Raw genomic sequence first — 144,179 nt, forward strand, 5'->3', positions numbered from 1 at the left:
TTTTTTAACTAATAAAACAGGATTGTAAATTCAAACATTCCTAGCTGGCAACAAACCACAACCTTCTACATCAAAATGAGATAGTTCTCCTGCTGATTTAAACAGAAAACTTTCCTAATCATGGGAAATGCCTTTGTAATCTACTTGTGTCCACAGCAGTTTAAAGAGTTCATAGTCCATGGAATATCACAGATAGAAATGGAAAATAGGTATTTTCAAATGTAATTTGCCATATATTTAGGAAAAATAATAGGTTTTTGAAGGAAATACTACCAATCCCATTGCATCTCTGAGGCAACTCTATGCAGATCTGTAAGCACCCCCCAGAACATGTGGAAATATTTCCAGAAGCTGAAATGGATATAAGAAGAGAAACACTTTTAAGTGTTACAAATCCTTTGTGTTTAAGAGGGAACAAATTTTTTCTGCCCGGAGATTTCATTTTCAGAAAAATCTATTAAAGATGGAATCGAGAGGTAATCTCTTTCCACTGAAATCCCAAAGGCAGAATCCCAGGCTGGTGAGGTTGGAAGGGTGGCCCAAGCCCAACCTCCCTTCTCAACCAGAGGCTGTCCATGCCCAGCTGGGTTTGGAATCCCACGAACCTGATGATGCCTGTGAATGGAAAAACATTTCAGTACATTTAAAACCTGCTTACTTCTCCTGGGCTGGCTGCTCTGCCTCGTAAGCAGCCACCTTAGCTCCTGTCCCTGCTGGTTTTGCTGTTCTTTGCCTTCTTTTTCTCCTCGGAGCTGGGTCCATGACGTCTGGGCTGCCCAGGAGCGAGGAATCCCTTCGTTCTGGAGCTGCCAAGAGGAAAACCACCCAAGGTCAAAAGAAATCCACCATGAAGTGTTTCAAGACAACCCCTAAAATATTCCCTTTTTGTTTCATTCTTATGAAAATCTCTGCACTGCCAAGATGGCCTCAGAACTGGGAGAAGTTTGTGACATAAAGGCAAGTTCAAAATTTAAACCAGAAAGATAATCTTGCCTTGATACGTCTTTGTAGCCAGCGGAGAGAAAGACCAGCAACCCCAAACTGGACAATCTGTCTGGATTTTCACTGCCTCCTTTGCTGAAGCTGAGTGAAGCAGGCTCTGTCCAGGTTCACCTACCTATTTAAATTACCATGTGAATTCATACAATATGCTTTATGTACACTTAAGCAACAAACCCCTCTCCGCTTTGACAATCACCTACTCAAAACTCAAATGTCAAGACAAACAGATCCTTCCTTAAGCTAAAACCCTCCATAAAAAAAAACCTATAAATGCATTCAGAAGTTATGCAGACATTTTTATTCCAGCTATCAACATCCTGCAGCATATTTTCACTTGGTATTCCTGCTTTCAAAATGAAATCTTTAATTACCTATAATTTTCAAGACAACGATATCCAGAACAGCACAAACTTCAGCTGAAATATATTAAATAATAATGTGGTGACTGAAGCTGATGCTATTAGGGTAACTTCCTTGTTTATTACGTTTCTGTGCATTTTAGGGAGGTTTAATCCTCATGTGGATGACAGACGCCATAATTAGAGATTCAATACAAAAGGTTTTCACGAGTCCTGTTTCTCCATTCCTTTCACACTGGTTATCCACGTGTGCTGAAAATGAAGCAGGGAGGTAACACACAGCCCACAAGTGGCATTTTCACTGTTTCTCAAAGAAACATGTGTTTCTGGCCAAGAACACTGATAAATTAATCAGAAGCTCCCTGGAGCCAGTGCAGCACAGTGAAGCACATGCTTAACATTCAGTAATATTAAATATTCACCAGCACGCACTACACTGCATCATAGACTTGCAGAAATTTGCAGGGTGACAACAGGTATTAGCTGACGTATTTCCAAGGCACGAGCTAATTAACAAGTTCCAAAGTCCAGCACAGACAAGATACATTCCTACAGTAAATGCTGAGAAGGTTTAAACGACAGCCGAAGTCTCCACACTAAACTTTAACTACATATGCGTACTTTTCCAGTGTTCAGTGCTGAATATATGTTCATGATAGTAACTCTTTACCTGTCTGGGGCAGTGTGTCCAACACTTGCACAAACACTGTTTTATAGATCTCAACATCACTGTCCAAAGTTGGCCTCTTCATAATGAATACACACAGAACAGTTTACTGTCAAGAACCCAACAGATTTGAACAATTTTGCTGTCATAACTCCTGTCCTTCCTTTTTGCTGTTCTCCTACCACACCCTCTTCTTTGGCCAAAAAGTAGATCCAGAGGTGAATCTCATACACAAAAACCTACTTTTTCCTAACATAGTAAAAAAATGTCCCTGTGTTTTCACCTGTGCAATTTGGTGATCACAGCCCTCATGCTCAGCATTTTTTTTGCTGTTTAGACACAGAACTCTTCCGTGTCTAAAAAGAATTTTTAAAAGATTTTTCCCTTCTTTAGTTTCAAAAAAAAAAAAAATTCTTTTAATAATACCAAAAGAAATGCTTCTCATTCGGGTGGCCCAGAATTCAATCTCACAAATAGCAGCAGAGTGGCTCATGGGTGAGGGTTGATCACCACAAGCTTGGGGCCTTTTGTTGTGTTTGCTTCTTTCTTTCAAGCCAAAACTCTCAGAACTGCTGAAGAAAAGATGGAATACACTTGATTCTCACAGCACCGTGCATCACCACTGGACTTTAAACACACACACACTACTGCTGCCCAAAAATAACTCCCATTACTGAATTCATTTATAGCACTTGACTAAAAGCCAAAGAAAGCTTCAGCAAAATATTATCCATTGCTCAACGTAGAAACCTTTTGGAAAAATGAGAGACAGTCTTAGGCACAAGCCTAGCTTTGCATTCTGGAAATATTTTCTGTCTAAATTTAAGCAACGTTTTAAGGAAGCAAAGTTTCTTGACTCCTTGTGAAATTAAATTTCTTACTTCTATATTACGTAATTCAGTATGAATGATTGTTGTACCTTTGAGAGGAATATTGCAATTTAAACATAGACAGGACTAGTGCTGGATGAAAAACAGTAATTAAACCTCCTACACCAAACATTGATTTAGAAAAGAAAACATTCCCAATAGATAACACACTCTGCAGGTGAGTAACTGCAAGAAATAAGATTGATAGGACAGCAAGAAGGGGATCATAGTTCAAATACTAAAAGAATATTTGTGGCAAGAAGATTAAAGACTTTAAATAAAAATTTCTGCTTGTTGGAGGGTTTCTTGTTGTTTTGGGGGTTCTTTTTTGTAATTTTGAGAAGTGGTATTATTTGGTGGTCGAGGGAGTTTTCCAATAGGATATTCTAGAAAATAACTGAAAACTAAAAATAGCTGTGGTTGGTTTGGAAGAGCCAGGATGAAATCAAGTCAGTGCAGCCCCACAATGTTGGGGACCTGGAAATAGAAGATGCCTTTAATACAGAAAAATGCCAGGACTCATCCTCAAGACATTTGGAAATAAAGCATCGGGATCTCTGAAAGAACAGAAATTAATTTCTGTAGCCTAGTTATAGAGAGGCAGTCCAGATAGATTCTACAACACACCTCTGCATTACTTTATTTTGATATACGGAAGTCAATGGTTTAAAAAGAAATACCTTCCAACCTGTCACATCCACTTTCAGTTTGAAAAAACCCAACTCTGCACCTTCAGTCTCTGTATCATCACCTCTAATGAACATTCTACAGCTGAGACTTGTCTAATTATTCATGGCAGCGTCAATGAGAAAACAGGATCCAGATCCTCTCAGTACAGCAATAAAGGGCTAAAATCAGCACCAAAAGCTTAGTTTTGCCATAAAAAAATATAAACAGGAACAAAGGCAAGCAAAAAATGAGCAGCAGTTTTCCAAATTTGAGGAATTTGTTTGCCTGCAATGACCTAACTTCACACTGACAGAATACACAGCCTTGATGTCCAAATTATGAATGGTGGACCAGAGGCAGGGGAAAAAGCTGCAATTAATGAGGTTTTACCTATAGGAAACACAGTCACAGACACCACTTCTCTTCACCTTGCTGTTACATATTTAAGATATAACAAATGAACAAATGGATTCAAGGAACATTCACATTTTCAGCCTGTACCACTAAATGAAATGTATTTCGTTTCATCACAGTAAAGAACTTGCACTGATTAAGAAAAAAAAAAAGCTTTTCCAGACTGGTATAGAAGAGGAAATATTTTTAAAGGACATAAGCATTTATCCTGAAGAAAGGCCTTTATTTAAAATTATCTCCTATCCTGGAGATTTCATCAACAGCACCACAGAATTCTGACAATTTCAATTTCTCTTCTGAATGAAAAGTTCTCTTTTTCATCCAAGTAGGAAAGACTTAGGAAAATCTGTTCAGATTTTCAGACGCTAACACTATTGCAGCTCCCCTAAATTCCTCCCAGAGCCCTCCTGTCAGCAGAGCAGAACTCCCTGGTTGAATTCTGCCTTAACTCCAGGCAGCATGCTTTGCTCCATGGAATTACTCAACTGAACTTGGATGATGACTTAACTTAAAATCAGCACCAATATTACACAAAAAATGGGCTGAGAGGGGACCAAGTGGTCACCAAACTATCACCTGAAGAGCACCAGGACTGCCTGTGAGAGCTGTCCCCCAAGCTGCCAGAGGAAGGACAGAACAGAGAGGGAGCAGAACGCATCACTTTAATCCCTGCCTGTAGTATAACTCCAGCAATTTCATGGTTTCTCAATCCCAGCAAAATTCCCCAGGGATCACCACGGCTGATAATAATTAGCATCTCTTTGACAGCCTCGGCAGAGCCTTCTAAATGAATGGGTATGGAAATTAACACATCCCGAGGATGCAGGCAGTATCTGCAAAGCACAATTAAGTCATTCCTGACAGGCAACTGAGGTAACACCATTCCTACCTACGCTGAGGTTACCCCGTGTACAGAGGCTGGCATTTTTCATGAGAAATAGATCTGTTTAGATCACTCAGAGATCCAAAATTAAACACTGGTATTTACGGTCCGTGCATCTGCTTGGCTGAAAGCAACAGGAATATGTCACTATATTAATTTTCGGAAAACAACGAGAGCCATTCCCCATTCCCTTTGTTCTGCCCTACTGTATATTTCATTCTTTGTATAAATTTGGGTTTACTGTACCATAATCCCCTGGGGCCGAGAGGCAGTTGAGACCAAGGTTCTATAAATTCTCTGTCAGCTGGTTATTAACATTTATTTTTACAAAGAATATCTCCATGGGAAGTGTTTATGAAGACACATTTTAAAACAACTCCGGCAAAAAGTTGAGATCCAGCTACACAAAATTTATAAATTGTATTCAGCTCAGTAAGGAAGTTTACATTTCACCCTTCTAGGCTGTATTACCACTGAGTTTTCTATTTGCAAAGTATTCTTTTCCTGATGTCACCCTTTTCTAAAAGTTTTTTAAATACAATACATTAATTGAAAAAAAAAAAAAACCCAACCAAACCAAACCAAGAACACCACACAAAACAAAAAAAACCCCAACAAAAAAACAAACAAAAGCCCCCCCAAAAAAGCCAAAAAACACAAAATAAAAACCCTAAAAAAAACAAAACCAAAACACCCAACCAAACAAGAAAAACAAACAAACAAAAAAACCCAAAACAAAAAAGAAAAAAGCCCACCCTAAACATCAAACAACAAAAAAAACCAAACAGAAAACCAAACAAACAAAAACAAACAAACAAAAAAAAAAAACCCAAAACTACCCCACAAAACACCCTTATTTCAAACCTGCAGGGAAATGAATCAAGTTATGGCAAAATCTGTTTGCCATAAGGTTTCATTCTCAACACTTATTTGTTGGAGATAACTCAGGTGCTCATCTGTTGCCATCTCACATTGTCTGGAAACCACATGGCAAAAAAAATTAGGGTAAATTTGACACACAAATAATAAGTTTGGTCAGGAAGCACAAAAAAGTCTCTTTTCATCTATCAAAATACAAGAGGGTAAAAAAGGAACGCATTTTGCACATATCCAAGAGTCTCTGGGGGAGCTCATTAATTTTAATCATCAAAACCATGATCTGTAATAGAAATCTTTCTTTTAAAAAATACCTTGAGAAGGGAAATTTCAATGAACCACATAATCAGATGAGAGATACTAAGTTTCAATAACCCACATTAATGTGCTTTGCTGAAAATACTTCAGTGGTATTATAATTCTTAAAAAGTCCCTGTTTACGAGCACTGCTAAAGGTTATGATTTCGCTTGAAAATACTACAAATTTATAGTGTCCCTAGCCCCTAGAAGTTAGTACCTCTGTCACAGCACAAAGAGAAAGCTTTGGGATGTGCTCAGATCCTTCCTGATGTGGGTCAGGCAGGTGCTCTGTTGAGGCAACATTTTGCAATTTCTATCTGGACATCTAAAAACCTCCTAACAACTGAAGCCATTTTCCCTGCTTTATTTTCCGTGGGTGCTTGTCAGGAGCAGCACCAAGGCTGGTGACTCGGATGCTGTGGTGGTTTTAGGCTGCTCAGCAACAGCTTTTCAACAACCCACTGCAATTCCTGATTTACTGTGAGAATCTCTTCTCCCTCTCTGGCCCTCACATCTTTTCAGAGCTCTGTATGAAGGCTAATTTTCTGTGCACCATGGCTGGATGCGCTGTCATCCAGCACACAAGCACTTCCAAATTCAGGCATCAGCACTAAAAAGGTCGTGGTCTGAAGAGGTTTGGATGAGCTCAGTGTCCCGGGTGTGACTGTTTGCTGGAGTCATCCTCTGGGCTCCCGGGATGTCCCATTTGGATCATCTGTACCACCCAGGGTGGAGGTAGGAGGCTTCTGGACACAACTCCCAGGAGACATGAAGCACCATGCAGGTCGAGCAAACACAACAACAAAGCAGACAGACAGAAGAGCTGAAATCATGGGGCTACAGAAAGCTTTGGAAAGGATTTCTGGGCTGCGATGTCCCAATTCAATGTGAGGTAGTGGAGCCCAGAGTAATTCCTCACCAGGCTCGTAAAGCATAAACCTCATGCCTGCAACTCCATCACTGTTGCTCAACTTGGATTTTCTGGTGTCTGAGCTGATGTGGCTCAGGCCCTGGCACCAGCAGTGGTGGGGCTTCCAAGGATCACCTCTTAAGGTTACCCCATGTCAGAAATCTTTATTATCCCTAACCCCTGGCTGTGCAGATGTGGAGCCTGAGGTCAGAAAGTCAGTCCTAAAGAAGAATGTGAACAATCAACATTATTCACTGATTTCAAACCAGTAAGTGATTATTTTGTTAACCTTTATGTAGTCATAAAACCACAGAACCACAGGCTGGTTTGGGTGGGAGGGGATCTTCCAGCTCATCCAGTGCCACCCCTGCCATGGGCAGGGGACACCTTCCACTGTCCCAGGAGGCTCCAAACCCCATCCAGCCTGGCCTTGGACACTGCCAGGGATGATGGGGACTCCACAATCTCTGCAGGTAAGAATCACCTGTGCTGCTACTTGGAATGGGAAGGTAAGTAACAGATCGGCTCACGAGCACTTTGCAACTGGGCCTCTGAATGAATACCAACAGCGAGTCTCAAACCCTCACAGTGAGAGCTGCTGCTACTCCTGTGATAGATTCTTCACTCATTATCTCTTGGATGGAGAAATACACAACAGTGAGTGAAAGATCTGCGGACAATAAAGCCTTTTGACTTTATTTGGCTGTATTTTGACTTTCTCAGCCAGCAGTGTGCCCAGAAGGCCAGTGGCACCTGACCTGTATCAGGAATAGTGTGGCAGCAGGACCAGGCAGTGACCATCCCTGTGCTGGGCACTGCTCAGGCCCCACCTGAAATCCTGGGGTCAGTTCTGGGCCGCTCACAACAAGAAGGACATTGAGGGGCTGGAGCGTGTCCAGGGAAGGGAACGGAGCTGGGGAGGGGCTGGAGCCCCAGGAGCGGCTGAGGGAGCTGGGAAAGGGGCTCAGGCTGGAGCAAAGGAGGCTCAGGGGGGACCTTGTGGCTCTGCACAAGTCCCTGACAGAAGGGGGCAGCCGGGGGGTCGGGCTCTGCTCGCAGGGAACAGGGACAGGAGGAGAGGGAACGGCCTCAGGCTGGGCCAGGGCAGGCTCAGGGTGGACAGCAGCAGGAATTTCCCCATGGAAAGGGTGCTCAGGCCTTGGCAGAGGCTGCCCAGGGAGGTTTGGAGTGCCCATCCCTGGAGGTGTCCGAGGAAGGGCTGGAGGTGGCACTCGGTGTCCTGAGCTGGGGACAAGGTGGGCATCGGGCACAGCTGGGACTGGATGGCCTTGGGGGTCTTTTCCAACAAAGACAAATGATTCTGTGATTCCATCACTTGTTAAATTTATTTTCTTATTTCTTTGTATAAAGCACGGGGTTGCCCTGGTGCCTGAACAGTCCTTGCACTGCCTGGTCTGTCCTGGACATGCACATGAAAGCTGGTTTAGAGGATCACCATCCTGACACACAGTTCATTCCCAAAGAACCCCACGGGAGTCATGAGGCCAGAGGGAATTGTGTACTGAAGACAGCCTTAAATTTCAAGTGTGAGCTGCACTCAGGACACCCCCCCCCAGGAGCTCAGACTCCTCTGCCACAAGAATGATTTCTTTCCCCATTAAACAACCTTTGAGAAAATCAATACAACTCAAGGGAGGCCATAACTCTGGAAAATGTATGTTTTCATAATTATGGTATTTTATGGTGGATAAATCAGTAACCTCTACTAATAACTTCATCATGTTGTACTTATAAGCCTAAGATTTTTTTCAATTGTATTGCACATTCCACTTTTTTGTACTATAGATATTTCTACTTTAGCCTGAGAAGACATTCCAGGTGGAAAAATCCAAGATAAAACCCTATTTAAACAGGAACTTTGCTTGTCTGTATTTCACTATATATTTGTAAGGAAGCACAAAAACATTTAAACAAATACTACACTCAGAAGGTATTTTGCTACTTATTTATACAGCACCATAAATATGTGATGCTATTTCAGAGATAAAATAAGAACATAAACATGTGGCACTGTGTCTTTTCGAGAAAAAGACAGATTTAAAGCTTTAAAATAACCAACTCTAAAATTAGTCAGTGACACAGGGCCTATACCCCTTCAAAATGACACACAGCTTTAACCCTGGAAACAAACCAGCCACTTTAAAACTGTCCTTACACGTGAACACACAGAACTGACGATGGCATGGAGCCTAATCACCCAAAATTTCGTCATCAAAAGACAAAAGTCAAGATGAGTAAAAGGGAAGGGGTGATTCCTGGGGTGGGCAGGCACGAGAAGAGGGCTGGTGTTGTTGAGCAAGGCTCAGCCACAAGAAAAGCTGGGATCTACTGGCCCACGAGCCACTCAGATGGCCAATATGATTCTTCAGCTTGTGAAAGATTATAACGTGTGTCCATAATCCTTCAGTCAATGCTGATGGAGAACAGCTGAGAGTGAAAAGCTTAATTAATGCCCCAAACACTGCTACTGACAGGACCAAAGGTGACGTCGACATTATGAACTAATTAAGGAAACAAATCTAGACATTAAATGTGTTTTGGCCTTTTTGAAATGTTTATTTGAAGTATTTTAAAGATTAAACCACTGCCCAAAGTATTCAATGTCTTGAAAAATGAAGTGGAAAAATGGGAAGTTAGACATGACAACATCAGGAAAGCCAAGCTTTGCTCCAGCATCCTCCAAGCTTCAGTTGATGATCATCAAAACTTTGGGGTGAAGCATGTGAGATTTTGTACTGCCTTCTTTTATATCCATTCTCCTTTCCTCTCCCTGCCTTAAGCAAACTTTGAGACAAACTGAGGAGACTGTGGTGACTGGTGAAAGCAGATCTTTGCCCATAAAGTGACCACACAAGGTCCTTGACAGAATTATTTCAAACCCCTTCTTTCTCAAAGAGTTTTCCATGAGAAGCTCGTGCCCTTTCAAATGACCTTTCCTGCAGAAGGGATTGTTGGAATATTTATATTGTGCTTTTTGCATGTATAGACCTTGTTTTTTCCCCTAATTTAACAAGCTTTAGATCTTTTATTTTTACTGTATATTTTTTAATTTTGTATAACCAGCTGATACAGTTCCAAACGCTGTCATCCATTTTCCTGTATTTGCTGTGAAATGAACAAGCTGAACTGAAGTCTCACATGTCATACACTAGGAACAAAGTTCTATTCACACTATTAGCTTTCTGGACCCATTTACTTCTCCTGAAATCAATAAAAAACCTCCACTAAATAAAAGACATACCATGAGTAGTATTATCTACAAATTGCTGTCAGCTATCTCCTTTTTTTTTTTTTTTTCTTTTTCACCTAAATACAGTATTCCTAAAAGGCTTTTCATGCTGTGAATTTAAAGACAGTATTTAAGATGTCATTATGGCATGTCTTTATATACAGCTGCCATTAAGGTCTCTGTAATGGATTCAGAAATGATGAACATGGAAGGTGCCTCAGTCAGACATGACATTAATGTTTTTATGGCAGATGCACTGGCACAATCTCAATCAACATCACGGGATAATTCTGCTCTGGAAAATGCTACAGGTAATTCTGGTTGCCCTAAGAGGCTCTGAGGGTGTATTTAAAGAATTTTAAAGATCTCAGTAAGTACTCTGAGAGCAGCAACACATTAATATTTATTACAACACTTACTGAACAATGAACGTGAAACCTGGTCATGTGCAAGACGTTGATATACGATGAACAAAAAATTATCAATCAGCAGGTCTCAATCAGAATCAAGAAGTTGGTTTAATCTGTAACAACTTCTACTTGGATGTTCCTAAACACTCACATGGACACATACACAGCACGATTTTTAGTCACCATTTATTATTCATTGTGAATGGATTGTAAAAATTGTGGCAGGACCCCAGACCAGTGTTTACACTCTCACATGGGCTGTTTTTCTTCTCCAGGTCCTTGGGCATCTGAAGGGCTCTCCAGGTCTGGCTGGGCTGTGAACATGAGCCAAGTCCAGCACTGACAGGGCACAGTCAGCAAGGAGCTCAGCTTCAAGAGATGTAACCCACACCACGAAAACACCCCTGGTGCACATGGATACGGACAAGCTGGGACACACTCAGGGATTGTTTTAGAGGGCAGTGGTGGAGAAGAATGGCAGGAGCCCACGGCAAACAGCCAGGCCCCGAGTCGATCAGACAGCAGGGATGCAGAGCCAGGAGGCTGGGTGAGGCAACTGCATGGTGTGACACCGAGAGCCACAGCCAGACTCCTTACACAGGACTGGCCCTGCTCCCCTGGGATCCACTAACTCTGGGATAGTCTTTCCATATGGCAAAGCTGCAGCCCTCAGTGAGAAAAAACAGGATCCCGCCCTGAGCTGTGCTCATGTTCCCCGGATCCTCCCCCAGCCAACGTCCCTGTGAGCCACCAGGGCCAGCAGGCACCGGGAAAAACCTTCATTAAAATGGCAGTGATGGGGGTTTGATCATTCAAACCCCTAAAGCCACCTGGAAACACAAACCCTGGAAAACATGGTATTTTCTTCTGGTAAAGAGTCTGACAACTGAGTTTTGCTGATATTCAGAGTATCAGCTGCCTGAGGGATTACTGAAGGGTGAAACACAGCCTGGGACTGGCAAAGCTTGATGCAATTCCTCTACCCCTCCATCAGTGTGCAGTGATTCTAAAAATAAAAAAGGATATCTATATATAGGGATAATTTATGGTTGCTTAATATTTCGTGCAAGCTCAAAATATCTATATGCAAGAAGAAAATGCTTTTCTATATTTAATGTATTTTTGTAATTTCATTACACTGGGCAATTCTCATGCCCCTTCACCATTAAAAATTCATTTAAATTATTAAGGCCCTGTGGAAATTTTAAACACTTCCTGACATTTCTCCAAAACAACAGTCACTGTAATGGTAAGGTTTGATTACAAAAAGTAATACAATCTCCCTTTAACTAAATAAAGCTTAGAGAAAATGGGATTTAAATATAAAGGGTGTGTAAACACACACTCCTTTTCCCACCACAACACAACTGACTGGTTTAGACTGAAAGGACTTTTTCCTCTAGCACCTTGCTTCAGGAAAAATACCAAGGGATGATCACTGTGATATAAACCACAGACTAAGCTCCAGTGATGAAATACTATAAAAGCATGATGTCGTCAAAGAAAGAATGTCAGTGGGTTATTTCCAGAGAAATTTGGTAAAGATGTTGGAAAGTATGAATGATTTTATGACTTTTTCTAGAGAACCAAGAGAAAAAAAGGTGTTTCAGGCTACAAAGACTTGAAGAATTAAGCTCACTCGCTGTAAAAGCAGAATAAAGTCACTAGGTTAAGCAGGTGATGTGTGGGATGACAGAAAGCCATAACAAGGTTCTATAAGCAGAAAATATTGTATCATATGGGGTTTTTTTGACTCTTTCCAGGAAAAAAAAATAAATGTAAACCAGAGAATCTTGGTATGACATTTTCTCAAATTAAAGGTTCCATCTTAGAAGTACTCCAGCTACCCTAAGTAGTGCTGTATTTGACAGCTTGATCCTTAGAAAAAAACAGTGCTGATATTATTTAAAGCTACACTTTTTGCCTTTAACTACTATTGTTTCTAACCATCATCATTCTTGTCTAAGAAGACGTTTGAGAACCTGCAATTTTCCTTTATTGGAATGGATTAATCATTATTATATTGGCATACCTAACTTAAAAAATAATTAAAAAAAAAAAAAAAGAAGAAATCACACAGAGTTCCGAATCTGACATTTAAAAAAATATTTTCCTTCCTTGTGTGCTCCAGTGGGAGCTGGGAAGGCTCCACAGTGCTGCCCTTAGCCCCATGGTTGCTGGTACTGGGTGTTATTTTGGCACCCTGCCTCCCAGGAAGGCCAGTCTGGTCTGACTCCTCGTGGAGGACAACACTGTGCAGAAGAGTGAAAAACGTCAGAACAGAGTTCAAAAGCAGAGAAAGATACATCTAATCTTTGCCCATGCACACAAAACCCTCTTTGTTGACCAACAAAACCCACATTAAACCCTCCAGGACTGGGCACAAAGTGCTGATGTGAATAGCGGCTGCTCAGATGAGTAACACTTTTATTACATATTCAGAACTGAACACTTTGGCCAGGGACGGGGCCAGAATAAACCAGAGCAGCCTCTCTGGAAGTTAATGGAACCATAATGAATTACACCAATTGAGAATTCAGAGTATTATTCTGGGATAGAGCTTGCTGGTGAAATGCACAAAACAAAGCAAAAGGCTAATTGCATGCCGGGCATGAACGCAGTCACTTCAAATTGTATTTCCTGAAAAGGCAGCTGAGTAATATCATTACCTGAGAAACACCTAGAATCCTTCTTGACCATTCCCTCTCTTGCAAAACCTGCACATAGCAGCTTTGTTCTTTTTGGTTAAATTACATAAAAGAGATTAAAGTCCATTGCTGTTTTCTTTCCCCTGAACTACCAGGAAAAAAAGCATCACCACGACTAAAACATCCATTTTTAAACTGCTAACACACCAAACCTATCCTGGGATACGAAATTCTGTTTGATACAATAAATCTTCCCCAGCCTTGGAAAAGCTGAAGGGTGCTGCATGGTCAGGGCTGTTTTGGGGGGACGTTCCCAGGTGCTGTGATGGGCTCCCAGTCCACGCAGCTTGCTGGCCCCTGGACTGCTGCTAGCCTGCACGGTCACACATCAGAGCCTCTTGTTTTGGTGGTTTTAGAAAAGGAAAATGCTCTGTGCCTTCAGCATTACCCTCAGGAACCCTCACCACAAAATTACCTGTCACTTCCTCTAGCATTGTTTTCACTCATAACAACTATTGCAGCTGATAACAAGAACTGTGTTGACCTAGTTATCCAAGGATATCTAAGGAAAATAAAGCCACCTCCTGTCTGCCAGACGGGGATTTTAAAGTTCCTCGGGCCCATGAGCAACAAGGGGATGATTTGTTCTGAGAAGCAGCCGCGAATTGAAAATGTCAGTGTTGTCCTGAATGGGGACAGCAGCAGCCTGGGCCACTGGAGAAGCTCAGCTCTGAGACAACAGGTTGCTGGCAGGAAGGGTTTGGGGGCTGTTTTCCCTTGTAGTTTCCTACCCCAGACAAAGGACACACAGCACAGAGCAGGGTGAATTTGCTGCTGCCGGGATAAGAGTCACAACTGACTGAGCCACTGGCTGCTGTTAATAAATGTAATGTCAGCTCTCTCCCGCAGTAATTTTATCAAGCCACAGTGAGGAGAATGAAGTGGGAAATAGCTTAATCTCACCAAAATGCAGTGCCACTTCTTCCTGAAGTCCCATTTTGGAAAAAAAAAAAACCTAAACGAAAATGCAATTTGTTCTGTCCTTTACTTGTACTTCTCACTGCTGCAGAAGCATGGAGCAGCAGAGAGTGAAACACACACGGTTCCCACCTTAGAGCTGCAAAATCCCTAACCTGTACCTCAAATTTAATACCTTGTCTCCCACCAGAAGACAGGAACTGTGGATTATCCCACTGCCCCACTAGGGCTCATCTCCTGCGCCCATTCCTTTCCCTCCAGCTAACAGACACTCTCCTGCCCAAGGGGAATTCACCAGTGACTTATTTTACATTGTTCATCCAGTGAAAATACTCCTCAGTAGGCTACAGACACATCATTACTGGGGATGGGGCTTTAGGAAAGCATTTAATGTCTTTCAGCCATAAAATATAAACATCTCCTGAAAGTGCTGGCTTACCTGGATGCTCAGTGCAGCTCTCCAGTGTCAATGACACCTCAGTGGCACAGCTGGCCTTTCCCTGCACATAAAACACCTCCAGTGCACGTAAAAGTGCCTACAATGGGGTAGCTGTATGTCTTCCATCCTCAGTTATCCTAAATAAACAATCACCCCTCCTTGGCTCACCAACACTCAGTGACTGTGTCCCCAAAGTCCCAGCATGGGGGCTGATCTGCCACCTCACAAGAGACAGGACAAGAGGAAATGGCCTCACGTTGCACCAGGGGAGGATTAGTTTGGGTACTAGGAATAATTTCTTCACAAAAAGGGTTGTCAAGTACTGGAACGGGCTTCCCAGGGCAGTGGTGGAATCACTGTCCTTGAAAGTGTTCAATGAAAGTGTGGATGTGGTGTTCAGGGACGTGGCAGTGCTGGGTTAGCCCTCTGACTCAATGATCTTTGAGGTCTTTTCTAATCTTAGTGGTTCTATGAATCTGTAATTCCATGTTTCTGTGAGGTGGACAAGACCCTCCTTCTCTCAGGAGCAGTGGGACTGATGCCTGTTTCCAGCATAATGTGATTTTCAGTATATTATTTTCTCAGATTATCAAAATTTAACAACACTACAAAGCTAGCCAGCAGGTTCTCAGACATTGACACAGCTTTCTGATGCTCATAGTAGATTTTTTCATTTGGCAGCTCCTGAGCCAAGTGTTGCAGCCGAGTAAAGAATAAAGCATCAGGAAGCAGCTCAACAGCCTAGAAAGTGACATACTTCACTCACACAGGCACACAAACCAAAGGCCAGTCAGTTTTGACCTTGCTGATGCTTTGTGAAAATGACTGGCATCAATCTCATGATTCAAATATCTTAAGGATAGCTTGAAAGCACTCACAGCCCTCCAAAATCCTCTGCTGGGAATCTTCTAATCCTTGCCCCGCTTCACAGGGGAGGCTCCCGAGACGTTAGGACTCATGGCAGAGATCTGATTTTACCCCTGGTGTGATGTGGTGAATGTCATCAGCCTGCAGTAATTGAGGTCAGCTGCTCAGTGTGATGGCTGGCTGTGCAACACCTTTCATTTCTCTCTCTCTCTCTCAAGAAAAAATCAGATTAGGCAGAGGGAAGTGGGAAATCGAAGATCACATTTCCATCATTCACAGCCTGCCTCCATTTCTGATCACAGGGAAAAGACAAATGCATTCATGTCACAAGTGCCAAAATCTTTATCAAGTCCTTGATGGGCAGAAGCACTTTTTACATTTCCCTACAAGCTGTAAGACTCAATCATTTCCGGGAAGTTTAACCTAGAAGTTCCAGAAAGAAAATAGTTGTCTATTCTCTACTTTGATGAGAAGTTAAGCTAAGTGCACAACAGGAGCTTATCCCTCCTGGGCACGCAGAGAGGAGGTGTATTTAAATTTCTTCTGTATCTTGATGGCATTTTGTGCTTGGTTAGTGATTTGTGAATGTCCTCAGGAATTACAGAAACTTGGCAGATCATGTTCCTAAATTTCACTGGTTAATGAAATAGTTTTAAACATGTAAGAGACAGAAAAAACAGCAAGGTGAAATAAAAATAGGGCACATCATATGAAAAATGGATGACAGTATAGTGGAATGATTGAAAATTGATTTAATCTAAAAGTCCATCTGCATTTCACATCAATCCAGAAATTTTTGTTTCCTTTAAGAATCAAGGCAGGTGATGATATTGGAATGGACCTTTTTGCTCAACAGAACTGAAATCAAATCAGGCGCAATTTACAAGCAGCTTCCACTGGAGCATCAACATGTTTTGAATCTGCTGCATAAAGGCTCGTTTTGCAGGCAGCAGCCACACAAACGGTGTTCTGTGGGGAGGTTTACTCAGCACACCTTGCGACGTGGTTTGAAACACAGCGCTGGGAACTGTGACTCAGATCTCTTGGTGTCAAGTGAGGGAGTCGGGGAACTCTGCCTTCAGGCAGGCTGCAAACAGTCCTGGGTAAAGCCAGGGCTGAGCAAGGCACAGTCATTGTGAAGGACAGGGAATGAACCCAGTGCTCTTAGTGCTAACTGAACTGAACTGAACTGACAGCAGTGCTGGGATGATGTGTGGGTGAGGATTCACCTCTGGACACGGATGGAAGCTGATGGCAAGCAGTCAGGGTCAGTGGTGTCTCTCAGCAAATGCAGAGGAGTCGATTCTGGTCAAAGGAAAGCCCTTGTTTATCAGCTCTGTTAAGCACGAGGACTAAACGAAAAATGAACTGCTTGCTGTGTCCTGTGACGCAATTACACACCAAGAAAAGCAGCCAGGTGAAATCCATGGGCACTGGCAGGGTGGGCAGGCCCTGGCACAGGGTGCCCAGAGCAGCTGGGGCTGCCCCTGGATCCCTGGCAGTGTCCAAGGCCGGGTTGGACAGGGTTTGAAACCACCTGGGACAGTGGGAGGTGTCCCTGCCCAAGGCAGGGGTGGCACTGGGTGATCCTCAAGGTCCCTTCCAACCCAAACCAGGCTGCTGTGTGATCTACACACAACCCTGTCTCACGGATTTTGTGGGACTTTTACAGACTGGCCAAGAATATTAGTTACTACCAAATATCCTTGCCATATTGCACATCCTGTATTTTTTTCCCGCCCCACACCAAGGGGGGTGCTCCTGCAAATCCCAACAAAAAACACTATGAGTCTTCCACGTATGGAAAACAGGAGTCACTGGCCACCAAGGACAAAGTGACTTAGCTAACAATGGAAATTCAGGGGTTCACAACATGCAATTGCTTTGGAAAATCAGCATTTCCAGGAGATTTCCCCAAGGTTGGCCGTGCTGCTCTTCCTGCACCCCACATAGGTGTGAGGGGCTCTGTCAGGTAAGGCTGTTTCCAACACAAAGAATCACATTTTGGTACCTGCTTCATTCTCATCCCCCTCCCTGACAAACTGATCAATGATGCAAGAAGCCAGTGCCTCACTTCCCAGAGATGTGTCCCAAATCTTATCACATATTCCTTCCCTGTTCCCTGGGCCACAGGGCAGCTCCATGGAAGTGACTGTTCTTTGCTTTCTTCTCTTCACCTCTTGAACAAAACAAAACCCAAAACCCAACAAAACCCACAAAAAAGAACATTTCACCTTCATCAAAATTCTCCAAGTCTTGCTAGAATTCAAAGATTGCAGCCAAAATGTTTTGATGCTGCCAGCAGGAGCAACGAGCTACCAGTGAGCCATTTAGTTAATGATACTGTTCCTAAAGCACAGCAAATTTCATGCCTAACTAGAGAAGTTAATATTTGTTGAGGTGTAGTGAAGTAAACAATCAAGCAGGGAGTACACAACAGCTTTATTTTTATATTTAAAACTTCCCAGATTTTTTTTAAATGACTTTGAAGCCTTCAGCAGATGAGGTGCATTCACACCACGTGGAGATGGTGGGACAAAATTCAAATAACGCACTGTAGAGTGCCAGAACGCCAACACCACCCCCTGAAAGAACCCCTGGGGGATGACAGACAGGTTAACCAGGAAAGGTCTTAAAGGAAATTGCTGGCAATCAGATACTCCTGACCTGACCCTCCTCTCCCAGGAACCCAGGTAATGAGTATCCCTGTGAGAATCCAACACCTGGCTATAGATTAAAGAGCTGTTTTCTTCCTCAGTGAGACAACAGCTCCCAGTATGGCTAATCCCAAATAAACCCTGCTTTTCCTGTAGGGAATTGGAGACAGTTGCAGGATCAGCAGAGGGAAGTCTGGGAGCTGTATAACCAGGAACAATATTGCAGCCAGGTGAGCACACCTGGAAGATTCACTGTCGGCTGACACAAAGCCCTGCTCCAAGGGGTTCTCTCACAAGTTGAGTTTATTTCTCCAAATGAAACAAACAGGTTCATTACAGAGACAAAAATTAAGACTTTTGGTCTTGCCTGAACCGGCTACATCACTTTCTTTCCAAGCTACTGTTGGATTAACCCATTAAATCATTGGTCACTCTTGAAAGCTGAGATTTTTTGCTATCACCACAGTTACCAAAGAGCTGCCTATTCACTTCTGTGCTGAGGAAGTTTAATATTTTTATTCGAACAAACAAACAAACAAACTCTCCTCTCAAACTGAACAAAGGAATTCCCTGGAGGTGAAGTGGGAGTCATTTGAAATAGGCATAGTAAACTGGTTTTCTGCCATGGACATCAATGCTGAAGACTAATTTATTTTGATTGTGGCTTTCAAGGGATTGAGGCAGTTACTTGCTAAGAAAAACTATAATGGAATAAATGAAAAATTTTAATTTTTATTATATTCTTAATATATTCAGAAATATTGGTACATAGAAATGAACACTAATATATCTTTTTAAAAGTTTAATTATGCTGAAATTGGACACAACTGATATCTACACAACAAGGTCTGTATTTTACCCCACATTCTATAAAAAAAAAGACAATTAAAGATGGTCACTAATTTTAACTTATATTTAGATATCCAAATTTCTAGAACAATATGTTCTGAGCTGCTCACAGAGCATCCAAATTTCTGTTTGCATGAAGAGTGATATTGTGCCTTTGTATACACTGAGAGAATGGGTAATGAGCTACAAAGGAGTTATTACTGACATTTTTATAAGCTACAAGGGAAGAAAAGGTTTGCAGCTTGACTACAGGGATACCTTCTCAGGAAAAGTGAATTACAGAGTTTAAATTTGGGAAGAGTGTTAAAGAGGGCCCAATGATTTCAGTGTGATTGGTCCCAGGTGATCACAATCACACCTATTAACTCACAGGAACAGGAGCAAAGCTGTCACTAGGTAAAGGCTTGTGAAATGCAGATGAAAACTGCAGGAAGATTAATCCATCTGTGAGTATATCTTTATTTAAATCTGCCTTTTTAAAACAAAAGTTAGATCTTTAGTTTCTAAGAGAGGAGGGTCCTACTCAGGATGCCCAGAGTGGGTTTTGCACCGGTTTTCCTAAATATAAATGTAAAGCTCTGACCTTCGTGAATTTTATTCTCTCTGCAGGGTTAGCAGGTGTCATGTTTTGTGTGTCCTAACAGAGTAAAATTAATCAGATATGAAAAAAATGTAAATAAATGAGGTATTTGTATGTATGAGGAAATACACACTCTCTGCTTCATGTATGTTGGGTTCTCTCTCCACCCAATTAAAAAAGCAAAACTCAACAGTTTTCAATACTTTCGCTTTGGCATTACATCCTTTATTACTTTTAATTTATACAGTAAGGAAAAAAAAAACCAAAATTAATAAGATGCTGCTGACAGCTCCAGTTTTGAAAACATACCCTCTCTATCAGATCACATATGGGAAAGCTGTCCTTTAGAGTGTGTAACTTTGTGTTTGACCTCCCTGAACAGAAGGTGTGTAACTGAGAGCTCCTGTATGAGGTCACCTGGCCTGCTGTCCATAAACCAACCAGGTTAACCTTCAAAACCAATCAGAAAACAGCAAAATGCACAACGAAATCTGGAGTAATAACTACAGATGTCATTTGCCAAATTTCTTTGGATTATTTTAAAGCCATTTTTCCCCTTCCAGGTTTCACAGATTTCTAACATTCTGCATGAAACTCGTTTAAGTGACGTGTGCAGCATTATGGATGTTGAGGAAAAGGGTCCTTGAGAAGAGCCTTTCATCCTGAAGGTGAAAAGGAACTTCTCAGTTTTCCAATGTAATGACTGACAAAAAAACCTGCTTTCCAGGAAGTCTGGCAATATCCCAAATGATTTATGTGGAATTTTTGTATCAGTTTAGTGCTATCATTTAGGGTTTCCATTGAGTAAAGCAAATTGTTCTAGTACAATTTTATCACCTCACCCTCAGTGTCTTTTAGATTGATCTGCATGCCACTTTAAGAATAAAAGCTAAAGGACACATAGGAAGGTGACTTCAGGACAGTACCTTTTACCTGAGATGGGCATAAATACAAAAACATCCAGTAAAATAAGCAGGACAGTAGAGAAGCAGAGGAGGGAATAAGTAAAAAAAAAAAGTTTGTGGGAGTATTACATTCATGACTTTTAGATGGAGTAAAGAGATTTCCTTCTTAAGCAAAGGTGCTTCAAAGGATTAAAATAAAACAGGAATAGAAAAACTGTTTTAGACAGTGTGACGATTTTGACATTTCCTTAGGTGTAAAATCTGCTTTCCATCATGTTTTCACTGGGCTTATAAAAAAGGGCTACAGGAAGCAAAGCCAAACAGGGAAACCAACTCTCAAATCCAGCAAAGACTCACCAGACTCACGGGGTGCAGCCTGGCTGAGAAAACTCCCAGTTAAAAGCGAGGATGCGTGCTTTAACCTGGAGAAGTAATAAAGCAAGGGAGCAACCACAGGGCGCAGTGCAATCCTGAGAGACCCAGCTTTTAATCAAGATAGGCTGCTTGCTGGGATGAGACACCGCGATGCAGCTGGGAAGTCATTCAGGTAATTACGGCAGCGAGTGTCGCACAGGTGGCCGGAGCAAATGCCCTTCCCAGGGAGAGCCAAACCCCAAATCAAAGATAAACTGGTGTGTGGGAACTGCCCCCTGCCTGACTGCCCACCAGACTGCACAAAACACACGGGTGACAGGGAGTTGGGGAGAGCAGCCTACAAAATATTCAACTCGGCATCCGGAGAGCTGTTACAGAACGTGGAGCAGCCTCAGGTTTCAGCAAACTCTGCTCGAATGTGCTGCTCCTTGGTCTGCCAGCACCTGCAGGATCCAGGGTTTGTTGGCTGGCACTGATAGGCAGCCCACTCCCTAGCTGACAAAAAGGGCTTTTATCCCAATGTTCAGGATCGCCACTCTTCTAGGAACCTTTTATCCTCAAGAACCAACACTTCTCCTTCTTGAAAGGATCCTTCTCCAAAATCCAACAGTGCTAAACCAAGTGTCACATAGTCTAAAGTACAGATACAATTTTCCAGAGGGAAAGGAACGCAAAAGCACTGTGTTATTTGCATGTGAATTATCTTGTTTTCAGTATATCATGAAATATACGTAAATATTTTTTATGCTCGCGCTTCCTCTCTGAATTAAACCTGGCAGAAGGCAGGGTTAGATGGGATTTTGGGAAGGAATTGTTCCCTGTGAGGGTGGGGAGGCCCTGGCACTGATGCCTTGAGAGGCCACCTAGAAACAGAGACTGGACAGGAGTAAGGGAATAAGGCAGGGATTTGTTTGAAAGGCCTTCAAAGGTACCCCTGGGGAGCCAGAGGCCACTGCCCAGATGGACCCCAAGGTGGACCCCAGGCCACAAGTTCTTCACACTTTTATAGGTTTGGTTCATTTGCATAGCAGGGTGAATTCTCCAATTAAAGCTTCAGTTAATGATGGAGTTCCCCCAAGCTCACCTCCCTCTTAAGATGTTGGTTTACACACTTTGGGCCCAGGAGGGTCTGGGTGTCCCTGGAGAGCAGGCCCAGAGAGGCTTTGTTGTGTCTGCCTGGCACAGAGAGCAGAAGTGAACAGGCCACAAGGAACTGCAGAGTCACACACTGGGAAGCACAGGATTGGAAAAACATAAAAGTTAAAACCTAAGGCATCAGCACAGGGTGTCCAGAGCAGCTGTGGCTGCCCCTGGATCCCTGGGAGTGTCCGAGGCCAGGCTGGACAGGGCTTGGAGCAGCCTGAGAAGGTGGGAGGATAAAGCTCAAAATGAAACTGTGTGACAGAGGTTTCCTTGGCAAGGCCTGCATTTCAGTGTGCACTGAACTCAGTGATTCCTATGGTCCGTAATACAAGTACTGAAGAATGTTTTGGTGTAAGAAAAATAACCCCTGCCAGGTCCTTTAATTGCACCAGATCCCAAAAGGATCATTACCCTGAGTGCTAAACAAATGCAGGGACTGCAGATTAAAGGAGAAACAAAAGCTGGGACGGGGATCGCCCCTGGCAGGTAGCTGATGGCTGGCAGGAGTTTCCTGCTCACCTGGTAAGATGTGTATTGAGGAGGATGAGGCAGAGCAGGGCTCTGGTGGCACAGCTCCAGCACCACTGATTTGCAGTTTCACAACTGGGGAGTAAAATTCTCTACAAACAGGTGTCAAAATAGGGCTGGGAAACCTGTTTATTCATGGAAGGAGATAATGTTTATGAAGGTGCTGCTTCATTAATGGACTTTGATTTACTTAAGAACTGGAAATTTATGTTATTTATTCTCCTTTTCATAAATATATTAACACCCCTCCACCCCCCAAAAATGAAATAATTCCTCCTCTGTTCAAAGTGCACATTTCTGAACTGGTTTTTCAGTTGAGGAGAAAAAAACCCACACAGTATTCATGGGCGTGCATCAAGCTTGGAATCACCAGCTTGGCCTGAAAATGATTCTAAAATAAGGGTCTTACAATTTAATATAATAAATATAATAAAGACAGTTAATTTGATGATTTATGCAGGAATTAAATTGCACTGGAGAAGATTTTACAACTCACCAAGGAAACAAAGTTCTTTCATGTGTAACACTTAGCAGTATGTGGATAATACAATGACAAACATTTTTAAATTTTATATTAATCAATGTTGTGGCACCTAACCTGCAGTGTGATCATCAGCTGCTCTAATTTTTTGATCAATCACCAAAGTTTCTACAATCTTAGCAAAGCATAAATCTGTCACTTATATAATTTCACTGAATAATGACTCATTTAGGGGAAACCACATTCAGCTGCATCACTTTAGATGCTGAAGCAGGAACAGTAAGAAGGTGTATGCAGAGATACAAGCAATTTTGATAATTTTCATGGAAAAATGTCTAAGTAATACACTGCAAATCCCTCTGAGTGCAACACTGACAACAGGTTTTTGAAGGGGCATGGAACATCTTGACACTTGATACTGTAAATGTATTTTGACCATGGCACCTGGTATAACACAGAGGGAAACCAGTTTGGCAACCACAAGTACTTCAGAGGCATAAAGCCATCAGGTTTGTGGGGGGAAAAAAAAAATCAGTATCAAGTTTCAGGGCGGAAGAAAAAAAAAAGGTATCTACAGCTTTAAGGGAAAGGAAAATGGGATTATTCCTTGGGATAAAGCATTTTCAATTACAGCTTGACAAAAAGAGAAATAATTTAAGCCTGAGGTAAATTAAAATGGCTAAGTACTAAAACTCCTTAAAAACAGACTTTTAAAGAGAAGCCTTCACAGATGGAACTTTAACTGCGCAGCACAGCCGGGTGCTGTTACAACAGGCTTTTTTTATTATTATTAACTTTGATCAAAGCTTATTAACCAGCAGCACCAAGCCATCAGTGGATTGGACTACACAGGAGAGCTAATTAAATTTAAAGGGCCAGGGAGTCCTGAGGGCACAACAAGAAATCCCCAAGGCAGGAGCTTGAATGGAGGGGGTGAGAACACTTGCATCGTGAGGCAGTGGGAGATGGCAAGGTGCTTGCTCTTACCGTGGGCTCTGCAGAGAGTTTATTACAACCAATTCTGAACCTGTCCCTGTCATCAAACATGCAGAGAAGCGTGGGCTCTGAATGTCTGGGGAAATACGGAATATTTCCACACACTCAGCAAGAAACGCAGATAATAAAATTTTATGTGATCCAACAGGGCAGATCATGAGGTCCCTCCTTACCCTAAGGAGAGGTAATTTCTACCAATTATGATGTGAAATACAACTAAAGAATTTAGGGACAAGAGAAAATAAAATAGAGAGGATGCAAGCTGACTGTAAATCGGTGCACAGCAGCCTTGTTTTGTCCAGAGGCAGACACATATAATAGCATTTGTAACTGAAAATAACAATAATAAATCTCATAATAATTTCTTCCATTGCTTACATCCCACCTGCTGTGTTATCCTTCATATCTACAACAGATTGCAATAATTAAATATTTCCCTGCAGTTTTGTCATATACCTGGGAGGAGGAATAATATTCTCTTTCCAAGCACTGCGAACAGTAAACTATTACCTTCTATCTACCTTTCAGGCTCCTGGGAAGGCAGCAGAGAGGGGGAACATTTATCCCATCCTTACTCGTGTTTTAAAAGCCTCCTGACACGTGGACCACTGAAGCATTTCTCAGTGAATAAAAGGGTCTGATTTGCAGGACAAAGCCATGACTGCCAACCCTGATACCAAGTGATGTTTTATCAGTCTGATTTTGTCATTTCAGGATCCCTAGGAGGAAGGGCTGAGCAGCTGGAGTAAACAAAACCAGTAAAATTCAGCACAGAGGGGAAGAAAGAGGAATCAGTAACAGCTGGGCTGTCCTTAAGCAGAGTAAGTGCTTCTGCATCCTAAAATGACAGAAAACATCTTGCATCAGTGTGGTGGCATCATGCTGAGTCATCCAGTCCAAGAGAAACACACACTGGCAATTTCTGGGGTTTGTAGGGGGTTTTTTTTCCCCTTAAAGAACAATCATGTCCAGTTGGCACCAGCATATGAAGAGAACCACAGCCTTATCCCACTCCACACCTTCAGTGATATTTCGAAGTCTGCTCCAGGTGGGGGAACTTTGTTGAAGCACCAGAGAAAACAACAACTACACCTGGGTTTGGGGACGCACAGAATCTCCCCAACCCTGGAGCAAAACCTCAACAAGACAAACCAAAAACGACCCTGCTCTCAAGATACATTTCCTGACACACCATCTGTGAAGAATAGGAGGAGCATTTCCTTCACCTCTTCCTTCCTCTCTCAAGCAGGAGCTCACAGGCATTTCAAGGACCTGACAGGTCATCTGTAGCTGCTGCTTCAGAACTTACCAAACTCCAGTGAGAGCTGCAGTTCTGTGCCTTTCTCAGCCTCACATTCACACCCCTAAACAATACTTCAAATAAATTCCCTCTGTGTTCATGGCATGATGGGCAAAGCTCTTGTATACAATCACATACAGTATTATTTATAATTTTATTATTATTTATAGATGTTGCACTATTTCTAAGGGGCATAAGTCTCATCAGCTGTTTTTATGAGCACTTTAAAATACTTACTAATTAAATTTTAATTTGTTCCTTTACAAAATAAAGCATTAACTACATCAGTGGGTAGGCAAGACAAAAACTACCATGTTTCAGTTGATCCTTGCTTTGAGCTATGAAGCAGAAACTGCAGTCAAAAAGCAAACCATAAATCATACCCACAAATAGTACTGGAAACGCCAAAAAAAGAAGACATTTTAGGTAAATTTTTAGGCTACAGATTCTGCCCCTTTACAAAGATTGAAATTAATCATTCTGATTCATTTTCTCAGTATTTTTTTCTTCGTTGGGTCTTGTTACAATATTTGCATCAGATCAACAACACCGGACTGGTAACTGAATGTGTCATTCAATTTTCTTGTAATAAACATCAGCAGGTTTTTCTTCTGAATCCACAGCAATACCCTGAAGCACCCCAAAAATTCAGGGAGAAGAAATTTGAGAAGAATTATGGGTGGCTAAGAAAAACCTTCGGACAGAGTTTCAACCTCTGCAGCTCAGCAAGTCCTGATTTTTTGCTAACTTTGCACTGTCTGCATTTCACAGCTTCTGTGTCACACCCCCATGAGCTGCTAGAACAGAATTATGTTGTGATGGAACCACCCCTGGTTTTCCCCTCCCAACACAAACCAAATCACCTGCTGAGCACGGCTGCTTTTTCAATTAATGGCAAGTTATTTGGACATCCACATACACAAACGCATTTTGTGGGCATACACACACCTGCCTTCACTTTCCTTCAAGGAAGTTTTTTAATTACCATCTTCTCTCTTGATTGTGGGTTTCACCAATATCTACTAAAATGACCTCAATGGTCTTCTAATTCTCATTGACTCCTGCAATGACCAAGTCCAAAAGGAAAAGAAGTACAATGATGGACAAAGAGATAGGAAAACTAAGATAAACAGGAAAAAACCCCCCAAACATTATCTGTATTATCCTTTATGTCTTACAGTCCCTGATGCTTCCATGAGCTTCATTATCCCCTCATTCCACTCATCCCTGAATCCTTATTTTTTCCATGAATATGTGGTCTGCCTCTTTTTGAATGTGGAACTTCTAGGCCAGACTGCAGATACTCAGCACCCAGCTGTGCTTTCTTATTTTCCACGGAAAGAGAAAGCTGTGCACATAGGAAGAGCACGAACTGGCCTAAGGGATACTCATTGTGAGGGCCTTGAAAAGCTCAGGTGTGTTACCCAAAGCATTTATAGTCTTATGTCTTTATAGTTTATAGTCTTCATGCTATCTGCAAATTTTGCAGCTGAACTCTCCAGTCAGGACCAAAACCCTGAGGACTACATCCCTCAAAGGCAAAACAAAGCACATTTTGTGCTTACACCTTTTGGTGTATTTTCCTGCAACACTGATCAGTCCAGTCCCACATGATTGCCTGAGCAGGGCAGTGGTGGAGTTCTCATTTTTAAATACGTATCTCAGTCTCAAAACTCTCACTGAGCTACTTAGAAGAAGATTCCACACCTTCCACTTTTCCTTGCCATTTCACAAAATAAAGTATTTCTCATCATGTTATCTGAACTGACCAATTACCACCTGAAAGCAAAGATTTCTGGAGAGCACAGTGCAGCATTAAATGATTTCTTTCTGTGATCACAATTTCCTCCTTGTCTGGAGCTCTGCCCACTTCATAGAAAGCCAGAAATTCCTCAGCAAACAGCCCCACATGAGTGACAAAGCTGCTTGCCACTGGCAACAGGGTCTTGAACACTTCTGGTTCCCAATGTGCACAGAGAATTGCTGTTCTACAGGAACACAGTGGTGTCTGGATTACCTTTCCCTGCAGTGGAAATAAAAAGCTCCAGTGAGAGAACCCATAGCAAACTTTGCAGACCTGAAGGGAGGTTTATGTGTATGTTTTTATACACACATGTGTATATATCTATACATATATATATAACCATATTACAGCTATCAATGCAGTTTTGAAACTTTGATAGCATTTGCCCTGTGTATTCCCGCTAGTTTACCACAAACATGCCAAAATTCTGATTCAAAGTTAAATATCTTGTACTTTATAATGGGCCATCACTGCATCCCACACACTTTACAAGGCTCTAGTCCTGGAAACGTGTCAGATTAAGTTTCATGAGCATCTTCACAAGGCCAAAAATTCTCTGACAAATTAAAGTGGATTCTGCTATAAATACATTTTCATTCCGTTTATGCACACAACTCTTTTTATAGCCGTTAAACCTCCTCTCTTTCCCCTTTTTAAATACTATTGAAACTGTCAGGAGCTACCTTTTACACTTTATCAATCATGGCACACACATCATGATTCCTAGAATTTAAAGTGGAATTGTTGATGGTTCAGATACTGTTAGACTGTCATTAGTTCTGCAAAGTGTGTAATTTGTCACTTTGCAAGAAATGACAGTGCCTTCACTCGTGCAACTTGCTTTTAAACCTCCTCTCTCTAATTTGAAAATGCCAGTATTGTACTCTGCTTCAGGAGAGGTATTTTTAAGGCTTGCTGGCTGGCCTGTCACAGAGCAATCTGTCAGGTAGTATTTTGCCTTCCTTAAGGTTTATTCACATGAAGCCTGCCTGTGATATCACACAAAGACAATGCCTTCTGTCTTACCTGATGGCAACGAGGCCCGTGCTGGATTTTCACTTTCCTCATCAGTGCTGGCATCATAGTTGTTTTCTCTCTTTATTACCATCTGAGTAGTAGCAATACTATCCCTAAAAACATTAAAATAATGGGAAAAATATTAGATTTTTTTTTTCCCCAAAGGAATTAAATAATTCAGGGAGAATGGGTACAAAATTACCACCTATGGAAACAGCAGGGACATATTCTGATTGGGAAATCAGCTGCAGCCCAGGAGAAAACAGGACAGACCCATCAGACACTCACTTCTTGACTACAGCACCCACAGCAATATGCTGCTGCTCGCAGGGATGCCAGAAAGAATCCTCCCCTTCCATGACTTTCAGGATTGGTTTGGATAACCCAGCCCTCAGCCAGGAAGAACTGTCACTCACCATCAGGGCCAAGGAAATGGAAACTGAACTCAAACATGCAGCAGGTACCACACCAGGAAACCTAGAGACATTGAATACCTTGCACACTTGGCATCCACTGCAGACTCTTTAGCTTCACTCAGCAACTTCTGCAAGTTTCTTATCTTTGCCTTCTTTTCATTCAGCACCAAAATAAACCTGCTGTAAAGGTCTGCCTCCAGCTCCTCTTTAGCTTCCACGCATTTTTCCAGCCTGCAGTACAAAATTAACTGTTACACCAATTCTGCTGTTTCCTGGAAGCAAATTCTGTCATGAGGCCAGCCAGGAATCCGCACTCCAAACCACGCACCACCAGTCCAGCACCTCCCGTCTGAAACAGGCCAGAAGCAGCTTTTTTGTTGTTGTTTTTCCACAGAAAAGTGCAATGAACTCTGCTCCCAAAACGGAAAAGTTCCCAAATGGGAAACTTTCTCTTCACGCTTTTTTTGGGGGGTTTTGGGGTTTTTTTTGGGTACATCTCCATCTGAGACAACTAAAATTTAAATAGGCAAGTGTTCCTTATTTTCAATGCTGAATCCCCACAGTGGCCATACCTTAGCAGGATGCACATAATGAGATTATAAATAGATATGATTCAGCTTGACAGGTCTCAAATCTGGACCACACACTGGTGTGAAATATATTTGAAGAGAAAAAAAAAAATGAAAGCATTTAGAAGTTCCTAATATCTTCAGATAAAATATTCTTCAGGCTTTTTAAAAGTTTTACTAGGCACCTGTGGGTATCAGCATATTGGGAATGTCAATAAAAGGAAGCACAATGGAAGTGTTAAATCAAGAATATGGGTGTATAAAGCCTCATAAGCAAACCTGGAATACAAGCAAGCATGAGCACAAAAAATCAAGTGATTCGTGGCAAATGTAATTCTGTATTTCCTTCTTATATTTCATAACCTTTCCGTCCTTGGGTTGAACCACAAACATTTTATTAGCTGTGTACACAAGAAGCAAATAAACAACTTGATAATTCTACTGATCCTGCTAAATATAGGAAATAGTCATGACTTATAAACATTTTTTTCACCAACCTGTGCAAGGCTGTAAAAAAGTTTAGAAGGCTTATTTTGCTATTAAGCCCAGACATGTAACAGACTTTAAAAATATTAATTTATAAGGTAAGAGATGTCAACAGACTTCCTACAGAAATACAAATTATTTTGTTCATAGATCAAAACCATCTATGATGTAAGAAGCAAGACAATAGCAAAAAAAAAAATCTCATGAAGTATTAAGTCTACTGTGCAATGCTTTAGGGATCTGCTTGATAGTTGATAAATAATTCATCTAATTTAAATGCAAATAGCAGAACATCATTACCATATAGATCAGTTCAATAATTCCTAAATGAAAGATCATAGGTACTAATCAACTACCAGGAGACTTTCCACCTACAAGAGGGAAGTTAACTGTTTAGTGGGGAACAAATAGACAATTCACAAAGAATCATAAACCCTCATGCAGGGCCCAGAAGAGCCTGGACATGCTTGATACTAATTATGTCTGTATACATAAAAATGGGGGGGAAAAAAGGATTTTGTCTAAAATATGCTAATCTTGTGTGTATCAAATCCTGTAGAATAATCCTCTCTCTCACACAGAAACCAGGGAAAGTGGTTGCTCTGTGCCTTTACTTTGCCAAGGCACTGGTTTGTGTTGGAGCAGTTGAGGCTGGTTCAAATATTGAGGAATGTGGCTGACTTGGCCAAAAAAGTGCCATTTAAGATAACTCCACTGAGGCCCTAGAGTGCTGCAAAGACATCCCCTGATGAAAACCCATGTAAATGGAAACTTCCAGTGAAGTAAAGCTGATGCTGCCTGGACTGTGAGTAGTACAGTGGAGAAACCTACTGCAAGACTAGCCAATTTCTTCAGTCTCTACGGCAAAAAATTAGCATCTTGAATATTAGAATTAGAATATTAACTCTTCCCTCTGGGCAAAACCAATTAGTAGTATGCCCATCAGTTAATCTTATATGATTGTTTTCATTTACATTAACACCTTTTTTTGACTTTATTCAAAAATTATCCACATCCAAATACATTCTCCAGACATAGAAATGACATTAATTTGGCAAAACACTCCATCTAAAAGCACTGAATATCACAAAAGTATCACATTAATGCTGTATTTGCAAGTTGTGAGCCTTCAAAATCCTGCACAGCCCACTGAAAGTAGCCACTCTTAGGGACTATGACAAACAATAAACTGAGGAATTAATAATAAACACCAAGATTTCAAGTGCTGCCTCAACACAGAGCAATCACACACGCTCCACAGAGGTGAACGTGAGCTATGCAACTTAATGGCATTTATTTAATTGTTAGAGGCATCCTTCACACTCCAGCACTATGAAGGAAAGAATTCAGCATCTCTGGTATTCATTCCTGTTCCCAGTGCTCAAAAATAATTCCTGGATCTCACAACACTGCTCCCTTGCATTTCAGATTCACCCTTCCCCCAGCACCGGCAGTGGGATGGAATGTTGATGAGCTAATGCTGAAGACTCAGTTTCAAGCCCAAAGTACCTAGCTTGCATTTTTATAATCTGCTTGTGGTTTAAATACACTGCCACTGCAGTTGACCACCACATCAATTAGCAGCTATTTTGAATTTGGCTTGTCTACACAAATTCTAGATGGCCGATAACAAAATACGTACCTCACGCCCAAACCAGAAATTTGATTTCTTTTGTTCAGGCAATTATTTTGCTACAGGTTATTATTACTTAAAATGTACCACCTCCATTATTACAGAACCACAGATTGGTTTGGGTTGGAGGGACCTTAAAGCCCATCCATTTCCACACCCTGCCATGGGCAGGGACACACACCTTCCACTATCCCAGGATGCTCCAAACCCCGTCCAGCCTGCCCAGAACTAATTGGCCTTGAATTTTCTATACAAAATAAAGAGAACAGCTTTTCTGTTCTGATATTTTAACTCATCCATCCCTGAGGTGTACACACACACTCACTCACTCATCCCCAGGCTGCCACTTGCTCACCAAAACCTCCATGATGGTGAAGAAAATTCGAACCCAGAGATGGAAATGAGATGATTGAATTATTCCACCCCATGACCAACAGGCACAAAAGCACCTCTCAGAGGTCTGTTTTAATTCTAAAGAAGTCCTGAGGAGAGAGGCTGTGAGCAGAGGGACCTGCAGGGGCTGTGGAGCTGACGGGCCCTGGCTGCAGGCGAGACGGGAGCGCAAATCTCCACACCACGTGCTCATATTTGATGTTTCACCACTCAGCACCGTGAGTGATGCAGGATGTAAATCCTGAAATCCTGCCTCCTGAACAAAGACAGGCACAGCGTTGTTCAGCTCGGGGCAACTCACAGCGTTCGGAGCCAAAGCAGCAAAGGAAGGCAGCAGGGTAGAACTGGGCTGTGGCAAAAAGTATTTAAAAAAACACCAAGCCAAACCAAATTGGAAAAAAAAAAAAAAACAACAAACAAAAAACCTCACCAAAACACCAAACCAAAAAGCCCAATACTTCTTGAATGAAAATGATTTTTAAATTTAACATTTAACAGACATGGCCAAAGACTGGTGACCATAAAACCTTCAGTGCTTATTCTGAAAAAGCCACATTTAATCTACTCCAGCTATAAACACGCTACAGAAACCCACCAGCCTGCACTGAGAGCAAAGGCTGTCACGCAACTCTGATTTTTATTTTTTTGTTTGTTTGGTCTGGTTTTTGTTTTTCCTCCTTTTCTTTGGGGTAACTCTGTAAAAGTGCCACCCCACCATGGAAATTGATACAAGCACTAATGCCTCTTACACATCAGCATGTAATGCAGTACAGAACACGGGTTATACAATACACTATTGTTCAACTACACTGTTAAGCAGTAAAACACTTCTTAGGGAGGCCCTTTGCTTGTCAGGGAGACTGTCAGGAGAAACTGTTACTCATTTTAATGAGAGGGAAACAAAACTAACTCCTCCCAAAAGCTGGCTCTCTTTTTCAAGGTAAATTAACGCAAATTAGCTGCATTCTTTCATCAGTCTTCCTAGATTGTGTGGTTTTTTTCAGGTGAAGCTACAGAAAAGCAAGATACATCTCTGACTGCTCTGTGCTAAGAGTTTTATGCTCACTGAAACAAGCACAGATTATTTCACTACAATTCAGATCACAACTGCAATAGCAGTTAGAAAAATCTCTTGCAAAATAATACTTCTTCCTATAATGCTGCACTCAATTTTCAATTCTGGCTGCTTCAACAAGGGAAACAGATGCAAGAAACAGCAACTTATTCCCCACTCGAAAATGTAAATAATTTACACTGCTAGTCTCAAGAATTATAGGAAATAATGTTAAGGAAAAGACTTCCTAAAGAAAGTCAAGCGAATTCCACAGATAAGAAAAGTGTTTAGGTTTTTTTTTTTTCTAGTTCAGAAGCTAAAGCCAGCTTTAATTGCAAGTTTTTAGTATCAGTTGCATCTTTGCCAAAGGGAGGAGATCCACAGCTACATGGGCTGTGAGTAACTGAGCTCAAAGCACCTCTCAAGTGCATAAAAATTTCTGTCCACTGCTGCTGAGCTTCTCAGGTGTCACCTGTGAATCCACCTGGGAACTCACCTCCTCTCCACATCACTCCAGTTGCTGAAGAGCCTTTCATTTTCTCTCTGCAGATGCTCAGTTTTGGCCCGCAGCTTTCCCAGGCTGTCCAGGCAGTAACCAATGAGTTCCTTGACCACCTCTGCTGGGCTTGGGACTTCCTGCAGCTTCAGAGATCCAAGTCTGAACTGGGACACAAGGAAATAATGAGTTATTTCAACTGTACAAGAAACTTCACTGAAGCTTTCCTCCAGTAAACTTGAATACATATTCAATAAGCGTAAGAAATACCTTACAGTCCTCCAGTTCAAAGGGAGGCAACAAATTTGTCACACAGAGAATGGAGGAATATGTGGAATAATCTACATGCTAATTATTTCCAGAGGGCCACAATGTTGAGGAGGAGTCTGGAGCAGCTCTGTGATGAGCAGAGACTGCGGGAGCTGGGCCTGGCCAGGCCGGAGAAGGGAAGGCTGAGAGGGGATCCCATCAATCCATACAAACACCTCCGAGGGTGCCAGAGGATGGTGCCAGGCTCTGTTCCGTGCTGCCAGGGACAGGATGGGAGCAGTGGCCATAAAATAAACCACACCGAGTTCCAGCCCAGCAGGAGGAAGAGCTTCTGTCCATGGAGGGGCAGAGGCCTGGAACAGCTGCCCAGGGAGGGCCTGGAGTGTCCCTCTCTGGAGACATCCCAAGGCCAGCTGGACACGTTCCTGTGCCACTGCTCCAGGGGACCCTGCCTGGGGCTGGGCACTGGGCTGGGTGAGCTCCAGAGGTGCCTTCCAACCCCAGATACCCTGGGATTCTGGGATTTATGCAGCTAATATGTAAAATCTAGCCAGCAAGTTGTCACCTCCAGGGTTCAGACAGCAAGCTCTTACTCATAAAAGGAGTCCTTCGATTAAACAGGCAGCCTCACCAGCAGAAGCAGATCTTTCAGGAAAAAGTCGCTGAAAGTGCTTGGATTTGGTTAGCTCAGTGAGATTAAAGGATCTGTAATGACCCACTGTGTTTCTTCAGCAGTGGGGATGTTGTACAGGATATACAAGAGATCTGAACAGATTTGTTTTGCCTGGTCTGGGAGAAACAACAGAAAACTGTTGTTTTTGTCGTGTTAAAGGAAGAATAGCTCAGCCATACATACAAACCTGTGCCAGCTGAGCTATAACCACGCAGAGCTGGGTGAGGACACATTAACATCCAACACGACAGTTTGAGGCAGTGGAAGAAGGATTTTGAGGCTGTTTGAAGAGGGTCACATGTGTTACCTTAAAAAAGGCAAATCAGGAATTAAGGGCCTGTTCTTTGGTGATCTGGAGTGGCCAGAGGATGGAGAATCTGAGCCCCCTCAAGGTACACACTCCTGCAGCTGTGAGAACCTACAGAAGCCCCAGAGCGTTTTTTGAGCCCCTACACATCCAGAGACAACAGCACTCGCCTGACTTGACAGGAAAATACTTGAGAGAAGAGGTTTTGAGAAAGCAGAGTGGGGTGGAAGAGACAATTGTGACTTTGACCAGCTGAAGCTGCAGCAGAAGCAGATCTTTCAGGAAAAAGGCATTGAAAGTACTTGGATTTGGTTAGAAATTGCTGCAGAAACACCGAGCTGGTGAGGGTTACACAGAAGGAGAAGGCATCTTCTCTCGCATCCTGTGATTATCAAAAAGACTGACATAAATTTTGCAGCATTTCCCTATGAATAGAAGTATTACCCATCTTTTCAACTTGAATGCACAGCTGTAACATCTTAAAAAATACATCAATGTAAGTGGTACATGCCAGGGAAGGGTTCACTCTGTGTTGTGGCACCTCATCTATTAAAATCAGAAACGCAGTTTGATTTATTTTTTTCCCCATTTTACTTGGGAGGGCATGGAAAATTACATAAAATACATTGATTAAAAAAATACCTGTTGTTTGTTAACTCTTTTTTTAAATGCAAGTTTCACTAATACCATGCATAAATTTGGACTGAAAAAGGCCTGGTAGAAACTGCTCACAAACCTTCCAAAGGCAATGTTTGAAACAAGTAACAGGCCCTCCACTCAGACCTTTTATCTGTGGAAGTCTCTGCCGCAACACATGATACCATCCTGACCTCCTTCAGCAAGGTCAGTCTATCAGAAAATGTGGGAAACCCAAAGGTTTAATTTCCAATTAGCCACCAAATTCGCATATGCTGTCTCTAAAGCGTTGTTGTCTTTAGCTGACGTACATCTGATGGCTACAGATGAAAAGATGCTTTTAATTTATTTTTGGAAATTAGATTACACTATCAGTAGCCCACAGATTGGAGTGCATCCCCTGAATATCACGCTTGCTGTCTGACAGCAGTAACAAAGATGGACATTCGTGTAAAGGAAACTGTTTTTCATCACTTGCAAGCCACCACCACGCTATTTGGATAAAGAATTCACAGAGATAGAGAGGCACAGTAGCACAGATAAGAAGCATCACAATCTTTCACTGTGAAGGAAATAGCAAGGAGAGCACATCATTTTTGTCTTTTGCCTTAATATATTCAACTGAGATCAGGTATAGGAAAATATGTTTAATCAGGACAAACAAATTACAGTTTTCACTGCACAAAAAGAATAAAATATGCATAATCTCAAAACAGGTTAAAGTGAATAGCAATAGATTTATTCTGAAAGCCTGGTACCACTGCACAACCAAAGTCATGCCAGACACACAGTAGACACTCCAAAAGCAATTATAATTATAAAAAAAAAAAACCTCACACTGCTACAGGGACACAGAGAATGTGCCCATCCTTGCAGGTGCTGGAGTCCAACACTGACAGTTAATCTTTAGTTTAGCCTTTAATTCAGTCTTTATGCAAAGCAATTGACTATTGCCCACTTTCTCACAATAAACTTCACTGCCCTCCTTTCTGTGTCACTGAGACCTGTGGACCATCTCTAGGAGGCCCACAAAAGGTGAGCAGAGCAAGCCCATCACCAGGAGGCTTAAATTTATCACGCAGGTGCTGACAAATCCACTAAAAAAAGACAAACACAGTAAGGTTTCTGCAAAACAAGTGTTCTTCCGTATCTTCCCTCCTCCCCCAGTCGTCTCATCTTAATTTAGGATAACGTGCTGCGGGGAGCTCATTATCCAGCTGCCTCCAGGGAAACACAGAATTACTGATACAGCCCTAATTAAACCCAAACTACCATGACAGCCCCAGAAGAGTGGAAGGTGTCCCTGCCCCTGAAAAGGGAGTGGATCGAGAGGAGATCTAAGGTCCCTTCCATCCCAGAGCACCCTGTCATTCCGCAATCCTGCCTCCCTCACACAGCGTGCCACACAAAGTGCATCAAAAACCCCTTCCCCGAGGCTGCTCCTGCAGCTTGGAATTGTTTCAGGGCACCTGTTTAACACACGGAGACCTTTGTGGACCTGCTGATAAGCCAGAAAAGCAGCCAGGTCGACTGAATTCCCAAAGTAGGAGTAAAACAACCTAAAGAAAAAAAAGAAATCTCGGGGCAGTTCTGCTCTGGGGACCTGCTGGCATCCCAAACTGGAAAGTGGATTGGTAGAGGAGAAGATGACGAAACAACACAATTTTATATCCAAGGACTCTGAATTTGGGACAGACAGTGTAAACTGCAGACAGAATTCTATTAAAATTAAAGAATTGTGGGGGGAAAAAAATATATCATTAAAAAGGAGATGTTAGTTTTTCCCACACACTGCTAAGTTTTTCCTTGCAACTAAACCAAGAAACAGTCCAGTTGTTTGTCCTTCATCGCCAAAACCACAGTAGGGAAACTGCAAACAGTTCTAGGGAGATGCAGGGGAAGTGGTTAAAGATCAGGATACCATAACAAACAGTTAACTGGGTGGGATATCAAGATAAACAGCTCTTGCTTACTGCAGGAGCGAAAGAAAACATCATTAACACCTCACTCAGCTAATTTGACAAGCAACATGTCTTTGGCTTGGATCACGTTTCCAAGGTGGTTTAGTAAATTGGTATTGGTGAATTTTAAATTTTTTGTTAGCTTTGTAAATTCCTGCACGTTGCTGCTCCCTGGATGAATTTAAATTTCTCGCCATCCTTACAGCTGCTGTAGCTCTCTGGCCCTGCACCATCTGCAGGTAACTAATGTGCTTTCTACTTCCCCTTTCAGATCATTCAAGAAAACATTATGTAAAACACCGAAGCAGTAGACACTTCATTTATACAGAGAAGGAGCAGATCTGGTAGAGGTCCCAGGGGACCACAGACTGACTGTGACTGATACACTGCTGGCCTTCAGTATCTGTTTTGTTGTTTGTTGGGATTTTTTTTTTTTCAAGTTTTAATTTTTTTAAAGGCACAGGAAGATGAACACAGAACCATTTAGAAAGCTGTGTTCCCTTAATCAGAAATCAGAGTCCCTATGCATTCACCAGGCCTGTATTTTAAGCTTAAGAAATAAAAACAAGAACTAGAAGCCTGTGACAAAAATGTCATTTTCCCCTGACCTCTCACCCTGCCCACTGTTTGTCTCCTAGAGATGAAGAAAGAAGTGATGTCAACCATAAGACACAAAATATTTCAGAAATAACTGAAAAGCTTCTCAAATAATTATTCTTCTTATGCTTACACTTGATGTGTTTCACATAAGAAAACAAGTTATTAAAAAGAGACAACACATTTTTCACAGAAGCTTCCAAAACTGAAAATTACTTCCTTGTATAGAGCGAATTTTAATTTTGCATTAAATAATATATATCTGCTATATAACCTTTGCATTACTACACTCCACTAAAAATGAGAGTTATCATACCTAAGGCAATAATTATCAGAGGTTATGCACTGAAAGGAGGAGCCATTCAGACAGCAACGTCTCTTGAAGCTAAGCACTAACAGTGGGCTGATTTCCAGTAACAACAATTTTTCATTATGTCTATAAGAAAAAAAAAACCATGCTGGAAATTCTCATTACATCTGCTTTGCTGGTCATGATTTCTCTCTGTATTAGTAAGGTATTCTAACAACCCTTTCTAACAGTATTTTTTTTTCCATAATATATATACAAGGACTTCTACACTTCCACAAGGTGGAAAAAATAAATATTTAGATAGATTCTGTCCTTTGTTGTCCTGCCAGGGTATAGCAGATATACAGGTAGATAGATACAGATATATTTATGGATATATATGTTGTGTGTGTTTGTGAGTCTCTCTCTCTCCTATTAAATCTTAGCCCAGAGTATTTCACTTTTTCCTTCTCTGTTTTGAAAACTAATTAACAAATAATTTTTAGAGAGAGCACACTTGTCAGATACTTAGGTCTGATTTTGAAATTAAAATATTCCCAGCATGTGAACTGGATGATAGAGGTTTAATTGTACAAGTCAACCCTGTACAACCTGTTACAGGCTCTAATTCAGCTCACTCAGCTTCCACTCTTCCTGCCCCTGAGTGAGACACAGAGATCCCTGTGCTCTGCTCCTAAAACAGCATTTCAGACTGTTCTAGCACACTCAGGAACACCTACATCCTCGCAGACAGATGCTGCCTCCTGCAAGGTATTGCCTAAGCAACATCCTTTCACCAGGGAAATATTAAAGAAGAATTTGACGGGGAAAAAAATAAATTCCAGAGCAGGCCACCAGCACAGAGCAGCTGTGCAGTCCCTGTCTGGCTTTTCGGAGACCTGCAGTCTGTGAAAGCAGCTGTGACCCCTGTGCTGGAGCAGGAAAGCCCTGCAGATCCACACGACAACAAAACCTTTTGTCACTGCCCTGTTCCAAGCACAGAATCACAGAATCAGAGAACGTGAAGGGTTGGAAGGGACCTTAAAGCCCATCCAGTGCCACCCCAGCCATGGGCAGGGACACCTCCCACTGTCCCAGGCTGCTCCCAGCCCCAATGTCCAGCCTGGCCTTGGGCACTGCCAGGGATCCAGGGGCAGCCCCAGCTGCTCTGGGCACCCTGTGCCAGGGCCTGCCCACCCTGCCAGGGAACAATTCCTTCCCAATATCTCACCTAAATTTCCCCTCTTTTAGTTTCTACCCATTCGCCCTTGTCCTGTCACTCCAGTTCCCAATGCAGAATCCCTTCCCTGTAGCCCCTTTAGATCCTGGAAGGTGCTCTGAGGTCTCCACACAATCTGTTCCTTCCCAGGGTGAACAACCCCAATTTTCTCAGCCTCTTTTTGTAGGAGATGTGCCCCAGTACTCCTTACCAGCTCTGTGGCTACCTAGAAAACTCCTGCTAGGAGAAGGTGTTAAAAGCTGTACAGGTGAACTACCCTGAAGTCACCCACCAGTGCCCCTGTCTACTGCTGGTACTGAAAGCAAATCCCTCACTACAGAGTCAGACATTAGCCATAACATTCAGGACAGAACCACTGAATGTCTTAATTAAAACTAATTAAACTTGAATTAACTTAATTCCAGAGGAATTAGCACAAAAGGAGGTTGTGCCTTACATGTGAGATACAGCAACTTTCTTTTCTCAGTCGCGAGCTGGAGCTCTAGCAAGACAGGCTGTGATTCCCTGTTAAATGTCAGCTACCTCTCCTACTCCACAGGCACACAGACTCTGAAATAAGGTAGAATCAACACTTGGATAAAAAAAAAGCTTTCACTACGAAAATACCTAAGAATTTAAAAGAGAAAAATGTTAATGAAAATTCATGTACAGGGTTAAAGAATATGACCTACAAATGAATGATGCTGACACTTACACAAAGAAAGTATTGTTACAAGCTTCAATCTGGAAAGCATTATACCATTTTTATTTCTTAAGTCAATCAGTGAGTGGTCTTGATTTTTTAAAGCTGTGCCACTATTATCTCCAGGGAAATCATTCAGCAGTAACTATGACATCCCTGGGTGTGGTAATAAAACAAGTACACTGGACTTGCACAATACAGTGGTGACAACGTGAAAGCAGAAGTTGCTTTTCTAACAGCAAACTCTAGGAAGCTAGAAAAAATTACACAGCTCCACGGAAGCCAAGAAATCTGGCAGGTTACATCAGACACTGTAAAAATATGATCACCAACTACAAAAAACAAGTTTAACACAAAAACCCGGCCTGCAACAAACTTCCCCCCTGACGAAGGCATTACATCTATTCTAGAGCAAAACAGCTGACGTCAGTGATTGACATTTCTCTCAGGTTTTTACCACACGCTGCAGAAACCTTCCAAATTGCCATCCTATTAGCTTCATGTCCACTGGAAATTAAATTCCTTCTGGCTTCCCTTTATTTTGGCATGGCAGCAGTTCCCAAATACTTTTTGGAGAGTGCTCCACTGTTTCTCATGCCCTCAACCCCACACACTCACGGCACCGTGGGCCCCGTAAGGATTGTGGTGCAAGGAGCACGCACCTGTAGAGGAAACTACGGAGAAATTGGGAACATCACCAGGTACTAGAACACACTGATACCCGTCCCCAGAAGGACTAACAAGGCTCTGTTACTCCTTCCATCCCTCATCAACCTTTATGCTCAGCATAGGCTGAACTGGCAGCAGGCTCTGAAAGCTCTTTGTGGAGTCACTGACCGGGAAGGAGCTCTGGAGGTCTCCAGCCCAACCCCTTCCCCTTTCCTGGTCAGCCCAGGCTGCTCAGGGCTTCCTCCACTTGGGAACTGGAAAGCTCCAAGCACTGAGCCCACACAACCTCTCCAGAGCCTTCACTGGCCTCACAGTTAACCACCTTTCCACTACATCCCACTGGGAACTGTGGGATTATGGCTCCTGTCTCTCTTTCTCCGAACACGCACCACTGCCTGGCTCTGGGAAAGAGGAGGATGACCACTTCTTTGAGACTTTTGATATTTTATCAAAACCTGAACATCATTTTCCTGGGACCTGCAATTCTGTGCAATCACAAGAAATAGTGTCACATAAACCCCCTCACAGAGGAATTTAATTTTTCAAAAATTTCCCCATCTCATTAGTCTGGCTGGGTTATTTTTTTCCTGATTTGTCTCCTAAACACACACACACGCTCAATTTGTATCCATTTGTTCTCAGACATACTCTATTCCCAGTGCTCTTCTCCCTCTGTCATGTTCAGACTCCATAACTTATAGATAAATAAATTTCTCAGTATTCTTTCTGTTGGACTGAAGCTCTATGTAGCTTTGGCTATGGACATGTTATTTTCTCTATCCCTCAGATCACACAACCTTCCTCCCAATTTCAGCTTGCATTTCTTGGCTGTGAATGCCCAGGACTGCACATTTAATTTCAAATATAAACTCTGTCGAAGCAGACAGTGAAAATCCACAGAAAACAGACACAGATCTTAATACTGTCTTCGAACGTCACAAAAATCTATTTGCATGTTTCATTTCTTTCATTTAACTCTGTCACATGTATCCCGTGTAAGAATCACCAGGGCGTAGGGATTATCTACACCTTAGGATGCCTGGTTTTCAGACAGTTTTGGAATGAAAAATGGTAAATTAAAACAGTAAGAACATCAGATAATTCTTGAATATCCCCCACCCAGCAAGAAAAAAAAAAGCCATGTAAATAGGTTAGAGTACCAAAAACACCTATTAAGCAAGGAACTAATGGATTTCTTTCATGAATGGCATTTTATCTATGTGTCATTCCTTAAAGCCTTTGGAAAACTTCCTTGTTTAATCTCTACACTCCTCAGAAACACCACATTTCATGTATCTATACAATCAGCTACTTCTGTGAAGCTTAATCCCACCCAGGCTGAAAGGGTCTTTAGCTACTGAATTTTGACAGCTGTGGCATGGTCTGGTCAGGATCTACCCAGGCTGTGGTTCCACTGCCTCAAAGTCCTCTGTAACAATTTTTTCAAACTTACTATAAAAAATTCTGCTCATGAGAGCACTTCCTCCTCTAACCTTAAACCTACACATACATATATATTTATATATACATATATATATATATATATTAAAAAATACATATATGCAAGACCCAAATCTATCTTTGTAAAAAGTGAGATATATTCCCAAAAAAGGCATGAAGTGAGTGAAGATGCAAAGCATTTGCACTACAGAAATGCTCATCTCTCAAGGTGCTAAGCCACAGAAAGCTGCCACTAATTTCTCCCCCACACCAATGTTTCTTTACCACTGTGCAACTGAATCCCTTAAAATAAGAAATACACTGGATACTAAAATGAACTGCAGGGATAATACTCAGCAACCATAACATCAGGTATTTCTTCCACTTTTTTTCCTTTTTTTTTTCCCCCCCAATGGTAATCACATAAATTGTTTCACTTCACCAATTAAAAAAAAAAAAAATCAAAGCTACTGGACTAAAAAAAGCCAAAGGCAAGAATCTATAAAATTCAGGTGCACTAGTTACTTTTTAGAACAGTAAATATGGAACAGGCAACTATACCTTATAGTTCCACAAACAGTGATAACATGATTATGTAAAGAACCAACAATTCAAGCATTTTGTTGGATTTTTTTTGAAACTTCTATTTCACCACACAAAAACTGGCAGGTTTGCATTTTATGCATGCACCCCAAATGCTTTATTCTCTTCTGTGCTTCTCCTCTTTTATCATTCCCTTCTGTACTCCAGGCAATACCGTCCATTCAACTCCCTGCTACCCCTCTGCCTCTGAAGTGAGCTTACAAAGAGGACTGAAGCAGGACACCCTTAAAGGGCCTGTATTTTTTTCATCTTTTCCCTCATTAATTCCGCGGCTCCAGGCAGGATCAGATGCGTTCCCACCTCGCTGAGCAGGCAGCAGGTCTGTGAGCAATGGAACTACTGAAGGCTGGTTTCCTATGGCTGTGACTCTTTTGCTGGATCCCCTCATGTCTAAAAAGGTGAGAAATCCAGTCAAAGCTTTTCCCTTATTTAATGCATTCATAACTTCTCTCTCCCGTGAGGATTTGCTAGTGTCTAATAATACAGTTGATCTCATTCCACAGCTTTTTCCAAAGCAGGCACATGAATAGGGTCTCTTTTTCTCCATCCCGGCACCTATTTCCATGAAACTAGTAGGAACCTGATATCTTTGAGACCTTTACTCCTGTCAAATCTGTTTGAAATTGTCCAGGAGTTTCAGAAGTTATTGGGGGGAAAGGGGAGGAGGTAAGAGGCTGGCAGTCAGCAGAGGCACACAGCATGACCACATAAGCTTTGTTTCCTTAGGAAGCAAGGTAAAACACTTGCACTTTTTATTATTTTTAAAACCTGCCCTAAATGAATTAGGAAATGAGCTTTTCTTGGAGATCTAAACTTGTTTTCTTCCTTGTTTTTCATGTAATTTATAGTGTGGCAATAATACAATAGACTCTAGACATAACATCTGGATTTGGGTCTCAGGGCTTAAATGCATGAACAGTTCACAACTGTGTTAATTTAGATTTCAGAGGGAAAGCCTTATGAGATAGCTTAAATCAGAATTTATTTCCTAGAGGCTAAGAACAGAACATGGGCCATTACCATAAAACAGCTGGCACACAAACTTAGTACACAGCAACTTCCTTGAGTTTGAGGCTTGAGTCTCCCAAAAGTATGAAAGGATACCTGCCAAGGATTTTTAATTTAATCTATTGGCTTTTGGGTTGGTTGCTTTCTTTTTTTTTTCAAATATTCTTCATTTGTGTCCAGGTTTCCAATTCAAAAATTATTCCAGAAAAAAAACCAAAACTTATTTAAGTAAAATGTTTAAAGGACCAGAGTGAAGCTCTTTTTCTGAACAGTCACAAAGCATATGTAGCATGAACATGAAACACTGAAAAAAGCCCCATGAAACCTCCAGAGAAGTTTCTACAAACATTATGAAAGGTAGACCCATATAAATGTGCTTTCACCCAAAGATCTCCAAAATAAAAGCAAGACTTGCAGGAGTGCTGGTGATATTACTGTCAGTAAAGGTTCCAAGGTAACAAAATATAAATGATTAATACTCCCTAGATTAAAAAAAAACACCACCACATCATGAGCTGCATAATGGGAGCACTTTAATTCTACCTGTCAACTGATCCTATTCCTACATGTGAAGCCCAGACTGCAGCTTTTCTTTAAAAACTGCAGTAAAGCACAACTGAAATGTCTGGAGTAATAACCGTCAGATATGAAGACAACTTGTCTTGGGAGCTACTTCCCTTCAAACACTGACCTTTAGGCTTGGGAAGTAATGGAAACTATAAAGTGCTTGGTGAATACACCCTTGGAGCTGACGTGCCAGCATTTTGCAGTAATCTGGGTCTGATTCCCCCCGAATATGCTGGCAGTAAACAGCTCCAGGATTGCACACGACTCCTTTTTTTTGCTTTTCTTTTTGGAAAGTAAATGTATAACCACGTGAATAAGCATGAGATAATGCCTAGACCGAGGCAAAATATAAAAGTGTTCCCAGCTAAGCACTACAAACAATTTTCCAGTGTGAGTAATAACACTACACTCATTTAGAACAACCATAGACTGTTTTCAGGATGGTATTTTAACCTTTGTTTGAAAAAAAAATCCCTTCAGGATGTTGACAGCCACGTGCTAAAGCCTTCATGATCCAAACAACTAGATACTTAGTAAAAACTTCATTGAATGGAGTTACTCTATTTAAAAAAAAAAAAAAAAGCAAGAGATTGAAGATTGTGCACCTAATCTGAGCAATCTGAACATCTGTGTATGCTGTGCCCCACCCACAAACATAGAAATACTCAATGCATCACGAGATATATGTACTGAACATGACAAAACCAGCAGAGCCAAAATTCCAGGCAGTGCTGAGTTCATAGAAGGACATAAACACTTCTATAAATTATCAAGACACGAGTAGAACACTTCTTTCCATCCAAGAGCCTAAAGAAACAAAAAAAAACCAGAATCTTATTTTCACACAGAAAGAAATCAGCACAAGTTCAGGCTCAGGAAAGCAATGCAGGTGAAAAAAACTTTACTGATTTTTCTCTCCCTACAGTTACATCCCTATTCATATTGTTCACTTTCATCAGCCCTTTGGACACTCTTTATTTTAAGTTAAGCCTTAAGAAAAATAAGAATGAAAGAAGTATTTTTAAAAATCAAGGAGTACTTGCCTGAATTTCCTTGTAAAACACTGTCAGAGAGGTAGAAATTTGACAACCAACACTTGTTCTAGACCACACAACCTAGTAATAGCAGGATGTAAATTTTTACAGCTAATAGAGATTCTCACTTGGTTGGAGGTGGGTTTAAGCATGCACCTTCCCTCGTCTTTTGTCACAAGAATAACTCCCCTTCAACAACAGTGAAGTGTTTGTGACCACAGTGGTCCCAACAAGGAGCCATGAGGCAAACCCAGCTCTCATATGAAATTATGACACTAGGAGGACAGCTCAAGCTTGAACCATTTCCAGGTTCAGCAGGAGCAGCAGCACATCTTGAACCCCAAACTGATGGTCCTTGGGGCTATTTTTCCCAAAAGTGCCTGGAGGAACCATTGTGTGACTCCATTCAGAACTACATATTCTATCATGATTAAGAGTAATTCATGAGTAAGAATAATTAAATTATTTTTCATTATTCCATAGGTAAAGGCCATTTCAGAGGATTGACTGATCACAGGTCATTCCTGAGTGATCAAATATCACTTCATCCTGACTGATACAAGGTAATTATTAAGTTCTATCTCAGATCTCTTCATGGGCACTACAATTTCAATTCCAGCAAGTAATTTTCCAATATGGATTATTATCATGATAAAAGGCATCAACAGCTTTGCATTCAGGAAACCTCTATTAAGTTCCAATAATAATTCAAATAAAAACAGGTTTTCTGAAACTGCAAATCACCTGAATCTATCGAAAGACCAAAAAAAAACCCCTCATCTTAAATCCTTTACCTAATTCTTAAAATGAATGCAATTAAAATTCGTCTTTTTGCAATGGAAGTTTTTACTCAGATCAAAAACTGGAATGGATGCAATTAGGAAATATTTTTCCCTGAAATCTTATAAATTCTCATCTGCAAAAGAAATATAGTTCACAGATAAAAAAGTTACACTAAACTGGTTGCTAGCAACACAAACAAAACATTTACTTTCCTTTCCGCATGATACCGTTCTCAAAAGTTTTCATGACAAAGTATTTAGAGAATTAATGTTTTCTTTAGCCAAGCCAACCCTGGATGAAGGAAAACATTTCTTTCTCACACTTTGGATCCTATAGAGCACAACTGGAGACTTCATGGGATGATGTTTTACAACATGAGGTGCTCAGATGAGGCACCAAAAAGCCACATCAGGGCATTTTATGTGCAGAACACAATAATTTCCAGGGGATCCAGCAAAAAGAGTGAAGTCTCCTTAATTTTGCAGCCTCCCAACCCAGCGGCAGGGACAGGCTCCCTCTGGATGGCCCCAGCTGTTTGTCAGAGGCCAACAGCAGAACACTTCCCTTATCACAGAAATGGCTCAATATGGGAAAGAACCTCAGAATTTAATTTCATCTTTGCAGTAATTTCAGTGGAGGAAAAACACCACTGTTCAACTCTGTTGTATTTTATTTTCTTCAGTTTTACGTGCCAGCAAACCAGTGCAAAAGGGACAACCTATGAATTTTCTGAAATCTACAGGAGTAGAATTAAAGCTTTCTTATGAACCAGAAAATACTGAGATTTTGTGGTTTTGTTTGGCTTTGGTTTGATTTTTAGGCACCCATATTGTTTTATTAGGACACTAAGGCAACATCTTACTAGGACAATAATATAATATTAAGATAATAATACTGTTACCTTATTTACTTCAGAACAATAAAATACTAGCAGTGGGATCACGTTAAAGAACATCTGGCTGAGCTAGTGCTGTTTAACATGATCAATAAGAAAAAACCCACAAACCAACACCCCAAAAAGCAAACAAACAAAAAACCCAACAAACCACACCAAAAAACCACCAACCCGAAAACAATGCATACATTGAGGTGATAAAAAAGGCAAAACTCAATGAACACATATATTTCAGTCAGCAACAGGCTGGAAAAGAAGATACCCAGCAGCAAATGCAAGCAATAGCTAAAGATGGAGAGGTAATTTTTCCTTTAAAGCACAAAATGTCTTTTAGTATCACATGTTAACCAGCAGTTATCAGCATTAAAAAAAAGGTCACTATTCTAAAATTATGGGCCAAATAAGATCTAAAGGGATGTGTCTGTCAAGAACCACTGAGAACTCAACCGTTTCCAAGGGCAGGATCTGGCTCTGGTGACCTGGGGAAAGCCCTGGCCAGGAAGCTGTGATGGAATCCCAGACTGCAAGACCACCCTACATAGAGCTCTGCACACAGAGAGAGTGGTAAGAAGTTTAATTTTGTATTTTTTCTTAATTTACATCAATATTTCACCGTCACACGGACAGTGCTTGGTGAGACAATGGCATGTCCGGAGCTAAACAGGCCTGACGTGTTCATGTAGGTTCTTTTTTGGGATAAAACAAGTACTTACATGGTCTGAGCTCTCCTCAGGAGAGCAGTTATCTCCACTTTGCTAAATATAACTTGCTGAGGTTCTCAGCAGCCTCCTGCACTGCCTGCTCAGCCACAGACCTGCAAAAGCCTGGCCCTAAAACAACCCCTGCCTGAGGAAACAAGAGCCCGACCACCACTGTTTCTGGAACTACAAAACTGATCACTGAACTTGCTTCCCACCAGAGTTAACACCAAGGTTTTCTTAGGGACGTACAAGGAAACTGCTCGTTTGAGCACATCCCACCTTGTGCACACAAAGAGCACGGGTATCTACGAGGAGACTTTGGAGAAGAAGCCGTTCCACACTCTGGGACAGCTGGCTTAAACGCACGAGACGTGATTATTTATCCTCAGATGTAAGCTGGAGGAAGGGGTGCTTTCAAGCCCCACGCAGCTGAACTGGAATGACACTGGTAGAGTGAAACAGCCCAAGCTGGGAAGCAAAATAGTGTTAGTGACCACACCAGCCCACACAAACATGAGCCAGAGATGAACCAGAGCAGCAGCACAGCACACGGGAACAGCTCTTTGCTGCCAAAACCCCAAAGTATAAGAATTCATTAAAAGAAGAAAAAAAAAAAAAAAAAAAAAGGAGTGGAGATATCCCTTATCCTGTGCCTGACTTGCAAAATGAAAAATATTACTTCATGTTTTGCAAGACTAGCATCCTGTAGCCAGTAGCCAACACCACTCAGACCAACCTCAGAGCTCGCTGGATTTTTTTGGCTGGCTAACATTTAAACAACCGCTAAAATAACTAGAAGTTAAGTAAGGATGCTCAACGCTGCTAAATAATTTCTTTTCCCTTTCTATGAACCATTGGAAAGTGATGATGGTAATTACAGCAAATGTTGCTTGAAAAGAGTACCAAGGAACAAAAGAGAATAGGTAACTGCTATCCAAATTTCTGTTAACATTAATTATGTCAGAGCACACTGAAACTTGCAAAAGCAGCATGTTTACTGTCTCTATATTTTGCTGTTATCTACTGGAGTGTAACAATTCAAATATGCTGGAAATGAAAACAAAAATGATGCCATGCTGACTGAACGGGGAGATGAAATTTCCAAGAAGCAAAAGACATCTGATAATAATTTCATCACCTTTGTGTGTTGAAATCTACCTGAAACACAGCCTTCCCCAGAAAATGAAGGAACCTCCATTGTTAAGCCTTTAAAAATAAATTGGAAATACTTGGGTCTTCACAATCCAGAAGTGTAACTTCAAAAACAAGTGTAATTCGTGCACCATCTGCCAGCCCCAACTTCCAGCAAGTTGGGGTTCCTCGAGACAGGGAGTGGACTAACCCAAAATACCACATGCCTGCACCAAGAACTACAAATCAGCTACTTCCAAAACACACGGAACAGGGAAAGGGTGTTAAAAAGGTTATTAGAAACAGCACAAAAGTGCCTCTCCAAGTTTTCACACTCCTGTCAGAAAGGTTGTATCTCACACATCAGCATTTATATTTGGAAGACCTTAAGGGGACAAGAGAAGGAACAGCAAATGAAGTTATTTCACCTCTCTCTAAATAAATCTGAGCAGAATCTTATGAGATAAGAGGTATCCCTATGAGAAATCTCAAGAGCCAACATTCGTGTGCATAGAAGCACCTTTTGTGTACAGATCTAAGCACCTACAGCTCACAGCAATCATTATTTCCCTGTCTTAAACCTGAATTTAGAGGTAGTTACCCCAAAAGATCCCAGTCATGACCACCAGTGTCATGCCTATGTCTGAATGAGATTCACAGAGCTCCTTCCAGGGAGACACAGCACCAACTGAATAAAAAACCCTCTGTGGCTCTAGAGATCACAGAGTATAGCAAGAATCTTCAGGAAATCAGGTTCTGTTTTCATCTAAATAAAGTCTCAGGAATTAAACGATATCTTACCTTCATACACGTTTCACAGATTAATAATTTAGGGTAGCACTCCACAAAAATAATGGGACCTCACCTAAAACTGTGCAATTGCAAAACTGTTTTTAGGGACATTATTCTCTTCCCCCCACACACAGTGAGGCAGCTCTCGTCAATGGAGAACAAAACACTTTTGTCATACCCCTCCCAGGAGGAAAGATAGCTCTCTGCAGAACTGCAAGATAATTCACGTCAAAACGAGGAGGAATCCTAACTACTATGAAAACAAATACTGTATTTCAAAACCCACTGGGAGAAGCCCGTTGTGCAAGAGGTCAGGATAGTTAGTGCTCCTCTACTTCAGTTCGCTAATTGTAGCTAAGGATGGATTTATTTATAAAAACGAGATAAGTTCTCTATCATATCATGATTATTGCCTCTCTTCTCTAAAGCAGTAACATAAGTCTTATACACAAGCTGACTTTTCTTTCCACTGGTTCTCAAGTTAAAAAATAGCATCTGAAAAGCGAAATCCAAACAGGATGACTCCTCTCACATTTCTCCTTGATAAATTGGGAGCAACATTCAAATATAACATTATATTTAAATAAGCCGGAAGTAAAACAAACAATAACACAAATCAACTTTGATGGCTGACTTGTCCAGACAGCAGCCACTTTCCAGCACAGAAGTTGGGAAGTTGCAGTGTTGGAGAAGCAGATGAAACAATCCCTCCTAGCATGAGGACTTCAGCTTAGTGCGAAAGAAAACACCTCTCAGTTTAGAGAAAGCCTTTCTACCCCTGCAATTCCAAACTGGGTCCATACTATTTCAGACTGTGATTTTGCAAAGGACACTTGGACATGGTGATGCCTGGAGAGCTTCATGAAAGGTGGAATCTCACGCTGCTTTGAACAGACAGGGCTCCTTCCACGCACCGCTCGGGGTGAAATCAGATGCTGGACAGGTTATGGAGGTCTGGAGAGCTCAGCACAAGAAAAACATGGAGCTGCTGGAGCAGATCCAGAGGAGGCCACGGAGCTGCTCCAGGGCTGGAGCTCCTCTGGAGCCACCCTGGGAGAGCTGGGGGTGTTCACCTGGACAAGAGAAGGCTCCAGAAACTCAGAGCACCTTGCAGGGCCTGAAGGAGCTGCACGAAACCTGGAGAGAGACAATTGCCAAGGGCTGGAGGGACAGGACACAGGGAATGGCTTCCCAGTGCCAGGGGGCAGGGCTGGATGGGAGATTGGGAAGGAATTGTTCCCTGGCAGGGTGGGCAGGCCCTGGCACAGGGTGCCCAGAGCAGCTGGGGCTGCCCCTGGATCCCTGGAGTGTCCAAGGCCAGGCTGGACATTGGGGCTGGGAGCAGCCTGGGACAGTGGGAGGTGTCCCTGCCATGGCAGGGGTGGTACTGGATGAGCTTTAAGGTCCCTTCCAACCCAAACCATTCCACAATTCCATGACTTTAAAGTGAGTCAATCAATGATACACAAAACTCAGGGCAATTTCATCCCCTAGAGTGATGAAACATAACATATTTTGGCCCTACTCAACTTGTAAGAATGTAAAGGGGCTTACAGTTTTCTAGCATTAATATTTTCAGGCAACAATATTTTCACCATGATTTCAGAAAAGGTATCTTGTAACTTCTGTAGAATCTAAAAAACAAACAAATAATCCCCCCCAAAAAACAGAAAAGAACAAAATCCAAAACAACAAAAAACAACCAAAAAAACCCACCAAAAAACAAACAAAACCAAAACAAAAGAATGCCCCACCAAAAAAAAAAAAATCACCAAAAATCTCCCAAACAAAACCACAAATAAACCCCAAGCAAACAAACAAAAATTAACCATACAAAAAGACTAATGCAAGTTTGTTTAGCATAAACCATATCCCAGAGCGTAACGGGTTTAGAGTTCCATTTTCCACAGCATCAAACAGTTTGTAGTTTTGATAGAATCAGCCCTCTTCCAGAACAGACACATGTTTACAAAGACTTACAATAATATGCCAGCCATGGAAGAGTTTTTGATGTCAAGGACTCCATTATATGTTTGGGTGCAAGTTCAACAACAGCTGCTCCAGATTTAATGAAGGTAGTACTCAAGGGACCGACATTTCCTGGATTTATTTATGGGAGCTTACAGAAAATGTTCAATATGTACCAAAATATACATTGTTCAGAGACTTTCATGCTTGAGAGTGAAACTCTCAATGTTTGATTCATAATGGCTATTTCACAAGGGCTTACAGGAAATAAAGCTGTTTATTTTAATTGCATACAGCAAAAATGTTAGAAAAGAAAGATTTATGTTCTCTAGTGACAGTGAATGTTTTGGGCTAATTTGTCATGGTTACCATGGACAGAAAATAAAGGAATACTATTCAAGCACTACTCCAGTTCAAGAACTACTCCAATTCATAGACAACTTAAAGTATCAGCAAATACTCAGGTCCTGTGGGGTCTCTCTTTAATCATTCATGTAAGCTTACAGCACCTTTTAAATACAGCATAAACTATCCCTGCAAACTTAGCGTTTTGCCTTTGTTTTTCTTTTCCATTAAAAGGGCTATTTGTTCATATTTCCTCTTAATGGAAAATAAAAAATATACTTCTGAATTTCAGAGAATTTTAACAGCAATTACACGAGACTTAGAAGACTACATAGTAGTGATCTCTAATTGTGTCAAGGTGGTTTTCTACTCCAGCTCAGGATTTCTATTCTTGTTTGACTGTAACATGACAATTGCTTTAAAACAAACAAACAAAAAAATAAAGTGTTTTCCCTTTTCACTTGCACACAGTCCAACAAAAGAGTAAAACTGTGAAGAAACAGCTGGAAAACGGTGCATCTGCCTGTATTTATTGAAAGGTCAGGGAAATTAGTAGTATGATGCAAATTTTGAGAAAGATGAACACTTGAAATTTGATTACAGTGTGTCCTATGAAAAGAGAAATCAAAATGCTAATTTAAAAAATACCGTACATTTTATCTTTTCTTTTCTTTGCATGTCTCAACATCTGCACTGGTCAATGCTTTGAAAAGCAGAACCACTGCCTACAGGTTCACACCTAGTTTCTGGAAATTTTAGCTTTTCACTGTTTTTGTCTTTGCTTTCCTGAATTTGTGATCCCAGTGGTGTCTGGTCACACATTGCCAGTTGTTACTGTGTTTTCTTAAACTGTTTCAGCCATCAGGGTGTTAACTGGTAAGATGACTGAGCAGATATAAATGTCAGAGCATTACAAATGCATTTTGTCTGGCTGTTTAAATACTTCATTTTCAGCATCATAGCACCTATCCCAAAACCCTTTCCTCTTGTGTTCTGAACTGCCAACTTTGTCTTCAGCAAAAAGAAAACAGAAAACAGCAAAGGACAAATTTCAGCACAATTTCAATGAGTTTAATTATCTTGTAACAGAAAAAACTCTCATCTTTCAGCCATTTCTTGGGCCTCACAAAGCACTAGAAAACTCAAATATCCTTCTGCAAGTATGAGCTTCATTGTGCCTTTTTTGCTACAAATCACCATTGTGAACTATGAGACACAAAAACAAGAGGTTTGCCTTCAGTTTTTCTTTCCACTGTTCCACTGTTTTTCTCCTTTCCTTCAAAACTCTACTGCTTTTGCCACAGATTATTTCCCTCCCAGCATTTTTAACACTTGTTTATCAGTACAGATGAGTGTTTCCAAAGCTGAGAGTAGTTCTTTTAACTCAGATTACTTATTCTAAGGATTGTTCAAATTGTAGCCACTTCACTGTTTTTGAGAAAGATGAACAGAGAAATAGAATTTAAATAAAAACCAAGTATTCTCAACTTCTGTTTGTTCTTTTCTAACACTTACATTACAAAAGTGACAATACACAAGAGCAATTCCATTTCAACCTGAAGCTGAACAGTTTTTGCAGTATACAGTTGACTAACAAATCAGTTATTTATACCATTTCCTTCCCAGAGCTACAGAAATAATGATTTTTTAACTTAAAAGTTACCTGAACAAGTATCTCCTGAGAGCAGATGGCCCAGGATCCACACGCCTTCAAATCTCCCCCCAAAACCACAAAATTGGATTAGACAGTCTCAGCCCCTGCTGAAAAGGGACATTAACAAAGCACAACATCCACTTTTCCTTGCCTTTGGCAGTGCTAATGAGCACTTCTCCAACTTTTACTCACATTCTCCACAGTTTGGATTCTGAAGTCCTCGACCTCTTTTCTTAAGGATTTGTCCTTTCTCATTTAAACATTTCAAATCAGTGTCATTCAGAAAGAAATGTAAAGGAAGGGGTCAGTAATGGCACTGGAAGAACAAACACTTGTTTGCTTTTTTCACATTAAACTCCAACACTAATGACCCATCCAAAAAAAAATTGTAAGAACGATTTTTTCATTATCCCAAAATCATAATATAGGGTTAAAATTAACATTTTTTGAAAGTAAGTGTTAACTTTATTTACTCTTACCTTCTTTTCTATATTGTTTTTGGTATTTTTGAGCTTTGAAACCATGTATTTTTAAGCTTTTTCCCTAATGTTCACAATGGGGACTGCCAAAACTTGAGTGAAAAGCTGAAATTCTTACTCAGCGAGGCAACTGTGGTAGGTAGGCTTCAAATAAATAATAAAAAACACAGTAAAAATGTTATCTACTTCCCCTTCAAATCTTGTCTACTATTGTTTGGTTTGGATGTTTCCCATACCAATAGTTTTTCTTTAAGACACAACCTAAAGGGGTCTAGATGCCACAGTTATACACAGAAACTCCATGCAAAAAATGTGAAACATAATTAAAATTATACTTTGATCAACAAACACAGGAAGTAGACAATAACCTGAAGGAAGCAAAGCCCTACAATTAGTATAATTTTTTATAATTTTCTTCTTCTCTGTAGCATTTAATTCCAGAATGATTTTCCACACCAAAAAGCCTATGCTAGCCCAGCAAAGCTAATTTCATCCCCTCAGTCCTTAGGACAGCCTGAAACCTATTTTTCATGTATAATAATCCAGTTACCAACATCAGAAAGCTCATCCTAAATCCATTAATTGCCTTTCCATCACAATATGGTGGCAGCAAGCAGCTTTAATTCAATTTGTAAATAACATTGGCAAAAAAAAAAAAGAAATTAATTAATTTTCCTTAATATTAGTGCTCAGCCTGCATTATTCTCTGCATTTAGTAGGGCTGAATGAAAAGTGAGAGCTATTAACAGCTTTCTTTTTAGTAGCAATTAGCTAATTAATGGCCTTTTATGGGGCTGGCTCGTGTCACCACCGGTGACTCAGGGCACCAGGCAGCGCCAGTGAATCACTGGATTCGTGAAAGTGGAACTTTTATGATGCAGCTGAGACTTTCCCCTCAGCTTTTTCTGCCCCTCCCAATGGGTCAGCTCCTCCCTGACGAGGCAGAATCACTCTTCTCAGAAATCATCTCCTGCCCAGTAGGATTGTGGAAGAAGCCTCAGCCTGTTTAAGTGCAGACTCGTAACTATTCAGAGGGCATCTGTTATTTTTCTCTGCAGAGCTCACCTTTCCATTTGCCTACAGCTACTGACATTGTTCTCCTTGCAAGGCTGAGTTGGAAAACAACTGTTGACCTAAAATTCAAACTACCTCTAAAAAAGCCATCAACTTCTCAATCTCAACCAGCACACTTGAAGTGAGCTCGGAGGATGTGCATTTCTGTTATCATGCCACACACAACCACCGTGCTGGTGTTTCTCCTTACAAAAACGGTACTCTGTATATGGGGCTTTGGTTTTGGTTGTTGTATTAAAATGGATGTAAATACACAATACTTCCATTGTTCACTCAGAACTAGCAGTTGGTTCATGGTGGATCCCTTATTTACAGGAGTCAGGTTTCAGGAGTTACACCCCATTTCAGCCCCACTGAGGCTCAGAGCACGGTCTCTGTGGTTCTTCAGTCTAGCCAAGAAAGAAATAAAATACAAGTGTATATGAGCCTTAGTACCAGAGTCAAAAGAAACTTCTTTCAAGGGAAGAACTTTTATTCAATCACACTGCCAACCTGCATCTGAAATAGCTGGAGGGCAAGGCCTAAAGCAATTCCAATCTGGATCAGCTACGTCAAGATTTTTAATATTTAAAACAGTTGCTTCCCCACAGGTCATAAGACTGTGCACTTGTCAGAGGAGTCAGGAGAGAGAAAACAGTCGGGGCATGGAGCTGAGACTACTTTTTAATTAATTCAGTGGCCCAATACTCCTAAATTAACTGCATGCTTACGATAAGTGGCTCAAGAGGGCTACCACATCTGGCACTTTATTAGGATCATGGAATATCCTGAGTTTGATGATCCTGATGTGTCCCTTCCAAGTCCAGCTCCTGGCCCTGCACAGGACAGACCCAACAATCCTACCCTGTGCCTGGGAGTGCTGAGGAAACACCAGATCTGACACCTACAGCACAGGCCTGTCACAGGCATTGCTATGTTTTTATTGATACATAAATAAAGCTGCTGCAGATATGACCCAAGGAGCACACAAACTTTTCCTCTTCTTTACCCAGATCAGCAGGAACCATGCAGGTTAATGAAAATCACCTGGATATAGCCAATTTGTAACTAGTTTTGAAAAGTCGTATTTAACCCCTTAATCAACTTTTGGGACCGTTTTTGAAGGAACAAAAAGAGAAGTGAAGTGAATACATAATTTTTACTTCAAAAAAAAAAAGGTGCCAATAAAATTATCATTGAATGATATTGATCTAACAGTCTTGATTCCATGATAAAATTCAACAAGTTACAAACTTAAATGTGCTCATCTATGTAATATCTTCCTTAGTAACTAATGGATTGTCTTCGTGACACACAAATATTTTTACTTTACAGATTCAGAAGAGGAGATGGATCAGTCTCAGCTGCCTAAAGATTTGCTAGAAGACTTAGAAATACTGAGGAAATCATTTGAAAGATTGGCACAGAGCATTTCCAAGGCAGTCCGCATTAGACCGCTACAGTAACTGCAACCCACCAACGCGAGTTTTGAAAGACGCTTCCAAAAACAAATGAGACACAATGAAGCTGATGGCCTGCAACCAGGGCTGAACAGAAGCCCTTCATAACTCAGGAACTTGGTGAAAAGAGCAGTGCTGCAAGCTTTTCCAGCATATTGTCCAGTGGGTGAGTAACCAGCAGGAACCACCCTGTCCTGGACCAGCGCTGCCTCCCCGCCTGCCAGCTCAGGCTCCACAGCAGCTCCAAACCCCACTGATAGCTAAGGTACATAGGCAGGGACTAAAGAAGGAGCTTAACTCCTTTTGTTTGCTTGTTTGTGAACCTGGAGTGACGTCTAGAGGGAAAAAATGAACAGAAATGAAACAAGACACCATTCTCTATTCAGTTTCTAAGACCATCAGTGCCAACCTCGTGCTCTTTTTTTCTTTAATTATGCAATCATGCTAAATATTCACACAGTATTTCTTAGATTTATTGAAATATAAACTTGTAGAGATAAAAAGCAGACTGAGAAATATCATACATGTTATACAGATACTCTGTTGCTACAACGTGGTGATCACACGCTACAGAAGATAATCCTGTTAAATGAACTAACTGCTCGCACACTGAATTTAAGGGAGATTGTCCTTTCTTTCGCTTGTTTATTGTCTGGTTGCCACAGCAATACACTGCCTGTTTGTTTTGAACATGACATGCAGAACACATTTGTTCAAGGAACTGTTTTCTCAGCTTTATACTGTACGTGCACCGACGGTCTCGGGCCAAAGGAGACGCGGGACTCCGAACGCACAAAACCCGAAAGGATCCAAAATGAACTTTGGCCAATCCCAATTGTAGAGCACCAAAATGTCAAGCTACAGCTGTTCTGCCTTAATGAAGACATGTACTGCCCAGCTTAACCCAGTCCTTCTCCCCATCTCCCCTGGAGGGAGGCTGATGACCCCATCTCAGTTTATCTCACCCAGAAGTTTCCTGCTTTGCGTCCTCCTTTTCTCACTCCCATCTCAGACCTCCACACAGGCACAAACCACTTCAGAAAAAACTATGTTTCACACAATTTTATAACGCCACAACTACTCTTACTCTTCCACAGAACTGCCACCACCAAAACTTTACTTGAGAAAAACAATCATTTGCTTTTCCGAGTCTCAAAAAACATCCACTAATTTCAAGCACCAAGACATGAAACATAAACATTTCACTTCCAGTGTCCAAGTTTTGACCTTTGCTCAAATCTCTCCAATGTGAAAAACTGCTGGCAAAAGCTACAAGCCCAAGCTCCCCTCAAACCCTTTCAACACAGCTCTTCTAAAGAAGCTTTAAAATAGTTCTCCAATTTTGAACAACCCTTTCTGCTAAATTCTAAGGTCCTAAGGTAGCTCACGTGTTTTGTGGTTTGAAGAGATCACATCTTTCAACTCGTTTTTATTTTTAAAAAACCAAGAAATTGCCCAGTTTCCTCACAATAACCATATCCACCACTTGGAAAATGCACCCACAAACTTTTTTTTTGCTCTCCATCTCACAGTGGTATGATACCACATTTCTTCACCCTGCAGATGATAAGCCTAAAAACAGATATGTGAGTCAAGAGCCACACCACTGCCCGTCACTTCTGAAAATCTTTGGTTTCTGATAACAGCTTTCATTCCTGGATTTTATTGTGCCTTACCTAATCCACCAAAAAGGGGAAACGAAATGCGGAACTTGCGTGGCAGAGTCTCACTTTGAAACAATACAGGATAAAGACAAAGAGTAATACAAGATATGAAGAAGTACTGTGGGAGTTCGCTGACATTTTATTCTCTGAACAGATGAAAACAGCAGTGACACCTCAAGGACACAACCTGCAGGGATGTCCTCATATTTAATGGGCAAACGTACCTGGAGACTTTCTAACTACAGCAGACATGAAACATGTACCACATTTATTTTAGGCTTGAACAACAGTACAAATGTAAGAACCACAGCCATTGCTTATTTCACTGAGTTTCAAATCCTCAGGCATTTAATGGGAAATAATTAAATCCAGCTTTCATGTAGAATATGGAAACTTCTGAAATGCTACCTCAAAAAAATCTACTGTGATATTCTTCATCCACAGATTTCCTTAACAATCTTTTTTTTTCCCACTTTTCGGTCAGTCTAAGTGATCTTGACACTCTCCTCTTTGGACATGAGTAACTATAGGGATGTAAACCTTGATCCTCTCCTGCAGAGGGATTTTTTTGTAAAGGAAATTTACCAGCCAGAATTACATTTTCATTCTGTAATCCCTTTAGTATTTTAGCAGACTTGCCTATTACTTTAATTCCAGACTGACTACAGTACAGGCAGCTTCAGATTTCAACACCAACAAGTGGGATAGGATACCCACTGCATGCTGACAGAACAGTAGCACATTTTCAAGTCTTCCATAACTTCCCATGGATTTAGCATTAAAACCAGACTCGAGCAAGCCAGACATCAGTTCAGCCAATTCTTTTTGCTCTCTTGGAGACCATTTATTTGAGGAGAATGGTAATTTAAATGTGTTCATCTCTGTAATATCTTCCCTAGTAACTAATGGATTGTCTTTGTGACACACAAATATTTTTGCTTCTCAGATTCAGAGGAGAAATACTAATGGAACATCTTGGTCTGCTCTGAAGTGATGGCAACTTTTTTCAGCATTATTCAGAAACCCAATAAGAACAAAAATATAAGCCTAGCACAATTCACAGAATTTTTTTCCAAAAAAAGCATTTCTGCTCATAATTCTAAGTTGCAGGTTTTTTTCATTATATTAATCTTATCCTGATTATCTTTTGTAAACTCACTTTTTTCTATCCAGTCCTTTGTACTTGTACACTCCCACTTGAGTAGGAAAAATCTCATTTAAATGTGCTTTCTTAAGAAACAGCGAGACTTTTGATCCTTAAAACATTTTAAATCTTGATATAGATCTATGTACTTAATTCAACCATCTGTATGGTCTTTATTACCTTTTCTAAAGGCAAGGCAGCATAAATCCATATTAATCAAACAAGAATCAATTATCCTTTCTGTGTAAGAAATCCACCATAATCTGCACATACAGAACACGCAGCTAAAGAAAAGAAATCAAAGATATTGGCTTTGTTATTAAAAAAAAAAAAACCAAAAACAAACCCAAACCCCAGACCTACGTTCCCATTATTAACTCGCAGCAATATTAATTCAATCGCCTGTGTCTGTAATATTTTAATAGCTCACTTCAGGGCAGCCATGAAAAATTTTCGTAACTTCCAGAGTGATGGGAAGACAGACATGAGGTTAGCTCTGAACTCCAAAAACTCCCATGCAGCAGCCCAGGCTGCTGCCAGAAGACCACAGATGGATGCCATATGAGCAGCTGAGACTGTGATGCTGAAGGGGAGCCATGGAAATTCTTTGCTTGTAATGTACTCGTGCAGTTCCAAGGTGTAACATGCATCAAACTCGGTGTTTTAGCAGTTTTAAGCCTCAGCTTGATAATTTTATAGCTGTGCCCAGCAATGAGCTTCAGGGAAGGGACTCAAAAATAGCAAGATGAAAGAAAATTAAAGTGAAAACAACACAAAAGAGATGAATGCTATAAACAGACCAAGAGAAACAGAATCAGTTTTGAGATTTTTTTTTTCTGAATTTTTGTGCTAACAGAAGTTAGTGCAAAAATGTAATTATGTTTCTCTTTACAAATCCAAACACTATTCTATCACAGTGACTTTTTTTTTTTTGAAAGGAAAGGAACAGGCTTTCTGTTCTGTTCAGAATGAAGTCTCCAAGTTACAAGATATCCGTGAATTAAGTCCTTTTGTTTTTTGATAATCAAAACTATCTGCAGAGAGAGCCCAGAAACAGCTCCTCTAACACTGCTAAATTGCATATGACTAATCCAGGGGAGTGGGGTGGAAAAGGGGGATGGAAATCTGCCTGGGCTGAGTCACTGTGAAGGCACAGTAAAGAATGACTGCTGTACAAGTCCAAAGCTATTGAGACATAAATTGGCTGACCTAGTAGCCAGGTTTTAAGGCTTAGCACAAATACGAGAACTGAGCCCTCCCTTGACATCTCACACTTCCTTTCAACAAATGAAACTTCTGAGTTGCACTGAGACATAATTTTCAACTTACGAGGACGCCCCATAGCTGAAATGATCAAAATTTAGAAGCTTCAAACTGAAAAGCTGCTGCTTCAGCTGCATGTGATTGTTTGCTCCAACAGGATCCAGCTAATGGACTGAATAATAAATAGTATTTCTGAAACCCAAACTCACTTGTAATTGTGTTTGACAAATAAGTTAGAAGTTCCAGGTTCTTTTTCTTGGCTATCTCTTCTACTGCTGACTTAAATACTGCACATCACTGTCTCTCACCAGTGTGAACTTCCTCATGTAACACTTGGAACAGGTAAAACAACAAAAAAGACAGGCTGAAATTCTTCAGAGAATATGCACACAAACCCTCCCTAAGTATGAGAAGGCCAACAGGCAGAGATATCAGCTTTTGAAGTCACCACATAGAGAGGACTATGAAAAACTGACTTCAGGAAAAAACTCAGCATTCTCATAGTGTTACTCCCAGTGGAACTTCCAGCAAAATGTTATTTTATTTGGACAGAAGTGTCCAAACTGAAATACCTACAACAGCACTACTATAAAACTATCCATTGTCCATGCCATTGCCTGCAACTGCTGCCATCTCTACCAGTTACAACACTTCACAGTAAAATAAAAGACTTCTATGACCTAAAATGCTCTGAAACAATCATTTGAATGGCTTATCTACAAAATGTTCTAAAATTAGCTTCTGTGCCCATGGGAAAGACCTGATGGAAACTCAAGATCTTGCCTATCCTCCACAGGTGTCAAGTTGATAATGAATGGAAAATTTAGGACCTGTGAAACAGCTGGGAATCCACTGCAACCAAAAGATAATCCTTGAAAACAAACACTGAAGGAAACCAGATCCTATCTCTCAAACAACCCTTCTTAGCCCATGGCTATGAATACTCACTCTTCTTCACTGAGGAGAGCAGCTGGGACCTGTAACAGGATGAGCTCCCAATTTAAATGTCCAACTTCAGGGCAAACTGAGAATCCATTTAGACATCACTTGGGAAATTCTTAATTATTGCAAAAAAACCCCAGCGTGGCTCGAATATGTTTTAGCTACAACTTTAGGTTTCGTTGGCACCTTCTTTTCTAAAGTAAAAACACACATTCACTTCTCAAAAGGCATGTTCCTTCAAAACAGGCCGCGTAAGTCAATTAACAGGTTAAATGTATCTTTTCAAAACTTGTGTAAGTTTCCAGTAAAGTTTCTGTAGAAATATCAGAACATTTCAGCTAATTAAGGTCATTGCACAATCCAAGCTGTGTTAATGTCAGAGACAGGGTTAGTTCCTAAACTACCAAAAGTCTTGGTAGTTTAGGCTTGGGTGTTAGCAGCAGCCCATCTACAATATTTGTCAGCCATAAGCTGTTTTTGAGCACTACCCAAAAGCTTTAAGTACAAACACGATCTCCATCTTGTCACACAGTACTCTGAAAACAACAATTACACAACACTCGTGATGGACTAAAGCATCCATCACAGACTGACACCCCATAAATGCTACCTTTGCACTATAAATTTACTTCTCTGAATTACAGGAAGCAGGAAAAAAAACGCTTTCCCATAATTTCCCCTGCATTTCCCACAACATATCCGAATGTTCAAAGAACAATTTGAGAATATTTTTTCCCTAGCTGCTGCTTTAGCCTTAGAGCAAAGTAGAGATTTCCTTCTCAATATCAGTGCATGTTGCTACCACCCTGATCTAAGTCTACAGAGAGCTCAGTATAGCCTGGTACACCTGGTGTTTCCATCATATACTAATAAGTTGTAATATTTCATTTCTTTATTTAAAAAGAGTGCCTATGATAAAGACCACTTTCTCTTGATTGCCATTTTCTCTTCAAAGCTACTAAAAACAATAAGGCACAGAGGGTTTATGTCACCCACCAGACTACTGAAGCATTAACAGCTTTATGGAGAAAGCCACATGAATTTTTCAACAAATATGACTACATTCCTTTTACCATATGGAAATGTATTTCTTTCCAGTGTCATGGTCCAGATCAGGTTTAAAGTTGCAGCTGAAAGGAAAACACTCCTGTATCGTGGAATCAATGTTATTTTCCTAAAGCATGTGACCTGACATCTAGGGACTTTCTTTAATTTCTTTTTTAATTAAGGTAGCTGCCATTTGTTGAATGACATCATTTTCCATGCTCAAGTACATAAAATACCCAGTTTTGTAACAGTCACTGGGCACAACCTGCAGAGTCACTCACACACCCTGAAATACAACAACAGTTTCTTCAGGTGAAAGTAACAGAGAACTAAAAATTAATTGACTAAAATCTGAGACTGGCAGATAACTGATAAACATTTGACTGCACCCAGTTCTGATGAATCAAAACCAAGTATGCCACATGTGGTAAATTTAACAAAAAGCAGTTAACAGAATTTTAGTGACCTCTGAATCAGCTGCGCAATCACACAGAGAACCTCCACGACAAAAAGATGGTGTCACAAAATTTTAATTTATGAAAGACAGATAGACATGTCACTGACTCAGTTTCAAGCTTCTCTTTTTCAACAAGTAAAATCTAACACTCCTCAAGGAGCAGTATGACAAACCCTGAGTTTAGACAGCTAGATTTTATCTAAATCTAGCCTAAAGCCTTCAAATTGCAATTTAAAGAAAGCAATTGAAAGATCAAATTTAAAATATAAACATTTTTCCTAAGAAAAAAATTGGTTTGAAAAGGGAGAAAGGTCCAGGGTGGTTGTCTCACCCAGCTCTAGGGATACTGGGATTAACTAGCTCAGCTTTATCAAGCACTACAGCACTATCAGAAAAGAGATCTTTCCTCCTGCCCCACTACTGATTTCCATAGGAAAAAGAAACCACAAGCAAACCCACAACAAAACATAAAGTTTTGTGTCAATAGGACACAAGTTATTGTTGAAGCAAAACACCTTTAATAATTGCCATTAAAAATCGACAAGAAATTTACAGAAATTGTCTTTAAGGTCCCTACCAGCCCTAATTATTCTATTATTCTGCAAGAAATGGAAAAGGTAAAATTGAGTGTATATTTATGAATAAATATCCTAACACACATATGATATATATGTAAATCATTCAAATATCATTACTATCATCTATGAACACATGCATTCTCAGAACACTGCCTGGCACACTTCACTTCCCAGCTTTTACCAAGGGAATTAACACCATCTCAAACACATTTGCATTCTCTAAGAGTTCCTTTAGTACCCAGCAGAAAGAACTAGCAGAAAGTTAGGGGAGCTTTAACAGAATGAAAAAATTGTTCAGAAAAATAAGTGGAACAAAAAGCTCACGCTTTTGAAATAGGAAGAAAGGAGTACAACAGATGTGAAATGGTTTAGTGGATGTTTCTGTTTAGACAGACCTGGAAAAATGGAGTCTCCTAACAAATAAAAGATAGCAGGCAATTCCTATAGGCTTAACAATTCTCCACGACGACTCTTGATTTGTTATTATTACCACAAAGCTCTTTAAACAACTTGGACTCTGAATAATATACACACAAGTACGAGAGATTATGGATAAAGGTACTAATTCCAGAGAAGTGGCACCCTCTGGAAGCTTGCTACCCTGAGCTGACGTGGTGGGGGCTAGGGAAAAATGCACGTGTAACTCTAATTTTGGCATCCTGCTGATTATGTATACTGCTCCTGCTAGCCTCTCCACAATAGTGGTCTTGATTAAAGAGCATTGTTCAGGAAGGGGAGCACATGCATTTGCAGATGGCATAAACATGCTGCCGTGACTAAACAACATTTGATGAGCACATGCAGCCCTGGCAGAGCCCCAGGGAGGAACCTCTGCTCTCGTGTTCTCCAAGCCCTGCCTGACAAACTTGAGATAAACCACACAGCTCAGCCAGGAGGGGCAAAGGCAGCAGCTCCTGACTCCCAGGCTTAAAAACTTGGTAATAAAGGTGTGTAAACAGATGCCACACGCTCAGTTTTAGGTATCAGCCTGTCCCACAGAACCCAAAATGAGCTAAGTATGTCTTCTCTCTCGTGTTTGGGTTTTGTGTTTGAGTGCCCAATTTTACTAGACCCTGATCAAAGAAATAGTACTCTTACTCTCTCCTCATTTTATCTGCCCCGATTATTCCCCACAAATCAATATCCTTAGTGAAAGTGGATAAGCTCAGTCTTATCCCTGTGGTAAATAGTAAGTTTACATCTTGGCAATCAACAAAGAAAATAGTTGCTTGAGAAAAACTGAAGAAAAAAATTCTTGAGGACCACATTCAAAAAGGAAAAATTAAAGGACTGGTACCTGAATGTTCTTCTCCAGAGAAATAATGTCCTTTTTGCAGTCATGCTGGTTTTTTCCCCAGATTACACCACTGTTAAACTATAATTATGTCAGGTAGCTAATACAGGTAACAGCCCCCTTGCACTGGTTAGCACAGGACTTCTGTTACCACATGTCCACAGAAGGGGCCTATTAAAATATCCCTTCCACAAACATCTCTAGTAATTCACCCACAGCCTGCAAGGATTTTTGGATAAAAAAAATCTGTGTCGTTTACAGGCTTTTCAAGCTAGCACACACACATAAGAGCAGGCTGATTATTTCTCTGACCTCTTGAACAAGAGACAACTCATATTTACTTATGTACAGTCAAGCAAAACATGGTTTTTGGTCCCCCATCAGAGCTAACAAAACCTTCAGGTGGTGTCAGAAACATAACTTTTTTCTGGCATACAAATCAGTGCATATAAATCCAAACTAAATACTACGTATTTTAGTGCAATTCCTATTTGAATTCCTCAGTTTCGACCCATGTCCTAGACAATGTCTCATAAGTTCTTAATGAGATGAACTACATTTCTCAATGTATTTCAGTACATCAAGCCAGTAACACTGGCAAAACCAAAACTGTAGAGGTGATGGCTGATTTAGAAAATCACCATTTTGATTTTAAAATCAAGTTTTAACTCCTTTGTGAGCCCAGGGAAGTAAAAGATGACAGTAAGTTGTTCTGTTATCAATTATTAGGAAAAAAAAAAAAAAACCAAACAAAAAAAACCCCAACCAAAATTGAAAATAAAACAGTGCTTGTAAAGGCTGGAGAAGCTCACAATTTTTCTTTGGGCTATGCATCTTCCCCACATCACCTCAGGCTTGGACCTCTCACCCAGATCAGAAGTTCCTGATCAATAGCTCAGGTTAGTCTCTAAAAGCTACATTAGATAAACCCTTTTCTTATTTTTATTTTTCCTCAGAGTGATTCAGCTCAGAGGAGAAGAATATGGACTCAGGATAGACTGGAAGAGTCGAGTCAGGCTTATTCCAACTAAATAGCAAAATTCATCCCTATGATGTTTCTGAGATGGATGAACTATACAGAACCACAAATTCTCATCCCAGCTAAAACTGAACAGGTACAAAACACAACTGCAAGGTAACAATATGAATTAATGGGAATAAATCTCCCATTGCTTTCCAAGATGTATAGCCATCAATTAAACAAGCAAAGAAAAAAACCTGACTGTTTCCAAATTCCACCTCTTGGTAGATCTGCAGCCCCTAAGACTATTGGCAATATTCTGTTACAAATTTGTGTGAGGCTAATAACCTACAGGTATTATTCACACACTGAGAAGACAGCGTGCTTTTATGAACAGAACAAAAAACCATACCTCAAAGTGTTAAAAACCCCCAAAAGTTAAGACTTGTCAGAGAAAAACACATACAGAAAGACAAGGATTTCAGTTCCAAAAGTAAGAAAAAACCCAGTTACACTTTGTACCCAACAGAGCAACTGACATCTGATTTTAAATGAAATGTCAGGCATTATTTGCAGAGGTACCTGAGAGGAACAAGAAGAAAAGATAATGAAACAAATCATCCTCTATGGAAGAGCTTTTTCCTGGAACGATGCTACCCAGAAACCTACTCTTGAAATTGTGTGCTGTACCTGCCTTTCTGGGAAACGTATTTTTACAAGAGAACCACATTCAAGATTTGGATGAAGAAAACTACCTGCCAAAGAATTTTCCAGTGAGACTGAAACATTTCAGAACAATTCTAATCAAATATTTTACTCACCAATTCCCAATATATGGGCGTTTTGGCTTCAAATTTTAAATCCCAAATCAAAGACCCTTAGATTTTGTCCTTGTGATGAAAAACACTCATTCCACACACTGGCATGCAACAGGGAGTAATTAGCATTCTGTCAAATCCTATGGTCAGGCACAACAGTTCACAGAGTTTCTCGGGAACCAGCAAACTTATGGTAGTGCTGTTCCACCAGAAAAAGAGTTGATCTTGCTCTGCTCATTGGACACAGAAATTAGGGACTTGTCTTCACTGTTCAGAGAAAAGTTCATTTTTATATGTGGACTACTAATACAGAGGGGTGAGTTAAAACCAAAGACACGTATTTTAGATCACCACAACTTAAGGAAAGAAATCCACAGAGGCGTTAACACCTTCCTCACAGCGCATTCTGCAGCTCTCTTATTTCTGCATCACGTCACCCAGCGATATTTCCATACCTGTCACTTTTTAAAAGATACAGGACATCTTAAATTTGCCCTTTTCTTACATTTCAAGACATTTTCTGTGACTGTAGCAGAAGTAATACAGGTAGATGTTGAAGCTGCTTTGAGAGTTTAAACATATCCATTCAATACTTCATACTGGAAAAGGTCCTATTTTAGTGAACCTAAGAGTTAACAAAACATTATCTTGAGCTTGTGAGCTCTCCTGTGACTTTGCAGGTAGAAAGATGAATGCTCCCACTGGAGTTGTGAGAGAGTTTCTGAAGAGAAACCACTGGTGAGATTCTAGTTGGTTTTCAGGCTCTGGGTGCTGTTCATCCTCACAGAAAATACAGGACTGGGGTCTTGCAGTGAAGGTTTGGAGCCCACACACAGTAATCTCTTTTCCAGAGCATCTACTGTCCTCCGTAATTTGTGTTTGGGAAACTAAAGCTTATCAATATGCCATGATTTAAAGAGTTTTTCCTCCTAAAAGGAAAGCACTTGTATTCCATTCTGTAAATGAAAGCAAGCCTTGATGTCTACACAGGGATCTGAAATGCGCAGCAGGTATTCCAAAAAGGGAAAATCTGAAGGAATCGAGAGGAAAGGAGGGGAGACAACACAAAAACACCAGGAGGGAGGAAGGATAACTGACAATTCTTGCACAGATCCAAATCTGTTATTTTATGAACATGTTACATGTACTTTAAATATATTTAGACTCTCATTGTACTAGGAAATAAGGAAATGCCCTTTATACTGTAGTTTGCAGTAGGCCTTAAAGCAATTAAACTACCATTTTTGTTCAACTGGGTAAGTCCAGTGAAATACACAGATCCTAACAGGTTGAGAAAAACTGAAGAGAATTTTTTTGTCACAGTGTTTGATTCTTCTTTTTTTCAACAATACCAGCTTTAAAGGTATAAATTCCCAGTATTTTAAATTAATTTCTCCAAACTACAGCTTATCAGAAGCAGCAATCAAATATATACTCTAATAGGAGTAAGGAAAGTAGCAGAGCTTAATTACTTAATTCACCAGGACTTCTGTGAAATATTGTACACCTACTAATATGGTGAGGAATCATTCTTTAAGAAATGGCTTTTCTCACCTCAGGGCTACAGAAGTGATACACTGCATTTCCAGTGTACCTGAAAGACTTGAGGGTACACACTCGAGGTAAGATGGGAAAAATCATGTGGCAGAAGCCTGAGATTACTTACAAGATAACACTTAATGTTTTTATTACATAAGGCACATTAGAAGCCACCTATTTCCAAAATGGGCTTCCAAGAAACCCATTCAAGTGCCCGCTCTCAGGTCCTGAAGTATACAGACATTAAGTGATATAAGTGTCATTACTTTCACACTGACCTAAGGATTAATCATTTCATCTTCCTCTCTCCTCAGCTGGTGGAATTGCCTGGGAAACAACCTGAACTCCCAGTGACCTTTGCTAACCAAACAACACATCCTCAGTGGTTTGGAGCAAAGTAACTACTCAGACCTTGAACCAAGACAGTTTGGACAGCACAAAGAGCTCTACCAAATACTTTTCTCTCATTTAGTATGCTGTGAAAAGTTTTGGTTAGCTTCTCCAGCTTTTTTTCAACTTTTAGTAAACTTATAATGAACTCACTGGCCCAACCAGGGAAAAGCAGCCACAGGAAATGGGGGAGACAAACAACAGCATCTCTTCCATCATCCTAATTAGCAACAGTTCTGCATCTAAGGTGGAATTTGTTAAGCTCTTACCCTCCCTGTTTACAAACTTAAGCAAAAGGCAAGGAAAAAAAAAAAACCCAGAGCCTGTCACATTACTGTAAAAAAACAGACTGCTAGCACTCAATTGTTTATCAAAGGCTATTTAGTCTATTTAATTGCCAGCCCCAAAAAAAAAAAAAAAAAAAAAAAGAGCTTGCCGGATTTCCATTATTTATTATATGTGGAGTGACTCGCTGAAGCACTTGGAAAGATTTACTTCCCAGTGGTCACCTACTTAGATCAAGCGCTAAATCACTGCCTCTGTGGCTGGTGTTTGTTTAGGTGGCAGCAGTTGAGCTGGACCAGCCTCCCCGGCCCCTCTCGGGGTCTCCGTGTGTGTGGCCCGTCCGGGGCTGCAGCTGGATCCGCACACAATTCCCACTGTACTCCGCAGACTTTGTTATTCCAGGGTCCCTCCGAGCAGCCCCCAACACCCCAGGCACGGCTCCCAGAGGCAGAGCCACCTGTCCTGAGGGAGATAAATCACAAACACGCCAGGATTTTCACCAAACGCGTCGGAATTCTCACAAAACACATCAGGATTTTCACCGAACGCGTCACGGTTTTTAAAGGCACAACTTCTTCGGCTCAGCTGCGCATCCTGAGGCACAGCCAGAACCAGTGTTTCTAAAGCTCAGACATCATCTTATCTCTCCTGACCAACATTTCCAAAAGATATTTAAATAAGTACTAAAACCCTTATGGACATCCCTTAAGTTAGATTATTTTTCTTATTCTGATGCTTCTAAACATTACAGGCAACCAGGTCACTACAAAACAAACACGTTACACTGTGCTTCCTCTAAATCATACAGGAATTCTTTGTGACTTGGGGAAGTTTTCCATCCATTCAAAAACCAAACCATCAGCACTCATTCATTACATAAACCTTACACACACGCCATTATTACGCATTAATGATTATAAACACTTTTAAAATTATTTGGAGATTGAGGTTTGGTATCATGCCATCAAAGCAGTGCAGGAGTAGGTGTAAGCACATCAGTTCATGGAAGGAAGCTATCTGTTCATTAACTAAACAACAGGTGAATCAAGCACCTTAAGTCAGCAAATGTACTACACTGCCAATGATAATTACAGATAATTATTATGCAATTTTCATTCCAGCCCCCTTTAAAGCAAGGGGCATGCTGGGGCTGCCACCACTTCCTCCAGAAAACACCTGGGCAGTAAAACAAATTTCCATATCAGAAAATATTTCTCAATAATATTCCTATATTTTCCTTTGCTTAACATCACCTCACCACTTTTATTTGCACTCCTACGGACCACCCAACACAGTTTTGGCACATAATTAGGCTTTATGGCAGCAGAGCTTTAGCAAGATGCTGCAAAGAAGGTAAAACTTATTTCAAGTAGCACAGTTTGGTACAGCCATGGAAACAGTAAATCAGTATCTAGGTCAGAGATTTGCCAGTCACAAGTCCCACAGGGGGTGGAGAATTAAGACAGAGCTCAGCTCTGGGAATTAACTGGGCATAGGTGACTGCTGGTGATCAGCATCATGTCCTAGGCAGGTCCCATTAAAAACAATTAAAATAACCAAATTTGTGTATATAAGCATGCATATAATTCTAAAAAATAAGGCAAGGCATATTGATTTTCTAAGACTATGAAATTTACTCTCGGGGACCCATGTACCAATTTCATTAAAAGATTCTGCAGTAAAAGTTACCTACATGAATTGTAAACATTTTATAGCTCAGAGTGTAACAATGCATTGCAGAAGTTTTTGTGGTTCTTTTACTAAAAACTGTTAATTATTAAACACTGAACAGAACATTCAGTATGCAAACACAGCCAACTACATCTTCATGCATGCTGTCCTCTAATTTTTTCTTTTCTTTTATATCAAGTGACAAAAACATTAGTTTAAGAACAGTAATCTCCTATTTATTCACAGTAATTTGACAGAATTTGTTCACCCTGGCCCTGCAACACTCTTCCCAAGACTGGGAAGTGTTTAATTTCTTTATCTAAACAGTTTCTGAAATATGAAAGGAGAAAGAGAAAATATTCATAACTACTAAATAAAAGATGTAAAGGCAAACACCCAGTAAGAAAAGCAAGGGCTGATAAGAGATAAACACTGAATTGAAGTCATGTTTAAGCTGCAGAATAGTTTCTCTAGGCTTCCTCTGTGCTAAATTTACATTTAGCCCTCTGGATGTACAGAGCCCAGGAAAATTTCCTAATGTGATGCTGAAAGAGATAGATCACGAATACTTCCACAGAGAGTTCGCAAAACGTGTGGAACATATTGTATTACACACCTGAAAACCATTTCTATTATTTAATGCTACATAATTGCTTTGGCAATTTTTTTCATAGGCATTAGTTTATAGTACAGAAGGGGGGGGGAAAAAAAAAGGTGTATTTTCACCCAGGAAATCCCATCTTATCTAAAACCATTCTTTCGACACCCAAAGTTTAAAGCTTACATAAGAATTGAGGTTCTTTTTTTTTTCAGTTTCTTTGGCCAGATTATTATTATTTTCCTAAATCAACACACAGTTGTTTCCATACAATTTAAATTTCTCATAAGCCTTAATCGATGGAAACACATATTAGGTGAGCCCACATACATAAGGATATTTTCACGTAATAAAAATACAGCATGCATTTAATCTGTCTTGTATTTAGAGTATGTGAAACACAGAGCAGGAACAAAAAAAGCATTCTTTCCTTTACTGCTCTCAATTTCTGAGTACAATCTGGTCCTAACCTTGTAATATGGCACTTGCAACCTCTTTGTGAGCAACCAAACAGCTCACAAAAGTGTCAAAAAGGGGTTTATAGTCAATATGGTCATGGGTAAATTCACAGAAATACTGATAATGCAGACTGGCAGACATACATGACCTAACTTTTGGCTCCTCAAGAGCCAAACTGGGCTGAAAAGTCCTATATTGCACAAGGAAAAAGGCATGTAAAAAATTAAAAAAAAAAAAATTAAAGTACAAACTAGGAATTTGCTTTAAGTTAGCTTCTTCCTCAGAAAAGTTTGAACACACCAAAGCACAACCTGAAATAACCAGAAGTGTCTGTAGATACAGATTACTGGTTTCTTTCTCCTTTTAAGAGGGTGCTTTTTCCTTGGCAGCCAAGCAAGCAGCATGGAACCACTTTCTCCTTTGCAATTTAATGCAACAATTTTAGCCTTAGCTTACAAAATATCTGAAGTAACAGAAAAACTGATTTTAAAACTATGTTTTAGCATTTGAAGATAATCTTGCCTGATTTTTATTTTTTTTCTAATTTAGGTGAGTAGTACAGAGACAGGATGAAGGAACAAGGAAAACAGAATTGCACAGGAGGCTACAATTTCAAAAGGGCAGCATCTACCCCAAACCACCAACTTTCTTTCCAGCTTTGGCCCATGGAAGACCTCACAACACTCACTCAATCTGGAATGAGTATCACAAGTCTGTCTGGTTTTAAAGACCTTAATAAAACACAAGAATGTGTTCCATTCTCATTGTTTAACAGTCAAATTTAAACACTTATCTACTTACAGAGCCATCCTTCAGGTTCCTTTCATAAGAAAAGTGACAGGCCTTATTCTGCTCATCTCTTGAAATCACAAAGTTGTATTTGCCAGCTGACTCTTCTCCAGCTATCAGTGCCTTCCTCAGCTCTTCCACATATTTTTCTCTGTCCATTTCTATGTCAGCAGCCTCCCTAGAAATGTCTGCTTCAGACACTATCAGAAAGAGACATGTGAGAAATAAATAATCCAATGTGTGTGAACAAGTATCTATATTATACATTATATATAAAACATATATTTATATAGATTTGTATCTATACATATATATAAAATATGTATTTTTATATCTATACATAAAATATATGCACTGACCTTTAAGGTCCCTTCCATCCCACGGCATTTTATAATTCTGTGATTCCATGAAATATCAGGAGATTATTCTTCGCTTGACATACATCAGTGTGCCATTTCCACCAGTGGAAATGTAGCAGGAATACTGTGTTTTTCAGAAATATTAAGTTCTGTCCCTTTTTTTCCCGTCTGAAAATGGGTTATTGCTTTATTGCTACTCATCCACAATTCTAGTTGCCTGAAGTGCCCCAAAACAGTACAGAGAGAAATGTGGAATTCCTTGCAGCAGGAGGCAAAGAGGGGCAGAAAAAGGTAGGTTTGAAAGAGTAATAAAAGGAGTGTTTGTCTAGAACAGTGATTTCAATACTGAGAAGATAAAACTTTTAATGGCAATTAAGAAAGTCATAAAAAGAAAGACACTGAAATACTGCAACAGAGCACTGTGGGGGATTTTTTCCTGTATATGCTGCATGTTTCTTTATGTTATATAACCAGCAGAACTGATCAATCATTATGGAAATATGAAATGCATAAATCCTCATAGATGTAGCTCTCTAACCCAATACAAAGGTAATACAGTAGATTACATTGCATGTTTGTGTGCTTCTCCTCCCCTGCAACATTCACTGTTTTCCCTCTCTCCTTAAACAGGACTCCTAACACATTTCATCATCACCTTAAACATACAAAACCCATAAAAGACAACTCCATCAGCAGCTCTCACTCTCTTCCTGGTAGGTCTTGCCAAGCAAAATAATCCACAGCATGAGAAACCCAAAAGGGATTTCCTACAGCAAGAATATTCTGACCGTTGCTTTCCCTCCCTCCAGGTTTTGAATTTAAAATCCAAGCAGTCTCAAACATGACGCAGTAACTTCAGAAAGTGACCAAAACCAATGTTCTGTTGTCTGAAAGCACAGAGCAGTGCAGTAGGAAGGCCTCATGCACAAGAACGCCAATCCCCAATGAAATTATTCAAGGGACTAGGAATTCAGCAGGAATTCCTCAGAAAGGGATCAGATTCTTCCAGAACAGAAAAAACTCTCCTTTGGATGAGCACCCAGTGCTCATGCTGAACTGGTGTGGGTTTCTTTCTTTCCTTTTTAAAAGAGGGAGGTCATCCTGCTTTCACTCCCCTCTGCTTTGGGAAATCATTATCAGCCTTTCTGCCAGATGCAGGAAATCAACAAAATGAGAACTGTGTCTACCTATTTTTTCTATACACTCCCAGCTATAGTGGCACAGCCTTCGCTTGGAAAAATAAAGAGTCCTCTTTTTGTGAATTCTAAACTGAGGATTTTGAAGTCGCCTAAGAACAAGAAGATCCTTCACACAGAAAAAACAGTATTTATCATTGTTAACACCCTTCTTGTTATTTTCAAAATAACTTGACTATTGTCAAGCCAAGAAAGAAAAACCTTTCACTACAGGGAATCAGGATTGGAATACATGTATTTCCTTTGTGCAAGGACCCCTGATCCATGGAGCGTTTGAAATGTTAAAAGGAATATGGAAGAGCAGATTTAATTTAAATGTTGACATACATTTATCTAATCTCAGACCTATATGAAAGCTTGGCTTATATAGGAACTGGGGAGAAACAACATCTTTTGGGCAGGGAGAAGGAAGGAAGAAGGAACTATGTGGGTTCTTGTAATTCAGATAAAGAGTCCAGAAAATGGCCTTGCCTGCTATTTGCTGTAAAATGTATCATTCTCTCCTCCCTCTAAAATATTTTTGCTACTGAGAGAAGGGCTTTTGATCAAGTATTTGACACATTTCTCAAGGAACACACAAATCTAACCTTTTTTTGCTGGGCATGAGTGAGAGGAGCATGCACTTATGCAAAGACCCATCCTTTTACTGAGGTTTTAGAGTGGGGAAAAAAATCCCACAGGCTAAGTTTTCCCTACTGATAATTTATTGTCCCTTTTCCTTCCCACAAATTCACTTCAGCACCAAATACAGCTACCTTTGGCTACTAAAATTTTAAGAAAACATTTTAGAAACATCTGCACTTAAATGTTTCATGGACTCCAATTTGCAAATGCAACTCACATACACATTTGTTCCAGAATCTGGAGAAGACACAGAAGTGTTACTTCAGCATCACTCCAAGAAATTATATATTCTTGAGACAGAACAAAACATTGCATATCCATGTGCTCAATGAATTAGTTTTAGCTTTGACACACAAGCTCTCCAGATCTCAAAGCTCTCTCTTCTTCTCACATCCCAGAAGATCATGAACCCCACCTCCTCCATCACTGGGGACAAAATGCCCATGAAATGGTTTTCATACAAGTTGTGGGTCACAGTCCAGAAAGTGTTTCAAAAGCAGCAATAAAGAGCAGGAATAATTTAAATCAATGTATTTTTCTTTCCATTATTACCTGTCCCAGTCCATGCACACTGACAATCACTAAGAAGTAAATCAAAGCCAGTGCCTAAATCCTTTTCCCATGACACCTGTAGAAAATAGGTTGCTTCTGGATCAGAAACTGGATGAATTCTGTTCAAAGTCTTCTCCATCTTCCCAACACCTGTTTAAAAAGCAAGAAAATCTTGTTAAAACCACTGGGGTGCTTAACAGCTTTACATAACTAGCTTGGGGGTTGTGGGGGGGGGAATATACAAACACAAGCGTGCTTGTAATTTTATTCTAACTTTCCTCCCCAAATTCAGTTTGTCAGAGAACTGGTGGTACTTTCAAACAGGAAACTGGATTATAATAAGTAAGGTTTAAAAGAACAGTGCCAACAACTAAGTGTATTTGAATAGTCTCAAATTAAGACGCTGTCAGGAAGCTGGGGGACAGGAAATTACTACACACAAGCTCTTCCCCATGGCTCTGTTTTTAACTCACCGCCTGCTATCACCCAAAGTACAGAACATTTAACATAATTCAAAATAACCAATATTCATCTGGAAGACTGCCACGCAAAAGCTGCTCCTAAGCTTCACAGCAAAGCAGAGGGTGTAGCAAATGCCAGCAACCCAAAGGAAATATTTTAAGCACTGGATGGTGCAGACAACAAAATCTGTGATGTTACAGTGAATTCCTTTGCTCTGTGGCAAAGCAACTTGGCAACCTGTGCTTGACCTAAGACCTCCTCAAGAATCCCATGCATTTATACACAGCCTAAGTGAAGTGACTGAGAAAAGGCTACATGTTCGCTCACAGACTAAAAATAGCACGTAAAAGGAGGAAAAACCCAGATGAGGCATTTCAACTACATGCACTGAGCGCAGTGATGCTTGGGCAAGGATTAAATGCTCTATCAAGGTTTCCATCTAAAGTGAAGTAGTAAATAATCATGACCAGGATCAGTTTAGGCCCTGAGGGGACTCTGTTCTCCAAGCAAGAGTAGAAGGAAGCTCTTTCCTTGCTCTTGGACATTGAGAAACAAATCTAGACACAGATTTAACTAACCCTGGCTTCCCCAAAAATTGGCATTCCCAGGATAGGAGGAGCAGCTTTAACTGCAGTTGACTGAACTGTGCATGACCCTTGCTCAACTCTGCACCCAACAACATCTCAAAATGCCTCTCCCTTGCCCAGAAAAGTGCACAGTATTCAAAAGCAGCAAAATATATGAATTTAGGAGTTGGTTTTCAAGCATAAAGCCTTAGTATTTACATCCCTAAACCACCACTGCGTTTACTATCACAGATGTCATACTTCACCTTTCTATTCCCTGAAAATGCAACAGAAAGCAGAAAGTTACCCAAAAATAAACTGAAAAACTAATCTAAGTCAAAAAAAAAAAAAGGGGGAAAAAAATTCTATTTCCATCACTACCCAGCTGGCCACTTCAGGAAATTTACAGCGTGTCTGTGCACCTGTAAGCAAGAACAAAAAAATTAAATATTTGAGGGTGGACAGCTGGAACAATGCCTTTGCAATTAGTGACTCCAGAAATAAAGGCATTTTAAAAATTTGTAGGGCACTAACTGCCTGGACATGGGTCAGTAAAGAGCACAGGGCAGGAAACACAAGTGATGCATGCTCAAGCACACAGACATGCACTCTCCTTTGCCTGCCAGATTCCCTTTTCCTTCTTGTTGATCATGGAAAAATACAGTCTCTCGTGAAATAGTTTCATAGAATTCCGCCTCTGAAAGACAATGTTTTTAAAAATATTTCAATTAAAGACTGTAAAACAGTAGCAGACAACCCTGGCAGACAGCACACAGCGTACTGATGCATGTATGTGTAGTTCAACAGGAAGGTTTTGCTTGTTACATGTGATTTTTATCACAAAGTACAGCAAAATTCAGTGAAAAGCACCTGCACTAGAGGCTTTCTTATCAACTCAGACTGTTTATAACAAAAAACAAAGCAAGAGAATTACATTTTCTATTTATATAATGATGAAGGGAATTAAGTGTCAGTCAGAAAAAGTGAGGCCAAGAGGAAAGAAGCCTGTTTATTTATTTAAAGATGCACTAACAAGGTCTCTGAGGCCTGAGACTAAATTCATTCGATACAGTGATACTGGTTTCCCATGCACACCTCAGTACTCCAGCTAAAAATGAAGGTTCTGTTTACACAACACTCTTTGTACACCTGTGGTAAAACACAGCCTCTGCAGAATGAGGAGGCACAACCCAGAATAACGTCCTGAACTTTGAAACAAATGCAAAACACAGTTGTCTTGCTTTTCCACGTTTTAGTGCGCATCTCTGAAAAAAAGCATTTTCCAAGGGAGCATAAAATGAAGATACTTTTTCTCCCAGCTTTCATCTCCTCCACTGTGCTCACTGACCTTTTGAAAGGAGTATATTACTTATTAGTCCACGTTCAGAAGCTGCCTCACTACGCAGAGCTCAGCCAGACTCCATCTCCAGGCACTCAACTGTTCCAACCCATAAGCAAAAGCTCAAGGACTCCTGGCTGCATACAGTGCCTATTATATACCTCTCTTCAAGAGGAGGAAAAAACCTCCTTCGTGAAAATTAGTCTGACCTACACAGCACATAAAAACATCACTGCAAACAGTAATATTGTACCTTACTGGGTTTTTTTGTAAACAAAACAATTACAATGGCAAGAACAAAAAAAAAAAGAAAATCCAAATCCCTTTTCCCCTTATGTCCTGAGAACACAACTCTGTCACAGAGTTTAGGGTAGTGTTCAGTAAATGTATAAACCACCCACAGTTCAAGCATGAATACAGCAAAAAATAGCAAAGAACGTGTTCCCTTACTTATTTAGTAACAAGCAGTTACCACTAAAGAAATGAAGAATACAGACAATAAATCAGGGCACATTCCTTATTAATTCACTACAAAGTGACTGCATGCATTTTATTCACTCTAAAGGCAAATCTTAATAACAGATGTATTTTCAAAACAAGATGTATTGCTCTCTACTTCAAGAAGTGAAATAAAACACTCTCCTCACAGGTTACCTGCCCCAATGCACCCACCTGCTCACTAAATTCATCACCCCATCAGCTTCCAATGTGTCAAGCCTATGTGACCCTTCACAGATCAAACACTTCTACCAGCTCAAAATTTCATTATGAAAGAAAGACACAGATACAAAGGAGAGGTGAAACCTTAAGAGTTATTTTCGCTTTCACATCTTTGGGAGTAAAGGTAGGAACTGTGTTAATGCTCAGAAAGGTTAAAACAGCCCCCTGAATTTTTGGAGTGCCACTACTTAACAGTCCAGCTGTTGCTTAAGCTTTTTAAAGTAAAATAAAATCATTTAGTAAAAGCAGACTATATTTTTATTGCCTAAATTACTGGGATCAGACTCACTATGGCAACCTAAAAAGCCCCTCCGAGTCCATCAGAGCAGAGCAGCACCCTCAAGTGCCCTTCAACATCCAGCCCCTGTGGACTCTTCCCATTCACCACCTCCATAAAATGAGAGCAGCCGGCTCTTTCTCCCTTCCCCCAGTTAGGACAAAGCAAAGCTGCAGAGCAGCTTTGGGGCTGGGGCCACAGAAAGGCAGTGTTTCATCCTTGGGGGGCACAGGGGGTCACACACACCAGCACCTCTCCACACCAGGGCGCCGGGGCCAGCCCGCAGGTGGGGACAGCGCAGTCCCACCCCGAATGTGTAACTCAGAGGCTTTATTGAGGCCTTTGAACAGTCGAAGGCTGAGCTGTTTATCTTTAGCACTTTGTCCCCGTGGTCTTTGGCTCCTGGGCTCACCATTAGGCAATGTTTCCCTCTGAGGAGGAATCAGCTGTTGGCTGGTGCCTCTGCCCTCGGAACAAACAGCGCACACAGGCCCTTCTGAATGAACAAGACACTCTTAAAATGGCTCCACAAAGAATTTTATATGTTGTTTTGGATAGCACCAGGCATAGACCAAAAGCCAAATCTTTCAGGCTGCTCCAACACAGCATCATTGATAATGTTCTGAACTTCAGCACTTCATTTTTTTTTTTTCCTCCATGCAGACTAATGGCCTTTTTTTTTTTTTCTCTCCCAAATTGGTTGGGCTGCAGGTGTTCCAAACCTCGGCAGCTATGCATGGAAGGCTACTTAGAGACCAGAAAGAGCTCCTATGTCTTTGAAATAGAGCAATTAACTTAAGTGCTTTCTTGTTGAGGAAAAATGGGAGCTATCCACAGGGAGTTCAGAATAGAAGACCACACACTGCTGTTAAAGTCTGCAGTTTGGTTCCTTCTGACACTGGCCAAACTACACGTCCTAACCTAATAATCAGAAGAAAGTTAATAGCTAACTCATAATCAGAGAACAGATACTACTCAGGAGATGCTACATGTACTCATAAGTGGATAATTGGAGATTTAAACCAGTCAAGAAAAGCTCAAGATTGCTTTTAAAGATTAAAACTAGCTATTACCACATTTTCTAACAGAAGGAAATAAGATAATGCCTGTATTTATGCATATTTCCAGTGATGTATTTCATACAAATTGATATTCTCTCGTGTTAATTTAAAATTCCATTAACTCCAATACTTCAGGAGTAAGAACATTAAAATATCTGACAAGAACCTCAACTCTCACTCCATTAATCTTACAACTACTACTGATCCAATAGGGACTTCCTCTTTTCTCATTTCTTTTCGGAAGAACATGACCAGGCCAACGAACGTGAAGACAAACAACAGAGAATCTTTCCTGTTCCATCTCACAATAATCCTCCCACTCCTCTGGCCACAATATTTGTTTGACATTGAAGAATGATTCAATAATAACCTTCATCTGCAACTTACAGATAAATCTGAAAGCCAAAGAAGAGAAAAAAATTAGAAAAGAGCTTTGTTCCCTAATGCAATTTAGGGGGCTAAAACATTTTTGTATTACATGCATCCTAAATTATATTTAGCTGCTCTTTCAACTTTGCTCTGTATTAAAAGCACAAGGGTTACAATTTTGCCAATAATGCAACTTTGTCTTGAAGATAAAAGGAACGAACCAGAAACTGCCACTCGGACATAAAGAGGAGACTGAATGATTTTCTAACATTGCGCAGAGGGGTAAGTGGGCCACTTTAAAAATTCAGTGCTCCATGGCAACATTTGATCAGGAGATCGTGGGCCCAACTGCAGAGCCAAGGCTCACATGGCTCCCATTTGCACTGCTGCCTTCCCACTGCTTCGTGGCAGCCACAGAACGATTGGAAACATGCACATACTTTTTGTGCATTCGTGTCCCCCCCCCCCAACCCCCCCAAAAAAAGAAACCCCAAACCGAAAAACCAAAAACAAATCAGTCCTGAGCTGGTCAGGCTCCATGGGACAATAGGATACGGAAGATTTGACACAAAAGATCTGGAATCCACGATAAGGAACAACCCTTGTCAGGCTTATTTACTACAGTCACCAGCTGAAAAATGAGGAGAAACAGAAGGAAGCAGACAGTCAACAACCTTTATAGTAGGAATCTTACTAACAAGCCTTGATCTTAATTGTAGCCTGGAGGCAAAGCCCACCCTGGTGTCTTTCATCCCCTTGAAGTCTCAGAGCTAACCCACTACCCACTGCAGGCATCCAGCCTTGCCAAGCTCACTTAAAACCATCTACATTAAGCTATAATAAGGTTAAAAAAAAAGGCCTTCGGTGTATTAAAATAAACACCAAAGTGGGCAATTATGCTAGCATATACTAGCAAGTAAGGGAGTATGCAGACAGATTTATAAAAGGGGCAAACACTTTTTTTCTCAGCCTTTTTTTAACAATTCTTCCCAAAACTAACAGTCACGCTGTCAAATCCTCACTTCCCAAAATGCACAGATAAGCCAGGATACACTAACTGAACGTTATAAACCGGCAAAAAAAGTAAAAATAAATTTAAGTCATGCAACTGACATGTCTCCTGATGAAAAAGTGATTTTTAGTAGCAAAGTTACTAAAAAGCGTGTATGGAAGGGAGCAAAGATCAAAGGCAACAACCAGCCCAGCCTCCAGAGGATAGATCTGGGATGAAAAGTCAGCAGGCATGTCTCAGAGACCCAGACTCCCTTTCTCTGCTGCTTCTGGAAGATGCAAGTCCCCAACAAATACTTTACAACTCTAACTTGGCAGCAGGACACCCTGGCTTTCCAAGGTCCTACCAAAGCGAGCGGTGGCACAGTGCCTTCCCTTGAAAACCACAGGATATTTATTCAGAAAAATAACTCACTTCCTCCTGAAATGTTTTTTTTTTAAAAAATAACACACATTCTAAATATATATCATTTTCCACATATTTTCTCTGAAAAGACATCACTAAAATTGCTGTATGCTTTGCAGATAAAAAGCAGAAAAAGGAAGTTGTGCCAGACCCAACCTTTGAGCCCAACATATACAGGCAGTAAGAACAAAGATTTGGGAATTCCGAGTCCCTTAGTCATATTTTTAAAAGCATCTCTGCAGTTTTCAGTACCTTAGTATCATCCATTTGACGATGGCAAAGTTGAGGAAATTTTTGGGGGGAGGAAAAAAAAAAAAACACAAAAACCCAGCATGTTTTAATCACCCTTCGTCCATCCAAAAATACCCTGATACATATGTCTTTTTGATGTATATTTGGATAACATCGTAGTCTGGCTGAGGTATCATCTGTTTTCCAAAACACTGCCTTCTTTAGGATTAAATATTATCAGGATATTCAATACAAATCTGTCGCACAGATTTCCTTTGTTTTCTAGTTTTTAGTCCCCACACAGACCTATTACAATCCCACTCAGTTTGATATGTTTCTCTAAACGTCTGACTTCACATCATTGAGCAGTGGATCCCACTAAAGTCTGCCTTTTTTTTTTTTCCTTTCCTTTTTCTCTGTTTTTTTCTTTTTAAATTTCAAAGTCGAATACATTCAGTACTGTTGAATCCAAAAGAGATGCATAGGCAAGAGCACCCAGTCTGAAACAAAGCTAAATGAAACAAAGAAATCAGTGTCTGGTACATATGGATGGACGTAATTCTGTACACAGGATTTGCTGAGCAGTTTTGAAAAATTGAGCCCAGTAACCTGGAAAAACAAGTTTCACCAAATTTTGCCACTTCAGTGGGACAAGGGCAGGTATAAATATGAAGGCTTACATTATCCTTCTCTCCTCCCACCTCTACACCCAAGACTTTTCCAAGAGATGGATTATTTTAATTTCCCGTCCCTGTCAAATTAATAATAAAAAATAGGCCTAGTCTCCAAATTGCTTTATCTTACTAAACAGTTTCCTCAGGCATTTTCTTTGAAGAAAATTCCTGCATTACCCAGTCTTTGCTTAACCAAAGTTTTATTATGTTTTTCTTTCCATCTGCTATTTATCTATTAGAAAATGCAACACTAAACTCCCCCAAAAAAAGGAGCTCACACGGCTTGAATTTACTAATTTAAAAATTGTAATTCACATTGCTTTGCCTGACCCCCATAGAAAAATAATTCACAAGACATTCACAAGGAACTGAGATATTCACTTTAAATCCACTTAAATTTCAATTTTGCAGCTCTTTATTTCCAGCTATGTTTATTACTTGGCATTGAACAGTAATTGCTCTGCTGATGGATTAGGCTGAGTTTGAAGCCTAAGGCAAAGAGACATGTATTGAGCACCACTTTCAGCTGTTTCCACACATGGGCACAGGTTCAGCACCAGTTTAGCTCAGGCTTTGTGATAATCCACATTTGACAAACCAAAGCAGGACAGAAGCACCAGTCCTTATCTTGACAAGTGCCAGTATTTTAGCAAGGAGGGGGCCCAGGACACAAATCCCACAGCCTCACCAAGCTCTGAGCAAACAAGATGATTTGTTCTAAAAAAAAAAAAAAAAAAAAAAAAAAAAAAAAAAAAAAAAAAAAAAAAGACACAGTTCCACCCAAAATTCAGAGGCCACTCACTCTACACCCTCAGCCAGCACTTACAAATCTACTGGTTTGTGCTCAGCCAGCACCATGTCTACAAACCACATTTAGAAAGGAAAAAGGACACAAAGAGCTTCACAGGAGTCACCTGTATTGTTAACATCCCAAGTTCTGTACATAAGAAAAAATATAAAGCCTCCCAAGACTCATCAACTCACTGCTTTTCTAAGGAACTTTCATGACTCTTTCACTCTTTCATTCGATTTTTTTTTTTTGGGTTCTTACTACAGACTAGGCAAAAAAACCCCAAAACAACAAAATCCTACTCAAAAATTTAACCCTTACCCAAGACACTTGATGCCAAGCAGGGGGTCTGCTCCAGGAAAACAGCTTTTCAATACTGGTGTTCCTTTACAGCTCCTAAAGAATGCTTGCACTGGAGTGAAAAGAAATCTGCAGGCTGAGATGAGGACACAGCAGGGGCACACCACTGCAAAAATGCCACTGGGACTTGAGCTGAGAGGGCAATTAAGTACTCATTAGTAAAATACAGCACAAAAGTGCTTTGACATGGCACCAGTCAGACCCAAGTTTGAGATCTTAAAACGCAAATTACAACAAAGCAGAGATGTGAAGCACCACAGAGGTCTCAGGGTGACGTGCTAAGGGTGTAAATTGTTGCTTTCCCAGGTAAGTTCATGATGACATAAAAAGTGGGGAAACAGCACAGAAACAGCACAGAAGGGATAAATATTTTTTAAAAAAAGCCTCAGTTCATGTTGGGGGGCACTTCACCTTTGTGTTTCTAGCTCCCAACTGCAGCTGCACATCAGTACCTGAAACACAGCTGTGAGCAAAGACAATGGCCCTGAAATAATGCAGGTACATGAGCTCAAAAACCCAGCCTCTGTGCACAGGAGTCACCTCTCCACAGCTCCAACAACCTGTTCCAGTGCAGTTTTAGATAAAAAACCTGCCACTGCATTTTCCTCTCTTTGCATGCTACAAATACCCTTATTTGTTTTGCACCGTCAAAAGTACCAAATTCAAAACACGAACCTCAAATTAAGAATATATACTAAAAAATTCCTCCTTTACCTCTTTACTTAAAGAAAAAAAAAAATCTGGTTTTAGGAGAGTCAGGGCTAATAAAACAAATCCCTGCAACAGACAAGAGTAAAAAAATTATAAAATATAAGGCACATTTTTCATCTGTAGACATCTCTGACCAAAACACGGGGGAAAAAAACCCTTCTCTCTAATATTGTCTTCAGGAGATCACAAAATATTACTCAAGTAGGTGTATTTCCAAGACACTCAAAGATGCTTCAGCTAGTTCCTTGCCTCTTGTTTCCTAAAACAATTATCCTCCATGTCAGCTTTCACTGAAATTAACATTTCTGCCCCATCTCCTGATCTGTGGCTGCTGAGTGCTGGACTCTGAAAATAAGGTTCATTTTTTCTCAGCTGGAGTAATTTAATATAAGCCTCCACAACAGAGTCTGATGCTTCCCTGCTTGGCTCAGCCAGCACAAATCTCTCCCCAGGATTTTGTGAGGTTTCACCCCAAGCCTGACACAGCTGACGGCGTTTGGAAAGCCCCAGGCTCCCTCTTTCCTGTCCAGCTTCTGTGCTGAAAAGGATGGCCTCTAAGACCCCTTTGTAGACCTGTAAACAAACAATCCCTTTCATAATCATTTGAATCATTAAAAAAAAAAAAAAACCAACCACAAACAAATGCAGCCTGTGATAGGATATATTGCCTCACTCTTCCTCTGGTTGCATTAATTTTTCTGTCCCAAGATAGCAAGCAATTTGGCTCATGCCTAGATCAAGGGCACAAAAGTTCTCAGTCTCTGCACTCTTAAAAGTCACATCAGATCAGTCTCCCTTTTTTATTATTTTTTATTTATTTTACAATCTGTGCTCTAGCTGTCTGCTCTGCTGGAAGACACCCCTTCCCAGAAAAGTCACCTAGTAGTCTGCAGGGAGGACGCACAAATATTCCAATGCTTTTCCAAGCTTTGTAAATCAGGACAATTTAATCAAATATATTATGAGATCACAAGTACACCTCAGAAGGCTCTTACACCAGAGGCCATTGCTCAAGGCACACACATAATGAATTTTTTTTTTTTCCCCCAGCTTGGAACTTTTCCTGTAAGGCATGTTCTTTTGTGTTGATCAGATTTGACTGTGTTAGATTAGCAAACAACAGTAATTTGTTTAGCAATTATCTCCTAAATTTCGCCTCAGCTTGTGTCAACATGGCACAATTCATACATAATTCAGTGAGTCTTTTGTACCTTGACATATCTTGGACAGCAGTCCTTCCATTACACTATCTGATACTATGTTCTAGGAATAATCTTCACATTTTTTTGCCACCCTTCCCTTTTTTCTATCTCATATGCAGAGACAAAGGAGGTGGGGAAGACTAAAATCCATAAAGACATTGATTACAAAGAGCAGGAGATGAAGGCCACTGTTTCCTAACACAGGAAAGGGACACAGCTCAAGTCAGGGATACAACTAGAGAAAATACTCATTTTGGTGGAAAAATATACAATTTCAAGAACCATTTAATGTTATTTTACAACAGCTGTCTAAATTGGATTCTTGGTTATTTAGTGATGTTGGTTCGGAATTTATGCACATGATATTATGTGTTCCCCACAACATCAGCAAGCACTAGATTACATTTCTGCCAAATAAAACAGTGAAGAAATCACAGCTGCATCCTACTAACCTTGAAGAATCAGATAATGGCTTTGAGTCCTTGAAAATCTCACCCTCAGCTCTGGGTGGTTCCACTTACTCAAGGACATGTGCTGCTTTTTCATCTGGGGCTCCTGAGCTCTAACATAACCCCTGAAAAACATTCTCCACCTCCTGCTAAGCCCTAGGTGACAAGAGTTAGGGATTAAAATTTCTCATCTTCAAGTGGCACTGCAAGATAATGAGGACATCAGAAACAGGCACTGAGACAAAACAGCAAGTGACCCTGCAAGGCCCGTGGCACACCCATGAGCACGCAGCACAAGTATTTGCTATACTGCTTTAATGAAGCCAACATGCAGCATAGAAAACCATCTCAAATTACCTCATCCATACTGAAATTGATGGGTTTTGGTCAAAACAGACCATTGTAAACACATCCAGTGTTGCTGCACACCAGCAGCAGTCTGTGAGAGGAGAGGCACTGAGGTCACCATGTCAGGCACAGCATCACTAGTTCTACAGCAAGACCATCACACCTTGGGTGTTTTTACAATCTGGAGTAGCTTGCTAAGTGGAGTAACCTTTGCATTAGCCCATCAGTTGCATACACATGAAATCTGCCACAAAAAGCAGGAATTTTAAGATGCAGGAATTTCCCAGTGCTGTAGGAACACTCCCAATCATACACGACCCTGTGCAGTAACTTTCTATTAAACACATGGTTAAAATATCAGGCTAAAGCACCTCTGTTGTGAAGACTGAGGTTCACTCCTGCTCACAACAGCTGCAAACTCCAAGAATTTCACAGCCATTGTGATCCAGCCTACTACAGTGAATACCATGTGCACTCCTAGCAGGTGACAGGCAGAGGCAGAGAAATGGAGAGAAAAAGGAGCCAAACCTACATGTAGATGGGAGTTTGTCTTTTGCAGGTTGGTTTTTTTTTTCAAAACAGTGTTAGCAAACAAAATACCACGCTCTAATTACCACTGTCAGCACACAGAACACCACCTACCCACGACAGGTTTGCCTGCAAAATGCACACCCCTCGTGTTCCGCCGCCTCCTTGCTCCAGACGGAGGACAGAGCATATCTGTAGCTGTAGCAAAAATGCAAAGCAGTCCTTAAGCATTCATGCCTGCATTTGAAGATACTGGGAACCACAGATGTGGGCACCACGTAGAAGCCAAAGAAGAGCAGTATCAGCTTTTTGCCAGACACTCAAACCAGCATTTCTCAAAAAAACCCTGACTGATTGCATTTATAGTTTATTTGAAAATGCTTTTTCCACCTCATACACAGGCATGGGTGTGTTAAGCACAGAAGCTTACCAATACAGGTGTACCCGTCACATCAGTCACCCACCTGTGATACTTTTAAAACCATTTCCTCCAACTTTCTCATGAAAATGAGACACGCGAGAAGCTAAATGCCAAGCCTTCCACATGCAATTGCCATTGTTTTGTGATAATTCTTCCTGCATCTGGAAACAGCCTAGAAATTAAACCTTTTTTACCTCTCATTATAGACACAAATTCCTTGGTGTGCTCTACATACAACTGAACAGTATGTAAGCCTTTCACCACTAAAATATTTCTTAAAACCAGGAAACGCAGCCAAGACCATGAACCCTTCTCTTCAGAAACCTAACAGCAACAAAAAAAACAGTATTCATCACATATTTTTATTTAAATATCTGAATAGTGCCATATAGATCAATACAGTTGTTTAGACTTATGGTTTGCTTTTTGAATTCCACCAGACAGGAGCGCCTACCCAGCCCATCCCTGTGGACAACACCAACCAAGCTTTCCCAGCTCTTTGGAGCTGGTTTTCCATGACAAGATATTGATTAGGAAGGAAAAGAGCACAAGGGAAACTGGAACAACACCGTCTGAAAGCTGATATTCCAGTCAATACCCCATGTCTACCACAGCTGCATCCCAGAAGACACTTCCAGGCTAGGTGCACCAATCTTTTAAATTGTGCCACCAAGGCTCCCAAAAAATGTTTAAGTGGCATTCTTCCCACAACAGCAAATTACTCACCTGAAATCATTTTAATACAGCAGATGGTCAGTAAAATTTCCTTTTTGAATAGCTGAGACTGTTGGAAACTTCACTAGGAAATTAAAACATCTAGGGTAAATAAAGAGCATTGTTTGCGAAAATCGGCAATGGGTTTCAGGTGGGAACTTGCCAGAAACTATCAAAGAAGAAAGAAAAAATATAATAAATCTTTCATAACGGGCATGCTTGCAAACAAAACTATGCTAGAGGAAGCTAGATGACCACCTGAAAGCAGGCTTGGCTATGGTGTGAACAAGGACTGACAGCTGGAGTCTCTTCAGACATTACAAAATATTTTCAAGCTTCTAATTCACACTGAGCATCCAAAAGTGAGTCAAAGCAGGCAAAACAACTCAGTTTTTGCCTTCTATCTCAGACATACATAAAAAAAAGGACAAAAGTATTATTGCCTTTAAAGTCTTTGGTCCTGTTGACCATCAGAGGCTGTACAGCTCAGTGATTATATTGACAACTTATTTCTCTTTGCAAACATACTTTAATGTGACATCATTCAAGCACTTCAAAGTGAAGTTATCCTAGATAATAAGGGCATTTTTAGAACTGTCTTTATGCACTTAACCATATTTTTTTAACCCAAAACCTTGACATGTGATGGAAAGAAACCGATCCAGTGAATGTAATTCAGTAACAGGAATGAGATGTATGAACATGTTATGAGAAAATGAGCACGCAGCAAGATGCTGATTACCTGCTAGACAAATGGATAAATCTTCAAATGAATGAGCCTTTATAGTCACTAAAAAATCTAGAGAAAAATCAGAACAAATCCAGAATCAACACGGCGCCTGAAATCCACAGGGCAGAAAAACCAGTTACACAAGAGAACCCAACTCAAACTCTACCACCTGTTCATGCTGGTAACATCCCAGGCACATTTTGGTGGTTATGAACCTGAAACCACAATTTCACAGAGAACACTAAAATTGTAGAGACCAAATCTACAACCACTAAGGAAGCTGCTCCGTAGAAGACAGGAAAAGCACTGTCCGTGGATTGTGTAGGTCTCACTCATCTCAAAGTCCTCTGCTTCAGTAAAGCACTGCCTCAGTCCCATGAGATAAACGCACTTTACACAGGTACATCAACCCCCAGCCTCCCACAAGCCGCTGCACGACGTGCACCAAACGTTACCCCAAAATGTCATTTTAGAGTAAAAAAATCTGTTTCCCCTCACCAAGGGAAAAAGCAAAATCTGTCCCACACTCAGCAGAAGAACACGAATTTGGTGCTGAAATACAGAGAATTACAGAGAACCCCCCCCAAAACCAACACTTTGGGGTGATGCTTTTAAAGCCACATTTGCAAGGAGAAACAGGTTCCTCGTAAAACTCCAGGTGTTTGTTAGGACAGCAACACGTGGGCACCTAAACGCAGAGTCATCACTGTGAAGCTCTTCGTCTGAGCTCACTTTACTGAGTGATTAAGGTAATTCCTTAAAAAAAAAAAAAACCAAAAAACAAACAAAAAAAAAACCAGCCTTACGGGTGGAAAAAAAAGTTGGAAATTCTTGGGCAGGTGAAGCTACAGAAAGGATGATGCAAAGTCCTAAAAGGAGAAAACACAGCACAGGAGCCAAAATACAACAGACCAGAGGAGAACAGTCGTCCCTCTGAAACAACAGAAGTAACAGTAAGGCGGACCTAATTAAGAAAGAGCCTCATTAAGGCGTTCTTTATGTTATTAAGACCTCCGTAGCCAGTGGCTCACGCCCGCAGGGACGGGAGGGCGAGACAACACCCCCACACCTCTCAGCCACCCGCTGGGCGCCGAATAACAACAACCAACCGAAAAAACAACCAAAAAACACACCAGAAGAACCACTTTTGGTTTCGCGTCTCACTAAAGACACGTGGTCAAGACGGGGTCAGTGAAGGGCTGATCCCGGTTATCCCGGTTATCCCAGCGCCGGGACACGAGCGGGTTTCCCCACCCCGTTCCCCTCAGGCCCGCCCGGCCCACCTACCTGCCGCGCCGCCACCTCCGCCTGCGCCGCGCCAGCCAATGAGCGCCGCGTCCGCCCGTCCGTCCCGCCCCCCGCCGGCCGCGCCGCCCAATCGCAGCGCGCCGCGGCGCCGGCAGCCAATGGCGGCCGTGGCCCCGCCCGGCGCGCTGAGGGCGCGCGGGGCGCGCTTCCGCCCGGCGCGGCGGCCGGAAGGTGATGTGGCGGGGAGCGCGGCGCGATGGTAAGCGCGGGCCTGCCCCGGCCCTGCCCGCTCCGGTACCGGGCCCTTCCCGCTCCCTCCCTCCCTCCCTGCCGGCCCTGCACGGTCCCCAGCGGCGCCTGCCGGCCCGGGCAGCGCCCTCGGAGGCCGCTCACGCCATTAGCCGCGGCCCGCGGGAGCGGAGCCGCTCGAAGGCTTTGCTGGGCGAAGCGCGGAGCGGGTTTGCGTCACGGGTTTGGTGGCAAGAGAAAGGCCCATTTTGTGTCTGTGCGGGGCTGTGCCGATGCCCCGCGGGGCGGCAGCCCGTGCGAGGCCGGTCAGGTGGTGTGCTTGTCTCTCGCCGCCTCCTGACGTCATGGTTGTGCCGCGTGACGCCATGGTGGCGTTGTGTGACGTCATGCGCCTTGAGCAGTGTGCTGAGCCATGCCATTGGCTACTTCTCTCGATTTTCAGGGGTGTCATCAGAGGCCCAGGTCCATTTACTCATGAAAATTATCTATAAAACGATGGATGGGTGTATATATATCATATATATACATATATGTATATATATATAAAGTATATATATAATTATTTTATATATATACGGACTTGGTACTTATAAAAACTTTATACATCTAAAGCACATATAATTTTTAAGAAGAAGTATGTTTAATATAATTTAAGAAGATAGAAATATATTTAATATAATTTAACATATAAATACATGTTTATAAGTGTGTTCGTAGTTTTAGAAATAACCTGAAACGTGGAAACACGTAAAAAACAGGCAAGAACATCTGGAATATAATATCTATGCTTATATGTGAGTTTGTTGTATGTATAATAAGTATATATGGATATAAAGACATTTATATAGATATTTACAGGGGTATGCAAATGTATAATTGAATATTTTAAAAACTATGTATTATATGTTAACAATATACATTTTTCTATAAATCATACACATAAAGAGTGTGTGTATATATATACACACGTATATGTATATAAAATGTAAGGTATATGTGTATAAATATATATACTCTTTATGTAGAGTTGGTCTAAAGGCACATTTTTATTTCTTTTTATGTATTCTGCTCCGTTTTCCAGTCTCTGCAGGTAATATAAAAGGAGGGTGTGCATTTGTGTCAGAATTAAAGCTGAGCAGTGAAATATTTTTTCTTAGGCCGGGTTTATACGTTAAATATACGATGTTTATATGAGCAGGGCAGATACATGAATTGGAAATGAGAAGGAAAACCAAAGGAATAACTGAGTTAATGTAAGGTTTTCCTGTACAAAATTCGAGTTTGTTTTACCATGGGAATTTTCAACTTATTCCTAACAACCACAGCTTGATTTGGGTTGGAGGGGACCATTAACAATCACCTGGATCCCCCCTCCCATGAACATTGACAGGTTGTCCGTCATCATATGGATACTGTGCAGCTTCCATGAAAAATTGCTGTATTTCCTGTGTATGTGCAGAAAAGCTCAGTATCTATTGAACTTTCTTACAGCTCAGTTCAGAAAAGTGTTCCCGGGCTCCAGATGTTGTCACCAGCAGGAAATTGCTGGGAGTTGCTCACCTGAGCATTCCTTGGCAGGTCTTCTAGATGAACCGAGCCCGTGGCTCCAAGCAGAAAACAGAGGAGGTTTTTTATGATAAAAGGCATAAATTTATCTCAGGAGATCTAAAACAGACGTGCAGAAAGCAAGAGACCTCTAATCAGTGCCATGGAAAAAAGGTGGATATTGAGGATTACAGCAGCACCTCACTGTTCTTCATTGTACATAAAAGGGTTTGAGGTGGTAGGAAACGGGAAGAGACCGTGGTGAGACATTGGTGTTGCTTAATGTAACGATTTAATACAATTGGTTAATGATATTATTTATATTTTATAAGTTATGTATAAGAAATATATGAGAATAACTTAAAAACAAAGCTACTGTTTATGTCTGAAAAGATTACGGCAAGTGTATGACATTCTCTTAGGATTATCTTGTCCGTGTTCCTTGCTAGGGGTTATTCTCTGTGCTTCAAGGACCCTGAAGCAAGAGACTGTTCTAAGGATGGTTTGCTCATGATTTTATGCTGGAGGAGGGGAAAATAAGATTCTTCAGCATTATTGTGATATTTGAATTTCCTCAAGAGAGCAGCAACCCGTGTGGCATATCCAGTGCTTGGGTCCTCCATGATGCTACTTGTGGTGTCGTGGCATTTTAGGGAAAATAAAGATAATTTTGAGCTCACCTTTGACTGTGAGACAGGAAGCAGCTGCTGTCAGTGTGTTGTGAAATGGGAAAGATTAGACCTACACCTCCAATTTATTCTCCTTGTCCAAAGAACAGGAGCTGCAGTTCTGGCAAAGCAGCAGCACTTGGGAAAACACAGTTTTCTGAAGCATGATTTCCAAAGGACTTTATGCCTTGGAAATTTTTCATCCCATTGTTCCCTGGGTTTCCTTATCATGTCCTTGCTAAGCAGGTGAAAACTTGTGCCAGGTGAATGGCCAGCTGCTGCCAAACAGAGAAAAAAAATATATATGTAAGCTAACTTACCTGTCTTTTCCTTTATGTGAAAGCAGAAATTGTGTTTTGGTTTTTTTTTTTCCTCTTCACTGCCAGCAGATAGGAAAAAAACCATATTGACTTAAAGCAAAACCCTCAGTATTATGAATCAAAGCAGCTATGGCAGCCAGTAGAAATTCTCAGTGGATTCCAAACTTCCTGGGAATGGAAGGGAGGCACCAGTGACACAGCTCCCTCATTTATTTGGGAGCAGAATGTGTACTGTTTGCTGACTTCCGCAAATCAGTTTGTCCTGCCAGCTTTCAGGGTTTTACATCTGAAAGCTCGACAAAAGTTCTCCTAGTGGGCTTGAAAAGTTTGCCATGTGCATGGATGGAAAGAGGGAAGAAGCCAAAGGTAACAATAAAGTCAGTGAGGAGCCTCTCACCTCCTGAAGGGTGGTCTTCACTTTCTTTCCTAGAAGAGATGTGAAGTTAAAGTCAGGTGAAATTTGGTGATGGAGAAAGTTTAAAAGAGTTGCAGAAAACTTGACGAAAACGGCTTCTTCGCCCTCACCCTCTTGTTGGGGTTGATCCTGGCCCCATATTACTACCCAAGAATTGATTTGGGAACTTTCCACGAGGACAAACATTTCTGTCACAGTCTTTGTTGCTCTCTTAGTGTGGTGTTTATAGAAGGAAGGGGAATTGCTCATAGAGCCAATTGTAAAAACATTCATTAGTAAATATTATTTCAAACCAAGCTGTCAGATATAAACATACCAGAACCCAAGACACTGCTCTGAAAAAAGAGCTTTCAGGAGTCTTGAAGTGCAAAGTTTTATGTGTTTTTTATTCAAAATGAGAAGAAGGAATCAATCTTGATTCAGATTTGCTAACGGCTTTGTTTTTGTCATGATCTAAAGGTACATAGGTTTAAAAACATCTCCTAGTTCATCTTGCAGTCTGAAGTGTCTTTGTATTGTGAATTTACTTGACTTGAAGGGTTCAGTGTGGATACTTCTATCATCTTAGAGGATGATGTGAAAATATAGTGTCAATGTTTTATTTCTGTGATTATTGAACTGAGGAAATTATTCTGTCAATGTAAGATGGTCTCTTTTTCAAAGGGTAGGATGCAATGAGTCTACTCTAACAGATTTACCCAGAATGACACTGGTGGTGAGAAACCATTTCTTTGCTGAGTGCTATAAAAAAGTGAATGTCACAAATTTTTGGTTGCCTGCAGCATGAGACACCACACACATTCATTGTAACAGCTGCAGCAGTGGATATGTTTTTTTGCTAATGCACAGAGCTGGGCATTCAAACTCGACAAAATTTTTTGATTTTCATCCTTGTGACTGTGGAAAATAAGGTGGGAACAGCTGTGAAAAACATTACCTGTCTTCCAGATGCTAAATATGCAAACCATGCACCTGAACTCTGCTAAGCAAGGGACTTGCAGAGGTGCTGTGGACATGCCCAGGGCCATGGGACATGACAGACTTAGCAGAACCTGTCATTGTTTCTTGACTAAATATATTTTTTCCTGACAACGGAATTATTTGTTTTTCATGTTTGAAAGAGATGGTTAGACTATTAATGAACAGAAAAAATAAAAAATTGGTAAATAGTATACATAAAATAGTTACAGTTCTGCTTTGTAATTCTTAGGTAAATTAAAATATGTCTTCGGTTTTGAGAACTTAGACTTTTTCCCAGGTCCATGTTCACATTTTGGTAGCACTTCCTGTTACAAACTCCTGATTTTTGCATGCTGTTTTTATCACTGTAAGGATATCACCTGATTCAAAGTGTGCTTTAATATGACTCTTACCTCTTCCATTCACACACAGAGGTTTTACTCGTTTTTAAGTTTCAGTAGTAAAATTTGTGGTGAACTAAGCAGTGTGGTGTGCAACTTCAGAAGGGAGATTTACTTGGAAAAAAGGGTTTTTTTTTAAATAATACTTCTATCTTATGAGGGAAGACAGCAGAGGAAAAATGCCTTTAAAATTCAAACCTGTCTAATCTACAGACAAGACCTGGAGGAAAAGGTATTATAATCTTTTACTGACATATCCACCATAATTCTGTGTTTGTTTAGTAAACATGTGGACATGCACGCCTTTGTGTTACAGTGACCTTGGCAAAAGACTTTAATAGTCACTTTGGTTTTTATTTTAAGACACTTTGGTGAAATGCTGCGTCTGCTAGCTGCTTACAGCAAAGTTCAGTTTCCAAACTAGGTATTGGAGCAAAGAGGAAGGAGGTCAAGCAGGTGTGAAACTTCAGCTTCATCACCTTGAGGTGTCTTTTCACTGCTGGCCTGTGGATTTGAATTGCAGTAAAAATCATAAATGTGTTAAAGTCAAGTGAGCTTTTTTATAGGAGAGGGCAACTGTGTCTGTATGTTTAATTAATTAATTGTTTGAGGAGATTGGCTATGTTTTAAATAGGTACATTAGTCTTCAGCTGACTGCAAAAGCATAGCATGTTAGTTGTACTTGCCGTTTAAACTTCACAATGTGCTTCTCCAGAAAATGACTAGGGAGAAGATTTCCTATTTCTCTGTTCAAGCTTTAGCCTACATTTTATGAGTGCAAAAATACATATTTTAGACAGAAATCTGAATGAATGTTAAATATTGTACTTAAATTCCTTGGAAACTAAATACTGAGGAGAGCATGCTGTAAACCCAGGGTAAAAAGCCCTATTTATGCTGGAACAAGTGCATCTGGCTGGTATTTGGATACTTATTAGCACCCCTTGCTTAGTTTTGTTGTGTACTTTTGCCAGCAATTGCTTCAAACTTAACTAATTTGCACTTTCTGTAATTTTTTAATAGTGCTAAATTGGCATGCCTCTTTTACAAATGCTTGTTTTCCATTCATTTTGATCAGATTGCATTTGGCAGCAGTGGGAAAAATAATTTTTTTTTTTAATAGATTGGAAAATACTACAATTAGATGCATTTTTTAATTAGTTTTAGGAGTTGCTTTAACTTTCGGGGTGGGAGTAGTACTACATGATTTATATCCTATTATTTTTTTGATACTGTACTCCTAAAAATTTGATTTTTACTGACGAAATAAGAATTGCAGGGCATAATGGACACCCTAGATAATAATCATTTTCTCTTTCAGCTTTGTAAGGACCTCTTCATTAAAATTTCATAGCTTAATTTCACTTTTCTGTGATGAAATTTTTATCAGCTCTTGCTTAACTAAAGTTCAACTGCAGTGTGTAAGCTCTTGCTCATATTTCAGTATGAGGAACCCAGACGTTCAGCTGCCTATCCATATTTGTTTCTTTGGCTCCAGAAAACCTAACCATCCATCAATTTTATTATATTAGGGAGGAAAAAAAGAAACCAAAACCATTCTAGAAAGACTGAATATTCTGCAGTGTATTACACAAATGAAGTGACACTTTCTTTAAAGTATTTGAGCTACTTTTCTGTGTTTGCCCACATAAATTGGTTATTATAACAGTAACCACAGGGCAGACTTGCAACTTGCTGGCACTACGATGGCCTCTCCTTTTATAGTACAGATGGATGAAATCATCCTGGTCACGCTGCAATCAGAGATAAAATAATCATTTTGTAAATAGTTAAGGTCTGTGGAAAGTTAAGCTTTGGTTTCAGTGCTAAGTCTTCTGAGATAAACTCAGAGAGCTTTTGTTTTAGGCCAGACCAACCCAAGAGGACAACAGCACAGGGTTTGTGTTCTCCTCCTGCATGTTTTATTTCCCCTGGAGCCATGATACCGAGTGGTTTATTTTAAACAAAAGTATATGAGGCAAGGGGAAAATCAGCAGGTCCTTTATGACACACAGACTTGCACCAAAACCTAGGGTGTGATTTATTACAGTGCTACCCAAGGGTTGCATCAGCAAGTGGTTTGTGGCTGTGGTGCTGTCTGCAAGGACAGGGAGCAGAACCATGTCAGAAGCAGAGAATGTCAGCGTAATGGAGTGGATGAAAACTGCAGAGCTGGATAAATTACAGTGTCTTGTCTGTGGCTGTTGTTGTCAGTGCAGGAAAGTGTTTAGAATTAGTGCATCCATTATGGCTATTTCTGCACATTGAATTAAATACCCTTGTGAAGTGCAAGAGCTGTTGATAACCAGAACTCTGAGCTGCTGCTTTTTTATTTTTCTTCCCTTCTGCCTGAGTGTAGTAAATTTAATGCTGAGGGACAACATTGTCTATAATGAGGTTAACAGGAGCTGTGCAGTTGTGATGATTCCCTGTCACAGCCACATAGGTAACTTTTAACTTCAAATCAACACTTTATAAAACAGTACAATAAACTTCATTTTGTACTCGGATGGGAGTACATTCAGACATCCCTAGCTGTACCACTTGATTTCCAACTACTGTATATTCCAATGAGTAATTTATTCTAATACAAGCTACTGCTGCTAATCCCAACACAGTAAAACTTTCAGGAGAATTAACTCTTTATGGTTTATTATATGGAGTTTTTACTGAGATACGTTGTGATCAGGAAACGATATTGAGGCTTTTTTTAAAGGCCTTATTTTGGGAAGGATTTAACACAGCCTTTGGGCATGTAGCTCTCAGAACTGGGGTTCATGGTCTTAAATTTCCAAAGACGTTGGAAAAAACTTGGCTCTGCAAGTTCAGGTGAATGGAGTACCTTGTTAGTGCTGCAGGTGATGTGGTGGTGCTCCACACAGGAGGGGACATGAGGAGAGTGACACAGAATGGGACTGCTGGGGTGTTCCCACTATGTTTGAAATGTACCAAATGCAGATGTAGAAAATTTCGGCCCGTGAAATTAAAGCTTGCACTATCTAATACCAGAGTAAAATGCAAGTGCTGGTTTTTTTCTGGTGTTGTAGTGTGAGTCTTGGGAAGTTAGTTGTCATTTCACCCTTGTGGGGACACAGTTGAAGAGACAGCACCAGTTTCTCCATGTGCTGAGATCTCTTTGTAGTGGGAATGAGGCTCACAGGACCTACCTTAAGCCAGTCAACACAAGTCAAAAATTGCAATTAATACGTTTGGATCAGAGGAACCGAGTCTAAACAAATGAACAGCAACTCATCTGCGTTGTCCAAGTAGCTTGGTATGTGAATGCAGTGTTTTTAAAAAGGATTCTAAGCCATGTATAACTTGCAGCAGCTTTTAATTACATCAGTTGGAGAAGCCAGATGTTAGTTGCTGCTTTCTGTGAATTCAGCTGGGCCATGAGAATTACTTCAGATGTGAAGAGTGAAGCCATCTAATTCAGGAATAAATTCTCACTTCCAGTTTGAAATCGTAAGCAAATTTTGGAATGCTCACATCTGTCCTTTCAAAGTGGCTGTGCAGATAAACGCGTCATTCAGAGCACGTTTCGGTGGAAGGGCAGATGCAATTACAGCGATGCATAGCTGGGGAAACACGTGGAGACCCCAACAAAGAGCAATTATATACGATTATATACTGCCCCAGTTGATTGACTGATAGCACATTTCACAAGTATACGTTTACAACCCCTGCTTAAGAGGAAGCAAGTGTGCCCTTCTGCCGTTTTCCAGTGTTGGAATGCCCGCTGCCACCTCGGGAAGCAGCTGCAAGAACTCATGGGAACGGGTCTCTGGCAGGCACAGGGCTGTGAGCTGTCAGAGCAGCTGTCTGTCCCGCAGGACTGATCAAATTAATCAGTTGATAGGCAGTATCTGGCTGCGCTGAGAGGCAGCCACTCCTGGATCCGGCCCCACCGCGTTCCTAGACCCACAGGAGCCAGGGGGAATTGAGACTTCCCTGGTTTCTGGAGCTGGCAGAAACTTCTGCCAAGCACAAAGGCTGCAGAGGCTGCTGCTAGGGATGGCAGCGCGTTGTCATTTGTGAAGAGTTTGTCCATTATTTATGACATGATGGGACAGAAGGGGTGGCTAGCTGAGCTAAAATGCTAAATTAAATATGATTTAGCAAAGGCTGTGGCAATGGAGAAAACCAAGCAGCTTCATGTTTGGCATGTGAGGGCTGGCTTTGGGTGAGATCACTGCTCCCTCATCAGAGAATGGGTGGGTTTCAGGGATGCTGGAATCTCCTATATACAGGGTGCAGAGTCAGAGCATCTCTGTGATGATGCTTCTTAACAGAGTGGCCTGTTAAGTTAGATACTGAAATTACTTCAGATAGCTAACCCTGCCTAAAGCATGTATTCACACTGGCAGCTCTGTGCATGTTCCAGAGTTCATGTGATTCATGGAGACTTCTAAATAAGCTAAAGTTTTTTGATTTGTTTTGCTGCTGTTGATTTTGGGCAGGTTTTTGGTCACAGTATCGGAACACTTGTGTGTGTGTTCCAATGGCTTTCTGCTAGAGCTTCTTGTTTTTCTCTCCTGATTTCCTGTTAGTGCAATACTGAACTGGAATATTGTGACTTTCTTCTGTAATTCTCCTTAGCTGTGTAGAGAAATCTGATGATCGGAACTTGAAAACATTATAATTTTGTGACACAGGAAGGAAGCACGCGTGCATCGACGGAGATGTGCCTCAGACTGTGTGGAAATGAGGGCTCTGATGTGCCCTAAAATATGACTGAAGAAGGAGACGGCAATGTAATATCCCTTCCTAAGTGCTAAATATTTACCTTTAATTAAATACCGCTACTCAACCAGCTGGGTTGAGCAGTAGGAACACAGGAGATGAAAGTTCATCAGAATTCCAGAACGAAGAGGGAATTTACTGCATTTGCTTTGACCTTTTTTTTTTTTTTTTTGGAGCTTGCACTAAATCAGATTTGCAAATGCAGGTAGCAGAGTGAAGGTAAAATAAAGCTTTCTGAGGTAAGCTAGTTCTTAAACCACCTCATGCTGTTAAGCTGACCGAAATGTCAGTTGAGACACTTAAGAGAAACCCCAAAACCGTAAAAAAAAAAGTCTCTGGCATGCAGTTATTGCCTATTACTAATACTCCAGACCTTAGTAAGTAGCCAAATGTTGCAGCAGTTTCTCAAGAATTGTCTCTTACTGCTACTAGGCTGATTAGTGTTTGCTATCAAACAACAGAACTTAACTTCTCAATCCTAAGGCAGTTCGTCCATTTCTTCAGAATTTACCGTGTAATTAGCACTTCTGAAAGTGTGTTTACAATAAAGATGTTTTCAATTTAAAATCAGAACGTGATTTGAAAATAAAACTAATCAGTTATCAAGGTTCAGATGGGCTTAACTGTATATATTTCTACAAGTCTGTTTAATTTGGCTTGTAGCCTTTAAAAAGTGGTCTATTAACAAACCTCCTACACATTTCATGTTATTTTCTGCCTTGGCTACTACTGGTACTTGGCAATCATCTCCACCTTCACTGCCACTACCAAATTCCATTTGATGGAAAGGTTTGCTGGCACAAGGCCATTACAGGTTTCATTTTTGGTGTCGATGGGTGTTGTCTAAGGGGTCACCCATTTTAGAGATGTAATTTTTTTGTTTTCCTGATTTTCTTCCACAGTCTGCCATCTTCAACTTCCAGAGTCTGCTGACTGTGATCCTGCTGCTCATCTGTACCTGTGCTTACATCAGATCCTTGGCTCCCAGCTTACTGGACAAAAATAAAACCGGGTATGTGGTCTGATCATTTCAAGCACAGCACAAGCTGTGTGGTTTCAACTGTGACCTTTCAGCATCTCCTGATGAAGTGTGTGATAGTGCAGATCCCGCTTTGAAAATTTTCTCTCTTTAAAGATAAAAATCTTAATTTTGTACCTCGCAATAGACTGCAATAAGGGATTGGCAAGCACTTAGTTGCAATTGTATTGGAAGAATTTATTAGGTAACTAACCTTGCTAATACTGCATTATTAATCTTCTAGATTTGTAGCTTTGTTGTTACATGCTTATTAGATATACAGAAATGAGAGACAGAAGTAAAACATTCTCCTACATGTGGCTATTGTTGCAATGATTTATTTTTGATTCCTAGGGTGGGTAAGAAACCAGCAGAAACTGGCTTTTTTGTTTGTTTTCAAAATAGGTGTTTTGGAGATACAAGTTTGAAACACAGCTTTAGCAATAATCTGTAACTAAAAGAAAACTAAGAATAATTTTTAAAATAAGCAATACAATCCTCTTGTGTGGTCTGTTTAAATCAAGGTTTTGTATTCTCTAAGGTGAAGGAATTTATAGAAGAGTTTTTGAAAGCTTCTACAAACCTAAGCTTTTTTTTTTTAATCATATGGATGCTAGCTGTGATCAGCAGAACTGTGATTGAAGTGTAGTGGGTTTAGAGTAACCATTGGGCACTTTTGACACAGCAGCCTCTGGGCTGTCTGTGCAAAGGAGATGATATCTGTAGAAGCAGGAGGTAATTCTAGGTGGACAAACAGACAGGCTTTTGGATGCTGGGTGTTTGGCTTGTCCACTTTTTCCATTAGGTCATTTCCTGTTAAATATTATTCTTCCCTAAGTGTCTTCCATCACTTCTGCATCTAAATTCAGAAGTGCCCAATTTTAAGTAGACTCTTGTGACCAAGAACCCTGAGTGTTTGTCTTCTGAAAACCTTCCTTGTAATTAACCTCTGGGGTTGCTGTTTTATTATCCAGGTTTTTTTAATTTTAGCTGTGTAAGATACCCAAAGTCTGCCAGTTTTTTGGTTTTTTTAATTTGGAGTTCTAACATGAAAACACTTGTGTCCTTTTATATGAGGCCATGAAATTGCCACTGACATGAGAGGTTTCTTTTGATGAAAGATGGAAAGAAAGGATGACTTCATGAAGGACAGGGAGTGGGGGGACGAGGGGAGTTTGGGTGTCTGCTGGTGGAAGATAACACAATAGTCAATGAGGTATACACAGTAAGAAGTAAGAATGTTTATTTTACTGATTAAAATTTTAGTGCTGTTCTTGGCAAGGAGTATTTCCTTTAATCTGGAGCTACTCTGTTTATTCTTGAGGCAAATCTGTCTGGAGTACAATAGAACTCTCTTCATAAAATGTTTTCAAAGGGTGCTGACACTGTGGAGGAGTTGGGCGTTTGATGTGTAGGTTTGTATTTATGTAGATGTAGGACATACCATTTTGTTTTATATATATATTTGTAGACTACTTTGTACTGGAGAATAAAACCTTGGCCTGGAAGCAATGAAATTTGTTTCCTGTATGGTAGATGTTTACATGGAGCTCATATGGTGCTAAACCCGTGTCCCTCTCTTCTAATATACTCCGTGCTCCGATGGAAATGTCTGGACATAGGGGATAAAACAAATTCTAGTGATACTTCAGCTTACCACAGAGATGCTCTTACCTCATCATTCCTGCTCCAAATTAAAGGTATTAAAAAGTAGCAATAGAATACTAAAGCGACAAAGAGGAGGAATATTGATAGTTACTCGCTGTATTTCTAAGTGAGTGGTAACTTTAGTGAGGATTTAGGTCTGCTGATAATAATTGAAGAAACATATTTCTGTTGGTTGAGAGACAGCGTTGCAAAGTGATGTCACCCATCCTCATAACCTTGTATTTCCTCCCTTTCATTTCTGCCAGAGCGTGTCTTTTCCTACCAAGCCAAACAGAACTTTAAACCTTCATTTTCCCTGAGTGTTTCCATGTGCTCGGTCCTGAGCAACAGTGTTAAAGGCTGGGAAAGCAAGTGGAGATTTACTGTTTCATGCTAACTAGAGGAGAATGTGCACCACAACATAATTCTCTCCTCCCTGCTAACCAGAAAGATGTGTTAGCTTATGTGCAGCAGAGATCTCCTTTGATTTTCCATCAGCAGTGCAGTGGGGATGTCTCACACTCCCTCCTGCAGTGGCACTGGGCTTTTCCTGGTGAACACATGGCATTTTGCAGCACACCCAGCCTTAGCAGTCATAGTCTAAGGCCCCGCCAGCTCCTCCTCAGCTTAAGAGGTTTCATTTATTTGGGTTTTTTGTTCTCCAGATAACCACCACCCCTTTCCACAATCAGTGCTTTTATCATTTAACACGGAGAGCCAGGAGTATGCAGCAGGTCATGTACATTTGGGCTGTGGCTGCCAGAAAGCAGCAGGGATCTCAGCCAGACCCACACCTTCACCTGCATCCAAACAAGGGTGGAGAGGAACACGAAGGGCAGAGAAGGAATAGTGCAATTACTGTGAGCAGTTGCTGCAGGAGGGATTATTTTGGAGCAGAGTTATTCAAGGCAGCGTCACTTCTGTAATAAGCAAGCAGGTTTTGACTTGAAGAGGTACGTGTTGTGGACCTGGGATGAACAGGAAAAAACAGGGGAGCAGGAGGTCTGCACAGGCTTCACCTCCAGTGGGAGCTCCCCAGTTCTTCCAGAGGGCATATTTCAGCTTCTTAGAAGGTACAGAATTCAATCTGCTTCTGCTCAGCAGCAGCTTCTGTGGACAAACAGAGGTACTGAGCTGTTCCAGTAGCACAAAAGCCTCTTAAAATGTTCTGGTGTCATCATGGGAAGGCTGGTTAGCCCTTATGTCAGTGGCTTCAGATTCATAAATTGTTAATTGCAGTTGCTAAGGGCAATTGGTGAGACCCATGCTCTGTTTTGTACCTGTCACATCAGGTAGGAAAATTTCTGTTTTCGCCAAGGGAGCTTTGTAGGGGCAGCTAATGCAGTAATGCGTTAGCAGTAATGGCTTCACATTGGTCAAGAAATCCCTGAGAAGACAAAAAAATACCCTTGCTGAGATTGTGAGGCAAATTCAACAGACTTTCAGGCTGCTTGGAAGGGTTAGTACTCTTTTCCCTGTGCAAGTCTTTAAAAGTATGTTATTACAGGGTGGTAATGTTTTATTTCTTTGAGCTCCTGGGCAAGCTTTTGAGAGGTGGCAACATGAGAAGCAGGGCTGTGGAAGTTTTCCTGTTGGTTTTGCAACATGCAGTCTGTGAATTCTAATTTTACAGAGGGTGAACAACAGTTTTGAGAACCTGAGGTGCTATCAACACAGCACTTCAGGGCTGTGTATTTTGCTCTATGAGATTTACAAATGAATGTCTTCCTACCTGCATGCATCTTCAAAAAGTGCATAGATGTCTTCAGGTTACTTTATTGTATGACCTCTTAGCATGGAAAAGTGTGGTGGTCTATGTGCAAGGATTATTACTGCTGCTTGTGGAGGTGCATAAAAGCAGAAAGAAAAGAGCTTTGTCTTTACAGAAATATAGTCACACCCAAATATGTATGTGTGTATGTATATATATATATTTTGCTTGAGGTAAAACTAAAATCTAAAGCACAGATGAAAATACCTGTTCTCTAAAAATGGAAATGTTGCAATGCTGTTCATGATGAATTGGTCAGCAAGGAGAACATAAGTCACTTTGAGTTTGAACACCTCAGTCACTTGCTGCCTCACTTGGTCCTCACCTGCCCAACACTGAATCTTTGTCTAGAAACAGAGGAGGCTGCTAAATGGAAAGAGAGATGCTGAAGTAAACCAAGACCATAAAGGAGAACATAAAATGGAAGTAGCAGAGAAATAAAAGTGCAGGATATGTCGACTACTCAAGTATGTAGGAGCAAGTGGCCCAAACCTACCTGTCTGCATTTAAAAATGTCAGAAGCAAGCAACTCTCAGAGCCCAAGAAAGGGAAAAGACAGAGGATCAAACCTTGTGGGTGTGAGTTCAGATCATTATTTGTGGGGTTTTATCTACTACCTGCTTGATGGCAGTTCTCCAAGTGTTCTGTGCTTCCCCACGCTGTTCTGTGCCATACTGTGGAGGAAACCTTCCCACAGACAGGCTTTGAAAGGCTGAAATATGTCTTACACTGGGCTCTTCAGTATTGTTCCCCTTTTCTTCCTCAGATGATAAAGCGGTCCCTGCTCCTCTGGAGCAGTCAGTATGAGATTATTTTAGTTACTCGGAGAAATTGTAAGTTTGTGGCATCCTTTTGGGTGTTCCCTGAGTCGGATCTTGCTTTTCTCCTTTCCTATTTTACTTGTTGAAAGTGAAACATCCTGTGCAAGCAGCAGAGGAGAAACATGAGTAAGGTAAACCTTGGTAAAGGAATAAGGAAGAACCAGAAGACTTGGGAAGATTGTTTTTCTTCATACAATTTTCTCTCTGGGGTACTGTATTGTAGATAAATATAGGATTCTGATGAAACCTTTAGATCTGGAACACAGAATGAGTTAAATCCATCTTTGCATGCAGAAAGATCCCTACTAGACTTAGAATTTTGCCACTGGTGTAGTTCATAGCCTGTACCCTTCTGTGCAGGTGTCTGCTCCTTTCTGGTGTCCAGAAGAGACTCAAGTTGAGAAATTACTGTCAATTCAAATTGTTTTAACATAGAAGAAAGAAAATCAGTTGACTTTAGTGTATTAAACCAAGAGCCTAATGAATTTATTTTATCTTTACAGACTGTTGGGGATATTCTGGAAATGCGCCAGGATTGGTAATTCTTTTTTTTCTTTAAAAATCTTTCAGATAGTCCTCTTTCTAGTATAATTTATTAGGATAATGTTGCCATGTAGCAATGAAAACCATACACATCCTTGGTCTTCAAAGATGCAGGTTTTAACCTCCATGAAATAAGAGGGCAGGATATTGCTTTCTTAGATTAGCATCGTGGAAAGCCTGCATCTTCTCATGTCTATTCATGTATGTGGTGGTGTATTTTCAAAAGTCTTTTGCATTTCTTGCCACGTGAAGTAACCAAGGGTGTATTTCTAACATGCAAAGAAGTCAGTGAAGTATAAACTGCAGTGTGTTTGAAATTGCAATGGACTATTGAAAAGAAGCCAGATATTTACCTTATAGTAATAAAACAACATGGAATTCATAATGCTTTAAGGTTCTGTGTAAGCACAAATGTGGTTTTTTTGCTCTCCTTTGTTTACTCAGCTTCTGTGCACTTTTGAATTACACAAAGCTGTTCGTGTCAAGTGACATCTGCACACAGGCTGATCAGCTCTATCTGATTTTTGACATTTTCCCATAACATTGGTTTTGTATTTATTTTAATCCTTATCCTGAATTTATTTTGAGAAGGAAATTGGAATATACAACAGAAGTTTAGTCTTAACGTTAAGGTATATCCAAGATTAAAAAAAAAATAAAATTACAAACCCGTCATCAGTGTTCAAATTGCATTGTTAATGCTGAGCAGAAACTTTGAACTTGTAATTCTAGATCTTCTTACTTGTCACTAAACCTAAAGAAAGCCTGTGTGATTCCGTTTCTGCATTCTCAGGCAGAACATTTTACAGGATGTCAGAAAGGCATTGACACAAAAAATAGGGTTTTTGTGAAGACCGGTTGTTAAAATGATTGCAGATATTGTCCTATTTAGATAATAGACATAGCAGAACCAATTTTGGTGCTGTAATTGAAAGATACTGGGGAGGTGGCAGCTGTCAGAAATGAATTTTGAGCTATACCAGGGAAAACAAATGTAAAAATTCATCTGTGTTAGGGTTTGTTCAAGGCTGAAGAGAGCACCTCACCTTACCTTGCGCTTGCCATCTTCTCTGTAGTTAACTAAGTGCAAGACTATTTTTTTCTATTAGATACGTTTCTTTTGCAACTTGCATCTACAATGGACCACTTCAGCTTTCTTTTAGACTAAGAGGTGAAAATGGGCTTTGGAGCTGACTCCCATCATTTTATGTGTGTTAATCACAAAGGCATGTAGAAAGTGTAGGTTTTAAAAATGAAAATGTCTACTGGTTTCCTTTACATTTCACATCCCTGGTATGTTTAAACAACCTTTTCACATGTACATAAGATCTTAATCATGGGCAAGTGGTTACATATTTACAAAGTTGTGTAAAATAATGTTTAATCCTGCCACATGGTGATTTCTCTTTTAAGAAAATTAAGAGCAGAAAAGCATAACCCATATGAAAATTGTAATACCCTGAACTGTAGGAGTTGGACTTCCTCAAAATTTATTTTAAACAGATGTGAAACTGCAGACATTAATTCGTTCAGTTATTTGAAGTTTAATTAAATATATGCCAGATCATGACAGCATCTTGTAATGTCACTGGGCAGTCAGTCCTGCATTTGGGAGGTGTCACTGCAAGTATTTTATTTTTCTTTTACTGTGGAAAGTTTGTTCCCTCTGTGTTTGAAGGTCCTGCTGGTAAAAAAATACTTTTTTTTTTTAATAAAAAGTGCACCATGCTAGACTTGGGAGCCTTGGTGGATCTTTTTCTTTAATGTTTCTCTGAAAACTGTGTCTCAGATAAGATGGTTTGTAAAGACAAAAGACCTCGCACAACAGAGGGAAATTGAACTTTAAAGCAAACAGCCCCAGCTCTGTCTTTGTGCTCCTGGATGTGTAAGAACAGGAATCTTCCCACTTGAAAGGCACATTCCAGTGTTAACACTCCCTGGCAGTTCTGTAGGCTGCAAGTACCATCCGCTGTTGGTGTCTCCAAGGAGAATTCAGTGGAACCATGAAGGATGAAGTTTTAAGTGTAAAAGCATCTTGGTAATTAATGGAGAAAGTGCTCATGTAAGTAGGTAGCAGTCTGATTAACATCACTGATTTCTCCTGGTTGTGTTACAGTTCCCCACCTAAGAGTCTCTTTTTTCTCCCTGGTGTAAAAGAGACCTCTGTAACGCTCTGTCCTGGACCAAGTGGGTGGGAATAGATCTCTCACAATTGCTTTTGCCACCAGATAAAATTATATTAATGGGATAAACTTAACTTTCATCCACCGTCTGCTCTGGGAAACTGTGACTCCAGTTTGAAAGAGTCAGAAAATAGAGGTGTCTGTGCAGCTTCTGTGATCTGCTGACCATTTTTGTCACAGAAATCTGTGGAGCAGACCCTCTCCACGTGCTAACAATGTTATGTCTCCTTAGCAAACCAAAAAAAAAGGCATCTGGCCCTGTCTGGGCAGCTGTGAGCTCACAGCTCTGGCTGCTGCATGACACCCTGCACAGAATATTCATGCTGCAGGTGACAGGTACCATGGCTAGAGAGCAGCTGCACCTCAGCTGACACAGAACAGCTCCTGAGCACCCATAGAGGAGCAGAGCCAGCAAAAACGGGGTGTCCTAGACAACTTTCCACTGCCTGCCCCATGACTCTGGCACTAGGAGGAGGCAGCAACATAAAAGTGCACCTCAGAAAAGGTGGTTTGTAGTAAAATGGAAGCCCTTTCGTGGGCCTTTCACAGAGACCCAGAATCACCCAGTGCCACCACCCTGCCATGGCAGGGACACCTCCCACTGTCCCAGGCTGCTCCCAGCCCCAATGTCCAGCCTGGCCTTGGGCACTCCAGGGATCCAGGGGCAGCCCCAGCTGCTCTGGGCACCCTGTGCCAGGGCCTGCCCACCCTGCCAGGGAACAATTCCTGCCCAATCTCCCATCCAGCCCTGCCCTCCTTTAGCCTGAAGCCATTTCCCCTTGCCCTGTCATTCCATGCCCTTGTTTAAAGTCCTTCTCTTAAAGCAAAGAGCCCCAGCTCTGTTTTTATGTAGCAAAATAACCTGTTCAACATCTGAGCTTTCCACTCCCGTGCATGTTCTTCGTGAGTACACAGCTGTACTTCTGTCAGCATTTCTCCAGCTACAAATGTTGAATATCAGTTCGCACGTGCTGTGGCACAGCTACGGCGCCAGACGAGGAGCAGGTGGGTCTGTTTAGCCATGCCTGAATTTTTGTTTGTTCTGGGCTCTCTCTCCCCTCCTGCCAGGTGAGCGGAAGAGCCCCTACGTGGCTGTGTGCTGTGTGGTGATGGCCTTCAGCATCCTGTTCGTGCAGTAGCAGCTGGCGAGCGTCCCGAGTACCCAACAGCAGAGCGTGGAGCAGCTTGTGTCAGGAAGGATGGGAAAGCGTCACCGAGTCTCCTCTCACTCCATGGATCACCTGTCTTCTGGAGGACACCCCTGCAGATGGACCAGCGTTAGTGACCATAGCCCAGATGACATGTAACTGGTGGAAGGGTGTCTGATGCGTGTCTTGAGTTTCAGGGGAGCTCTTTTTTTCTTTTACACCATGCACTTGAAAAGGCTTGCTGTTTTTAATTCTTTAGAATTTCTTGTCCAGTAGACCTGTATAATGAAAGCTTAAAATGGTAAATCAGCCACAGCAATAAGACCACCCTTTGAAGAATAAAAGAGCATTGTGACTCTAGGGGATGTTTATTGAAGTATTTTTAGTTCTTGCTGCCTGAACAATTCCTCTCGATTTGTGAGTGAGGGCTCCACTCTCATCCTAAAAATATGACCTCTGACCTAAGTTACACTCAGCTATTTGTTTCTAAACTTGTAATTTCTCAAATAATATATCAATATTTCTGTTGTTGAAATAAGATGTGAAATAAAGGCAGGGACCATAATTGTAGTGATGTCTGATTAGCTGGGGGGAAGGCACAGATTTTGAGGCACTTGGACTCTCTGTAAAATACCACATGTACTCATTGTTAGAGGTTTAGGTCTCTCAGGTATGTCGTTTCCCAGCTTCTTCCAAAATGTTGAGAAAAGGATTTCAGAGGCTCTGCTGCTGCAGTTGCATGGATGGAAAGATTTTAAATTAGCAAAATGAATAGTTAGCTGCAGCTAAGGAAGTTGCATGTCAGAAAGGTTGTAGCAACTAAATTACACTCACCAGTAGTAAAGAGTAGATTACTTTTAATGATACACGCCATTAGCATTTATTTCTTAATTTTGCACACTTTCAGTAATCTAGTGACTTCTCTAATAACACCTGACAGGTGTGTGTTATACCAGACAACTGTGTGACTTCGTACTGACTGCATTTGGGAGAGTTGCCTGTTAGCAGTACTTCTTGTTCTGGAAAGGCTTGTGATCAGAAGGAACAAAACTGACAGTAAAACACACTGAAAGGTATGTTAACTGTTGTAATTCTTGTTTGAAAACCTTATTTTCATCGATCCAAATTATCCTGCAACTAGGAAAAAAAGTGCTTTTGAGTTACGACCTTTATGTTTTCTCGTGCACCTGTGAATCTAAGTCACCATCAGAAGTACCCATCCAAAACTTTTCTAATCTGGGCCCAGGAAAAAAAGATTTCTCCAGTTTGGGCTAAATAAATACCCCTGGCTGTGACCCAGAGGTGTGCAGAGCTGTAGGACTGTGACCATGCTATGCACACACAGAAGCCTGGGACTGGGCAAGAGGTGTGGGGGGAGCAAAATCTGCTCTTGTAACTTTAAATGTGGATGGTGCTCAAACAGGGCATCAAAGCAGCTCAGGTTTGGATTTCAAAGGTAACCATTCCCAAACAGGAGGAAGGGAAATTCCTAAAGAGTCTTGGGGTTTGACTGTCAGGTGCATACATGTCCAAAATATGCAGAGAATCATCTGGTAACTCTTTATGTTGAGCAGTTATATTCTAGTTACTACTTCTTGTAATAAACAGTGGCATTTTTATGATACACATTTCCAGGTCAGCTAATTACCAGATGAATTCTTAATAATCTCCAGGGTTTAGGTGCAAGTAGGAATACCAGTTAAAGAACCCAATGGAATGTTTTGGTCTGAGTATCTGAAAGCTACAAACATGAAGGCACTGTTGCAAAAACCTTCCCTGTTAAGGTTTTATCGTGTAAGAAGTTGAGACAGGCCTCTTTTTATTTGTTATTTGTTGTTCAAACTTCAGCATTATTTCTTACATGGCAGTCCATCCTTTTGGCCTAAATGCAGATGGTGAATACTTCCTAGTAGGAATTTTTTTTTTTTAATTTTCCTCCTTGAATGACATTTTCAGACTATTCATTATGTGCTAGCTGCATGGCTGTTCAACAAAACTATCTGGAAACAAGATCTTTAAACTGACAAACTGCAGTTGTTTTGAAATTGCTGCTTCAGGCAGGTGTTTTCCTCAGGATTAGTTCTTTGGTTTTCAAGATTTTGGCTTTGAAGAGATTGATACCTCATCTCTTTTAGTAAGATGCAGAGAAAATACTCTTTCCCAGGTTAGAATCTTGATGCAATTTTGCTTTCTTGGCTTTCTTTTTCTCATGCAAAAGAGTTTGCACCCGCAGCAGGTCTGTACACCTTTTCCTGTGCAAAAGGGACAGTGATTAAATGTGACCAAGGCTGTAGTTGTGCCTGCTGCTGTGGAGAAACATTTTCACACTGGGACTTCATCCTTTTTTTTTTCCTAAACAGCATCATGGATGTTGTTAATGCCCAAAGATCTAAAACACAACATGGTGTTCTTCAAACACACAGAGTATTTTATGCTCTTGCATGTACTTGCTATGGATTAATATCATACTAACTTGCATCCATGTCTGCACTAGAAATGACCTCAAATTCAAAGCAGGGATTTAGGAAGGCCGAATTGAACAGCAGTAATTGCCATGTTGGGAAATGAGTAAAGCATGAGTAAGAGATGGGATCACTGTGAAGGTCTGATGTTCTGGAGGGACTGATAAGCAGCTGGGCAGACGTGGCTGGTGGAGGAGGAAAGACAAAGTGGAGTCCAAGGATGACAGGAAGATTTCCTGTTCTTGGAACAATATCCCTGTTCTGTGAATGCCCTTTCTACCTCTGTAACCACAGCAGTGAGCAGTGGAAATACACTGTCACTGAGAGGTGAAGCTGCACTGTGGTGGAGGGAATAAATGCTCTGCTAGTGCTCTGAGGCTTTTATTCTTTCAGTTCTGTCCAGTTCTGTCCCACTGGCATCAGGGGCAGAGCCCACTCTCTAATGCCTAGGAAGGCTCACCATGACCAAGGGATTTGTTCCCCCCTTCTCCCTTTCATAAGAAGAAGAAAACACAGCCAACGTCTTCCTAATGATTTAAAATGCTGAACTTGGTAAAGCCCACCAGAAGCCAGGAAAGTGTGATCTAAACCTGCTTCTCATACTCGGACAGCAACTTTATATTATCTAGTCCAAGCATTCCCAGCTAAGGAAGGTTTTCCAGCTGGGTTCCTTTTCCCTCCCTTTTCTCTTGCTTTACCTGAGCATTATTACCCATTCCAGACACATCTGGGGAGTGCTCCCAGCATCCATTACGAGGCCCACATAGGTTCCACGTGTATTTGATGGCATCTGGCTGCCTGGACAAGCAGTTTTCCCTGAGTTCCCATACTGCAGTGTAGTCAGCATGCCAGGCATAGGAGACACATCTGTACACTGAAAAACAGGTTTTAAGCATGAGGCCTGAATTGTTTACCTGTCTGTTCTTGTGTTTTATAAATAGCACCTCTTTTCATGATACCCCGAGGCCATAAGGCAGAAGGTGTGGAGGAAGAGTCATTCTGCAGGATCTGATAGTTGCAGAAAATCCTCCCCAGGTCCAGCATGACCAGTGTCATACACCTAACCTGTACTCAGTGCTAAATTTTTTTACTCTGTTTCACACCTGAAGGGCTTATGTGCCCAAAGGCACATCTGTGTTTTTCAGGCATTTGGTGCCTGACAGAATGTGGTCCCATCTCCAGAGATTTTGCCTAAATTCCATGAGCTGTTCCCGGTCTCGTGGAGCACAGGTACTCAAGCATGACCTACCTGTCTCTTCACAGGGTACCCTCCCCTTTGGCTGTGTGACAGATGGAGCCCAGGCTCCTCTGATGAAACATCAGCCACGCTCAGGCTTCAGAGCCCTCGGGAATAAAATCGCCTTTGGCACTGCAGCTGCCTCATTTCTTCCTGCTTCACCAGTAGCTGCAGGAAGGTTGTCCAACACGTCCTTAATCTGCATGGAAAAGACCTTGAGAAGAGTCTGTCACTAACTCATGTAATCCCCACTGGTGTGGGAGGGAGATGCCAACATTTCCTCAAGGACCTGGGTGTAAACATTTCCAGGGACACAACTGCTGCTGCCAGCTCCTGGGACATCAGTAGAGAAGATAATTACTTAATTAAGGAGCGAGGAAGTTCGTTGCTGGTCTGTCACATTCAGAATGTTCTACAAGAGCATCTCATCATCAGTTCCGTTGTTTGAAAGGGCTCTTTGGAAGCTGTGCCACGGGAAAAGAGGTTTTCCCTCCAGCACAGCTCTCAATGAGTGGGAAGCAGGCAGTGCCCATCCCCAGCTGCCACCACATTTCAGTAAATGCCATGTTTGTGCAGACTGGTTCAGCTGAAGATCAAGTCTCCAGTTTGCAGGCCCAATCAACCTCTATCATCTCTTTTTCAAAATAATACAAGCACACCTAGTCTAAACACACTGCACTGGGCTCCCTGACACCCTCTGCATCACCTGTTTACATAAACAGAGGAGCTTATCGCAACACTCACACCACATAGCAGCACTTACTGACAAACTCAGTGGTTAAAATAGTCTATTTTCCCCCAAAGGAAGACAAGGAGGTTTTAAAAGGGTAAAATTGTATATGGCTTCGTTTATTCTGGGGGGGGAAGGGGGGGAATTGTTTTAAAGTGAAGTCGAGTCAGGTCAAAATATAATAAAGTACCCTTTTCAATTCTAAAATCTTCACAGCTGGTCATTCCCATATGCAAAAACTTAAATAACCTTCAGAGATGTAGTAGGGCTAACGAAAACTCCAACCAAATGATAGATGTATTTGGACACTTGGATGTATAAATGTCACACCCAGTGGAATTAAGAGGAAATAAATAGTAATTTGACAGCATTGGCAAGCTGCGTTTTTGACTGTGTAGCACCACCAGCATATTTTACATGTGTATCACAGTCATGAATAAGTCAGTCCAGACACATTCGCAGACCAGTTTTGGTTTCCTATTAAGCTACATGCTCATTTTCTTTCCCCCACCCTTTCCAGCTAATAAAGGGAGCCAAGGGAACGCAGTGATCCCTGTCTTTTTGGAACAAATCACCTCCAAATTCTTACAATTGATTCACACAGACTGGTAAAACTCCAGGAGACAGGGGGAAAAAAAAATCCCTTCCCAGTGATAAGGCATTCTTGACATTTGAATTGTTTGTCATTTACTAAGGACATAAAACCCTGATACCAAAGATGGCACTTGAAATTATCATCATCACTGGAGACGTGCCTGGGGCTGGGGCTGCCTGCTCCAGAGGGGTTTCTGAGCACACTCAAAGAGTCAGTGAGTTCTCCCCCCGCCTCTGCCCTGCACAGAACGTGCTTCTGCCTGCCCAGGGACACGTTCTGACATCAATCTGATCACTTAATGATACCCCTCCTGCACAGACCGGAGGCATGGAAAAGATTTTCATCTCTGAATTCACCGTGGCTTCTGGAAGTAATAAAAATTGTTTCCTCCTCTTCTTCTCACAAGGAAGAGCAAATCCTTTGAAATCCAGCTGCTTTCTGGTCATAGCTTGGTTGGTTGGTTTGAACACCTTCACATTCATATAATGACAGACTGGTTTGGGTTGGAAGGGACCTTAAATCTCATCCAGTGCCACCCCTGCCATGGGCAGGGACACCTTCCACTGCCCCAGGCTGCTCCAAGTCCCAGCCAGCTTGGCCTTGGACACTTCCAGGAATGGGATGGGGCTGCCACAGCTTCTCCAGCCAATCCCTATTCAGATTTTCGTGTTTGCACTTAAAACCACTTAATTTTTTTTCCTTCCCTCCACTGAAGGGTCATCCTCTTTAATTTTGGTCCAGAACCAAACCCAGTAACACCACCTTTAGAAGAAAACTTCCTCTAAGCAATGCTCTTCTCTCATTTGCTGGGTATTTTTTTGCAGGTACGATGTCTAAAACATGGGTCTAATAAAGCATCATCATCCTGCTCTTCATTGTAGATCCATCCATAGTATTTTGCACACATTGAAGCTTGCTAACTGGGATATGCCAGGTGGTGTTGAGCACAGTGCAAGAATCTGTACAAAATTTAAGGCACTGTTGTTCTTCTGTGCCCCCTGGCACTGGACACTCCAGTCTTGTGTCAAACTTTCCTCCCTTGTTCCCCTCCATTAAAAAAAAAAAAAAAAAAAAAAAGGATAAATCAGCAGGTAAGCCCCAAAACCTTGGGGGAACCTGAACACTTAGATATTTACCCAGCCACATCAGTCCTACTCTGCCCAGGAAGAATGCCTCCTCTCCTCAAGCAGAAATACAGAATCTCATTAAAAAGGAAGACCCAGCTGCTGAAGCTTTGTTCTTTGTTTCTTCCTATTTAGTCTGTTTTCCACTCCTGTCTTTGTGCAGCCCCTCTAGCACCACACGCTGCAACCACAGAGGCACTCCGTGCTTCTCCCTGTTTTTCCCTTCTGTACATTTGAGGTGATGATCTTGCTGGCTTGCAGACTTGCAGGAATGATTCAGTAGGTGCTCACAAGAACCGTGGCAGTATTGGCTATTTCCCTAAACCCCTTCAGACAGCTCATCCCGCATTTGGAAAACATGTTTTAAAGGAAAAACAGGACACAAACCACAGAAGTGCTCCCCATGACAAGTTTATTATGTTTATTTAGTGTGAGGAGCTCTGAGCTGTGCGCGCTCTCACAGACCTGGCTGCTCCTTGTCACAATAAAGCACAATATAACACACAGAGGGGAGCTCCAGTGCCATGACCTGTGTGCAGCAGTGGGAGCTCTGTCCCCTCCGCCTCCATTACAGAATAATCCACTTCTCCTGGGGAGTTATGTATCAGCTCCTTGCTGAGACAGCAGACTGCATCCTAACAGGCCCCAAACCACCACCTGCCCTTTGTCAGGCTCAGGGTTCAGACTCCAGATGGAGGAGTAAGGAAACAAAAGAGCCTTTAGAGCCCAGTTTTACCACCATTGTAAGCAATGCGTGACCATACAGTGCTCGTGTCCACTGTGGTCCGTGTCCTGCGAACACTGACCTGGTCTAGTCGTGTTCCAGGCCTCTCTAACTGTAACATTTTCCTCCTCAAGCATCTTGAACCGCTTGTGGTGGTTTCAAAATGGGTTTGTCAGTCCCTAATCGAGCACAGACTCTCACAAAATACCCAGTGAAGAACAACACAAGGAGAAGGGGTGAGAGCAAGCCGGTAAAAAACAGTGTCATGGACTGGATTTTTGTGTGGCTTCAGTCATGGCTGAAGGGCAGGAGCAGTCCCCAGAGAGGAGGAGAGCACCCAAGGCTGATGAAGTTGAGGAACCCTGTATCCCCCAGAGCTCACTGCCTCATTTCCCAAACCACACAAGAGCTGCTGAGGGCTGGCAGTGTGGGGGATGATGATGATGTTGGAGATGTTGTGCCCCATACCCCAAGTCTCAGGCCTTCCCAGTTGTTTTCTTACGTTTAGACTTGTGCCTTTCACCTAAGCCCCGCCACAACCAGGACAGTAACCTCTCGAGTGGCCACAGAGGGTTTTTATATCGGTAACATTCAGTAATTTTGAACACCTAGTTTGTGTGACCTGGGAGACGGTGTTCCAGAACTCTTCAACCCCATGTAACATTTCATATGTTAAAAGCACTAATCCCATGGTTTAGAACTATGCCTGAAGTCACTTCTAAGAGAAAAAATCAATGCTGGAAAGTAGCTTTAATGAGCATGGAAGGAAAAATGAGATTAGGTAACAACACCACCAAAGATAGAAAGAGAAAATTAAATCCCATAGTTTTCCTACAGATCAGGTGAGCATCAAGCCATCCATGTTAGAATCATGGAATCCCAGAATGGTTTGGGTTGGAAGGGACCTCAAAGCCCATCCAGTGCCACCCCTGCCATGGGCAGGGACACCTCCCACTGTCCCAGGCTGCTCCCAGCCCCAATGTCCAGCCTGACCTTGGACACTCCAGGGATCCAGGGGCAGCCCCAGCTGCTCTGGGCACCCTGTGCCAGGGCCTGCCCACCCTGCCAGGGAACAATTCCTTCCCAATATCCCATCCAGCCCTGCCTTCTGGCAGTTTACACTTGTCCTAACCCAAATAAAAGTGACCATGTTGCCCATTTTAACCAACTTTGCTCAAAAAAGTTCCTTCGTTTGGGCCAAAACATGCATACTTTACAGTAGAGGTCAAGCCTCCTGCATTTAGGAAAGTTCTTTCCCCAGAAAAAGTCCCACAAGTCCTTCTTGGGTCTTCAAACTGCTTATGGTCATGAAAGAATCACAGAATCACAGACAGTCTTGGGTTGGAAGGGACCTCAAAGCCCATCCAGTGCCACCACCCCTGCCATGGGCAGGGACACCTCCCACTGTCCCAGGCTGCTCCCAGCCCCAATGTCCAGCCTGGCCTTGGGCACTCCAGGGATCCAGGGGCAGCCCCAGCTGCTCTGGGCACCCTGTGCCAGGGCCTGCCCACCCTGCCAGGGAACAATTCCTTCCCAATCTCCCATCCAGCCCTGCCCCCTGGCACTGGGAAGCCATTCCCTGTGTCCTGTCCCTCCAGCCCTTGTCAGTTGTCTCCCTCCAGGTTTCCTGTGGCTCCTTCAGGCACTGAAGGAACATATTGACTGTACACCCCCCAACCTCGCCCGTGAAAGCAGCAGGGTGCCATCCCTATTCCACCCAAATTCTCCCCTGGAACAGTTTCACCCCTCACACTGGAGCAGGCACAGGACATGTGAGGAAATCCCTGTGTCAGCACTGTGCCTGTGCCAGGCAGCAGCACAGAGCTCCACCTGCCAGGGCTGCAGAGGCTGCCCAGGCCATGGGTCTGGGCCAGGGTGAGTGAAATCCGCTCAGACAGTGCTGAACCAGCACAGACACACAGTAGTGAGCTCCAGAGCTTAGCAGTAGTCCTACTTGGACTTTCCTTTTATCCCTCTAAACCCATCTCTAGAAGCTGCATTACAGCATCTGATCCTTGGAAGTGTCCGAGCAGTTTCTATTGCAGTTCCTCCTGTATTTCAACAAACTGCAGATTTTTACTTTGTTATGAAACATTCAATCTTGAGCATTCTGGAGATAGAATAACTCAGTCTAAAAACACTCCTGGTTAGAGCATGCCGTAGTGTTGATGGGGAAACTGGCCAAGAGACAATTAGAGACCTCATCAAAGCAAGTGGAGTCTTCAACAGATGGGTTTGCTGTTAAGCAGTTCCACAGCCCCTTTAGGAATCCTGAGGCATCTCTACTTCAAGCTTTTTGGAGTCAGAGAAAAAAACTGCACCAAGTTTTCTGTGATCTTACTTAGGAGGCTTGGGGGTTGCCTGAGTTGTTTTGCAGCACTGAATTCACGCAGCTGAACCCAAGGCCATCTCTGGTTGCATGGAACCTGCTGTGCTTCCAGCCAGAGCCTCCCCCTCACCTGTGCCCTGGTGCCTGCAGGTTTTTGGGCAGTTCAGCTGCCCACTAATGGAGCTGTGGACGTTTCCTAGATGAGGACATTCCACCATGTCAGAACACCCACCAGCTTTATGGGGAGCAGCACTCAGCACGTGAAAAAGAGCTCAGGACAGGAAAGGAACGCCTTACCTGGTTCTGATTCTAAGAGAGCCAAGACTATTGATGAACTATTAATTATCACTAAATAAGGTGAAGGATGTTCCCTAAATTGTATTTAGAGGCAGAAAGAATGGGACCTATGCCGACTTTAAATCAGCCAAGTGATTTAAACTGCAATCCAGATCTTAGTCATTTAAACAACTGTAACTCCAACATCTGCAATCCAACATGTTTTATCCTTTTATCACAAATTATAATTGAAATTCTCAGTCCTGCGCTCTTCTGCTGTGCTGCTGCTACAGATTTTGGCCATTTCCACCTTCCAAACTCTTATTTGTCTATTGCATGCCCACCTGGAACAAACTCACTTGGGATGACTAAAAAAGCTTTACTTCCAAAAACCTCTGTTCCAACAGACTGCTGTTTTATTCTCTTTAAAGTTTTATTCTCTTGAAAGTTTTATTCTTAGAAAGAAGACCCTTATCAAAACTTTTAATCTCAGAAAAGACATTATTAGCCCCCATTTCAACATAAAATGTTCTTGTTTTGGAGGGAAAAGAAAGATTTCAATGTAAATGTAAAGAATAATGCATCAAAATGTCTACAAAATTTACAATTCACTAATGTGTACGATGCTACCAGAAGATACTCATAGAGAATGACAATAGGAGTGTGTCCAACTGGATATTATACCTCTACCAAAAGTGCTAACTAATCTTAGCTGTCCTTGTGATTTACAACAGCACTAATGGAAGCAGTTTAGCAACATTTTCTGGCAAGCAAGAGCATGTGCACTAGGGACAGGGAGAAATATCCTGCACTGGAGGGAGAGAATGTGTTTGCTGAAGGGGAGAAGGAGCCTGTCAATGTAAAACACACGAACAGAAATAAAACGCTCTGGGTTTTCCTCTGTGTTTCTGTGTATCCATTAGTGAGTATATAGATCAGACTCACTGGCACTGAGAACTAATCTAAAAAATGTTGGTAGTATCAAGACCCAAATAGGACCAAAATAGTTTTAACTCATATATTGAGTCTTTTCAACTGCTCCAAAATTGCCCAACATCATTCATGTGAGGCAAAGATGCCTCCAGAACCCATTTAGCCCCGTTTCTGCCATTTTGTGACAACAGTGCTCCATTTTGTGATAATAACTCCCCATTGTCTTTATGCTTGGAAGCCTGTCTTCCCTCACAATTTCTTTTTCACGTACAATTCCTTTTTCCTCAGATGCTGGATTATCACCAGTTTGTTCCTGCAGGATAAGCTCACATGACACTATTTCTGCTAAGTCTAACAGAAGTAGCACCTCACCTGAAATTGTCACACCTGACAGCTGATCTGCCCAGAATTTTCCTCCCCTTCTGAGAAAAGAAACAGTCAGCTATTGAAATGTACAAGGAAGATATTCAATATCTTTGGTTCTCTGGCTGTATCACTGAAGAAAGAATACTGGTTCTGTTTTCTCAGGAATTAGTTTTTCTTGACCATTGTTTCTTGTTCTTTTGGCTCCTGCTTGGTGGCTCCTTTCCACAAGCAGCCTGGAAGAGAGAGTCAAGGAAAGCTGTGGGGCCACCAGGGAAATCAAATGGCATCATTACAAGTGACACAAACAGTAAATGAAAGTCTTTCCTTCCTCAGGCCGTTTACATTTCTAAAGGCTTGGGTGACTAGGATTAATTAAATCTAGCACCAGTGAATTCAGCAGAAGTTAAGTAGATCTGTTTCATAATGGTAATAAAAGTGAAGAGGCTAGAAACAGGAGGATATTTCTCTTTTCTACCACATCTGGTTGAAAAAGAGTATGTTTTTCTAGGCAAGCATGAAAATGGAGAGGAAAGAGGAGTTTTCCACTAAAAAAAAAAGAAAATAAGCTGGTTGATTATGATTATGGAAGTGGTAGGGAATGAATCAAACCAGGAAAAGCTGCTGCCAACCTGCACAAATGTTATGGCTGATTGGCAAGATTCAATCACGTAGGAGAACAAACACCAGGCTGTTTATCTCTAATCAGTGTCTGCGGCACCGAGCGGATGGCAGGGCCTCCTTCATCTGGCTGGAGTGAGCAGCTCCTCTTTCACTGTGGGTGGATCTGTGATCCACAGAATCACGGAGTCATCGGGTTTGGAAAAGTCCTCCGAGGTCATGGAGCCCAAACATGAGCACAGCACCGCCAATTCCAGCACTAAACCGTGTCCCCACGTGCCACCTCTGCACGTCTTCCTTACCCACGCGCAGGACACGAAACATCCCTGGTGCTGCACAGCAGCAGGGATCAGTCAAGACAGCAAAACTTAAGAGGTGCAGCCATTTTCCCAGCAAAAAAATTTCTCATTTCTACTGCTCTCTGCTTTCTAACATCATCTGGAGAGAGAGAATGTGGTTCCCCCTGGTTCTCCAGCCCCAGGCTCTTTGCAAAGAGCAAAGAGGCTGCCGCATTGTGCATAACCAGGACAAAAATGTTAGATTTGCTCTCCACACAAAAGTCAGCCTTTGGCCTTTGTTTGCCACGTGTCCTTTTGTTACTAGAAGCTTTCACCACTTGCACCTGGAATAATGAAGGACATGCAAACAGTGGCGTAGCCTCACCGGTCTGTTCTCATGGAGGGCTCAAAAGGCAAGTTCCTAACTGTCCCTCAGGGAAAGGACATGAATTATCATTTTAGAGATTCTCTAGAGATGCCTCAATCTTTGCATTTTTAAGTTAAAACATTCCTTGATGTTGTCCAGGCCAGGTTGGATGGGGCTTGGAGCACCCTGGGATAGTGGAATGTGTCCCTGCCCGTGGCCAGGGATGGCACTGGATGATCTTCAAGGTCCCTTCCAACCCAAACCAGGCTGTGATTCTATGATTCATATCACATTTGCTTGTAATAGGCATTTTTCTGCATGTCTGGGCATTAAAACAAACAATTTCAGAGGTAAGAGTTCCTACAGATTTCCAAAGTACACAGCTCTTAAACCATTAGGTCATCATTGGTTACAGTTATTCCCAAACTTTGGATCAAGTGTCTTTGCAGACTATGAACCACAAAAACCAGCATCTTCACCAAACTGCCACAGACCTCAGCAAAAGCAGGACTCTGCCCTTCTTTGGGGTTTCTCACCAGTGCTCGACTGGCATAAACCCTCCATAAATTTTGTATCTAGGAAATATTTTAAACCTGAAACATTTCCACTGGCATTCCTAATGCTGGCTGAATGTACCTGAATGTTGTGTCCTACCTGGATTAGTCCCCTACATGTTTGCCCAGGGCACAAGGATAAGGGCAGCTGCACATGCCTTTGGGAAAGGCTGGGGTTTGCAGAAGACTCAGGACTTCAAGGAAAATTTTCCTGCTGTGGATTCTACAGAGAAACATTCCCATCCCTGGAAGTGCCCAAGGCCAGGTTGGACGGGGCTTGGAGCAACCTGGGACAGTGGAAATTTTAGCAAATTTTTAGAAAATGCTAATTAGACCTACTAGAAAATACAGATCAATATAAACTGCAACATATATAGAGAAAGGCTTCAGCAGAAGAGGTTCTTCATGGAAGGGGAGCAATTAATCCCACTGCCACTCAAAAAGCCTGAGGCAAGACATGGACATTTGGGTAAGAGAAGCCACAAAAGATGTCTGAAAGCAGGGCAGGTGCTGATGAAACCCTGTTTATGGTTATGGTGATAAGAACTAGATTTCTTCCTTTTTCTGTGAAAGAAGTTGCATTCTATAGTGTATTTTGTTCTGAAGTAGAACAAGGGTTTGGGGGGAAAATGGTAATAACAAAAGTTTAAAAATACCTTTTTATAATAGAATTATTATTTTATTGGAATAATCTGAAAAAATTTGAGCAGCTGAAGAGACAGACAAAGCCAGAGACCTGGCAATCTTGGGTGGAGAGTGGATAAGCACGGGGAAGTCTCAGAGAGTCAATGTTTCATGGGGGAAAGGGAATTTTAGTGGAAAAGCCACTTATGTTTCGGTGAGGTAGCAGTCAGGAAAAACAATCCCACTGAAATTAAACCTCAGTTTCACTTTGATTAACCAAGACCGAGTGCCTTGATGAGGAATGTGGTAAGGAACAAGGTCCAAGTCCTAAACAGAAGGAGAGGAGCAGCAGGAAGGCACATCCGTGCTTTATCTTGGTGCATAATGAAGCCTATAAAGACTTCCAGAAATATAAATGTATGAGGAACTCTCAGACACCTTCTACACATTTGAGAGTAATTTTTCATAAATGCTATTGTCCAGAGTCTGGGGACTGCAGGAAAAACAAGGTTAGACTTTTTGCCCCAGCTCCAAAATCCAGACCTGTGCTTGGGAAGGAAAACAACAGGAGCAAAAGTGACAGCTAAAATGCCAGGTTTTCTTGGGACAGCAAATCCATACAGGAGCACAAACAAAGCTGCTCTGATTTATCATGCTGACTCTCTCCCATAAGGGCTGCTGACATAAAAGACTCCCCAGCTAAGAGAGCCTAATAGCCCCCTTCCTCCCTGCAGCACAGAGCTGGCAGGAAATTCCAGACATCCACGGAGCTGAGCTCCTGAAATTAAAGCTGCCATTCAGAACCAGCCTGAGGAAAGCAGCAGCACTGAAATTTAGCATCTCAGCCATACCTGCATTGTAAAAGCTTTCAGTTTTACCATGGTGGGATTTTGGCATAGGACAACCAGAGTTCACCCCTGAGTTGCTGACATGTTAAATCTAAGCATACCACTATTTGTGCTGTGAAACCACAGTTTTTATTCCAATTCCAATTCTATTGTGTCTAGCAGAGGCATTTCTGATGCAGGGAAATAAGGTAGGATTGGGATTGCACTGTACTTGAAGAAAATTCCATCATACTTCATGCTTTTTCTTTCCCTTTTTTTTTTTCTTTTTTTTAAAAGCCAGACTTCCCAAGATAAGACGTGTGTTGTAATGATTTATGGACATCCACACAGCAAAGACTGGAAAGAAAACCCTTGTGTAAGAAACCTTCAGAAAATCCCAAACCATAGAATTTAAGATGGTTCTATCACCATTATATTCCTGGCCATTTTTATAGCCGTGGGTTGCTTTCTCAATTATTTTCCTACAGCAAGTCCTATTCCAAACAATAAGCAGGGAAAAGCATTTTGGACTGCAGCAAGCTGCAGGACATGGAGCTTTAGGGTGAACCCACCACTGAACTGCTGACTGGGGAAAAGTCTGAGGAGATGTTTTCAGCCTCATGTGAGTAAAAGCAAAAAATTGTGTGATGCCACCATTAGGACACATTACCAGAGGTTTATGTATCCAAAAATATTTCATGTTTTTTTAAGCTTTCCCAAAGGAATGTAGGTTCTTGCCAATGGTAATGTCAGATCACAAAGGTGTCAGTCTCATACACCAACACTGAAAATCCATTTACAGTGTAGATGAACCTTTATTCACATGCTCAACTTCACTATTTAGCTGTTCCTAACTAGAAGGAAAACCACGTGTACCTACTCATTTTTACTCTTATCAAGTTCATCAGCCCCTTCAGCTTTAACATCACAAAAGATGGCTTTTGTTCTTATCCCAGGCCCTTACTAAAACTGCAGCCCATCTCTACTTCCTCACTGCCTCTGCCTTATTGAAGTGTTTGCCACGCTGCCTCAAAAACAAAGTGGCAGAAATGTACAGAGCAATGACTCAGATGTAAACAAAGGTATCTGCAGCCTGAAGGCTGCTTTATGATGGTCTTGGGCTGTTATGGAGCATATTTCCCGGTGAAGAAAACCGATAACCCCTTTATCTAAAAGACAATGTGGAAGCAGAGACGGGGAGTTTAATCGCTATTTCTGCAGCCTGCCTTCAATGCAAGCTCTTAGTATGTGCACAGTGATCCTCTGAGTCAGTGACTAAACTGATTTTTAATATATTTTTAGATGGTTTGGGATGAAAAAAAAATACCTCAGAGAACTTCATGTATAGAATATTTAAATTTTCTGGCCTAAATTAATACAGTCTACTGTCAAATGTTAATGGCATGACCTAAGATTGACATTCTTGGCTTTCTCAGTCATGTATTGAGCATTTATTAATTAATGACAAGGTGTTAGTGGAAACAATTAGCTCCAAACTCGTTACTGAGTGTTTTCCAAGCAATAGATATATATTTTTAGCATCTCATCAGAGAAGGGTGTCTCAGCAGCATGCATTATTGTTGTAGGCATCGTGGTCAACTGGACTGCTCTCATGAGAGGGGCTGAGAAGAGATCATGTAAAGCCTAAGTCAGAATCTAATCGAAGTCCAGATCTAACCTTTTTCTAGGCAAGATCTAATACATACTCTTAAGTCAAACTGGTAAGGGGAAAAATCGATATTTTATGAAGATTTGCTCTCTTAACTCAGACACCCGTGATGTCACACTAGCACAGGTAATTGCATGACTTTCTTCACTTAAAAAACGTGACTCTGCTTTAGGGTTTTTTAAAATATCTGAAATTAAATAGCACTGTGCCACAATTACCTTAGTGCTGCAAGCAGATTGAACCAGGATGCAAAACATGCCAATATTCCAAACATAACATAATAGCAAACAAAAAACCACTGTCTTTAAAGGGGAAACTCATTTTCTCATGTACAGGAAAAGTCCTAAAGGTGTTTTTGCTGGGATTTTTTTTTTTTTTTTTTTTTTTTTTTTTTTTTTTTTTTGCTTGTGGACTGTCAGAAGCTCTTTCACAGGGCCTCTCATAAGAGGCTGATGATAAGAACCCCATGGGCACGAGGGGAAGGGCACAGCAGGGCCATGGGTCAGGGATGGAGACGCACGAGCATCTGCAGTCACGAGCGATAAGATTGACAGGGTCAGTTCCCCTGGTGCTACAAGAGCCAGGCAGAAGATAAAATACAGTGATTTACCTTAGTTAAAATTACCAGTGCCTGCAGAAGAGCTCGGAAGGCCCAAGTGCATGGGCAGTAAAAGGTGTGCTGAGAGGTGTGACCTGAGCTGCTCACAGACCTCGCCACAAAGTTCAGAGATAGAGGAGATTGAGCCCCTCCAGAGCTTCCTTTGCCACAGGAAATACATCAACAGCAGCAGTCCTTCCCTTTATCCTGAGCTGGTAAAAGGTACCAGACCTTACAGGTGAACATTGGCATGCATGTGGTAAAAGAAGTTAAATTTTGGCTGTGAATTCGTGGTACGCTTGGGTTATCCCAGGCAGCTCTGACTTGAATCTCACCCAGCAATAGGAGGTATTTATATCTTCCTTCTCTCAGTCTAAATAACTTGCTCACTTGGGCCAGTCATTTTTCCTGTTCTTGGCTCCAGCCCTCCCATTAGTGAGTATTATAATGTTCAGGAAAAGAAATCCAGCTGGTGCAGCGAAGACTCTGCGCAAATTAAATGGGAAGCTTGCAGCATGCCTGTTTTTCATCTAAACAGCATGTGCATTTAAGTCAGGGTTACAAAAGCTCCAGTGTCTTCAAGACTTCACTTATAGGCATGTCTCTCAAAAGAGAGTGAAAAAATTTTGAGTTATCTACATCTATTTTATCTCAAAGTAGCCTAAGGAAATATAAGCTTAAAACTATCACCTTCTCTTCAGGACCAGCCATACTTTACAGTAGAGGTCAAGCCTCCTGCATTTAGGAAAGTTCTTTCCCCAAAAAAAGTCCCACAAGTCCTCCTTGGGTCTTCAAACTGCTTATGGTCATGAAAGAATCACAGAATCACAGACAGTCTTGGGTTGGAAGGGACCTTAAAGCCCATCCAGTGCCACCCCTGCCATGGCAGGGACACCTCCCACTGTCCCAGGCTGCTCCCAGCCCCAATGTCCAGCCTGGCCTTGGGCACTGCCAGGGATCCAGGGGCAGCCCCAGCTGCTCTGGGCACCCTGTGCCAGGGCCTGCCCACCCTGCCAGGGAACAATTCCTTCCCAATCTCCCATCCAGCCCTGCCTTCTGGCAGTTTAAACTTGTCCTAACCCAAATAAAAGCGACCATGTTGCCCATTTTAACCAAATTTGCTCAAAAAAGTTCCTTCGTTTGGGCCGAAACATGCAAGAAATATTTCATCTGTGAGGTTCTTAATATTTTGTGCAATATGTAATACTCAAGTGGTAATTTCTAAAAATTATTCCCTGAACAGAAACTTCATTTCATCTTTTATGAAGGTTTTAAATTATCTAAAAAAGCAGCTTCTTGAGAGTTTTGGTTTTTTCATTCTTTCTTTGTCTTCTTTTTCCTCCTTAGCATAATAATGCTTGACAAGAAATCTAGAGACAAAACTAAAATTACATTATATCTCCTTTATCTTCATTTTGTATTGTACTGGGATAGAGCAGAGCACTACAAAGTGTCTTCAAATCAGGTTTTAGAAAGTTAAAAATAAAGGATCGTGATGGAATTAGAAGACTCCCACAGAAATTTGATAGGAAGTAGTGCCAGTCACACAGACATTGTGTGCTTGGAAAATCCCCCCTCATCAAAATGTACTGTACAATTTCTTGTCATTAAAGTGCAGTAGAGAAATGAGCAGGTGAACTACCAGGACAACTGTTGCTGATGTGCAGGAGGCCAGCTTTGATCCCAGCTGTTTCAGAAGATTAATTGCTTTCTGTAAAACCTCCTTGATTTTAGAGCTGCACTGCTGGATTGTGGAGCTTCATTCCAGTGCCACAATCCAAAATCCAGACTGTGCTTTGTGCCACTCCCACTGGGTGATGCCCTTATTTGTAGATGGTCACCACTAGTCAAGATAAACAAATTAAATTTCTTTCTCATTCCCAGTCACCCTCCACAACACCCCTTTTCTTCACCGTTTAACCTGATCCTGAGCAGAAACTCAGGATTTTAATTAAGGAAATTAAGTCCTTTTTAAGCCAGCAGGAAGCTCACACCACCATCACCTTATTCCTAAAGTGATAAATCCTGGATGGAGAGAAGGAGAGGCATTTTCATGGAAAGAAACAGGGTTTCACCCAAAACGTGTGATGTTTTTCAGGAGGTATGTGTTGTTTGGAATCTTTTGTGACATTTCTTCCTCCCTTCCAGCTGCCCACAGGGATTCCCGTCAGCTCACTATCCTTGGTGGCAGGTAGGCCTGCTGCAGGTTAATAGTGATCAGTGAGCTCACACAAGAGGAGTTCTGCTCTGATTCAGTCAGCATGAAAACACTTCATGGCACAACCGTTGCTGCCAGTGGGAGTGGGAATTTTACTTTCCGTTAATTCTCGGCTGCTGAATTTTTGACTGGGCAACACAAGAATAAATGGGATAGTGGCATGATTGGAACAAAGCAACTAAAAATGAGCAAAAATGTGCAGCACTGATCTGACTCTTCTACTATAAGGGCTAAGGATTTTATAATGTGTATGTTGTATAGTTTTATTCGTATTTATGCATATAAATAGGCTTAGCTTAGCCACAGAGCATTCCACTGCTTCCCTTAAACCTTCATGGCATGACAGGCATTACCTCCACGGGTGTCAGCCATGCACTGATGTTTCCAACAGGTTTCTAGACAAACCCCAGCTAATTTAATCCTCAAAGAATTCTTAATTTCTCGCAGGTCTGAATGGCCACTGGAAGGGGAGATGCCTCATTTCAGGTCTCAGTGTGATTCCTGGCCTCCTCAGCACCAATGTATTTCCCAGTTCTGGGAACATCTAACACGTGTTCATGTGACAAGAAGTTACCTTGGCAACTTGCTCCTGTTTCCCAACACCATCCCTCCCAGAGCCCTGGGATTCTGGGAAGAGCTGTTGGTAGGAAAGGCTTGCTGGGCAAGGGAGGCTGTGAAGAAAGGAGGTGGAAGAAGTGGGAAAGTTTGAGGTAGATGAGCTAATCACCAGGCAGAGGCAGAAAATACTCCAGGATAAATATCAGATCCTTTGTTCCAAAGAAAACTTCTTGTTCAGAGTTAGGCAGTCTTTCCCAACATCAGCTAAGATCTTGGCAGGAGGAAGCTCCAAGCACCTAAAGGACATCAATTCTGAGAAGCTTAAAGATTCAGTATTTGTGCAGAGCAAGACTGATGATGTTTGCAAAAAAAAAAAAAATCTCCCCCCACAAAAGAAAATTTCCAAGTACTCCGAAGTCTCACTGACTTTCAAAAAAAGAAAAAAAAGTAAAAATGTAGTCCACATCTACCTAGGAAGAGCATAAAATACACAGATTTTCTATTTATCCTATTTATTTGAGAAGTTGTAGTACAGAGAAGAAGAATCAGTACTTTTCCTTCTTACAGGGAGCATTGATACTCTTTAGAGTAATTGTTCTCATTAGAGACTCACTCATTAAGCAGAATAGAGGAAAGCAGTGTGTGTCATCTTTCCCATTCCCAGCTGTTGGTGTGTAAAGAGACCCAGCCCTGGAGGAGGGAGAACTGGAAATGTTAACTGCTGCGCTGACATTCATAGCCATGCAATTTCTGCAGGATATAGGAAATCATAATTTATTTTTACTCCGGGCTTATCACAGAAAATTGATTCTTTCCTCACTTTATCCAGAATGTGATACGGACAAAGGCACGCATTCGCTGAGAAAATAAAGAAATAAATTAACGTGCTTTTTGTTTTGTTTTTGGAGGGAGCTAAAACAAGGATTTCCCTGTTGCAGGCAGGAGTGTCATGTGCAATAATCTGGCCCTTGTAAAGCCATATCTGGTCCTAATTCCCAGCGCAGCACCAGATGTTCCCGAGGCGCGTTCGCTTGCAAGGCTGCCCGCTGGAGAACAATAACGCGGGGATTTCAGCTCCCATGTTTCGGCACCTCATCACGGCTGTTAGGGGATGGGGAGAGGGATTTCAGGGCTGTCACCCTGCCAGGGAGGCTGTGCTGGCCAAGGGGGTGGGATTCACGGGAGGGTTGGGGTTGTGGCTGCAAACTCAGCCCTCGGCGGGGCCCAGGGTCAGCGTGTCCCTCTCCCAGAGCATCCCAGGAAGGGCCTGGCACCTCCCCAGCCAGCGGCCGGCCACTCTCACACAAATCAGGTTGTGGGAGACTCGTGCCAAGCCCCACTAATTGGAAGAGCTGGATGCTCCGTGGGGCCGGGGGTGTGAGGGTTACAGGGGGCTGCACTGTTCTGGGCATGAGCCCCCACACTGGGGCTCCTCTCCCTGCTGTGCCCCACAAGTGTCCCCAGGCCACCGGGGTGACACAGCCTCCAGGCCAGCTCGAGGCTGGCTGCAGGCCAGAGGGTGTCCAGGCCTTGCTGCTGGCTGGGTCAGTGTGTCCCATGGCATGCCAGGAGTGCCTCTCTCCTCCCCAGTCACTCCCCTCCCTCCCTCCCTTCATGTCCAGCCTAAGTGATCGCCCCCTCTTCCAGCACCCACTCTGCATTTGGGGCTCCCCTCCCACAGAAAGGACAGTGAAAGGGCTTTTCCTGCCGAAAAAACTGTTTTTTGGACATTGGGATGGCCATGCCAAGCCCTAAAGAGGGGTGTAGGTAAGATTTTCTGTTGGGTTTTTTTTTCCCCATATACCTGTATGGTGCATTGTGAATTAGGATGGGCACTCCTGAGCATATTTTCCTCTCTAAGGACAGTGTAGTGATTCCCACCAAAGAAGTTGTAGCTTTCTGACATCTTCCCCTGCAACTCCTGGGGTGTGTGGTTTGGTTTGATGACCTTAAATGTCTTTTACAGCCTTAATTCTATGAAGGTAGAATGCTGCTCTTCAGTCTATGCAATATATTTAAGTTCCTCTACTGCTTCAGGAAAACAAATTATTTTCAAGACTTATGTAAAATGGTGATGTGAGTAAAGGCAGAATTGGGCATAAAAATGAATCACTTCTCATCACATTTTACACCAGAAGGAACCCCACTGTTGGTGAGTTATTTGCACTATGAAGTCTCCAGGATAAAAACAAAGCACTGCTGAAATGCATATGGCTCATTTTTTTTCAGAGATAGAAGCAATTTATAAATATCCTCAGAAATCTGAATTGCAGGGCTGTAAAGTACATGAAGAAAGTTGCAAAAACAGGTAATTACACTCAATGTTGATACATGCCATGAAGATGTGTATCCTGTGCACAAATACTTTTCATTTTGAAAGATCTTGGTTGTGACATAAAGTCTCAGGCATGAAAAGTGGGGGACCCACCTGAGGTTTAGCAGTTCTACAAGAAATCAGGTTTTCTCTGCCTTGTCTCCAGAATGAAATGAACTTGTTTGCCCAGCAGAATTTGTGGGTGAAATAGAGGTACCTGCAGCACATGCAGTCACAAGGGGCTTTATATCCCAACAGGATGGATGTAGCCAACCCCTGCCATGAGGCAGAGGCATTTCTACAGTGATATTGCTGGTCAAAACCACGAAAGCATGGACAGTTTCCCTAAAACTTGTCAGCCTCTGACCAAAGCCTTTATAGGTTCTAGAAAGAGAGTAAGTGTACTAATTGTCATCTATCCTTAAAGCTAAATGCTAAAGCTTCTCTCTCTCTCACCCTCTTTTTTTTTTTTCTTTTTTTTTTTAATAGGAAACCTTGAAGTCCCACCTAAATCAGGCTGGATTTTACTAAGGACAGTAAAAGCAGTAGGACACCATCCTAATGAGCAGTTACAGAAAACACTATGAAGGACCAAGAAAATAACACCTGAAAGAGTTATTAATGAAAACCTAATGGAATTGAAGAATCATGGAGCAGGTTGGGCTGGAAGGGACCTTAAATAAAAGTCATTCAAACCCCCCTCCCATGGGCAGGGACACCTCCCACTGTCCCAGGCTGCTCCCAGCCCCAGTGTCCAGCCTGGCCTTGGACACTCCAGGGATCCAGGGGCAGCCCCAGCTGCTCTGGGCACCCTGTGCCAGGGCCTGCCCACCCTGCCAGGGAACAATTCCTTCCCAATCTCCCATCCAGCCCTGCCCCCTGGCACTGGGGAAGCCATTCCCTGTGTCCTGTCCCTCCAGCCCTTGGCAATTGTCTCTCTCCAGGTTTCCTGCAGCTCCTTCAGGCCCTGCAAGGCCCCAGTGAGGTGACCCCAGAGCTTCTCCTCTGCAGGCTGAACAAGCCCAGCTCTGCAGCCTTTCCTCCCAGCAGAGCTGCTCCATCCCTCTGCTCATCCTGGTGCCTGCCCTGGCCTGGCTGCAGCAGCTCCAGCTCCTTCCTGAGCTGGGCCCAGGGCTGGGGCAGCTCTGCAGGTGGGGGCTCAGCTGAGGGGGCAGAGGGGCAGAATCCCCCCTGCCCTGCTGCCCACGCTGGGGCCCAGCCCAGCCCAGGGGTTTGGGGTCCCAGCCCAGGGGGTTTGGGGTCCCAGCACAGGGGGTTTGGGGTCCCAGCACACACTGCCAGCTTATTTTGAGAGTTTTTTTTGACATAAAGGTTTGCAAACCCTTCTGTCTGTCTCTAGATCTGTTCCCTCATTAGGCTGACATTGGAGAGGTTCCCTTTTAGATCACTCAGAATTTCGTTTCAAGTCCTGGCCATGCTCGCACAGATAAAATAATGTGTCAGTAACTGTGTGAATCAAGCAACAAAAATCTTCTGCAGAAGCTGAAATTCACACCAAATGCTCTGACATATGAGATTTTTCATATAAATAATTTCTCATAACATATAAACTGTTATTCCGTGTCACTGATAGCTAATGGATTAAGTTCTTTTTTTTCCCTTTAGGATCAGTTACTGGGGAGGAAATAAGAAGGAAAAAAAAAACCCTCCAGCAAAAGCAGTTTCATTATGAAAAGAAATAAAGGAAAGCAGAGTCTGTCAACAACAGATACGTGGGTGTGCCTGTAGGAATCACAGCCTCTAATCCAGGATCTAAACTGACTCTGGCGCCTTCTCAGCATCCAAAAAGCCCATCTCTGCCATCCTTTATGACTGGCTGGGCACACATAGGCACAAGCCTTGGGGACTTCTGCTGCTACAAACTTCTTTGAGAACGTGGCTCTGGTTTCCTTGTCTTCTGCTGCTCCACCCCTCTTCCTCCCACCCTTTTGCAGCGCCATGGATGAGCTGCCTTGAATTGCTCCTATCCCATGCAGGATGTCATACAGGTGTGTCAAAGGCCACCAGGCCTCCTCCTTGGGTGTGGGATGGAATTTATAACACAAACCTGTTCATGCAGTGGGTTTCCTGGCCTTGCTGGGCACTGCAGCCCAGCCTCTGCAGCTCCTTCAGCTTTTATGGCTGTTGTCTGCTCTCCCCTGGTTGTTTTTTTCCCCCCTAATCAACGCTGTGGAGTGAACAACTCCTGCCCTGTGAGCTCCTGTGCTCTGTCACAGCACTCAGGCAGCTCCTTGTCAGCAGAGTGCCACAGAGCCCTGCAGGCATTAACTTATTAATCCTCACACCCCCCTGATGATATGGGCAGCTATTATTATCCCCCTTTTTCAGGGCCGTGGGGGAGAGAGGAAACTCTCAGAGATTAAACATCGCAACCCAAGGTCACACGGGAAGCACAGCCAGGCTGGTCTCTTGTTCTCTGGTGTCCAGTCCTCCTGCAGGGGCTGCAATGCCTCCTCACAGCTGTGAAATGCTTTGATAATCAGACTTACACCCACATAGCAGAAAGCAGGAGCATTACATTTATTTCAGAAAATCTGGGACTATCGTGGAGAGCATCTTACAGCACACAGGACACAGAAACACCTTTGGGTCAAAAACCAAATTCATGAGGTCTTAGCAGGCTAAACCCGAGCAGATGTGGTTTATTTTGCCTCAGCTGACATTGCCAGTGGTGTTCACCATCAGTGGAAAGCCAGACCGTGTTAGGATGGCTGGAATGAGTCCTTGGAGCGTCCTTGGAGGGGAGGGGAAGGGAGCAGCCCAGGATGTGCCTCAGGCATGGCTCCCACCTCACACCCTTCCCCTGTTCCACCCTTCTCCTGCACAACCACGTGCTACCCCAAATCCCTCCAAATAAAACCACCCCAGGAGAAACCACACCTGTAACGTCACAGAACAGACCAGCACAGAGCAGAAATGTGAGAAAGTGTAATTCTGAGGACAGCAGAACACTGGTCAAACCCTCTTCACTCACAGAAATCAAACTGCTCAATTTCTTTCTACCTCTGTTTTTGCCATCTGTAAAACCATCACGATGGTGGCATGAGTTTGTTACAGACCTGCTTTTCTACAACACGATAATCAAGATTAGAATTTATTCCTCCTCCAAGTGAAAATGAAATATTGAAATCTCTTCTTTATGTTGTTGCCAAAACGAAATCTGTGTTTTATAGCCATGTCTAAAAATGGGTAACTTAAGTTTTCAGACTAATTGGAAACATGAAATTAAGGCACCTTTGAACAACTGTATTTGAGAAAACAGGCAGAGATTTAATCTTTAATGAAAGACTTCAGCAGAGACTTCTGCCCCCTCCACCCGGATAGTTTGATGCTGTCCAGATGTTTGCTGTATGATGGGTGTGTACCTTCTGTCTCTGATGAAGAAACCAGCCCAGACATCCCTGGGTTCCTTTCTTTTTACAGCTTAAGAGGATTTAAACCTGTTTTGTCCTAGACTGTTCTACTCATATTTTCATTAGGGATGGGCAAATCACAATGGGAGGGAAAGGCTGGCTTAAGTCAGTAGTGGAAGTTTTGTTGCCTAGGCAAACTCAGCCAAAACATTCATGTATTCAAAGGGTTTTAGCCTGCGAGGATATAGTAAATCCACAGCTTTTAATTTCTGGGTTTGCAAAAAAATATTCAGAGATCAACTTTTCTTACGTGATTAGTCTATTTTTATTCTGGATAAGAAGGATAGAGGTAATGTGACAGCAATGCCAAAATTCATTCTGTGGATTTATTACAATTCCATCATTATGTTAAATCCACTGCATGGCTGCATAAATCAAGCATTCCTATTTGACTGAAGAGAAACAATATTTATATTACCAAAACCACCCTGCATATTGAAAATGGTGGAATGATAAGAAAAAACCCAAAACTTTCCAATTCAGCTATTAATTAGCATAGGTAATTGCAGTTTCCCTCTCAGACTGATGGTGGCTTCTGGTTTTTGATTAAAACAAAGGAAATAATAACACAAATAAACAGGAAAGCCCTGATTTTAAAATGGATTTTTCCTACATTCTAGGTTAGTTATGCAGTACAAAGGCAGTGTCTGGTGTGCACTGGCAAATCCAGGAGGATGCATAATGTTAAGGCCACCAAATTATTAGTAATAATCTTATTGTCCCTGCTAACTCCATCAGCTGTGGTGGTAAGAACCTGCAGATACTAGTGCAAAACCAGACAAGTCACATTTTTATAATTAAGAAACCATTCATGTGGGAAAGGAGGAAGAGCAAAACAATGAATAAATTACTTGCTTGGCATTTCATAGAGCCTGTAGAATTCCAGTGACTGAGTTACCGCACATATAAGCAAGATAAGGAAATAAACCAGAGCAGGGTAGACAAATTTATTCCTGGCGCCACTCAACACTCTTGAATACAGAGTTTTATGGAGGATAAGTGCATGCTCTTTGACTGTATTGTGGAACATAAAGACCATCCCCTCTCCTGTATTAATTCCTGAGTTATCCCTTCACTGGTGAAGGGGGAAACTGTAGAAAGGATGGGTAATAGCACATTCATCCAATGGAATGCCCTCATAATGGCTCTCTCTCTTGTATTCGAAAGCTCTTGGGAACTGAGAAAGGCCCCTCATGATTGGAGAATGGCAAATCTTGCATCCATCTCCAAAAGAGACCAGAAGGACTTTGTGGGAAGCTGCAAGATCAGAATCATTGAGGATGGAAAAGACTTCTGAGACCATTGAGGGTCCCAGCTGTGCCCGATGCCCACCCTGTCCCCAGCCCAGAGCACCGAGTGCCACCTCCAGCCCTTCCTTGGACACCTCCAGGGATGGGCACTCCAAACCTCCCTGGGCAGCCCCTGCCAAGGCCTGAGCACCCTTTCCATGGGGAAATTCCTGCTGCTGTGCACCCTGAGCCTGCCCTGGCCCAGCCTGAGGCCGTTCCCTCTCCTCCTGTCCCTGTTCCCTGGCAGCAGAGCCCGACCCCCCCGGCTGCCCCCTCCTGTCAGGGACTTGTGCAGAGCCACAAGGTCCCCCCTGAGCCTCCTTTGCTCCAGCCTGAGCCCCTTTCCAGCTCCCTCAGCCTCTCCTGGGGCTCCAGAACCTTCCCCAGGGGCTGATGTAAGAAGAAGCCCCTTCCCTGTGGAGGCGGCAGCACACTGGAACTGCCTGAAGCATCCATGTACCTCCAGCCTTGGAGGTTTTCACAACCTGTCTCCCAAAATCCTGGAGAAAGCTTGTACAGGGTCAGGGCTGTCACTGCTCTGGGCAGGAGGCTGGCCCAGAGGTCACTCTGACCAGAAGAGTTTGATTCTCTGAGTTTTCCAGCCCTCTCCAGAGGATTGCCTTCCCCCCAGAACCACAGTGCAAGGTCCTGCAGCAGCCAGGCTGTGTTTCTAAAATTAACAGCCACTGCACAAAAAATGGAAGAGCTGTACCACTCTTCCATCGCTGCCGAATTTCTGTCTGAAAGGTGTTGAACACAGGTGAAGTACCGGTTGTCCTGGCTGAGCTCTATTACGAATAAATAACTTGAAATAGGAAGGTTACCCCCTTATATCTGTCATCATCATAATAGTGGCCATTGAAGGGAACATGGAAAATTACTGAGAAAGGAAAAAAGCTCAATTTCACTGTGAGAGCGAGTGGAACAGGTAATAGAAAAGAGTGATAGAACTATTCAGACCTCCAAGACCATCTAGTCCAACTTTCAACCATAAATGAAGGGGGGCAGATTTAGAGTCATATCCTCTATTGGGCCCAGACATCAGCTAAAACAAGATGTAGAAGCACACAGAGCCTCCTTCCCAAGCTCCCCGTTCTCTGGGGCTCTGTGGAAGCAAACTGACACCAAAAGGTTCATTTCCAGAGCGTTCTGACCAAATTCCTGCTGAAATCCCCTCCTGGTCACTTGGCCGTGACCATCCCCACCGCAGCACCATCCCTGTCCCCTGCAGATGTCCACGGTCTGTGTGTGTGAGGAAGTGGGGACACAAGAACCCCCGAGCAGCAGCTGGGCTCTGTTCCCTGCAGGGGAATCCCCATCCAGCTGCATCCATCCCCTTCCCACTGGCAACGGCCAGAAAAAACAGAGCAGGGGCCAGGATACATTAAAGTGTTAACTGCAGGCTGTTATCTCTGCTCTGTAATTGTGAGTGTGATAGAAACTTGGTGCTTTTCCCCCCGTTGCACTGCTGCTCTCCCATGCCAACATGTACATAGCGGATTTCTGTGTTTTAATCTTAAGCATGTCATTGCTTATTTGCTGTCTTGAAAGTCAGCTGCCAGGGTGGGAAACTAACACGAGCAGATGTTTTGCTTTTCATGCTGAGGAAGTGAAATTAGAGATCATCTTCCTTAAGATTTTTATGGAAGAAAGTTCAGAAATGTAAGGGAAGCTGTACTTTTAACCCTGTGCAGCTTAAGCATTAAATCCAGTAGGTCTAATCACTGGTTAAAAAAAAAGTAATTAAAAAAATAGTAAGAATAAACAATGTGGAGGGAGGAGTAAAAAAGAGGAGGAAGAAAATGGAGTAAATATCACCCTTTGTTCTTACTTATGGCTTGTAAACGAATTATCTCCTTCATGGAGGGCAGATAAATCGATGCCACTTGAAAATTACCAGTTTAAAAGTCCAGCAATGTTTGTACTTAGAAGGAATACTTCTACCTCTGGCCTTCATAATCTGATACTTCAAGGCACCCACTGCTAAAACAGATGCGCAGCTCCTACTGCAAATTGCCCTCATGTTGTGGCTGGCATCCTAAATACATGGAAATGCAGAAGTACCAGTATTTTTCTCGCAGACTTTTTTTTAAGGCATATCTGAGAGTCTTCAAGAAGGCTGTTGCAATGTCAAGGCAGAGGGGTAGGAGGTTTTAGGCAAGCAGCCTGGAGTGGGAAGGTTTTGTACGTTGCCAGCTCTTGGCAATCAGTGAAGGAACATTCATGCCACAGCCCTATTCAGCTCCTCAGTGTTATCACAAATGGGAAATTAAACATTTTGTCTCACAACAGAATACACTGGCTGGCTTGCACCCATATCCCTTTAATTTCATTTGTGCTAGCTGCAAATCTGTTTCTCATTTAGCTGCAGCTTCTTTCTCAGCTGTGTCTCACTTTGTTTTGTGTGTGTTTTAGTGCAAGTGAATTTGTATTTAGAGGTGAACACTGGCTCCAACCACAACTCCTAATGCAAGCCCCATTCGACTCTGTGACTGCTTACATTTAAACTTGAGCCCAGATCTAATGTTTCTCAGTCATCTTCTGCCTTTGATACATCACAAATCAAATCCCCGGAGCTGAAGACCTTTGGACTATTTCAGGGTTGAAATATGCATCCATATCAAATCCACAGCTTGAGCTCGTTTCTCGGGGGCAGTGGTGAGATCCAGGCATGAAGCCTCTCTCATGTTTCCTGCCACTCTTTGCTTATGTCCTTGGCTTTAATTCACCCACCACCTTTTCAGTTGGGATTTTGCATATTCAGGCCTCCCTATCCAAGTCCTGCCCAGAGATGCTCTAAAAAGAAAATCCAAAAGTCACCCTACGTTTGAAAATCAGTGCCAGTTGAGCCTCCCACTGAAATGCAAGATTGAGATATTGAACAATGCATCCACTCTGGGCCTGCCCCTAAATCTTCTGGAACAACTCAGGGAGCAGCACAGGAGAGCTCCTGGGTCATTTTTATGCACAGCAGGAATAGCAGCATCCTTACCCAAACTGGAACCAGAACAGGGCAAGCAGAGGGCAGATTTTCCCAACTCTCAATTCTCTGCCCACCTGCTCATGGCAGAAAACTTAAATTTTTCTTCTCCAAAACAGCACAACAATGACTGTTAAAAACCCCTGTACCAGGAAGATAATAATCTACAGATTCTTCTGTTTGGTTTGCTTTTTAAACACTTCATGCCTCTTTTTCTATAAAAACACAGTGTATTTTCAACCGTAAAATATGTTCCTGCTATTAAAAAAAAAACAAACCATCACCAAAAGCATACAAACAAACAAGCAAAAATTTAAAAAGCTTGTGAGGGTGTTTTTCCCCCCTGATGTTGTAATTATGCAACATCAGCTCAAGGAAAAATTGTAAAAGGGACTGACAGAAAAAAACTGTTCTTTGGACCACAGGGAAATGAAGGAAGTTTTAACACCAGATGATGGCATTTCTCATTTTCTTCATTAGAGAAAACATGTTTCCCCTTATACTATTAAAAAAACCTGATCTTTACCTAGAAATACCTTCTCACTGAATAATTGGCCTGAACTGATTAAAGCAGGGATGAAGCCCTTTCTGCAGCAGCTCTGCTGCTTAGTGCATTGATCTCAGGTTCTCCTTGTCTCTACCTACACAGAACTGTAGAATTTTACTCCCTGAACTCACCAAAAATGGTTTCAATCAAGCACTTTTCTAAAAAGACAGTAAACATTAGTTTCTTGAGGTTTGCATGCACATATATTTACTTATTTTTAAGATCACGGGGAAAATACTGGAATATTTTTAATTTCGTTTTCTAGTACAAGGGAAAGAAGGGAATCTCTACTCCCCTCCTGTTGTGGGTAGATAGCAAGGAAAGAACTGGAATGATTCCAGGTACCATCTCTTGCTAAATACGAATTGCAGCTGCTTTTCAGGCAGTTCTCCTGTGGCACAAGTACCTGTAAATTTGAACATAAGATGTCATAACAGAAAATTCCCATTTTCTCTGCCCATCATGATGATTTGCTTTACCTAAGCACAGGCTGTTGCACAAGAAGGGGTCTCTGCAGCTAAAAACCATCACGGACGGGAAAACCTGGCTGGAGCTTTGACATGTCTCTGTATTGCCTCACGTTTTGATTCTTTTTTGTTTGAAGAGAAATGCAGTCTCAGGATGGGTGTTCTCCCCTTTCCACAAGCTAGAATTATTGTCATGAATCCAATTTCACTTCTTTTTAGAAAAGCAGAATCTCCGAAGTATTACAAAGTGAAATTCACCAAAAAAAGTGTTTTCCTTTCCCATTGTACTGAGTTATTTGGGAGTGACAACGATGGACATACAAGATATTATTACTGACTTTGTCATGGGAAAGCTTGGCATGTCTTACTGTTTTTAATAAACTTCCAATAGAAGGAAAAGCTGAAAAGCAAGACAAAATGTTTATAAGCTACAGAATGAACTCTGGGATAGCTCAAAACTTATTCTTTCAAGGTGTGTTCTTAAGCCCTCGAAATGTTACTTAGAGTGACAACTGCACGGAGAGCTCCTTGCAGGAGCAATTATCATGCAAAAAGCTTTCTTAAAAACTAAAAGCCATCTATTTGAACTGCTAATCCAGCAATTAATGCTAATTTCATAGAATTATAGAGTTCTTAAGATTGGAAAAGACCTCTAAAATCTCTGAGTCCACAACTGTTAACCCAACGCTGCTGTGTTCACCAGTAAACCGAGTCATTTAATGATGCGCATCTAATGATTTGCTGTAATTTTTTAGCTTTAAAATCCCTGGGAAAGAAGTGTTTGGTGAGGGACATGTCACAATTCTAAGTCGTAAGAGAGGTCGCCTAGTGAAGTTATCAGAGAAAAAAAGGTAAAACTTCTCAGAAGAGCTAAAAAAAAAACCCCAAACACAAGGACAAGATTTTTTTCTGTTCTGTTTTTGTCCCACGGAGTGTTGTATTTCTGGTACTGACTGTTACAGGATGTCATGGAGACCTAGAGCATGAGCAGTTTCAGGGGGGATCGGAGGGGTTGATGGGGCTAAGTTCATCAGCAGTAATTAGGGTGTTTGCCCGAAGTAACATTTACACCTCAAGTCTGTGCCTCGTCTGCAGCAGCCTTTTCACAGAGATATTCCCTGGTGTGGGAATGGGAATGTTGACCTCCAGGCAGCTCCAGCAGAGCAGGGAACCAGGGCAGGACCCTGAGCTTCTCCCATGGTCCGACATCCCCACCTGGCACAGCAGCACCACCTCCCTTCCCACTCACACCAGAACAGAGGGAAAACCAAGGACGCTGTGTTCCTCGTCGCCCTCTGGGGGAGGCTGCCAGGAGCCTGGAGATGGCCAGTGGAAAGGCCATGGGGGCTAATAATCAGTGCACTGCAATGAGTCCAACACACATGGGAAGGGGGTGCCCAGGGCTCTCCGTGGCTTTGCAGATGCTCCTCAGCTGATCAGGTTCCCAAGGAGCTCCCTGTCAGGTGCCACCAGCGTGTTCCTCTCCTAAAGCTTGGTAAACTGATCACTTTTTTTAATTTTTGGCAGAGATCAAAACCCATCTCTGGTGTCCCAGTTGCTCTGTAGCTGCCTGGTGACATCCACACACAGCAAAGGGCAGCACTTGGAGCTCTAACCCAGCTCTACCCCAACCTTTCCAGCTGTCCATCATCAGTTTCCAGCTGAGAGACTTGACCCTGCCTCAGAAAAAGTCCTGCTGTGGTGTTTGGTGGGGTGGCTCCAGGTGAGCCAGCATGGCCTGCCTGCACTAAACCCCTTCAGAACCACCTTTGGATGAGCTTTAGCACAATTTCCTAAACTAATTGCACTGTTGTGTACCATTATGGAAAAAAAACCAACCAAACTACAACCGACAACAACAACAGCAGCAAACAAAACAAAACAAAAAAGCAACAACAACCAAAAGACAAACAAACAAAAAACCAAAACGAAACAAAACAAAACCAAAAAACCCCAAAAATCCCCAAAAACAAAGTAAAGCCAAAATAGCAAACCAAGAAAACCCTCACTGTTTCTCCTATCATTTTTTGAAATATGTGAGTATGTGTTCTGTCCTTTTCACGGATTTTAAGATGAAAATGTTTTGCAGGAAGGAGACTGTTGGGCCCCTAACACTCCAGCCTCAGCTGGGATGTATTCCCCTCAGCAAACCTAAACTGAGTTTAGACCCATAGGACAGGAGCCTTGCAAGTCAAACTGACCAAAATATTGCAGCTCAGTCCTACGAGGTATTGGGTAACTTTACTGATATTTGTGGATTAGGTGGTTGCTTCACCCATCACTGGCTTTTGTCCCTCTGAAAATAGCTATCTTGAAGCTCCTCATGCAAAGGAACTAGTTTGGCACTAGAATTTGGGTGATTATTCTACCTTCAGGACAAAAAAAACCCCAATTTCACTGTGAAATTTAGCCCTTATTTCATCCACCACAGGTGTAACTGCACTTAAAAGGCTGTGCTGAGCTAATAAAAGGGTTTATAAAATCATTAAATAAATTGCTGATTTACTGCATATGCTCATTGATTGAAGAAGTAAATAATCTTGACTGTATCAAGAACCAAGATATATAGGTATAAAAAATAAATTCTTTGTCTTAAACACATGTCTATAAAATCATAAATGAAAATTGCTCTTGCAAAATAGGGATCATGAGAGGCACCAGGTTCAGTCCTAAAGACTGAAGGAAGACATTCACATACAGATCATGGGGAAGAGTGGGATATGGATTTGAGAGTGTTTTACCTCTCCATGCATGCTGGTTGTAACAACCACAGAACAATCAGCTGTAAGAATTGCTGTCAGAGGTTACAAAGCAATGAAAATTAAATCCCATCAACTGTAAAATGTCCAGAGAATAACTTGGATAGAGCGAATTTATAATAAACACCTACAAACCTGTGCAAATATATCTGGCCAGACCTATAAAATGGCTTTGTTAGGAGAACATTTGGATCCAAACTGGGTCCTCAGATACTCCTTGCATCCCATGGATCCCATCCATCCTCCAACCACACAGACAATCACTCCTTTTTTTTTTTTTAATAAAAACCCACCAAAGTTCTGGTCTGCAGCAGGAGCACCCCAAGCCTTTCAGGGCTCAGCAGCTCAGAACTCTCTTATGTCCAACCCCAGTGAGCCCCCTCAGGCTGGGTGTTCTCTGGGCTCACCTACCACCACAATAAATCAGGTTTTCCCAAAGTTCATGCTGCCTCCAGTTGAGCCTTTTTCCCAAGTTATCAGTGGTCTGGACTGAAATTCCTGCATCTGAGGAGGGCTGTGCCAGCTGAGAGTGAAACCAGCCACGTTGCACACCACATCTGCATCAGCCTTTATAACCAGATTAAAAATGCCTTAAAAATAAATGCAGAATTATGCAAAAAAACATGGACACCAGGATGCCACAGAACTATGTCTGTTTAACCCAAATACAGCAGAGCAGAGTGTATAATTCCTTAGAAGAGGGCCAGAGTACAGCCCTCTCTCTTTCCAGGTTAAACATCAAACTCTGTTCTGACATAAAATGTTTGGAAACCTCCTCAGGATCTTTTCCCTGCAAGCGCAACTCGTGCCAAGCTACCAAACCAAATTAAAGCTGGGGAGCTGTTGAGTACCACTCAGCTGTGGTAAAAGAGGCATTCCCATGAACAAAGTAGGGGCCACAAACATAGCAATGTAATTTGATTATACAATTCCTCACTACAGTCACAGGGACTAAAATTTTCACTATCAGGCTCCTGAGGCCAATGCAATATCTTCAAATTAAATACGTGCAATAGGACCCTAGATGTAGCATTTAAGAGCCACCAGAAGAAGCTGTAAGCCCCAGACAAAGCTCTAAACCAGATAAATATTACCCAGACCTAAGCCCAAACAGTTCACAGTGTCAGAACAGGAAACTCTTAAAGTTTATTGGGACTAACATGAGAGGGAGTGAAAGTAACTCCTCTCTGCATGTGATTAAAGGAAAAATAAAGCCAAATATTTCCAGAGCTGCAGTTCTAGCAGTAGGCTCTGTCACTCATTTCACCACAGCTCAGAAGAATTTAAAACATATAAAATTCATTGTTAATGCTAGACTTTGAGTACTGTTCTGTATGAAAAGTGAATTCATTTCAAAACCTCTCTGTAGGCAGCACCAGTGATACTGAATAATGTAGCAAAGAAAAATGATTATTTTATTTCCCTTTTTTTTTTAAGAGAAAATTCAAAATTAAAGTATTTTAGATCTTTAAATCGTTTTATTCATACTTTGCTTGCAGTGTTTTTCTACAGAAAGTTACCTGAAGGCTAAATTTTCTCCTTTATGATTTTCAGGTAATGTACATTAAGACCAATGTTGAGTATCAAAGCTACCCTGAGCAAGGCCTCTTTTATAATGCATTCTTGGGATTTATTATTGTAGTATTTCGATGGTGCAAAGTTACTTTAAGGACACTGGTGTTCTTCTTATCATTTTATTGTAGAGCCTCTGAAATGCAACTTAAGTTGGTTTTATGGTTAAAGGAATATGTGCAACCATAATCTTGCTACAGAAAATGAGACCTGTGGGATTTTTAAGCAAGCCATTTATCTGATGGAAAACTGTGGCAAACAGAGAGGCCTGGTTTCATCAGGGAAGAAAGAAAAAAAAGCATTGTTCACATTTTTACATTTGTATGGTACAGTAAAGGCTTACATGTCATGGAGAGATTGTTACCACTCCACGATTTAAATGCTGAAATAATTAACTTGTCTGACCAAAAAAAAAAGAAAAAAAAAAATTACAAAGGAATTCAAAGGAATCTAGCCAGAGGCAATTATTGTATTAGCAGTAATATCCTCCTTTGAAAATAGAAAACCTGCTTTCAAATGTCCTGTGGGCTATGGATTTTCTTCTGATGTCAACAGAGGGAAGGCAACTTTCCTTCTGGCTCTTTGAAGAGGCATGGTTCATCACTGTCTGATCTGACACGTAGTCATTATGCCTTTTTCTGGAGTCAGCTCCATGGGAGGTGCTCAGCACAGCTCCTGCTATGAGATAATAGCACCTTTCCTAGAAAGGCAGCACTGGGAGAAAAGTGGAGTTTACTGTTCCCTGAAGACATCTCATTCTGGGAATTACCTGGGGAAGCCAAACTCAGGCTTGCCCAGCTGAAGCCAAATCTATTTGCACAACAAATGCCTACAGCTTCCCCTGGTCAGGTTCTGACATCTCGCTCCTGCCACCCACCAAGCTGACTCTGAGCTCTGGATTTCCAGCAGCATTCACTCCAGTGCAGGTTCTACAGCCCCTCAGCAAGACTGTCAAGGGGAATAGCAAATAAAACAGCACTGTTGTTCAATCATGAGACAAAACTCATCCAGAATAATTCTTACTGTGATTTTTGGTTTTTTTCTTCTAGCCTTTGTAGACTACTCAGACAGCAATTGGTAAAATCACACAAGCACAAGGAGAAAATAACATGTATTGCCATGGAGATGGAGCTCATCTGGCCACTTCACCTACTCCTCCCCGTGCATATTCCTTATGCTGATGGTAGATGTCTGCTTCTCTGGGAATTTTTCATCACTCATGTCACCAAAGCCAACCATATCTGAAAAGCTGGCTTGAAAATTCACTCGTGCCTGTGTCCTTGATCTGGTGCTCAGCAGACTAAAAGACATTACAGGAAGCCCTACACCCATTCCTTCCACATCCTGAACACAGGGGGAAGGAAGGGAGAAAGGGGACAGAAAAGATTTTCTGAGGTCTGTCCCCAAAGTCAGACCTCAGAAAAAAATGGGTAATTCTCAGAAACAGCAGAATTACTGAGTAGGAGTCCCACGTGCCTGGGTAAATTTTGTCTGCAATATCCCAACCTGTTTGTGCTTCCTCCTACCTTGCTCCCCATCCTCTCATTCCCCCACAGCTCAGTCCTCAAAACAGAGGCAAGAATTTGGG

General features: G+C 41.6%; 2 protein-coding genes across 7 annotated transcripts; one reads left to right on the forward strand and one right to left on the reverse strand.

The window, feature by feature from the left end:
- Positions 1-639: 639 nt before the first annotated feature.
- On the reverse strand, positions 640-89,771 carry XRCC4 (X-ray repair cross complementing 4). Of its 5 annotated transcripts, none has more exons than XM_039567493.1 (9): positions 89,593-89,709; positions 88,472-88,528; positions 87,742-87,898; positions 75,091-75,240; positions 72,372-72,559; positions 33,224-33,390; positions 28,671-28,823; positions 28,186-28,289; positions 640-806 (listed from the first exon to the last, which is right to left on the reverse strand). In XM_039567493.1, the coding sequence occupies exons 3-9, from the start codon at positions 87,749-87,751 to the stop codon at positions 655-657; spliced, it is 924 nt and encodes a 307-aa protein (XP_039423427.1). In that variant the 5' UTR covers positions 87,752-87,898; positions 88,472-88,528; positions 89,593-89,709; the 3' UTR covers positions 640-654. The 5 variants fall into 5 exon arrangements, with proteins under 5 accessions (XP_039423427.1, XP_019147693.2, XP_039423428.1 ...); XM_019292148.3 differs by having other exon boundaries at positions 89,266-89,709; XM_039567494.1 differs by lacking the exons at positions 87,742-87,898; positions 88,472-88,528; positions 89,593-89,709 and adding an exon at positions 89,747-89,771.
- A 130-nt stretch (positions 89,772-89,901) lies between these two features.
- On the forward strand, positions 89,902-112,941 carry TMEM167A (transmembrane protein 167A). Of its 2 annotated transcripts, XR_005603792.1 has the most exons (5): positions 89,902-89,966; positions 99,914-100,023; positions 104,772-104,806; positions 108,063-109,215; positions 111,868-112,941. XR_005603792.1 is itself a non-coding variant. In XM_039566638.1 (4 exons), exons 1-4 carry the CDS (start codon positions 89,964-89,966, stop codon positions 108,131-108,133), a joined length of 219 nt encoding a protein of 72 aa, XP_039422572.1. In that variant the 5' UTR covers positions 89,902-89,963; the 3' UTR covers positions 108,134-112,936. The 2 variants fall into 2 exon arrangements, 1 of the variants encoding a protein (XP_039422572.1); XM_039566638.1 differs by having other exon boundaries at positions 108,063-112,936.
- The last annotated feature ends 31,238 nt before the right edge of the window (positions 112,942-144,179 follow it).

This window comes from Corvus cornix, chromosome Z (assembly GCF_000738735.6).
Source record: "Corvus cornix cornix isolate S_Up_H32 chromosome Z, ASM73873v5, whole genome shotgun sequence".
In the NCBI taxonomy this organism is placed as follows: domain Eukaryota; kingdom Metazoa; phylum Chordata; class Aves; order Passeriformes; family Corvidae; genus Corvus; species Corvus cornix.

What these genes read in the sequence shown, in the direction of transcription:
- TMEM167A (XM_039566638.1), top strand. An exon ending in CTGGACAAAAATAAAACCGG is followed by an intron (nt 100,024 to 104,771) that starts GTATGTGGTCTG and finishes TTATCTTTACAG; the next exon opens with ACTGTTGGGGATATTCTGGA. An exon ending in CTGGAAATGCGCCAGGATTG is followed by an intron (nt 104,807 to 108,062) that starts GTAATTCTTTTT and finishes CCCTCCTGCCAG; the next exon opens with GTGAGCGGAAGAGCCCCTAC.
- XRCC4 (XM_039567493.1), bottom strand. An exon ending in GGAACCTGAAGGATGGCTCT is followed by an intron (nt 33,391 to 72,371) that starts GTAAGTAGATAA and finishes CTTGTGTCCCAG; the next exon opens with TTCAGACTTGGATCTCTGAA. An exon ending in GTGGATGCCAAGTGTGCAAG is followed by an intron (nt 28,290 to 28,670) that starts GTATTCAATGTC and finishes TAATGTTTTTAG; the next exon opens with GGATAGTATTGCTACTACTC.